The sequence below is a fragment of the Panthera pardus genome, unplaced genomic scaffold, assembly GCF_024362965.1.
Source record: "Panthera pardus isolate Hobbes unplaced genomic scaffold, ASM2436296v1 HiC_scaffold_6, whole genome shotgun sequence".
Classification (NCBI taxonomy): domain Eukaryota; kingdom Metazoa; phylum Chordata; class Mammalia; order Carnivora; family Felidae; genus Panthera; species Panthera pardus.
This window is the reverse complement of record NW_026526991.1, coordinates 132,269,237-132,413,415: the sequence shown is the minus strand read 5'-3', so window position 1 is coordinate 132,413,415 and position 144,179 is coordinate 132,269,237. Positions and strand designations below refer to the sequence as shown.

General features: G+C 36.6%; 1 pseudogene; it reads right to left on the bottom strand.

Moving 5' to 3' along the window:
* Positions 1-52,018: 52,018 nt before the first annotated feature.
* On the bottom strand, positions 52,019-136,313 carry LOC109261698 (DNA polymerase beta-like; annotated as a pseudogene).
* Between the last annotated feature and the right edge of the window lie 7,866 nt (positions 136,314-144,179).

Sequence of the window (144,179 nt, the reverse complement as noted above, 5' to 3'; positions counted from 1 at the left end):
TATCAAAAATGAATGTTGAATTTTGTCAAATGATTTTTTGCACTATTGAGATGATTCCATGATTTTTCTCCATTATTTTGTTAATATGAAGAATTATGTTGATGATTTTTAAATATTAAACCTAATTTTGCATTCCTGACATAATCTCTACTTAGTCATGATGTATTACCCTTTTTTACCTATGACTAAATTTTATTTCCTCACACTTACTCAAGAAAATGTAAATATTTGTTCATGAAGGATGTAAGTCCATAGTTTTCTATCTTTTATTTATTAATTCATTATTATTATTATTATTATTATTATTATTATTATTATTATTGGTAAATGTTTACTTGTTGAGAGAGACAGAGAGAGAGAGAGAGACAGACAGATGACCGGGGAAGGGGCAGAGAGAGGGGCAGAAAGAGAATCCCAACCAGGCTCTGTGCTGTTGGTGCACAGCCCACACGGGGATCCATCCCATGAACTGTGAGATTGTGACCTGAGCTGAAATCAAGAGTTGGATGCTTAACCAATTGAGCCACCCAGGTGCCCATCTTCTCTTTTATAACAGTTGCTATGATGAGGGCATTGCTATTGTCATAAAACGAGTGTTTCCTTTTCTTCTATTTTCTGAAAGAGTTTAAGTAGGGTATTTTTTTTCTTAAATATTTGACAAAGTCTTCCGGTAAAACCATATGGTCCTGGATTCTCCTTGTGGGAAGATTTTCAATTGCAACTGCTATCATACATACAGTATGCAGATTATGTCTTCATTCCTGAATAAATTCATGTCTTCCAAATAATCTGGCTATTTCATTTGTTTAAAAATAACTGGTTTGAAGTTGTTCAAAATATTTTCTTAACGTTATACAGATACTGTATGTACTGTAAGGATATTCCCACTTTCATTCTTTATATTAATTTGTGTCTTTGCCCTTGTTTAAGTAAAAGTCATTAATGTTACTAATATTTTCAGAGAAGCTTGTTATTTCATTGCCTTTCTTCCTTGCTTAGCCATTTCTATAGTTTTTAAATTTCTACTTACTTTCTTTTTTCTATTTACCTTGATTTTATTGCTCTTCCTTTTCTACTTTTTAAAGATGAAAGTCCAGTTCGTTGACTGTAGCCATTTATGATTTTTCTAAGATGAGCTTTTAAAGTTAAATATTTCTCTCCAATCAGTGTTTTGGTTGAATCCCACAAGTTTGATATGTTTTTGTTTTTATTTTCATTCAGTTCAAAATAATTTTAAAGTTCCGTTTTAACTACTTCCTTGCCTATGGGTTATTTTGCAGTATGTTAGAAAATTTCCCCAAATTGTTATTGTTTTTAATTTATTTCCATTGTGATCATAGTAGATGATAATGTGTATGTCCTCAGTAATTTCAAATGTATTGAGATTTCTTCTATGGCTGAACTTGTAGTCTAGCTTTGTAAATATTTAATACACCCTTAAAAAGAATTTACACTGTGTTTTTATTGTGTGGAATCCTCTACAGATGCCAGTTTAGTAGGTCTGTTTTTTAAAATCTGCTGTATCCATATTGATTTTTATCTACTTTTCCTATCACTTAATGAGAGACTAATATTAAAGTTCCCAGTATTAAATAAGGATTTGTTTATTTATCTTTTTAGTTCTATTAGTCTAACTCAGTGTAGGTTGAAATGCTGTTAATAGGGTACACGAAAATACATTTATTTAATGTATATAAAGCATACTATAACACAGTTGTGGGTGTGTGTGTGTGTGTGTGTGTGTATATATGTTTACATATATATATGTTGACTGTAGCCTTTTATGATTAGTATATATATAATCTATATATATCTATATATATCTATATATATATAGCTTTATAATATATATATATGTGCATACTTACAGTGTATGTCGAGAGAGATACTATTATTTTCTTCACCGATAAAGTCCATAAGAGTAGTAGTTATATTATTATGAGGGTTAAAAATAGAATAACTTATACAAAGCAATTCAAGCATTGTCTGCTAATCCCGCAATAAAGGTAATAATGATAAATATTATGAATTATTATATTTATTATTTACAAAGAATATTTCTCAAGCTACATTTTCCCTCTACTGCACTAAAACACTGAAAAAATATATATGTTGGTTTGATGAGACATAAATATGGAATCGAATCTATAAATACATTATTGCACAGAGATTTTTTTAAGAAACTGAGACTAGAATAGTGAAAAATGTATAATCCAATATACTTTGACATAGACCAAATATAAATTAATGCAAAGTCAGTTTTGTGGCTGGGAACAAATAACAAAAGCAAATCAAGATAGATTAGGTAAATATAATGATAGGAATAAATATATTATTTTGTTTCAGCTGAGCCTAAATAAATATATAAAAAATATGTGACAACTGTACAGTACTTCAAGGACAGAGACAAAGCATCTAGAAATTATTAAAGACAGAATTCAAGAGACGAGTAAAGTTTGTGAAGTTACCTCTATTTCGATACAACTGTCTTTCAAAGTTTTCTGCACAAGAAGATTTGTAGATTTTTCTTTCTTAATGTAGTATGTCGCCAATTTTTCTACGGAGACCTTAAAATCACTAAGCACAGCTTTAGAGAACACACTTACAATAAAACATCATTCAAAGTCTGAAAGTCATGTTTTGGAAATCGTCTAATCTTCTCACTGCCTCATACCACTCTAATTACCTAAATATTCCAGACAACAATATTCAACCTTCTGCAATAATTACTTCTCTCCTAACCATAGCATTTCCAAAATTCTGGAAATATTCTCCTGATTTTTTTTCTTTTAACTCAATCAAGACTAATCAAGAATAAACACTGAATGTACTTATACAGTATATTACATAAGCATATATAATGATTCAGGATTATCCTCTGCTTTTTATTTATAATCAATAAATGGCTATTATAAGAAACTAATCATGTTTTTTTCCCTAGCTACTATGTACATGTTTTATTGCTTATCATAGACAAATACTTGATACTAAAAAAGAAATGCAATAATCTTTGGCCATTTAATATTTTACTATTAGTTCATCTAAGTAGCAATGTATTTTAAGTCACATCATCAAGAGCTATTGTTTGATTACTTGATTACAGTCTCTGGTTGCCTGTTTGAACTGTCAATAAGTTGTGCTGTTGGTAAAGTGTAATGCTTTTGAAGAGACGCTTAATTCTTAGCCTCCAAGGATACTTGGTATTCTGTATGGAAAGTACTTCTTAACTAAACATGCATATGAGACACCAACAGAGAACAGAAAATCATTCATGAGTTTCTTTAGCAGACAACCAAAACCTACCTGACCAAGGGGCATTCAGAAAATTCATAAAAATTAGTTTGGATTTCAGTAAATGAATTACATATCTAAATGCTGGTGATATCATCTCTTATCAATAGGGTAAAAAGATTTGTACTTTAAAAAAAACATGTCATTATTCTCAAATTTGTTATTAGCCATTCATGTAATAAAAATAGACAGATTTGCTTTTAACTCAGAGAAATGACAGACTGGCCCCAATACTGAATGTTCTTAAAGTAAAAAGCTAACTAGACATTAAAATGAAAGATTACAGAAAGCAGAGTTACTTCAATAATATAAAACAAAACAAAACAAAATAGCACATACCCAGTGGAGGAAAAGTCGAAGTAAAAAGTGTAACTGTTTCTAAAGCGCCAATAATGTAACTCTACACAGGTGAGGACTCAACCATGAAATGAAGGAAGAAAAAAAAAAAAACAAGATCTAAGTAACTGACAAGTAAAATCTTTTTGGTTGTGATTTTGGAATAAGAAATAATATCAATTATAAATTCTTTGGATTTCAAGGATTATCTAACCCCATGGTGCACAAAAGTAAACAATGAATTCTTTTTGTTGTCTCAGTATTTGTGTGTGCACATTTTAAAAATGCATGTACACTTCAGCAATACACTTTGATGATGTGGATTGCAGGGGAAGAAGTGAGTAATATGGCCTCTTCCCCCCTTTAGGAACTAAGATGTACTTCTTAGAGATCCGTTGGCCCTTCTCTTCTGAGCAGTTTCAGGAAAAATGGAGACATTGTGCACAAACACAGAACACCATATATGCGATTTTTCAAAGGCAGTTATCCAGAGTTAGCAGCACTAAAATAAGAAATTCTGGGGAAGTCTTGTGTGAAATTTTTGAATGAGATTGCACGAACTTGTACCGAAAATATTATATCTTAGATATTGCCTGGGAAAAGTCAGTTTTTAAAGTACAAGAGGCAGACAAAGAGAATGTAAGCCCGGGGACTATGAAGCTTACTCTTTATTAGTGGGGCAGAAGTCAAGTGGCTCTTCTTCTACTCAATCATGGACAAATAGGCAATGCAGGCCTTCAGGCTTTGAAAGGATTAAGAAACTGTGGCAGGTAATAGGAATATGATCTTCAGTGTAAGGACCAAAGATGATTTCAAGCTATAAGAACTAGATCAGAAGTAGGAGATCTGGTGACCAAATGGAAGCCCATATATCAATTTAGAGCATGGTTTCAAGGTCAGGAAAAGTTCCGAGTTGCTGCTCCTGACTGTGCTACATTCCACTTAGTTAACTGTCTTTTCCATCCGGACACAATTAGTTCTGGAAGGAGAGAATGGGAAGGAAAAAGAACAGAGATGGGCAAATCCAGATGAGTAATTCTCTGTGCTATAGGGTGTGGTAGATGAAGGCTGGCAAGAGGTGAGGGTTCAGGTGGCCAAGTGAAGTATCTCAGGGCTCACCTCTTTCCCTTACTCTTGTATTCAGCTAATATGCTCTACCTGAAGTGAGGTTAGGAGGCTTTCTTTTCCAAAATATCTCCTGTATTTTGATGTTCCATCATGAGCCAAGGACGATAACCACATAATGTATGTGCCACTGTTGTATCTCTTATGCCTAGCCAAATCCACTGCTCCTGAGAGTCAGCTTCTGAGGACCATGGCCACTGGGTAGTCTACAGCATACCCTGTTGAAACATCATTTCCATTAGAGTGGCAACCAGTATTCTATTTGTCCTCTTTTAACTGCGATTATAAACCTTAGCTATACATTAGCTTCACCGAGAGTTTTTGAAAATACCAGTGCTTAGGACTGACCCGAGAAATTCTGATTTAAGTGATTTGACAAAATCTATGTGTTGGGCTATTTTTAAAACTCTCCAAGTAATCCTAGTATGTAGTCAGATGCAACTATCCCTGGGAGGGAACGTACACAAGGATCCCAACTGGACACAGTCAGAAGGAGCTTATACAATTCTTTTATCAGTTTCATGAGAGGAGCTGATTACGGAAAGGCATGTTGAAAGAACAGCACAGGATAGAAAAAGAGGATGCAGTGAATTTGAGAGTACTGATTCAAAGTTGCCCAGGACTTACTGTTCCAGATCACAAGGAACATTAGAAGCCAGTCTTTTTCTTTCTTCCTTTTTTTTTTTTTTTTTTTAAGTCAAACTGTTTTCTTTGCAAGCTGTGTGTCTTGCTTTTCATTGTGAGTCACAGATAACACAGAAATCATTTTTGGCAATCACACCTTCTCTTTTACAGTTGGAATTCCTTCTAACATAATGTCTACAGAAACTTTACCAGAGGAAGTCTAAAGTACCAAATCAGTCCTCAAGAGTTACTGTTCTGTTAATATATATATATATATATACAATATAATATATATATATATGCATATATATATGCATATATATGTATACGCACATGTGTGTGTATGCCTATTTCATACATTTAAGTTTGCTAGATAAAGTAAAACAAACCAAAAGCTTCTGAGTTTCAAGTATATAATAGTAGTATGATATTTTGTAAGACATTCATTATATATTTTACAATGATTCTACCTACTCCATAATTAAATATTACTGCATACTGTGAAATATAAAGGTTTAAAACCTTAGAAATATTTAAAATGTAGCAGGTTAAGGATTCCTTCTTTAAGCTTATTGATCATGAAATAGTATTTCCATTTCCTTTGGAACATGCACATTTCTATATCCACACAAAGGGTTCTAGTAAGAGCAAATGTATTATGAGCAGACAGACTGGCAATTTTGTTCTCCTGTTACTCAAAAACTTGACCCCCAAGCAGCCAAACTGGAATAACATGAGAGTCTATTTGTAATGCGAATCTTAAAGCCCACCAGGTGATTTACAGGCAATTAAAATTTGAGAATCACTCAGATCCACATGTGCTCCCTAATCTACTAAATTCTGTCATCAGTGGAAAAGAATGTTCCTTAAGGAGATTTATTGAGCAAACTAGAGTATCAGGAGCCAGGGAATTTACATATCCTCCTTGCTTCAACTTCAATCATTCAACCAATATGTGGGTTCTTTTTTTGTTTTGTTTTGTTTTGTTTTGCAACGCATTTAATTTCTCTCAACATAAGTATTCATTAGTAAGTGAGAGTTGAACTACACCATATAGTTCCACCATTCTACTGATCTTTGATAAATCAGTTTTAAGGAGGAGCAAATACCAATATGTAAAGCTGTGGGAGAACAGTAGAGAGGGTTCCTGCTGAAGTGCTGGTGATTCTGAACTGAAGGGACTTTGGGCTTCCCAGTACGAAATCAGCCTGAATACCAACTAACAAATAGAAGTTTTGTGACAGTGAAAGAGACACATATAGCCACACATTCATAAACCCCTACAATTCAGTCCCAGATGCTCAAACACTTTTTTTTTTTCCCAATGACAACAGCAAATGAAGACCAAGTAATAACCCATTTGTTCTTCCTGCACTAACAGAGAACTAGCATTTTTAAAAAGCATTATCGATTCGACATATGTACATGCATTTATTCATGTGCATTAAATGGCTGGCAGCTCATCCAGTGTTCTTTTCTAAATCTAATGGGTTTATTTAAAAAAAATTAAGTTTGAGAAGAGTTATTGTAAAAATAATCTGGTGGTCCTTACGTTAGGTTCTGGTGGCTTTTTTCCTTAGGAATTCTTGGGAATTTACTTTTTACAAAAAGCTGAACAGGGGTCATGTTAAGGTTCTTCCACTTTATAGCCCTCCTACTTTCTCCCAGGTGGGCAGGCCTATCCAGGAGAAGTATGGAATAAGGTTGCCCCAGCATGTAGGAAAACCCCGATCCAATTTCTTTAGATTATGGGAATTTTCAAAGATGTGAGAGGTGCAAACGACAGCCTCAGTGCTGCCATCAGTAACGGACAGTACTGTTCATGATGATTATACCACAGGAAAATAAAAAATTGCTCTTTAATAGCAATTAAGAAAAAAATCCCATGTATAATTACATCACAAAAAATATCTCAGAATATAGATAACCAATCTACATATACAGTGCCATCCCTAGCAAATACCAATGGCATTTTTCACAGAGCTATAACAAAGAATCCTAAAATTTGTATGAAACCACAAAAGACTGCAAATAGCCAAAGCAATCTTGAGAAAGAAAGCAAAGCAGGAGACATCACACTCCCTGATTTCAAACTATACTACAAAGCTGTAGTAATCAAAACCGTATGGTACGTGTACAGAAACAGACACACAGATCAATGGAACAGGACAGAGAGCCCAGGAGTAAACCCATACTTATACAATATTAATCTATGACAAAGGAGACAATAATTCACACTGGAGAAAAAGACTGTTTAGTAAATGGTGTTGGGAAAACTAGACAGTTACATGCAAAAGGAGAACACTGGACAGCTATCTTCTAGCATATGCAAAAATAAATTTAACATGGATTAAAGACTTGAGTGGAGAACCTGAAGCCCGAAAATCCCTTAAAAAACACATACAGAGTAAGCTCTTTGGCACTGGTCTTAATAACATGCATAGAGATATATAAATATATTTTTTTGGACCAGTTTCTTCAAGCAAGGACAACAAAACCTAAAGCAAAAAATGAAATTGCATCAAATGAAATAGCTTTCACGCAGTAAAGGAAACCAATAAAATAAAAAAGGCAACTAGTTAAATAGATATTTACAAACCATATATCCAATAAGGGGTTAATATTCAAAAAATATAAACAACTGACACAACTTAATATCAAAAAACCAAAACAAAACAATAGCACAATTTAAAAAATGGGCAGGGGACTTGAATACACTTTTTTTTTCTAAAAGAAGACATACAGATGACCAACAGACACAAGAAAAGATATTCAACATCACTACTCGCCGTGGAAATGCACATCAAAACCACACTGATTTTACCTCACACCTGTCAGATTAGCTACTACCAAAAAGAAAAAAAAAAATGTAACAACGTTCAGGTAGGTGTGGATAAATGGGAACCCTTGTGCACTGTTTGTGGGAATGAAAATTGGTGCTGCCGTTGGGGAAAACAATATGGATGTTTCATAAAACCAAACCAAACCAAAAACCACACACAAAAGCAGAACTACTTTGTGATCCAGTAATTCCACTTCTGGGTATTTATCCAAAGAAAATGAAAACACCAATCTGAAGACATATATGTACCCCTATGTTCACTGAAGCATTATTTACAACAGCCAAGATATGGGAACACCCTAAATGTTCTTTGATAGATGAATAAAGATGTGACACACACACACACACACACACACACACACACACAAATACTATTCATAAAAAATAATGAAATCTCCCATTTGTGGTAACATGAATGGAGTTAGAGGGTATTATGCTAAGTAAAATAAATCAGAGAAACACAAATAACATATGGCTTTGCTTGTATGTGAAATCTAGAAAACAAACAAACAAACAAACACAACAGAAATAGACTCATAGTAAAGAAATGGCTGGTTAGGAGTGGTCAGGAGGCAGGTGGAAGAGGTAAAGGGGAATAAGAGGTACCAACTTCCAGTTACAAGATAAATAAGTCTCTATGTTATAATTTACAGTATGGGGAATACAGTGCATAATATTATAACAACTTTGAAGTTCACATATGGTACCCAGACTCATGGGGATCATTTCATGATGTATAAAATATTGAATCGATATGAAGTACATCTGAAACTAATAGAATATTGTATGTCAATATATGCCCATACAAAAAAGTGTGATGAGAACGGAAATGAAGAAAGGAAACAGTCAATGAGGTGACTTAATTTTTAAAAATAGATTGAGCAAAGTAGTTTATTACTGCCTTTTGTTCTAATAAAAAGCTACTCTTTAAGAAACTTACAAGCCAAAATAGTGGTTTAGACTACAGCTTAAATAGTGTGTACAAAGATGCATATACCAAGATAATTTATAAAAGCAAAAATTTAGATATACTCCATATGTCCAAAACCAAATAGTTAAAAAAACAAAACTTTAGTATATGCACAAGATAAAATAATACACACTCAATAGAAGTGGTATAACATAGGCCATTCAGTGAGGCCAAAATGTTTATAATACTTGGGGCACCTAGGTGGCTCAGTCGGTTAAGCGAACTCCACGTCGGGCTCTGTGCCTGCTTCAGATTCTGTGTCTCCCCCTCTCTCTGACCCTCCCCTGCCTGCACTCTCTCTCTCTCAAAAATAATCAAACATTAAAGAAATGTTTACAAGATAACATTACATCAAAAGAAACCAAGAAAAGCACTAGATAATATTTTGAAAAGAAAGAAGGAGACATAGAAGAAAGAAAAAGAGAGAAACACCATACAAAATGTACCACTTCAGAAAGGTAACCCCTTCTTTTAATTATTTATCTCCACCCCAAAAACCACTGTGGCATTCTTTTAAATCGCATTTTGATATTTGACACTGACAGATTAAAAGTAAAGCATAGAGGAAATGCAACTTAGTCAGCTTTTTACTAGAGCTAAACATTACCAGAGGCTATTACAATTGTCAGGCACACCAAATTTCAAAATTGCTGAAGAAGTATCAGCTTATATCGTAGAATCGACAACAGACTTAAATTCATATAGCTGGAGGAATTTAAAAGGTAAACCAAATGAAAGCTCTCAGAGAGTAACAGAATAGTTTCAATACTAAAAAGATGCATTTTTTATGACACTCCAAATAAAAAGAACAAGCATTGATGGACTTTCCATTGGACATTTTCTTATTGAAAAGTTAACAGAGCTAGAAATGATTCATGACTTGATATCCTACCAGTTTCCTTGGCCTTTTGTTTCCCCCTTATGCTAGGACAGTTAGGAAGTTATAGGAGACTATTTAGCTGCAATATTAAACCTCTGACAACTTGTTCCATCAAATTCCCCAAGTAGAAATGTACTTAGCGTGGCATAGCTTAGCTGGCCTTGTTTCATGCTTAGCTCAGATTCCAAAAGAATTTGCCTTTCGTCCTGCATTACTTTAGAGCACATTTTCAGAAACATTTATATTTATATCTGTTTAGATCAAAAGATTATATTAAATTTTACAGCAGGATTTTGAGTTTTTAATGAATTAAGTTATTCTTCTATTTCCTTTTTCCTTCCTGAGATGAGGCAGGCAGTAGCATTGGTTTCTGTATCCTCTGGGTTATACGTTTGGGATGCTGTTCAAATACTGCAGTCTGCCTCATATTAGCATGAATTAAAAATCTGAACATAAGTTATGCCTCTCATTGGAGAGTTTTAAAAATAAAGGCACATTAAATCTAATTAAATAACTACCCAAGACCAACTCAATAGTTCTGGACAAACAGAAAGTTACAGAAGTCAAACTTCCTTCTTTCGTTCACCTGGTATTTGAGACCACCTACTCCATTTGGAGTTGATGCATTTGGATTTGATTTGTGGGCTCTTCTGACGCGGCATGTGTTGAACTTGGTGAAGAAAACACCTATTGGATGCTTAGATTCCCGTGAGCAAGCATTTCTTCCTTTCTGTGTAAACTTTCAAAGTGGGATCCTTAGCAAAGTGAGGAGTAGCCTAAGGCCCCAAACGGGACATCAGTCTTAACATGACAAGATGTCAATGCTGCAGAGAGCTATCTGGCTTCATAAGGCTTATTTTCACATGAGATTTCCACAGAGTGGTGTTTTTTTTCCCCTTCTACTTCCCACCTCAAATGAATGTGTTAATTTGTCAAAGTGAAATCTTAGCATTTTCTCATGTTATCTACTGGGATATATACCAGGCTTTATAGAAAAATATATTGACCTATTGATATATATTGATAATAATATATGTATTATATATTTTATATTATGAAATGCAATATTTATTTTTTCTTTTCCCTATGGTGAAACATCTTTCTCTAAACAAGAGTCATGACCCTTAGGATATCTTTTTGTCTTCTTAGTCCTTCAGGTAGAAACATTCTTACCCAATTAAATTTTTTTTTTTAACATTTATTTATTTTTGAGAGACAGAGAGAGGCAGAGTATGAGCAGGGGAGGGGCAGAGAGAGAGGGAGACACAGAACTCGAAGCAGGCTGCAGGCTCCAAGCTGTCGGCACAGAGCCCGAAGTGGGGCTCGAACTCACAGACCGTGAGATCATGACCTGTGCTGAAGTCGGATGCTCAACTGACTGAGCCACGCAGGCACCCCAATTCTTACCCAAATTAAGTAAAATGATCAAAGACCTCTTGCTTGATTTTTGTTGGTGTTTTCCCAAGTATTATTTCCCACCCTCCTACCTTGCTTCGAAAATGCTGTGTGCGTGTGTGTGCATTGTGACTCCATGTAGTATCATGCGTGCATTAGTGCAATCTCAAAAACAGTTGCTTTTGCATTATTCACAATATTTTATACTTAGACTCCCAGTGACTGAAACCTATATTGTTGTCCATTTTATTATTCCTTCTGTTTATGAGTCCCTCTCACTGGAACATTCTATGCCATAATTTACATGATTACTCTTAATTCTACTCTTTTTCCTGTGCTTTTTTAGCTATTCAGTTGCCCTGAAACCATGGGGATTAATATTCATTCACATTTAAATCTTACTATTCATATTTTTACCATTTTCTTTTTGCACTTTCTCCCATTTTTTTTTTCATTTTCTCTATTAACAATAAATCGTGTGCAAATTGTTGACTATAAAGCACACTTTCTGCTAACATTCTGCAAATTCCAGTACCTTATTTGGTCTGATTATTCTATACTCTAATGACTTACTGCCTCTGTTCCAGGACTTTCGTTGATCATTAGATTTAGTCACAAAAAGGTTATAAAGAAAACCATTAGGTGTGGCAGACACAGAACCCAGCAGTGCTGCATTGGACTAAAAGGGGAGTAAAGCTGGTAAGCGAAAGGAGAAAGGGATATATAGGAAAGAGATCTCAAACAGGAGTGTGGTGTGTATGTGTGTGTGTGACGGAGGGGGGGGGGGAGGGAGAGAAAGGGAGGGAGAGAGAGAGGGAGAGAGGGAGAGGGAAAGAGAAAATGTGTCTGTAATGAAAAAAGCCTTTAAATCTAGTTGGCTAGGATACAATACACAAGAAAGGATTGAAACTAAAAAAGAAAGATCTACTTACACCTCAGATGTAAAAAAAAAAAAAACAACAACAAACAAACAAAAAAAAAAACAAACAGCAAAGAGTACTGTCCCCACTCTAAAAACGAGAGAAAGTGGAATAAACAATAAAATCACAACTTTCAGAGACCTGTACTCATGGGGCAACCATGACCACGGAAATCAGCTCCATTTTTCCCCATGGGAAGGGAGCACACACAGCACATTCTAGCTCCTTCACCCAGCCCAAGTCATCCCTAGAGTAATTTGAAACCAATGGTTCAATGACTATTCTAAGCTCTAGCAAAACATGGGGAGAAGACAGGGGCAGATATTAAAGCCAGTACATACAATATCAATGAATTGCAAAAGGCTGAGCATGGGCTAGCGGGAGAAAATAGAACCCCAGGGAAATTCAGAATGAAAAGGAATCTGCCCCAACTTGAAGGCATATTTCCATAGATCTTAATTCAGAGCTTGCAGGAAAAGATTACCAGGGGCAAAGATTGGAGACAGCCTCCCTTGGTGATACAAGTATGGAGGAGGTGGAAGCCATGGAAACGTACTCTCCGCATGAATCATTCTATCAAAAGAGTTAAGCCTTTGAGAGAAGGGCAGGAAACACTCTAACTCCAAGGTCACAGATATGCACCCGTTCATCATAGAGTTAGGACGTTAGGAATAAAATCTTCATCTCGGGAGGGTTTCAAAAGGACCTGAGAGGTCTCCTTCCTCCAGTTGAGTGTCAGGAAGGAACATGCCACAGAGAGAAGAAACAGAAATGCTGAGAAAATTTCATACCCAAGTCCCAGGCACACAAGTCTCCCCTAAGACTAAAGCCAGGGTAGGGACAGATAGCTCACCTCTGGCCATCCACCACCAACCTAAGAAACACCGAGTAACACAATAGTACTGTTCTGCTCAGAGGGGTAAGAACATGAAGACAGGCCTTCTGTGGGGTAAATAAAACAGGGTAGCTGAAACCCTCTAGTGTTCAGGCTCCTTCACTCAGCCCAAATCATCCTTAGAGTAATTTGAAACCAATGGTTCAATGACTGTAAAGGCCAGTTGTAGATTAGGAAGAGAAATACCCAATTTCACTTGGAAATACTTCTTACTCTTAAGCAGTTCCTCTTGTTCTTCACAACATGTCTGGCTTAAATAAAACATCATCACACTCAACAGGGCAAAATTAAAATTACAAAGAAAAAAAATCATCAAGACATACAGCAATTAAGAGAACCAGACTCAGAGATCATCACATGTTGGAACTATTAAATGGAGAAATTAGAATAACTATAATTAATAAATTGAAGGCTGTATTTTAAAAGATGAAAAATATGCACAAAAAGCCGAGGAATATCAGTGGAGAGATGGAAACTTTAAGAAAGAGTCCAATGGAGATTTTATTTTCAACAACTTAGATGAAATGGACAAACTCCTTGAGAGACACAAACTCTCTCTCAGGAAGAAATAGATAGCCTGAATAGTTCTGTATCTGTTAAAAAAATTCAATTCCTTGTGAAATAACCATCCGACATATTCACGTCCAGATGCCTTCACTGACAAGTTCTACCAAATAGATAAAGTAGAAATAATACCAATTATACACAAAGTCCTTCAGAATATATAGAAAAAAGAAGTCCTTTCGGATTCATTCTATAACACCCTGGTTTCAAAAGAGAGTAGGGTAATCACGTATCAAGTCTTTTAGACAACTACTCACTAACCTGTATTTGGAGAATTAAAAACATCTTAAAAGTGGGAGAACAAGAAAGAAATAGTCGCTTTCCCACGTAGACTTTGTTATGAATCTCAGAGGTTGGTTTTACTTAGCTCCATATAGTAAGAGTTGAGGTCGGGTGCAGAGAGTGAAAAAAGAATCTGTGCCACCAGTGATTTGAAAGAATATGGTCTATTTAGTCCAGAGAAGAGGTAAAATAGCTGATTAAAGAAATACACTAAGGTTCCTGGATAATGTTAAAGACCTGTGAAGTTTGGTGGCTGGGAATCAACAATGTGTTATTTCTATTTCTTCTTGTCCTTGCCTCTCAGGTATTTCGTTTCTGTATTCATCACCACATGGTTACGTGGCAGTGTAGACAAAACTCTCCAGTGCGTAATCTCCCCAGAAATAATGCTCTCATAAATGGTTTAATTCAAAACTCTATATGTAGCATAGAAGAAAGATGAGCTTAGGAAGTTATCCATTTAGGAGCACTTAACCCTGAAAGAATGAAAGAGCAGAACATCTTTCTTCTTTGGAACTTCAGTTTCCTCATCTTTAATGTGTCAACAATAATTCTTTCCATAATATTTGTTAGAAGTAAAACTTCTAACAAATGCACATGTAGCAAATATATACTACTATATTTAGTATGTTAATGGAAGACGTCTGTTGAATTCTTACTAGAATAGTAAGAATTGTGAGAATTCAACAGATGTCATCCATTAATATACTAAATATAATGTAATATACTGAATATAAAATACTAAATATACTATATAACACTTCTGGGGATGCCCCTCTTCACACCTCACTTAGCTTCATAGCTCTGCAACCTGGTCTACACAATAGGCTGAGGTAGTCAGACACAACTGACAGTCATGCATTCACAGAATCAAATCACTCCCTCTTATCCTTGCTTTCTTAAATTAGTAGACCTTACCAAGAGAAGGTTTATGTTTACAGAAAAAAAAAAAAAACTGAACAGAAAGTACAGACTTCCCTTATACTGTCTCACCCGCCACCCCCCCAATAATTACTTCAGTTTTGACATCTTGCATTGGTGTGGTATATTCACTAGAACTGATGAGCCGATGTTGATACATCATTACTAACCAGAGTCCAGAGTTTACAGTAGGGTTCACTTTTTATGCTGTAAACTTCCACAGGTTTTGACAAAAGCATAATGTTATGTATTCACAATTACAATACCATATGAAATCATTTCATGGTTGTAGGTCGCTCTCACTGATCTAGGGATATGATTCTTACTTTGGGTGTGATAGTTCCTGGGTTCAAATCCTAGATGAGCCCACTTTCTTTTCAACGTTTGGATTTAGAGAATTGAAAAAAAAAAAAGGCATTTCCCCCAAATAACTTCATAGCCCTAAAAATCCTGTGTGCTCTTCTTTTTCATGCACCCCCTCTACCTTTCCTAGAAACTATGAGAACCATGGATCATTTTACTGTCTATAGCTGCCTTTTCCAGAATGTCATATAGTTGGCATCATACAATGATTTGCTTCTTCAGACTGACTTCTTTCATTTAGCTATATACATTTAAGATTCTTTGTGTCTTTTCATGACTTGAAAGCTCATTTCCTTTTATCACTGATACATCTTTTAATGGATGTGTCACAGTGGGTTTATTTATTCATATACTGAAGGGCATCTTGGTTGCTTCCAAATTTTGGTAATTATGAAAGAGTTCTATAAACATTCCTATGCAGAATTTTTGTGGATGTAAAATTTGAAGTCATCTGTGTAAATATCAGGGAGAATGATTGCTGGATTCTAGGACAGGATTATATTTAGCTTTGTAAGAAACTGTTACACTGGCTCCCAAAATGGCTGCACCATTTTGTATTTTTTCATTTGTGACAGTGTATCTAATAAACCATCACCAAACCTATGTTAACCTGAATTTTTTTCCTATCCTATCTTCCAGAAGTTTTAGTTTTGGTTTTGCCTTTAGGTTTATGATCCATTTTGAGTTAATTTTGTGAAAGCTTCAAGGTCAGTGTCTAGACTTTTTTTTTTTTTTTTTTTGACCTAAAGATGTCCAATTATTCCAGCACCATTTATTGAAAAGACAATCCTTTCTCCATTGAGTTGCCTTTGCTCTTTTGTTTAGTTGACTATGTTTGTGTGGGTCTATTTCTGGACTCTATTCTGGTCCACTGATCTATTTGTCTGTATCATACTCTCTTAATTACTCAAGCTTTAGAGTAAGTCTTGAAGTCATGTAATGCCAATCTTTCAAATTGGTTCTTCTTCAATATTATATTGATTATTCTGGGTCCTTTTATCTTCCATACAAACTTGAGAGTCATTTTGTCAATGTTCATAAAATAACTTGCTGAGATTTTAATTAGGATTGTGTTGAATCTATGTGTTAAGTTACAAGGCACTGACATCTTGACAATGTTGAGTCTTTCTACAAACATGAACTGTATCTGCATCTGTTTAGATCTTTTCATGTATTTCATTAGAATTTTATATTTTTCCTCGTATCAATATGTGATTTGTTAAATATCTTTTTAAATTAGTTTTTATTTTGAGAGACAGAGTGTGAGCAGGAGAGGGCAGAGAGAGAGGAAGGCAAAGAATCTAAAGTAGACTCCACGCATTGAGCTGTCTGCACAGAGCCTGACGCAGGGCTAACTCACAAACCATGAGATCATGACCTGAGCTGAAGTCGGACACTTAACTGACTGAGCTACCCAGGTGCCCCCCTAAATATTTAATTTCTTAATACTGTAAATGGGGTTGTATTTTTAAATTCAAATCCCAGTTGTTCACTGTTGGTATATACAATTTTATTGACTTTATGTTTTCCCTTTTATTGTGCAGTCTTACAATAATTGCTAAATAATTTGGTCAATTCTTTGAGATTTTCTACATGGACAATCATGTCATTTAAGAATAATAACTACTTTATTCTGTCCTTCCTAATCTGTATACCTTTTACTTCTTTTTCTTGTCATAGTACATTAACTAGGACTCCCAATAAGATGTTGTATAACAGTGGTGAGATGGGACAGCCTTGCCTTGCTTCAGATCTTAAGGGGAAATCCACTGGTTTTTCATCATTAAGTATGATGTTAGCTTGCAGATGGTATCAGGATGACGAAGGTCCTCTCTAGTCTAAGTTTGCTGAACGTTTTAAACAAGAAGCAGTGTTGCATTTTGTCAAATCTGCTGCATCTACTGATATCATCATGTCAGTTTTCTTCTTTAGTTTGTTGATGTGACAGAAACATTGCTTTTAGAAAGTTGAATCACCCTTACATACTTGGGATAAATGCCACTTGCTCATGGTGTAGAATTCATTTAATACATTGTTGGATTCAGTTAATATTTTGTCGAGAAGTTCTGCACCTATGTGCATGAGAAACATAAGTTTTTAGTTTTCCTTCCCTGTAATGACTTTGTCTGATTTTGTTATTAGGGTACTTCTGGACTCATAACAAGTTAGAGATATTTTCTCTGCTTCTATTTTCTGGAAAAGATTGTAGAAAACTGTTTTTTTGTTTGTTTTTTGTTTTTCCTTAAATGTTTGGTAGAATTCACCAGTGAAACCACTTGGCTCTGGTGTTTTCTTCTTTGCAAGACTATTAATTATTGATTGAATTTAAAAATATAAGCTTTTTCAGGCTATTTCTCTTTGTGTGAGTTCTGCTAGATAGTTCATATAAAGAAATTGATCCATTTCTTCTAAGTTATCAAATTTATGAGTATATAGTTCATCATATTCCTTTAGTATCCTTTTAACATAATATGGAATTAATTGTTATGGTCTTTTTCTGTTTTGATATTAGCAATTTGTGTTTCCTCTTTTATTTATTCATTTATCTATGTATCTATCTATCCATCTATCCATCCATCCTTAGTTATCCTAGTTAGAGATCTATCATTCTTACTGACTGTTTCAAATAGGCTTTTGGTTTTGTCGATCTTTCTACTGATTTCTTGGTTTCAACTCCATGTATTTCAGCTCTAAATTGTATTATTTCTTTTTTCTGCTTTGTCTGAAATTAACATAGGTTTTTCTGGCTTTGTGTTGATTAGTGTTAGCCTGATACATCTTTATACATGCTTTTACATTTAATCTATCTGTACCTTTATATTTGAGTTGGTATGTCTATAGACAATTGAGTTCAGTTTGTTTCTTTGCTTGTTTGTTTTAATCCACTCTAATTGTCTTTGTCTTTTGATTGGCGCACTTAATCCATTCACATTTACAGTGATTACTGACATAACGGGATTAATATCTATCACAGGTTACTTTTCCTGTCCATTGAACTTGTTTGTCTAGTTGTAATTAAACATTTTATATCATTCCATTTTATTTCTTCTCTTAGCATGTCAATTATATTTCTTTTAATTTTATCCATCAATCCATCCATCCATGGTTCGTTTGTTCTTTCTTTCTTTCTTTCTTTCTTTCTTTCTTTCTTTCTTTCTAGATATTTTAGTCATTGCCCTAGTGTTTTAAATATAAATTTATAATTAATCTAATTTCACTTTCAAATAATACTATATTGCTTCATGGATAGCGCAGGTTCCTTATAACAGAGCATTCCTAATTCTTCTCTCCCATCCTGTATTACATTGCTTTCATTCTTTTCGCTTATACATAAGCTATAAAGATTCAATATGTCATTGTTATATTTTGAAGATACCTTTACCTGTTAGATTAATTAAGAATAGGAAAAATAGAAGATTTTATTTCACTTTTACTTATTCCTTCTCCAACACTTTTTTCTTTCTTTTTTTTTTTTTATAAAGATTCAAGTTTCTGGCCTGTATCATTTCCTTTCTTCTGACGAGCTTCTTTGGATAGTTCTTAAAAGGCTGATTTACTCAGTTTCTCTTTCAGAAAATATATTTTTTCCCTCATTTGTAAAGATATTTTAACTGTATACAGAAGTTTAGGTGGGTGGTCTATTTCTTTGAATAGTTTAAATATACTACACTTTCCTCTTGCCTACATCATCTCTCAGAAGAAGCCTGTTACAATTCTTATCCTTGTTATTCTATCTCTAAGGTTCTTTTTGGTCTGCCCTTTCTCTTCTTTCAAAATATTCTCTTAGCATGTAATTTTCTGAAGTTTAATTGTAATATATCCAGGTCCAGATGTAGTTTTTTTGACATTTATCCTGCTTGGTGTTCCCTGACTTTCCTGCATCTGTGGTTTGGTGTCTGATATTAATTTTGGAACATTTTCAATATTACTTCAAATTTTTCTCAGGTTACTTTCTCTCTATATTCTTCTCCTGGAAGTTCCATTATATGTAAATCTTTTGTAAATGCCTCACATTTTTCACCCTTTTTGGGGGGGTACTGTGTTGCACATTTTTTTTTTTTCTTTTCTCTCTGCCTCTCATCTTGGGAAATTTCTATTGACCTCTCTTCAGGTTTATTGAGTCTTCCCTTGATCACAGTCTACTGATGAAATCACTGAACACATGTTTATTTCTGTTACAGTGTTCTTTATTTCTCACATTTCCTTTTGACTCTTAAGAGTTTCCATCTCTGCTTACACTACTTCATCTGCTCTTACATGCTGTCCATTTTTTTCCCATTAGAACCCTGATCATATTAATCGTATTTATGTGAAAATATCCTCTGATAATTCTAAGATCTCAGCCATGTCTGAGTCTGATTCTGAGATTATGGGTTTTTTTGTTTGTTTGTTTTCCTTTATGTGTGTCTTTTAATTTCTTGTTAAAAGCCAGACATAATGTATCAGGTTATAGGAACTGAGATAAACAGGCCTTTCACTTGTGGTTTTATGTTTATCTGACCAGGAGTTATATGGCTATTTACTGTTTACCGCAGCTGTGTGTGTCAGAGAATAAAATTTCTTCTAGTGTCCTTGTTTATGTCTCCTTTGCCATCCTTGGGTTTTTCTTGGAGACTCCTTAAATAGTATCTGAGGCTTACAGTCTCTTCAGCTGTAATCCCTTGTTATTATAGGGGGGCCCTACTGAGGTGGTTATAGGGTGAAGATGGTAGGAAAGCCTCTATTATCCTATAATTAGATCTCAGTCTTTCTGTGAGCCTGTCCTTTGACACTTACTTTCACAAGACCTTCCCACGTCCTCCCAGCTTAGGTGAGGCTGGAAGTCCAGTGTGACCTATAGCTGGGTCTTTGCCTTCTTCCTGCTCAATTAGGCTCTGCTAAAATGCAAGTGTGTTAGGTTCGGGTAAAACAGCTTCTTCAGCAGACCATCTTTTGTTAAGGAGAACAGAATGTTCCAGGCATATTTCAAAATGGTTTCTTTTTCCCCTTGCACTTACAGAAGTACGAGGGGATTTTTCTTTGATCGTAGGAATCCTAAGATTCTGGTGGGGATCCTAATGGTAAACCTCAGGAAAGAAGGAAGACTCCCATAAGATTGCCTCCTCCCCTCTCTGGAGGGTTTTTTTTTTTTTTTTATGTTTTATTTATTTTTGAGAGAGAGAGAACAGCTCGGGGAGAGGTAGGGAGGCAGACATAGAATCCCAAGCAAGCTCCAGGCTCCAAGCTGTTAGTACAGAGTCTGACGCCAGGCTAGAACCCATGAACTGCGAGATGATGACCTGAGCCAAAGCAGGATGCTCAACCAACTGAGCCACCCAGGTGCCCGTGCCTCCTCTCTGGAGATTTTAACTCTCAGACTCAGCAACCAGAGCCTCTGGTGGCTCATCGGCTACAGCTGTTCTCCTGTAAGTGCTGACATTGGCTGCCTCTGCTTTTGGGGCTTCTGCTCCATTAAGCTGTGGTCTAGGGATCTACCTGTCTTTCCAGTTTTAGTGAAAATGCTTTCATTTGTGAGCTTAATTCTCTGATGAACCTAAGAAGAGTTGTTGACTTTCAGGTTTTTCTTTCTCTCTCTCTTTTTTTTTTTAAACTTTTGTTTTGTGAAGATGAGACTGATGACTTCCAAGTTCTTCATTAGTTCAGAATTGAAGTTTCTGACCTAAAAAAGGATACCATATGACAACAATCTTACTTTAGGTATGAGAAAACTATGATGCTGATTAGATCAAGAAATCCCCAAAGTCATACGAATAGTGAATTGCGGGACTGAGCCTTACAACATATCTCCTAGCCTCATTCATGCCCTGTTCCTGATTCCACGGTGCAAACGCTTATCCTTATCAAGGACTTGCACTCTTGTTGATTATTTTCCTTCAACTTCTCCCTCTTTACTGAATACTTCTCATTAGAAGTTAATATGATCAGGGGTGCCTGGGTGGCTCACTCGGTTGAGCATCCGACTTCGGTGGTAATCTCATAGCTCCTGAGTTCGAGCCCTGCATTGGGCTCTGTGCTGACAGTTCAGAGCCTGGAACCTGCTTCAGACTCTGTATCTCCCTCTCTCTCTACCTTCCTCTGCTCACATTCTGTCTCTGTCTCTCTCAAAACTAAATAAACATTACAAAAATTAAAAAAAAAAAAGAAGTTAATATGATCGAACTTCTCCCATGCGGAAACAAGTATTTCTCCATAGCTGCTGTCCCAACCCTTTCCTTAAAAAAACAAAAACAAAAAAAAAAAAAAACCTTAAAATGGCATGAAGTTATATCAGTGTAGATATATGTACAATACATGGGTTTGTGGAAAATGCTCCACTGGGGGTAAGAAGAAAATATTAAAAGTATAAATATGATTTATTTTTATCTCATTCACTTTAGATATATCCTGATTATTCTATTATATACTGTTTGTAGATAAATGAATATATATATGGGGAACATACTCAAAAAAACTTACTGATGAGAAATACAAAACAATTTGGAAGCTGACGTAAATGATTACTAAGTTCATGCTAACATCAAATGTTGTTTGAATATGTAATTATCAACATATCTCAAGGGACTTTTGCAAACATTTTCTCATTTAACTGCGTACATCTGCAGACACATTACTGGTTTAGATGTGAATTGAGTGCATGGTGTCCATTATCAAACATATGACCTCAAGGACTTTTTTTGTGGTTCTTATTGCCACATTTATACAACTGATTTGCGAGTTTTCTTGTCTTAACATTTTATAAATGTGTCAATTCCTAGGAGTTCCTCTGATAATAAGATTCTAAGCAAGACAGAGAAGGGATACAACAGTTAGTTCAATCACTGCATGAGTTCATTTGAGTACAAACACATTCTCGTTCTTACTGAACTTTTTTCTTTTATATCACCACTAATATCACAGAGACATTTCTGATCCTATTTGTGATACCATAAATGTGTCTTCAGATCATACAAATTAAAGTTAAAGACCAATAAAAGAACATGGCATCATGAGCGCCTGTGTGGCTCAGTTGGTTAAGCATCTGACTCTTCAGCTCAGATTAGGATCTCACAGTTCGTGAGTTTGAGCCCCACATTGGGCTCTGTGCTGGCAGTGTGGAGCCTGCTTGGGATTCTGTCTCCCTTTCTCTCTGTCCCTCCCCTGCTTGCTCTCTCTCTCAAATAAAAATAAACTTAAAAAAATAAATAAAAGAACATGACATCTGTATTTGTGACATATGATTTGTGGCCAATCATATGCTACTTCTTGTCTTACTCATTTGATTCCATGAGATATAACAGGAATACTGTCAAAGTATCTGTACGTGCATGAGAACATATTATTTTTAGAACCAATAAGGATCTTAAAATTAATCTTTACTGAATCTCTTCATTTTCAAGTAATGAAATAAGCTCTACAAGGTTAAGTTACTGGCAAAATGTAACTTAATTCTAGGTCAAATCAGAACCAGGAAAACCTATGTGTGATGGTTAATAGTATGTATCAACTTGACTGAGCCACAGGGTGCCCAGATATTTGGTCAAGTATTACTCAGGGTGTTTTGTCAGGGTGTTAGATGAGCTTTGACTGAAACAGGGGCTCTTCATGGGTCTTAAGCTTGCTGACTTTCAGACTGTAACTATACTGTTGGCCCACCGAGGTATCCAGCTTGCCAACTTACTCTGAAAGTCTTGGGATCTGTCAGCCTCCTTAATCATACGAACCAATTCCAAATAATAGATCAATCCCCACCTCCATTTATCTATACATAGATGCATAGATAGAGATACAGATACAGAGAGAGAGATCTATTACAGATATAGAAATAGATCGTATCTATCACCCGTGTATCTATTTTTTCCTATGTATCTATGTATTTATCTATGTATCTATCAATCCATTGGCCATCCATCCATTCTATCAGTTCTGTTTCTCTGGAGAAACCTAGAGTACTAATATTATATCACATTACAAAAAGGGTTTTTCATACTCTCCCACTCTATGATGCTCTTTGAAATTTAACATTGCCTGAGAGAGAAGTGCTATATGACATACTGTAGAATCTGTAAGTCCTTCACTGCCCTGAAAATCCAGGAGTTCTAGGGGACTGTTAGCAGGAGTGGTAGGAGGTGGGGTAGCATGATGCAGGGGATAAGATTCATCGTACCTCTCCCACTGGCCTGAAAGAAAATACATTCTTTCTTTACTGAAAGAAGCCCTCAGCTGTGGAACCTTCAGGCTGCTGGTCATTTTGTGTTAGTTTGCATTCTCTGAAAAATTTTAGGTACATAGAAATAGCATGAAGAATTTTTCTCAACAAAGTATATATTGATTTACTCTTAAGATATTAGTTACAATTACCATTTATTTTGAAATTCTGATTCCGTGTTTTTGGATATATTTTATAATGTGCATAATATATGTACATACCTACATCAAAAAGGTTTTGGGAGGTCTTATGTTGCTTATTTTCCATACATTTTTGAACCCATGGGGATACTATTATTTTCAAGACCTTTGTGAGAATATATTAATCATGTTTCATATACTATAACTCAAATACAGTAATGGGATATGTGAGAATATATCAATTCCACACATAGTATAACCCATAGTAACAGTAGTACATAACCTTTATTACTGCTTAGCAAATTAATTTCAGATTTATTTTATGCAGTTTATGTTGTGAAGGACATATGGAAACTCAAATCTAAATCTGTATATTAATGAGCTGTGTTGCATTTAGATTCCACTCTGACTTCCTTTGATAGCAATTTTCAAATAAAATCTATTATATATAACACTGACAAGTCTATGCATCTCAATGAAATAAATCAAAGTTCATTTCTGAAAAGTCATGATCTTAGGAGAAAATATTGCTAAATACTTCATGATTTATTTTACAAGCAGCTATAAAAAGAAGATGAGACAGAAGTAATCAGATTTCTCTATTGCTATTTTATGATGTTGGTCAAAGGGTACTTTACTTTTCTCCACATTGGAGATTTGGTGGTCTCAGCATCATTTTAATAACAGAAATTAAAATGAACCCAAGTCTGCTTTGACCCTTATTTGTATTCAAACGGCCATTACAGAGACTGAAGTATAGACGAGTGGGCAAACATTCAGAATCAGAGTTCTGTGGGAAATGTGCAATTGGAGTTGATACATTAAGTCAAGAGAGTTAATAGGCTTATGAAAAATAAAGTCTTCCCATCTGTTCTACCAACAAAGGTAAACTGGAGAACTTACCCTTTTCCTCATATTTAACTAGTTCAGTTGACTCCTAAACAACACAGGCTGGAACTGTGTGGTTCCACTTATTCATGGAGTTTTTTCTAAAATACAGTACTATAAATGTATTTTCCTTTTTATTTTCTTAATAACATTTTATGTTCTTTAGTATCAGTATATAATACATATAGCAAACAAATAGCAAACAAAAGATGTGTTAAACGACTGTTTATGTTATTAGTAAGGATTCTGGTCAAAAACAGGCTATCGGGAGTTAAGGTTTTGGGGGGAGTTCAACATTGTAGGTGGATTTTCACCTGCACGGTGGTTGGTGCCCCTAAACCCCACATTGTTCACGGGTCAACTGTAATCCCTTATTAATACACTGCCTCTTGAACTGCACAGCTAGCCAAGAAGACTGAGTACTTATAAATTTATAAATTAATTTCAAGTAAGTACCTGGAGGTAGGGGGTGAAAAGAAAGGGTAGTGGGCTTAAGGGCTGAGCTCTCATGAGGTAGCAATTTACTCTTTAGTAGGCTAGGTTGTTGCTCAAGTTTAAGAGCCAGTTCAAATTGTTATTAAAAAAAAAAAAGAACGAGGAATAGTAACCATAGCAACTGACACACCACATGACATTGATATTTTCCCTCCTGAGAAGAAAAAAGCCCATTTTTAAAGCAACTGTCAAACACACTAAAAATGCTTTCTGATAAACTTACTGAAGTTTTAAACTGCTTCCCCAAGGACAAAAAAAAAAAAAAGACTTTTAAAAGGTCCACACATTTGAAATTATGAGTCAAACAAAAATTTCGGGGATTTATTATTTATAAATTAATCTGTGCTCTTCAAAGTGTCAGAGTTGTCATTGTGCATCCCCTCATGAAATGCAGTAATTTCTTAGGTGATATTTATGCTTATGTCAGGGAAGGCAGGATAGATGATAACTATTTCTTAATAAAGTAATCACTCTGGCCCATATTCTTCAATAAATGACTGACTGGTGTACTTGAAAGTCTTCAAATTCTATGACACTAAATTCTGCCCTGAATATTTATTATTAATTAATCTCCCTTCTCTACCCTTCCCTTTCCTTCCTCATTCATGTTACTACCACCAGATATCTCATTATAACACAACTGTCTCATTTATCAAGATTACTCAAAGAAATAGTCAACTTTGAATTATTTGACTTGATAGAAGGAAATCAAGGATTCAAAATTGTAGATAACTACCCCACAATCACTTATGCAATTCTCAAATTGACTTTAATTGCTCTGAAAATAATTTTCAATACTTTATGGCAATCTGAAAAAGGCAATGATACTGGAAGAGTTTGGATGGGGTCCTTTAATATTAATGGGGTCAGAGAGATGTGAAAGAACCAGCCAAGGAGAGGAAAAGGAGCAGCCAGTAAGATGGGAAGAACCCAGAAATAAAAGTGATGTCTCAGAATTCAAGGGAAGAATGATTCAGAAAGGAAAGGTGGCCAACTGTATCCAATGTTTCTGAAAAAAAACTGAGCATTTTTCATTGACTTTAGGGACAGAGAAGTCAACAGCTTCAGTGACTTGTGGAGAGTAAAACCCAGAATGTAGTAGTTTAGTCAAGAATAGGAGGAAACAAGTGAAAAAAAGAGTTTGTATAGATAACATTTGTAAGCTTCTCTGCAGAGGGGATAAAAATAATTGTTGGTGCATTCAAAGGTTTCTAGCTTTGATTTAAGATGGGAGAAGGCAGCATGAGTGTGTATTGCAAGGGATGATAGAACAGATGGGTTCTGCTACATGAAGGGTTGATTACAGAAATATGATAAAAAAGATAATCTAGGACAAAAGGCTAAAAAGCAGTGAAAATACATGCTGAAAGAAAGTGCATGTGGTGGTAGCAATCCATAAAAATTATTTTCTATTTGCTAGAGGAAATTAAGTTACCATCTAAAAGTGAGGATGTTGGGATAAGATGTTCGCAGTTTGGAGTAGACTGGGAAGTGAATGGGTTAGGAAAATGTACAATGATTCCTGGACAGCCTTCAGGATTCATCTGAGGTATGTGTCATAAATTTAAAATGTGTATGATTGTGTGTGTGTGTGTGTGTGTGCGCACGCACGCGCATTTCTCCAGCGTATTTAGTAAAGGATAGCAGGTGTGGAACAGGCAAAGTTGGATTGAATAAAGGCTCTGATTTTGTTAGGTTAGTACAATCAAGTGAGAGAGTAAGGAAGTCAAAGGACATTCAAGGAAGTAATTATAATGGCTCCCATGGAATCTAAGCCAATTAAATTTTATTAATTTTTTTAATGTTTTATTTATTTTTGAGACAGAGAGAGACAGAGCGTGAGCAGTGGAGGGGCAGAAGGAGAGCGAGACAAAGAATCTGAAGCAGGCTCCAGGCTCTGAGCTGTCAGCACAGAACCCAACGAGGAGCTTGAACTCACAAACTGCGAGCTCATGACCTGAGCTCAAGTCGGACACTTAACCGACTGGGCCACCCAGGTGCCCCGAATGTAAGCCAATTTAAAAGAAGATACAAGGTATCTAGGGAATGAAGTATAGCAAAAAATGTTGGTAAAATAAGCTGAATGGAATCTCCAGTGAGTAAATGTTGTGGCAACTGGGGGACTAGAGAAGACAAGCTGGAAAGAGTAAATGTACAGCGTAGGGCACACAAACCTGAGATTATGAAGGGGTTGCAGTACATGGTGTTGCATAAGGACTAGTTTAAAGTCCTACTCCCTTTATTAAATACATTTATAGTATGGAATGTTTTCACACAGATTATATAGTTAAATACTAAAAATGTAGCTACATGACAGCAAAAGTTCTATTTGTTGTCTTCTCTGATATTTATCTAACGTCAAATTATGAAGATGACATAAAATAATCTGAGTATACATTAGTTGAATAAATGGATGGATGAATGGATAGGTGTATGTATGGATGGATGTATCAAAGTGTTGTTATATTCCTAATTAACAGAGAAAACAAGTGCTTAGTAAATTAAAGCTGTATGTTGTTCAGTGAAGCTAAGAACACTTCTGCGGTTCATCTGCCTTTGAAATACCAGTAACACACTCCAAAGGTATAAAGAATCCTCCTGCATTATTCCATCTCAACTTCTCTGCTCATAAGCACTACTTAATGCAAGTATCAATATCTTCTTTCTTAGGAACTCAATTAATGGGCTCTTCTTTTGTTTTTTTTTTTTTTATTTGTTGTATTGTTTTGCTACAAAAGTCCCCCAAGGTCAATCAGTGAGTATATCCTTTTTTTGCCACCCCCCCCCCCCGTTTTTTTTCCTAGTCTGTGAGTAAATCTTTTCTTTTTTGTTGTTGTTGTTGTCAGCAATTACATCTTAAGTCAAAGACGAGCATTACAACCAAGTAATTGTAATATATGTGTGTGTGTTATATAACCAACAAACTGTATGTGTGTACATGTGTGTGTATGTAAAGCAAGCTGTTTGTCCCTTTCTCATAGAATCTAGTTACATAGTCTTCTCTCTCACTTCTGCAATCTAATAGCCAGTATCTCTTTCCATATTTTTTACCAAAAGAAGAAAATTAATTAATAGTCCATATACTAGCACTATGTCTCAAAAGTTAAAAAACAAAAAAAGAATACATGTATTGGACCATTTAATCAAGTCAGTACTGTTGAAACAGGCCGTGACTAGTTCATGTATAGGTCTGATAACCCAGTAATAAATAGGAAGAAAATCTGGCTTAACTGCGGGACTAAAAAAAAAAAAAAAAAAAGTCTTTATGAGGTCTTATGCCAAGTGTGGATGTGTCTTTCCCACCCCGACCCCACACCCAGTCTAAGGGCATAGCAGGCAATGAAATTAAGGTTTTAGATCCTCTGACCTACAAGGTCCTTGCTCCAATGCAGGCTGCACTAACAACCAAATGAGTTCAGATCTTTCAGGACTTAGGGAGGTGTTGTAAAGCTGTGCCCACTCAGTGATATTCTTATTTGTCCTGGATGTTTGTCCTTTTTGCTCAGTGGTTTACTGAGTGAAAGCAACCCGTTATTCCCAAATTTCTTTGAACCTTGACAAACTCTTCATATTGTCAAGTATATCAGGGATACTTTAATAATACAGGACTGATCTACCAAAAAAAAAAAAAAAAAAAAAAAAAGGATTGTCAAGAAAATAAGAAAGCCATGTTGTGAAAAACAAAACTTAGAAGCTCAAAATGAACTCCTTTAGAATTAAACCTCATTGTACATATGCTTTGAATACAGTATTAAAAATATTTTGGGGGCAACTGGGTGGCTCAGTCAGTTGAGCATCTGACTTCAGCTCAGATCATGATTTGTATGTTCGAGCCCCACATTGGGCTCTGTGCTGACACTTCAGAGCCTGGAACCTGCTTTGGATTCTGTGTCTCCCTCTCTCTCTGCCCCTGTCCTACTCAATCTCTCTCTCAAAATAAATAAACGTTAAAAAATAAGAAAAATAGTATTTTTGGATCTCTGCAAAAATTGCTCTACAGTCTTCTACTATAAAAGTTACAGTGAAGAGGTCTGAGGTCTGTGTGGTAGTTTCTGTCTCACAGATGTCTTATATGCCTAAAAACACTTTTCCCATTGTAGGTCATGAGCATTTAAGCAAATTTAGAATTTTATTTCAGGAAAATGATCTTTTTAATATTCCATTTTGAATAGTGTTTATTTTTCATTTATTGAGTACTCTACCTCAAAGGTACCAATGATTCCTTCTTAAATTCTTTTCAGTATCAAATAACTTTTTAAAGAATGTTTTAACATATTTGTCCTTTTCATCCACACTTTCTCAAGATTTTCCTTGTAATTAAAAAAATTAACTATGGTCTCTGATGATTATAATTTAATGTTCTTCAGAGAAATTATTTTGACCCTTTATTTAATTAGACCTATTAATTCTATCATTTTATTTTTATTCTTTTTTGAAATTTTTTTATTAAAAAAAGAAGATGCCATCACATGGAATAAAGAAAAAGTTGAGAGAATCTTTCTGTTTACTATGTTATACTTTCTCCTAGGAAGAGTCTTTGTTACATATTTCTTCCCTCCATACTCTCTTCCCTTTCCCTTCCTTTCCTCCCTTCCTTCCTTCCTTCCATCCATCCATCCATCCATCCATCCATCCATCCATCCTATAATTTATTCACATAGGAGCAATATCATTTCTTTTCATCTCCAATGCTTGGGGATTTCTTTCCAAAATTTCCATTTGCTCTGTTACAATACTGTGATATTTTAAACACAATATTTACAACTACATATGGGACTTGTTATTGTGTCTGAACTACAACTTAAGGGGGGTTAGTTTTGTTTTATCACCTCGCTTGTCTGTGTTCAGAAAAGGTTCGCATAAGAGCTAAAGTGGGTTGACTTTGTTGTTATTGTTAGAACATCCGGCTTCCGTTCTCACTGTCAGACGGTTAAATTCTATAACAAGATTCACTTTACAGAGTTGAATGGTGATGTTGTTCTACTGAGGGATATTTTCAAGTTTTAAATAGCCCCGAAGTCATTATTTATATGACAGAAGACTTTGCTTTGTTTTTCTTGCTTTCACTTATCTTTACCTCATCCCCAATATCCATTTCCTTACTCCCCAGATGAAAGAGGATAAGCGAGGGTGCTCAAAGTTTGTATTTCTACATTTCAGGATTTGTTAATTCATGAGTTTTACTCTCAGGAAATAAGAAAATGGTTAAGTATCATTTATTTCCAGACTATTCCTTTTATTTCCTTATTTTGTTTCTTAATTTGATTGGTTGCTTTGGTTCTTCTTTTTTTTTGTTAATACTACTGGGATTTGCCCCATTTTTCGTTGGCTATAATGGAAGAGAGATTCTATGATATGGTTTCAATCAGGCATCTTAATCTGGATGTCTCCATTAGTCTGCATTTTAAATGAATTTTTAAAACCTAACATTCAATAAACCAAATGAAGCATCTCAGCTTACTTGTCAAGGCTTGCCCATCTTTTCCACAAAATATTGTCACTAGGATCATAGTTCAGACTTCCATTTTTTAATAGAAATACACAATAGAAATAATATTTTCCATTATTTTTTCCTGTGGTAATATTGATACCTAATTTCATTGTATTATAGCTTTCCTAGCAATGGCGCTTTTACTTGTGTTTTATTTAAGGGGAAAAAAAATTACGTAATTCAGTAATCTCTACGTAAGAATATTTCTCAGGATTTTTTTACGCTCTCTTTTCTTATATTATTTTCATTCAAACATAAGAAATGACATGCCGAGATAGGAGAATGTCTAGATTTCTTCTGTACAAACCAATGAGAGAAAATAAAACATAATTTCCATGTTTTTCCAAAGGATCTTAAAAAGTGGCACGAATGCACATTATTCTCCCTTTGTTTTATTGCTTGAATTTATTAAAACATTTTTGAATAGAGTCCTTGAAATTTATTCCAGGACACATTGCTACATAAATGCTAGGGAAGTGGACAAGAGGCTCTCACAGCTCTCTCCCTCCCTCAGACAAATCACAGCTCAGTATGATATCCTGTTACTTTTATTTCTATAGTTGCTAAAGAGAACGGTGGTAATTTTAGAAAAGTTAACAGCATCTGGAGGTGTCAGTGTTCTTGGGAGCAATTTGAATCGAAAGAGAATATATACCGCATATACGGAAATTTGAGCCTACTCCAACTTCAGGGGATACAAGGTTAGAATTAAGCACTGTTCTGTTCAGCGGGAAACTCCACGTAGTGAAAGAACACAATTTACTTTTCCAATTCAATAAGTCTTCAAAAAACTTTAAAGCTGAAGTCAGTCAGGTAAGTGTTTTAACCTCAAAGAGTTAAGCCAAAGTAGCTCTTGAACTCTTCAGTTTAGCTAGGCTGGAAAAACTGGGCCAGGGTGTTAAATATAGAAATAACAGATCATGTGAGATCAAAAATTAAAAAAAAAAAAAAAAAAAGCGTGTTGGTCTCAAGAAATAGACAACTGACTGCAGAGTAACAAAAAAGTTCACTGCTTGGGATGTGAAAGTGTTTCCTCCCTAAGGGGAGGGAGAAAAAAAACAAAAACAAAAACAAAACCCTCAAGGCAACCTTGCTATATGCTTAAGCAACAACATCCCTCACAACCTTGTCATGTGAGACCACTTAATCAGACTGCATGTTTACGTGTTACCATATATGGGAGACAAAAAATAACAAAATTTCTGAAAGAAACTACGCCGTGAGGCATTCAGGGCTCAGTACTTCAGCTACAAACCCAACTGAGCAGTGCTGGCACAAATAAAGTTCCTTCCTAAAAAGAAAAGTCTTGGTGTCCTGACTGTGCAAGAATCCTGCTGCAAAAGGGCTGCCTATATCAGACATCTTAAAGCTTTGCAGAATTAACTGTTATTGTTTTAATATGTGAATTAAAAATTCTTTTTTTAATATATATTTTTTAAAGATTATTTATTTTGAGAGAGAGAGAAAATAAGAGAGCATGAGCAGGGGAGGGGAAGAGAGAGAGGGAGAGAGAAAGAAACCCAAGCAGGCCCCACGCTGTCAGTGCAGCCAGGAGGCCGGACTTGAACTCACCAACTGTGAGATCATGACCTGAGATGAATCCTAGAGGTGGATGCTTAACTGACTGAGCCACCCAGGTGCCCCTCAAGCAGCTCTGCATTTTTAACAGATCAAGTCATTTCTGAGGCAAGATAAGTAAGTGCCTAAAAACGTAAGGTAGTTATTTCATTATTCTCAATCGGCAAACTGATGAGTTCTCTGAAAGGCAAGTCCAGATGAAGTCGTGGCATTGATTCTGAAAAATAGTTCCAGACAATGCAGAGGACATGAATGTGCAGAGGATAATTCCCAGGGCAAATGAGGGAAGGACAGAAGTGGAAATGAGAACAGGGTATGCTGATCCAAAAGCCGCACTGGAAGTCTGGGTGATGTAAATATCACGGCTGCTGTCTTACATGCCCTGCAACACAGAGTCGTAACATCTAATTCACTGTTCAGTGCGTCTTCAGTTCACCCAGCAACATTATCAGTAATTACAAGGAGAAAGCATCTCTCACATTATGAAAACCCAGGCTCTGGCTAAAAAGCCTCCGTCATTATCCAACCTGGTTCGTCCTGATGAAGGAACCATCCCACGGCAGGAAGGCTTTTGTATTTGCAATCAATGCTTTCTTCTCTTGCCTGCTATGTGACAGAGAATGTTTTGCCTAACTGTGCATCTACCAGTGCAGCTCAAGAATTAACAAGAATATCCAATTTCTGGTGGATAACCTCATTCCACATCCATAGGGGCAAATACTTCAATGCTGCTCATACAGATTCTTGTTGCAATCAGTTTATTCTTTTATTGTTCCTTAGACAAGATGAGTCAAAAGTCTCTCAGATGAAGCTGTCACCGAAATGCAGAAAATTTTCTGCTTTTAAATAGGCTTTCTTTTTAGGGCCTGGTTATGCACTAAAAGTAACCGGTAGTGAGGATAAGACAACAGCTCTGCAGACCCCAGTGGGTTTCCTATTACCCTTTGCTTTTCCTGTAGACACAAACACGTATTCTGTTTGGAGGGTGTTTTTAGTGAGTTTCAGGATTGTGGAAATGCTACTTCTAGGAACATTTCCTGAACTCATTTTTCTGTCTTTTCCCTTCCCAGGAAAGTGTGGAGTATAAGTCATAGCTCACAGTTCTCTCCTCTCTGCACAAGTGGCCATACCCAGGTGTTCTAGACTGAGAAATTCCCCAAAGACAAGCTGTTATTCACTCTGTACCACTAGCTTCTAGATCAGTATTTGCGTTGTAGCAGGAATGCCAAGATATATGTAAATAATGAATAATGTGTTGAATGAATTAATGCAAGCATGGATTCGGGGAGGAACGGGACCAACTGAGGAAATCAGGAAAGGCTTTCCTGAGAAAGTGAAGCTTGAACTGATGTTTGAAAGAAAATGGGAACTAACTAGGTGAAGCAAAGGGAAAGTAGAAAATAAAGATTTCCTGTCCGTTGATTTGAGACCAAAATATCCTGCTGACAATCTTACAGATTTTAAGATAGAATCATTCTCCAAAGTACGATAAACTGGGGGATGGTGCATTAGTGCTAAGCTACAGAGATACTGGTCTCCAACCCTCATTTCACTCCCACTGAGCCTCTTTTCTGGTAACAGGGCCTTAGCACTCAAGCTCCAATCTGGACATGCCTCTTTCTTGTCTCTTCATGGACACATCCAGCTGTCGTTCTAGCCTCTATTCTATGAGTATTCTGCATTCCTGTTGTAGTAAAGTGTCTCCGGTCAGCTGAACTTGAGTTCTTTTTTGGCTTTGCCATTCTCCTCATTTCTGAGGTAGATTCCTGTGGGTGGATTCTGTTGTTTGCTTATAGACCTGCAGATAAAATCTGGTACCTGCTTACCCATGTCTTTTAGCTAAATAATCATGGACTCACCACCGCTCTTCTCATTAGTGTCTTGATTAAATCCCTTCCTGTATTTATGGTGACGATGTTTGCTTGAACAAAGCCCACAGGTTGCTTTCTTTGGAGAACTCTTCCTGTCTGATGGAACTTCATAGGCTATAGCTCTTAAATACATATTCCCTATGAGTGAGTCTATAGGAGGCAGGCGCATCCAACCCCACCAACACAAAAGGAACAAACCTTTTAGTTTTTTCTCTAAAAAAAAAAAAATTTCATTGGGGCCCAACTTAGGACAGCTGCCCAGGATACACAATCCTCAGAAAGAAGAGAGTGCTCTGGAGGAAGAATGTTTGATACAGGGTTATGTACATATTTTTTAACATCAAGAGTTATAATTCATCATGACATAAGACATTTCAGAAGATTACAAAATTTCATGTTATGTTTTCAGTACAAGTTTGCATGCTTCAGAGGTATGGGAACTTAGGAAGATTCTTACTCTTATTTCTAGAAATGTTGCTTTTAGGTTATTTACTAACAAAGTACATGTACAACGATGCTTAGGGCAGAAACAGTGTCTGTGCTGTCAAACTTGGTTAAAGCATTTTGACCTTTGTAAAAGCTAAAAATATAGCATCTATGATTGCCCAGGAACAGAGCCTACAACACCAAAATTTCAAATTTTCTTATCACTATGAGTAAGTTGTCATTATTTTGAATAGCCACCATATATGGTGGTCAACACAAGCCTAAAGGACAACAGCCACCCATCTCTACTGTAGAGGTCTGAGTACCCAGGATGCCTGATTTGGGAGTTCTGATAAAGCAGCAAAATCATATGGAAATATGACCGTACAGATTAAAATATGAAGGAGGTAGAAGGAAGAAGAGCTTGTCCTATGGCTCTGACCAAGGAAACTTAAGTTCCTAACTTTAGATACTGGGTTAGTTCTAGATGCTACTCTGGTCTACTTTACAACAGGAATACTTTCTTACTGGGAAAAAACAAAAAAACTAAAAACTGAATATTTTCTATCCAGAAACAGTCCACATTTATAGTTTATTTATTCTGATATACACATAGGTATTTAGTGTCACCTTTGTTTTGAATGCAAGAGATTACAAAGATAAATAAAAACAGATACATTACATGCCTTCAGAGAATTTACAACCCAAGGAGAAATATAGATATAAATCAAGGAATATTGTACACATGCATGGGGTTTTAAAATGTAAATGTGACTACAGATACAGAGAGGTAAATGGTGCTGAGTGGAGGAAGAGAGAGAAGAATCAAGTCAGAAGTGAGGACTTCCTTGGGAAAGAGAAGCTCAAGCTGAGATCTGAAGGAAAGTGGAGGTCAACCAGGGGAGGGAAAGAGGGCAGAACATTCAAGGGAGAGAGAAGAATATACACAAAGGCCATTGGACAGCGCTGAAAATTAGGACCGAAGGCTGTAATTCCTGGGTAACAAAGTTCACATAAAGTAGGGGGCAAAAGAGAGAGCATGCATGGAGATACGCATACAGGGCCTGGCTGACCCCGTTTGGAAATTCTGTCTTAATCCGAGGATCATTAAAAAGGCATTAAAAGGGATTCCAAGCATGTTATTTTCCTTCTGAAAAGATTACTTTGGCTGCTTTCTGTAGAATGATTTAAGAGTAGATGGCAACATGGTATATAGATATTGGAAACATCTTCCAAAGTATAAAGGTGAAACATAGTTGAACTTAGAGAAAGAAATAACAAACAAACAAAACCTTTAGTTTCAAAAAAATGACAAGGAAATTGAAAATCAGGGTGGCAAATTTACATTGGTGATGGAGCTCCGAGGAGAGATATGTTGTTCTCTGTAACTTATAGCATGGATTTTAATTACCTGTTGGAAGACACAGAAAAGATAAAACCTCATGTCCTTGCAAGGTGAAGGTGTGGCAATGATAATTCATATAAAGAAAGGGTGCTGCAGAGAATATCATGTAGAAAGGGTAGTCTAGTTAAGGAAAAATCAGCCTATTATGAGGAAGAGATCTAAAACCTTTTTCTGTCTACAGGAGACCCTGGGAGTATATAGACATTACCATGGTCAGAATTTATAACTGTAGACAACACCCACTGTGAGCCTTATGTTCAATCTCATACCATCGGAACAGACCAGGACATTCTCAACATGAGCGAACCTAAGTGGATCACTTACTGGTCGTGCTTCATACAAATAGAAGCGATTGCAAATTCTTTCAATAGATTCCTTCCTCACCCAATCTTCACAATATTTTCACAGTAAAAGGTACTTTGGTAGGCATTAAGTACAAAATTACAAATTTAAAAAGCATGTAAGGAAATTAACTATCTTGATTATAAGTAAGCAGAAAAAAAAGAAAAGCAGAATCAATATCCAAAGTGTCCTTAATGAAACGCGCACACACACACATACACACAACATGTAAATAATTACATGTTTTGGCCAAGGTGTGTGTGTGTGTGTGTGTGTGTATTTATTTATAAACTGTAGGTTGCTTTGGGCAGTAGACATTTTAACAATATTAACTTTTCCAATCCATGACTATGGAATATCTTTCCATTTGCTTGTGTCAACTTCAATTTCTTTCATCAGTATATTATAATTTACACTGTACAGATCTTTCACCACCTTGATTAAGTTTATTCCTAGGTATTTTTTCTGGGGGGGGGGAGTGCAACTGTAAATGGGATTGTTTTCTTAAACAAGTAAGTCTCTTTTACTTCATTATTAGTAAATAGAGATGTGATTAATTTCTGTAAATTGGTTTTGCATCCTGCAACTTTACTGAATGCATTTATGAGTTCCAGCAGCTTTTTGGTGGCATCATTAGGACTTCCTATGTATAGTATCACATCATCTGCAAACGGTGAAAGCTTTACTTCTTCCTTACCAATCTGGATGCCTGTGGTTTCTTGTTTGATTGCTGTGCCTAGGACTGCCAGTACTATGTTGAATAAAAGGGGCAATCCTTGTCTTGCTCCTTACCTTAGAGAAAAAGCTCTCAGGTCTTCACGGTTAAGTATGATGTTAGATGTGTGTTTCCACATATGGTCTTTATTATGCTGAGGTATGTTTCTTTTAAACCTATTTTGTTAAGGGTTTTTATCATGAATGGATGTTGTACATTGTCAAGTGATTTCTCTACATCTATAGAAATGATCATACAGCTTTTTACCTTTTCTCGTTAATGTGATGATGTACCAATTTGTTTGATTTGTGAATATTGAACCACCCTTACATTTCTGGAATAAATCCCTCTTGGTTGCGATCAGTGACTTTTTAAATGTATTGTTGGACTTAGTTTGCTAATATTTTGTTGAGAATTTGAACAGCAATTTTTAAAAATTATCACACTGAAAAGCCAAGGCCCAGATGACTGGTGAATTCCATTAAACATTTAAAGAATTAACACCAATTCTTTACAAGTTTTCCAAAAACTAGAAGAAGGAATATTTTTGAATTCATTCTATGAGGCCAATGTCTCTTGATAGGAAAATCAGATATGTTTATGAATGCTACTAGCAAATTTATATAAAAGATCAAAAAAGTGAAATAAACTCAGTGTATAGCAGCAGCAGAATTCATAAATTCTGATACACTCAAATAACTTAATAATGTACAGTAATCATTCATAAGAAAAGGTAACTATAGAACAATATTTCATTAGAATTTATATTGAAAAATCCTCACCAAAATACTAGCAAATTAAATCTAAAAGTACATCGAATGGATTATATATCAACTGAGATTTACTCTATAATTGGTTTAACAAGGTTGGTTTAACAACTAAAATCAATTAACGTATTATACCATACCAATAGAATAAAGGGCAAAAATGACAAGATTATCTTAAAAGATGTAGAAAAAGCAATTTATAGAATTTAACAACCCTTACGATTAAAAAAAAAAAACAAATATAGAAGGGAGTTTATTCAAACTGATAAGCTCCATCTACACACACACACACACAAAAACAAAACAAAACAAAACAAAACAAAACAAAACAACAACAACAAAAAAAAACATCATGCCCGGTGAAAAACTAAATGCTTCCTCCCCAACAGTAGGAACAAGAGAAACGATGTTTGCTATTGTTATTTATTTTCAATATTTCACTGAAAATTTTAGCCGGGATCATTAGGCAAGGAAAATTAAAGGAAGGAATCAAAATGGGTAAGTAAGAAGTAAAAGTATCTCTCCTTGCAGAGGACATGATCTTGTATGCACAAAACCGTAGATATCCACTACTATATAGTAATACTATTTACCATACTAATACTAGATGCTACTATAAGTAATAAACAAGTTAAGTGATGTTGCAGGGTATAGATCAATATACACAATATTATATTTCTATACATTAGCAATAAACAATATGAAATGAAGTTGAAAAAAAAAATCATTCAAAATAACACCAGGGCAATGAGGTGGCTCAGCAGGTTAAGCTTCTGACTCTTGCTTTCAGATCAGGTCATGATTTCATGGTTTGGTGAGTTCGACTCCAGCATTGGGCTCCACGTTGCGCCTCTCTCTCTCTCTCTCTCTCTCCCTCTCTCCCTCTCTGCCCCTACCCTACTTGTTTGCTTTCTCTCTCAAAATAAATAAGTAAACTTAAAAAATATATTTCTTTAAAATAACACCAAAGCGGTAAAATATTTAGAAAAAATGTAACAAAATAGGTACAAAATGGTTCTCTGAAAACAATAAAACATTACTAAGTGAGATTAATGACATCTAGATAAATCTGAACACAAATTAAATGGAAAATTACTTGAAATATATAATATACTTAATTGACTCAAGAAAATACATATGTAATTGTTAAAGTATTTAAATCTATAATTGAACAGATTTCAATGAAATATGGCCTAGAAATTTTCAAAAGTGAATCCAGTTAAACGTATAAATATTGAAAGAAAATAAGCCTAATTTCAGGAAAAATAAAAATGAGATCTCTTTGTAATTCATGTTATTATGTTAGTATAGATTTGGTATCACAGGAAGGGAAATTTGGGGTGAATCTTAGTTTTGAGGTTAAGATATAAAGATCAATATTTTTATAGTAACAGAACAAAAATACAGTGGAACAAAGTTAGTCAACCTGAAACAGTCAATACACAGAAAAACACATGGTTAAGTGTGGTCTAGTCAAGAGATTCATGAATTCTTTTATGTTAGAATATGTATAAATTATATCTACCACAATAAAAACATATAAAATGCTGCTAAACCTCCAGAGTAATTAGGCAACTTTAAGCCAAAGGTGATATTATTACATCTCAATAAATAGGTTGGTTCAAATATCAAATTTTTATTTGTTATTATTTTTTAATGTTTTTATTTTATTTTTGAGATAGAGACAGAGTGTGAGTGGGCAAGGGGTAGAGAGAGAGGGAGACACAGAATCCAAAGCAGGCTCCAGGCTCTGAGCTGTCAGGACAGACCCTACGCGGGGCTCGAACTCAGGAACGGCGAGATTATGACCTGAGCCAAAGTCAGATGTTTAACCGACTGAGCTACCCAGGTGCCTCTCAAATTTTTATTTAAAAATTTGTTTATGAGTGCCATTAGCTGCTCTATACAAAATAGCAAAAAAGTGAGACTAAGCATGTAACAACAGAGTAAATTTATAAATTGTGATACATTCAAATAATAACTTAAGTAGTTATAACAGATGAAGTAGAGAGATATATGCTGTTCCAGTTACTACAGTTTCAGAACATATCACTTGAGTAAAGAGCAGTGTAACAACCAACTTTTATGCGCTTGGTTTTCATTGGTCAGAATTCAGATAAAATACAGGGGAAATGGTTTATCCCTTTTTCATCCTGTCTGAGGCCTCAGGTGGCAGACTGGAAGCGGGGGCATCACTGCAACTGAAAAGCATGCTTATTCCCAGATCTGCTGAGGCTGGCTGCCAGCTTGATCATCTCAGATCCTCTCCATGAGTCTCTCCACATGGACTAGTTTTGGTTTCCTCCTATCAGGGGGCTGATTTCCCTTGAGCAAGCATCTTAAAATTGAGACTAGAATGGAAGCTGTATCCTTCTTATAATCTACTTCAGAAGTCACATAGCGTATTTCTGCTACATTTTATTGGTCAGAGACACCAAAAGCTCCTTCCCAGATTCAAGATGAGGGAACCCTCAGACACGTCTCAGGAGGACTGTCAAAGCCACATGGTTAAGAAAAGCATATAGGATGAAAAAGACTGTCACAGCCATTTAGGAAAATAAAATCTGCTGAGCATCTCTAGTGGCATAAATACATTGTTGATAAGAAAGGCAAGTTGCAATACAATAGAATTCTATTTGTGTAGAATGTTGAAATGTTAATATATACACTGTATCTACATATGGATGCATATATTTAAAATTTATTAATGTCTATTTATTTTTGAGAGAGAGAGAGAGAGACAGAGGCAGACAAAGCACAAGCAGGGAAGGGTCAGAGAGAGGGAGACACAAAATCCCAAGCAGGCTCTAGGCTCCAAGGTATCAGCACAGAGCCCCACGTGGGGCTCAAAGTCACAAACCGTGAGATCATAACCTGATCTGAAGTTGGACGCTTAACCAACTGAGCCACCCAGGCATCCCTGTATGCATATATTTTATAATGCATGTGTACAGTTAAAGGAAAAAGAAATTCTGTAACAATGAAGAAAAAAAATTAAAGGTGTTATCTTTAGGAATATTGGAGGGAGAAGTGATTCTGAAGGAATACACAAGAAACACCCAAAAGAAAGTACAAAGTTATAGGTTTCATTTCCCTAAATGGGTGGCATGGGTGTTCACTGTAGTGTACTAATCTAAGTGGAGGATAGATCCCACAGGACTCTGGATTTAGTTATAAATGGGACACTGGGGAAAGGGAGATGCCAACGATGCATTCTCGATACAGAATTCAAAGAGGGGACTGATGACGATACCCTGCCCTAAATGGTGTCTAGTTATTACAATAGAGGAATAGGAAGATATTAACAGTACATATATAATTAGACACAAGGCCCTTGGGTCAGTCTTCTTTACATCATTATGATCCTACAGAGAAATCACAAAATTCCTAGACATCATTCTGGGATTTTAAGAGGCGTGTGGTTCAATAATATCCCATGTATATTAAGGTGACTTAGCAAAATTTCTGCTCTACTCAACATTCCAAGAAATATTAAAGGTTGGGTATCCCTTTAAAACTGCTTTATTTATGGGGTACCTGCATGGCTCAGTTGGTTAAGCGTTAGACTTTGGCTCAGGTCATGATCTCAGTTTGTGAGTTTGAGCCCCACAGCGGGCTTTGTGCTGACAGCTCAGAGGCTGAACCCTGCTTCGGATTCTGTGTCTCCCTTTCTCTCTGTCCCTCCCCCACTCACACTCTGTTTCTCTCTTTCTCACAAACAAACATTAAAAATTAAAAAAAAAACCTATTTTATTTACAAATGGACAATATGTATGCACATGTGTCTGAATTTTAAGGTCCCCAAATAGATAGTTTTCCCTTTCACAAAAACATTTTTCCCAGCACTATGAGCAATGCTGAAAATTGAGCCTCTAGATGTTCTCTTTTGGTAAAGCTCTTGAAATTAAAAAAAAAAAAAGTTTTATTGTTGTTGTTGTTGTTCTTTAAACGCAGATATCTAGAGGTGAAACAAACCTAAATGTGGTGACTATTTATCCACACATAGGTCATAACAAAAGACACCCAAAAGTAAGATTACAGAGGAATGGTCCTCAGTGGGGACAAGACACAGAATGCAGATGCTGGAAGGGAAAAAAAAAAAGCAGTTTTAGAAGAGAGGAACACTTAAGGAATCACTTTTTCTCCCTTACAACTTTTCTGAAGGGAGAACATGGCAATTTTACCACAAGATCAACATATGTGGCTAGAGACACTTTACATCACCAGCTTAAATGTATAAATTGACTGCAGCATTATGGGAGACAATAAAAAAGTATTTAGTAGAGTAATAATATCAGTTAAAGAGCTTTTTAGAAATGTTTCAAATAATACATACAGAGAAAATTACCCATGAAATCGATAAAGACCTATGAGCAAATGTGTTGCTTTAAAAACAAAAAGAAGGAGAAAAACAGAATAAGGAGTTCAGAATCTGTTATGTAGGTCAGATACCTAGTATTAATTGGTTTCAAAGGGGTTTGTGCTTAAAAATAGAACCCGTCCTGTATAGAAAAGACAGATATTTGTTCTGTTTACATGTAAACTGGGACAATTTCCTTTAATGTGGGTATGAAAACTGGAATAAGGAAGGCCACTCAAGAGAAGAGATTCCCAAGCCTTCTATTTTTTCTTTTTATTTATATATTCTTTTTTTCACCTGACAAAAGTAAAAGAGAAGAAAAAATTCCATAGCCACAGGTGAGCAATAAAAGAGACATAAAAGAAGACGTTTGGGTAGAAATAGTCCCTCAATAATAATTTTTGTCTTTTGAAATGGATCTCAGGGTGTAAATGTTCAGTCACTGAAGTTTGACTCCTGAGAAATCAGCTTGGGTAAGCTCGGTTTCTTTCATTCGTGTATGAAGAAAAACTACAAGCTGCCCAGTCTAATCAGCATTAATTCTGTGCATGTGACTGAAACACGTTCATTGCAATACACTGGATATTTCTGTCAAAGGCTGTGGAGTGTTGCTAGGATTTAACCAGACTTTAGTCTTGCAGTATTTCCACTTTCAAAAAAAAAAAAAAAAAACATGTTAAAAAGTGTGTATATGTACATAATACCATAGAATGTACATATTACATGTATCTGTACAACTTCACCCATTTATCCAGGTTGTTCTAAGGAAAATACGGACTGGAAATCCCTTCTACAGTGATTCTGTGGCAAATTCTACTTTCCTTTAAAATCCCAATAATAATATTAACCTACGATCCCTGAGAACAAGTCATTTGGGTGGAGAATGTAACCATCATGAGTATATTTTAGGGGGAGAAAAGCGGACTCAGGTTGAAAATGTTCACTTGAGGACAGGGTGAGAACTCACAAAGCATGCCCTAGCAGGGGAAAAGCCAGGATCTGCATTTTCTAGAATCCTTTTCCTGGGAGACAGTTTGCCAATGAGAAGTTGTGTGGCATCGAGGAGACAGAAAGCAAGTGGACACCCAAGTTCTCAGGAGGCTGCTGCAGCCACATGTGGGCAGAGACATTCCTGACAGCAGGGCCGAGGGCTCTCGGAGGCCACAGTCTTGCAGACTGAGGCAGCTAGTGAGGACTTCTTCCTTCTCCTTCTTCTCTTCTTCCTCCTCTTCCATCCCTTCCCTCTCTTCCTACTTCTCCTTTTTTTTTTTTTTTTCCTGGAGAATTGTAACAACTTGGTGACAACTTTGGGAACTACCTGCTTTAATGTTTTTGGCTGAAATCTTGGGTGCTGGATTCCCTGCCCATCGGCACCAGTTTCCACAGCCTTTAGAGGCACCTTCCTTGGCTTCTGTTCCTCCTACTTTTCCAAAATCACGTAAGCCCTCAATTCTACGATTACATCCTTTATACTCAGAATGTGTCATTTGCCTTGTCTCTCCTTAACAATTAAGCCCTGAGGAGGATATTTAAAATCTGTCAAGGGCCCTACTCAATTCACGTTAAGATACAACCAGTTCTCACAGTCTCTCACCCCGACTATGAGTAAGACCCTATATCAGACAGTGTGAAGGGCTTTTCAGCCCCAAATGTGCCCATCTATATTCCCCTGGACACCACTCAGTTCACATCTTACAAAGTACTTTTCTCAGACATTGAAGGGGTTCTGTAGCATGGTGCTGAGAAGCAGAATTCCCCTGAAGGTAGTTTCCAAAAGGCAGCAGCGATTGGTAAGAGGGTATCTGTGAGAGGCCAGGGCATCAGCACCGCTGCTGGAGTGACCGTGGAACCAGGGGTCAGGGGGAGAACCACCCTCATTTCTAGAAGGTCACCAGTGTGGTTCCAACAGCTGGGTGAGAGCGTGTACAGGAGCCAGACTACAGCTGGTTCACAGGCTCTGGGGACTGAAGTAACTTCATGATTTGGGGGGTCACAAAATATTTAGGAAAATAATGTCATCAAACAGAAAAAGTAACTAGTAAGTGATGGACATTTAGAAAACGATGAGAAACCTGGAGCTAAACACTGTATCCATTTAAATACTACAATGGATAGGCGATCAGCCCATAAACTTCAAATATTGTACTTTGTGTTGTCACGCCCATTTATGTTATATAGGTGAAAACCTTAACCATTTCAGTTCCATAAATAACCCATTGTTCGTGTTCATTATCAGTCAACTTTATGGCTTTTCTTGATTTTTTCATGCATGTTGCCCATAGCAAGGGATTAAATGGTCCTGCAAATAAGTATGATATTGATATTGCTGACTATAAGCTGATAAAGTAATAGTAATGCTATGTTAATTAATGTATTATTAATATTATGTTAATATATTCATTATCATAGCAATTTTGGCTAATACGAACCAGTTCTAAACTACGGGTCTCCTCTCCCCTTCTGTGGACTGTCACAGATGATGCTAAGGTACCAACGGCCACATCCTAGACATAGATAAACGCATATTCTAGGGGGTCAGAATATGCATTCCGGTAAGCCAGCAGTCTCTTGGTGAAACTCTGAACCCACCATACGTACTTCCTTCAAAAACTAATAGGGAGCAACTGAAATAGCAGATTAAATCCCCCTTTAATATGCGTACATTGTAGAAACAAATGTTAGTGGATGGGGAAGTGCAAGTACACGTGCAAGGTCAATTAGTCTTCCGGCCTGCCATTGCTATTGTTCTTCCCATTATGTTTAACAGTTGGTGCCAAGGTAATGAATTATGGAAATGTATTTTAACACGAAACATAGAAAGATATTTTAATGTATTTAAAAAAAATCTCTGAGGCATAATTTATGACATCAAGAGAATACGTCAAGTCTGGATTCACCTAAACCATGGAGTTTGAAGGTGAACTTCCAGGCAATTTTAAAACATTTTCCCTACCTACACGGTTTAAAACTTGGCGATGGTTTAACAAGCATCCTTGGCTCTGTCCCCTGCCTGCCTACACTAGAGAAAAACTACTTTGCACATGGAGGTCAGAGTGACCTGGTAAATGTTACCTGCCAATTGCTGGGTATTTAGGAAAGAAGAACAAGAAAGCCACAGAAAATGACCCAGGCACAGGCCCTTTGCCTGTCAAACAAGGAGAGAGGAGGATTAAAAATAAAAAAATACATCATGTAAGGTTAAGAACTCCTGTTGTGCTAAGAGTTTCTGAAGCCTGAAAATACCAGAGGCTTAAGTGTATCCAGAATGAAGATGAAAGTTCTGACCTAAGGTCATTAGTACGACACTCAACCTGTGACCGGGGCTCCCATAGGTTATTGCATTCAGCTTAACCACAGTTAGATGGACAAAGCAAGGCCACGGAAAATGACACTCACTCAATTTAAACATAATTTAATTCTCTGAGGACTTTTTAAATACGTTCTTGGAATCAGCATCTTAGAGCACTCTGACTGAATGCTGCTATTTTGGGAAAATAAAGTCGCTGCTATTGCTATTTTCTGCATGAATTCACGGATCGAAAAAACAAAGTGAGGTACCTTTTGGCCCTTTCTACAATGTAGGCTAAAATCACAGCATGCATGAAATTGTTGAAACAGATCTAATTTATCGTGTGGTAGGGTGTATTAGGATATACTACCAACGTGCACTTAGTAGGACGAGCATCTAGTACGGTAGGTCTTTTTCTACTTTAGTAAATGGACCTAGTTTTAGGCTGAGCTCTAAAAATCATCTCCATTATCCCTACCTCAGACTCCTCCATCTTGTTCAGAGTGTTTTCGGAAAGTTACATGAAGAACATGAGTACTTAAGAGATCACAGTAAGTCAAGAGGGGATCCTGAACGAGCAACAACGTTCTGGTGCGTCCAGATCTATCCCTAATTCTTCATGAAATGTCACCATCATGTCTGTCTCTGTAAACTCTTCATAAGGTAGAATGATCTGAGATAAACTATTCACAGACACAAAGCAGGAAGTGTTTAGCAGGCTGTCATATTGAACAAAAGAATGTTAACAATCTTGACCTTTGTCAAAGTATATTTCATTTGGAAAGGGGCATGGAAAGTCTAATAATGAAAAGTTTCATAAACTATAGTACAATAAAAAGGAATCCCTATAATTCCACAGGTCCAAGAATAAGTATGAACAAGAACCACCCTGGGGCCCTTGGGTGGCTCAATCACTTGAACATCCGACTTTGGCTCAGGTCACGATCTCACGGTTCCCGAGTTCCAGCCCTGCGTCAGGCTCTGTGCTGGCTGCTCGGAGCCTGAAGCCTGCTTCGGATTCTGTGTTTCCCCTCTCTCTTCCCCACCCCTGCTCACGCTCTGTCTCTGTCTCTCTCAAAAATACATAAACATTAAAAAAAAACAAAAAAACAAAAACAAGAACCATCCCTTGAGAAGGGTACAGTCACGGCAAAATACGGGGTATGCTTTCCACCTCACTTTTAAAATAGACTCCAGACATTTTCATACTCATTCACATTAAAATAAAAGCCATAAATCTTAAATGTACCATTCAGTGATGTAATGTCCCATTACCTAACACTCCAATCAAGAAATAAAATATTTCCATCACGATCAGGACAGAAAGTTCCCTTATGTGGTCAACGCCCACAGCCACCACCATAGTTTTACCAGCTGTACAATTCATACAAATTTAACTCACTGTCTGTAGACTTTTGTGTCTGCCTTATTTTGCAAAATGAGGTTTTTTTGAGCACCATCTCTGTTGCTGAATGTATTATCAATATTGGTTTCTCTTTAATTGCTGAGTATTATTTGATTATATAAATATTCCCGGGCTTATCCATTTTATCAGTGACAGGAAACGGAATAAGAGATTTTAGCCTACTTGTAAGCTAACAAATTAGGCTGTCCCAGTTCCATAAGTGCTGACAAGACTAGAGAATCTTTGGTCGGAGATAAAACACGTTACTACTCATGGAAGAACAGAGGCATGAAATGCATGTTTGTATCAGGTTTTCTTGATCCACCTTCAAATCCCCTGTACATGATCTGGAGGTGGGAACGGATAATAGTGAACCTGCTCAATGTTTTCCTTGGAGAGGTTTTATCTTTATTATGATAAACAGAAAATAAATCCGTCTTCTACCCCAGTGTGAGACACTCTCTATGCATTCTAAGGCTGTTTTCTATACAAACATCCTTGAAAAGATAGTCCAGAACAAAAGGTGGTATAAGACACGCAGAAAAACCATGGAGAACTGTGTCAACACTTGGTGATACACATTTTAGTTGTTTGCAGTCTGGGACTACAATGTAAATTATTGAGGAATTTCCATGGAGTCAATCGTGTCAAGCGTGAATAAAAACAGTTTTTTTTTATTCCTCCAAAATTTTTATTCTGTCCTCCTTATTTTTTTTTTCTTTGCCAAGCACACTGGCAAGAGACAATACTGAATAGACAGATTTAGAACTGACTTTCTGTAATTTTGCCCTCAATCTTAGCATAAATAAATATTTTACCATGTATGATGTTAGCTACACACATTTAATATATGAAGTTTACTAGTGGAGAAAGTCCCCTCTATTCCTAGTTTGCTTAATATTTTTATAATGAATAGATTTCAGATGTTGATTTTTGTCAAATGCATTTTCTGTATCTATTAGAATGATTATGTATTTCCCCCTTATAGAATGACAACACCAAGCTAAACCCTACTGTGAACTGTGGATTCTGGGTAATCATAATTAATGTAGGTTTGTCAACTCTAACAAATATTCCCCTCTGGTGGGGGAAATTCATAATGAAGGAGGCTATGCGTTCATGGGGGCAGAGAGTATATGGGGAATCTTTAGACCTTCCTTTTTATTTGCTAAGAACCTAAAATTGTTATAAAAATATGACTTCTGAGGTACCTGGGTGGCTCAATAGGTTGAGCGACTGACTCTGGCTCAGGTCATGATCTCACGGGCTCATGAGTTCGAGCCCTGCCTGGGTTCTGTGCTGACAACACAGAGCTTGGAGCCTGCTTTGGATTCTGTGTCTCCCTCTCTCTCTGCCCCTCCCCTGCTCACGCTCTCTCTCTCTCTCTCTCAAAATTAAATAAACATTAAAAAATTAATATAAATTCTTTTTTTAATTTTTTGAACATTTATTTTTGAGAGACACAGATAGACCATGAGTTGGGGAGGGGGAGAGAGAGAAGGAGGGAGACACAGAATCTGACGGCAGGCTCCAAGCTCTGAGATGCCAGCGCAGAGCCCCACACAGGGCTTGAACTCATGAACTGGGAGATCATGACCTGAGTGGAAGTTGAATACTTAACTGACTGAGCCACCCAGGTGCCCCCAAAATATAAATTCTTATATAAAAAAAAAAAAGACAAAAATAAATTTTCCGTTTACATAAAGTTCCAAAAGCTGTTACATTAAATTATATTATTTAAGAATACTGGCTGTCAGTCTCTTGATTTCGGCTAAGGTCATGATTTCGCGGTTCATGGGATTGAGCCCCATGTCAGGCTCTGTGCTGACAGGCTCGCTCTCGCTCTCTCTCTCTCTCTCTCTCTCTCTTCCTCTTTGGCTCATGCCCTATTTCTCTCTCTCAAAATAAACAAAATAAACAATACAGAAAAGAACATATACAAAGGCTTGAAACTCTCCAAAAAATCAAGGAAGCGACGCCAAAAATCAAAATAGTATTTAACTCCAGTAAAGAAACAGAAAATGTCAAAGAGGCATCTTGCAGGACAGGCTACTGGGGTGCTTACATTGTTCTATTTCTTGCTTGGACTGCTGGTTACATGACTATTTGCTTTATAAATCTTATTTAAACTGTACATATTTGTCATCATATATAATATACACAATAAATAATAAAAACAAGAATACCTCAGCACAAGGTGGATGATATATCATCGTATTTTATAACTGAAGTGTCTTTACATTATGCTTTACAAAGTGCCATTTTGAAAATGCCCTATCAAATTTAAATGCAGGAGCTATGATGATAAAATTGTACAATAGCTGACCTAGCTCTCACTTTATCACTTTTTCCATAGTGTAGATATGAAGACTGTGATTAAATGTAACAGAATAAAATGGGGTGTGTGACACTTAAAAGGAAGAAACATCTCTACGGATACTATTTCATCTCCTGTTTTTGGCAAAATGCTTATCCCTTATGAAAATTGAACAAATACTTAGGTGTGATAAAGCATAAAGTTTCTGGTATATCAAATTCACATTTGCTTAGTCTCAGATTGCTTTATCAGATATGTGTTCTATTTTCTTACCTGAAAGAATGAGTTGTCAGGACTCTGGGCTGTAACCCCAGAATCCATCAATATCATGTACAGACAAAGGTACCAACCTACCAGTCGGTTGGAAAAATGTTTATAAATACAATACTCCTCACATGAATACTTAAGATTTCATATTACATTTTTTTTTTACAATTTAGAGGTGCATTTTTTAAATTGAAGAATAGTTGAATGCAGTATTATACTCATTTCAGGTGTATAACATAATGATTCAGCATTTATATACACTGCAAAACAACCATCACCGTAAGTCTAGTTAATATTTGTCACCATATAAAGTTATTACAGTATTATTGACTACTTTCTCAAGGCTACACTTCATATCCCCGTGGATTATTATTATTACTTTTTACAGCTGAAGGACTGTACCTCTTGATCCCCTTCACCTACATTGCCTATTGACCCAAATTCCTCCTCCTTGGCAGCCAACAATTTGTCCTCTGTATATATGTCTGTTTCTGTTTTGTTTGTTCATTTGGTTTTTGTTTGTTTTTAGATTCCAAATATAAATGAAATGATATCTGTCGTTCTCCGGCTATTTCAATAAGCATAATACCACGTAGGTCCATCCATGTTGTCACAAATAATGAGATTTCATTTCATTTCCATTTATGGTTGAGTAATATGGCATTGTGTGCGTGTGTATATATATACGCACACACATACGCTTGTGTGTGCGTGTATGTATGTACACATATACCACACCTTCTACGTCTATTCATCTATCAACAGACACTTAAGTTGTTTCCAAAGTTTTGCTATTATAATTAATGCTGCATTAAAAATAGGGGTGGATATGCCTTTTCAAATCAGTGTTTCCTTTTTGTTCAAATACTCAGAAAAAGATTTTCTGGACTATATGATAGTTTTATTTTTAGTTTTCTGAGGAGCCTCTATACTGTTTTCCACAGTGGTTGCACCGATTTACATTCCCACCAACTGTGTATGAGGTTTCCCTCGTGTGAGATGATATCTCATCGTGGTTTCAATTTGTATTTGGTTTCATATTGTTTTTCCTTATGACTGAACATCTTTTCATCTGTCTGTTGGTCATCTGGGTATTTAGAAAAAATGCCTAGTCAGGTCCTCTGCCAATATTTTAATTACATTACATGTTTTTTGTTTTCGTTTTTTGTTCTTTCGTTACCAAGTTGTATGAGATCTTCCTACATTTTGGATGTTAACCCTGTATTGGATATATTATTAGCAAATATTTTCTCCCATTCAGTGGGCTGCTGTTTCATTTGGTTGATGGTTTATTTCACTGCAACATGAGTTTTAGTTTGATGTGGTCTCATTTTTTTATTTTGTCACCCTTGCCTGAGGAAATAGACCCCAAAAATATTTCTGAGACTGATATAATCGATTTATTATCTGTATTTTCTTTTAGGAGTTTTTATGGTTTCAGATCTTAAGTCTTTAATCCACGTTGACTTTATTTTTGTGTATGGTGTAAGAAAGTGGTCTAGTTTTGTACTTTTGCATGTAGCTGTCCAGAATTCCCAACAATCACTTATTAAATAGATGGTCTTCTCCCTGTTCATATCCTCACCTTCTATGTCATAGATTTATTGATCATATAAATATGGGCTTATTTCCAGGGTCTCTATCCTGTTCTATTGATCTGTTTTTGTATCCATAACTTACAGTTTTGATTATTAACGATAGCCAAAACAATCCTGAAAAAGAAAACCAAAGCTGGAGCCATCACAATTCCAGACTTTAATCTACATTACAAAGCTGTAATTACCATTACAGTATGGTACTGGCACAAAAACAGATCAATGGAACACACAGATCAATGGAACAGAATAGAGAACCCAGAAACACACCCACAAATGTATGCCCAACTAATCTTCAACAAAGCAGGAGAGAATATCCAATGGGGAAAAAAAAGTCACTTCAGTAAATGGCGCTGGGAAAACTGGACAGCGACATATAGTTTGAAATCAGGGAGTGGGGTACCTTCAGTTTTGTTTTTTCACAAGATGGCTTTATTTGGAGTCTTGTGGTTTTCTGTCCCTCTTCTCATTCTGTGACCTCTTTAATGTAAATGTCAGTGCTCTTGTTATCCTACAGGTCCCGTAAACCATTCTATTCTTATTTCCAAAAATTATTTTTTCTGTTGAGCTTGGGTGATTTCCACTACCCTGTCGTCCAGATTCTTTCACTCTTCTGTATCATCTAATCTGCTGATTTCCTCTAGTGTATTTTTCATTTTAGTTATTGTATTCCTCAGCTCTCATTGGTACTTTCTTATACTTTTTATCTATTTGTTGAAATTCTCACTTTGCTCATCCATTCTTCTCCCAAGTTCAGGGAACATCTTTATGACATTACTTTGAACTCATTATCAGGTAGATTGTTTACCTCTGTTTTGCCTAGTTATTTTTAAGAGGTTTTGTCTTCTTTTGTTTGAATCATATTCCTCTGTCTTTTCATTTTGCCTGATTCTCTGTGTTTGTTTCCATGTATTAGGTAGGCCAACTACATCTCCTAGTCTTGAAGGAGTGGCTTTATGTAGCAGGTGTCTTGTGGGGCCTAGACACCCAATCCCTTTGGTCATCAGAGCCAAGCACTCAGGGGTGTCCCCTGTGGGCTGCATGGGCCCTCCTGCTCCTGAGAGGCCATCAGTGCTACAGGCATATTGGTGGGCAGGGCTGGCCTTCCTCGAGGAGCCCCTTTGTGGGGTGATGGTCCAGACTGAGGTTGCCTGCCAGGCAAAGCCACTCTGGGGGAACTCTGGCTCTAACCAAAGCTGTATGCCAACTGTGGCAATCCAGGAGCAACACTGAAGGGGTGCCTACGAGGGTGTGCTGGTTGGCTGGAGCGGGTCTGCAGAGGGACACCAGGGTCGGACTGGTGGTGTTACCCAGGTAGATGAGGAGTACCATGACACCATCCAAAGCTGGGACACCATCCAAAGCTGGGACAATGAGGGAGAAAATGAGTAAAAAAAGAAAAATTGGTGCCCACCATCTCTTCCCTTCCCAGAGAAAGTTCTAACAAATCATTGCCTCTCTGGCACAGGCCCAAAAGGGAATCAATAAATAACCTTCACATACAGGCCAGACACTTTTCAAATGTCTGCCGCTGGGCTGAATTTTGGAGCAGTGAGTTTGTGTGTAAGCTCTTTCAGAGTGGAGTCCTGGTTTCCTATATCTCTCTGGCTCTCCTGGAGTTAAGGCCACTGGTCTTCAAAACTACGTATCGTGAGGATTTGTCTTCCCAGTGCAAGTCCTCAGGGCAGTGGTGTCCAGTGTGGGGTCTCAGGGAGGACCTGTGCGGTAGCAACACTCCTCCTGGTTGTGAGTCACCAAGCTGGGGGTGTGGTGTGGGTCCTGACAAGAACATATTCCTGCCCCACGTTCCATATGATCTGGCTTTTTCTTTACACCTTTAGTTGTGGATGACCTTTTCTGCTAGTCTTCAGGTTGTTCTCAAAGACAGCTGCTTCCCATGGACTTGTATTTTTGATATGTTCATGGCAAGAGGTGAGTGAGCTCAGGATCCTCCTAGCTTAGCAAACTTGATCCAAGGTGATGTTTTTAACCTCTAACTGCAAATGTCCTTTCCTATTTCATCCCCAGGCACTGAATTGATGATGAGTTGATCCATAGGCTTTCTACTCATATTTTTTTTAAATTTTTTAAAATGTTTATTTTTCAGAGAGAGAGAGAGAGTGAGAGAGAGAGAGAGAGAGAGCGAGCAGGGGAGCGGCAGAGAGAGAGGGAGACACAGAATCGGAAACAGGCTCCAGGCTCTGAGCTGTCAGCACAGAGCCCGATGCAGGGCTCGAACTCACAAACCGTGAGATCATGACCTGAGCCGAAGTCAGACACTCAACCGACTGAGCCACCCAGGCACCGCTATGCTCCACTATTTTATTTATTTTTTATTAAAAACGTTTTTTTTAATGTTTATTCATTTGAGAGAGAGAGAGAGAGAGCGAGCGAGCGAGCATGAGCGGGGGAGGGGCAGAGAGAGAGGGAGACACAGAATCTGAAGCAGGTTCCAGGCTCGGAACTGTCTGCACAGAGCCTGATGTGGGGCTTGAACTCGCAAGCGGTGAGATTGTGACCTGAGCTGAAGTCATACACTTAACCTATGCAGCCACCAAGGCACCCCTGTATTCATATTCTTAATTCCTAGAACCCATGTAAAATTGTGCAGTATGTTTTATAAGTGGGACTTTTTTTCTTGTGGTCGTATACTGTACGTGTTATGCATTTCAGATTTATGCACAGTATAATGTACACTATGTGATAAATAGTATATTACATACCCATCTATTTATGCAGTGGTTTGGGTAGTGAGGATATATGACAAACTTTTGTCTTTCCTATATAAGGCTTTGTCTTTCCTAGGATGAGACAAAAAAAGACAACTGAATTTAAAACTGTATAACAGGTCTTCATTCAATTAAGAAGATAGAAAACATAGAAATATGATGATGAAGTCTGTGGAGTTTCTTGAATTTTGAGGATTTAATATGTAAACGCATGCTTAAAATTTTAATATTTAAAGACCCAAATTATGCACAAATCTGAGGGGACAACTAATGTTGAGGCTCCAGAGGGAAGAATGGTTTTGGCATGTTCTACATAAAGGAAGACCAGAGTGGCTGGAGTTAGTTAAGAATAATAATAATTGGAGAGAACAGGAAATAGAACATGAGAATAAGCAACTGCAAAAGAATGGGAGCCTTGCTGTTGGAACCACACTGGGGAGTCGTTAATCCTGGCAAAATAGGATGGACCTTCAGTTGACCAACATCTTCAAGAAACCCCGAACTTCTCCCACTGATGATTCTTTTTTGTCCCTAGCCTGTGATGAAGGTCTATGTTGTTTCCCTTATTTCTCCCGACAACGTGCCCTAGTTCGGTATATTTATGGTAGCATTGCACGCTACCTGTGCTAGATTCTACAAGTCAGCAAATCTGACACTCATGTGTATTAATCATTACCCCTTAAAACCTTTTAAGTCTCTCACAGAGTAAGGAATATTTAGTAGTTCTATTCATAAACCTGCACATTAATTCTATGTATCAAAAGTTTGAGAAGCACTCTGAGAGTTTCTCCACAAGGAAAGTCTCTGTGCAGATGCCTGGGCATTGAAATTGCTCGGTGTTTAATGAAAGTACCAAATCCCTAAATGGAAGGGTGGAAAGTTCTCATTCTGCCTGCAGGATTTATAATGTTCGGATGTGTTTGCAAACATAAAGGAGTCATACCACATGCTAGGTCTAGGTCCTACAGTCACAGTGAAAGGCAGATGCAGAGATGAGACTGCTCTGCTTGGAACCCCAGTTCTGATCCCCCTTCTCGAACCATGGTGTGGGAAAATGGACTCCAACTCCGGACGTTCTCGACAGTTTTATTTCCAACGCTACCCTGATTCTGTTGCTTCAACCAGATCTTCTGTTACTTCATTACTGACTTTCTCACTTGTCTCTTTAGTCTTTATCTCTCACGATTACTTTCCTTTGACTTTCAGATATCTTTGGACCCTGTCTGTCTCTCCAAAAGTTATGACAAGTTATCTTGCTTGTTTTTACCATCAAATTCAGTAAAAGAATAATTGGCATTCTCTCCTCTCACTTTTTCAGCTTCATCTAATACAACCTGAATTCTGCCACACTACTGCACTGAAACCTGGATTTCAGTGTTACGGGCGTTTCCTAGATCTCTCCCCCAAAGATCTACTCTCAAGCCCTCTCCTATGTGACCTCTCAGAAAACGTCTCTGCTGTTTCCTGGGCTTCCTTCTTAAAACTTTCTGGCTTCACTTTCAGGAAATGATTTAGCTCCACCTCCCACCTGACTGATCTCTTTTCCATCGTCTGTCTCTCCCACACGCCCTCCCCTTCCATAGGGGCATTCTGCAGGGCTCAGCACTCAGCCAGAGTGGCTCATAATTCTCTGCTCTCCCACTTTATAATGCCATCCGTTTATGTCTCCAACAAATTCTCTATTCAAATGACACCCAGAGTTATATCTTCAATCTATAGAACTTGCAGAAGTAAATACAATACACAGTCTCATTCTTTCTAAATATTAAATATTCCATAATTCTATGATAGTTAATACAAATAGCATATAATACTGTAAATGACTTCAAGGAACAAGTCCAAAATTAAATTTGTTCTTTCTCTCAAACCCCATCACATCCTTCTGTATTCTGTACACAGTGCAATGGCATCACCATCTATGCATTCGCTCAAAAATCGCAGGATCAACTTTTATCATGCCTTCTGTCACCCCTAATTCAAGAGAATAGCAGTCTCTAATGTGTCTATCTCTATAATGGTTTTCAAATCTAGTCTATTTCTCGTTTTCCTACTCCTACTCATGACAATCTATATTTAATTCCTGGATTATTGCAATATATTCCCGAATATTTTTTATTTCCTTTTTTTTAAAACTCAATTTCTATTCTAAATTGTCTTTCTAAAAATAACATATATTTGGAAATTCTACTACTTGCTTAAAAATAATGATACTTCTCCACTATTTGCAGAATAATGGGCCTGATATTTCACTCATTTTGCAGTTATAGCCCAGCTTTTATCCTCTTTTCCTACAATTCCTATGTCAAATTATAGTCTCCAGCCCCTCAGGTGTCTGTATCATTCCCCCAGCATGCTAAGCAGATTCAAGTATGAAAAAGAGGAAGATTATTATCTCTTTCTTTTGGAATTCTGATTATCCATGGTTCATAACTTGGAATATACCCTTCCTTCAACAGTTCTGAAGGCTTATTCCCTTGGATTTAAGACTATATTTCAGTGATTCGCACTTAGATGTTGCTCAAATAGTTGTTCTTGGAAATAATAAAAGGGGTCATCGAAACTTTACCTTCTACACTGTAATAGAAAACCAGGAGAGGGGAAAGGCCAGTATCTTAAAAAGAGCAAGAGGAGCCTTTGCTATGAGGCCAACCTATTTAAAGGGAGCATCCTTTAACAAATGAAAAATCTCCTTAGGAAACGCATGAACACATTTATCTCTAAGACTCTGTGATCCAGCCAGCAGCATCTCTTTAAACTGTCACATTTCTTCTCAGCCATCGTCGCTACAAGACCAGGTTTTCTAACATTTACTCCTGCAATTTTCGAATGTTCTCATACAAGGTTATATGATGTTCCAAAGAAAGCAATAGATCTACACTGTTGAGTTCTCAATTTAAGCCTCAGCGATGATGACGACAGTGCTTTTATAAAACTCTGAGGTACTGAGCTCTGCTTCTGATATTGCAGCTCTTAAATTTTATCGAGCCAGGTACGTCTAGTGTCTACGGAGAGTGCTAGGCACTTTTCGATGCTGTATGAACGCTCTGAGGCTACCTTACGTGATGGCACCATAATGAACTGTAAGCATTTATTGAGCTCGTAGAAACGTGGCCTATTCCCTCAGTATAGTTTCCTTTCCACGAAAGCCTGCTGCAGCTGGTTTTTGTAGCCAACAATGCCACCTTCCCGATCCCAATTCATGTAAGTAAACTGCGAAATAGATTACAATATACACAATACATTTCCCTTATCACCGATAAACGTTAAAAATAACGGACTCACAAGTTTCGCTCATTTAGATACATGTTGCCTACCACTTTTATTCTATCCCAGCTCATTTTAATTATTTCCAGAACTACTCTCCTCAAGACGGGTTGAAAACAATTCCTGTAATTGCTGGAGGAGGTGAAAGAAACTGGTATCGTTACCTTTTATTTTGCCACGCAGGTATTACTTCATAATTAAGTATGTTCTCTGAATCAGAATAATAGTTTTGTTTTTACGTTCAACATCAGATGTGACAATCTAAACGATATCTTACATAGATCCCACAGTGCTACTGAATTCATGAAATTTTATCTGGGAGCTATTTAGTTCTTTCTTTACCACAACCTGAGGCATTCTCCACTTCTCTCCCCCCAACTTTCCTCGGAGAAAAAGGCAGGCAGGGTAATTAGAAACAGTGGACGGAAACTGAAAAAGAATGTTTTTTACATGTGTGCTGACAGAAAATGAGACCAAGGTTCTTGTTGTTGTTGTTGTTTTCATTCTAATATGTTGATAAATCACTCCCCGAATGGGTAGGGCAGGTCAAGAGGAGTAGGTACCAGGGAGATGACACTATAAAATGACTTCTCTCCAGTGTCTTTATGTCACCGTGTATGCAACTATCTTACATTGCTAGGACTCACAATAAAATTGTTTGAGATACTTCCCAGGTCTGTTTTTATCCTAGAAGAATGAGTCCCTAATAACTGCAATTTTAGATCTGTTATAGGACAGCAAAGAGATCATTAGCCACTCCAGACTATGTTTTTCCAAACTTTTACTTAGATATTACAAAAGAGAATAAACACATAATCATTGCTTCTTAGTTTTTATGCTATGATTTTTAAGTTGAATGTAATAATGTTGCCAACTCAATCTTTTCAACTTAAATATATATTGACCTCACCATCCTCTCACAGTTTCCAAATCGATATTTTTCCAGGCAATTTATATAATACAGAAAAACTCCAAGAAGCAGCAAAAACCACTCAAGATACCACAGCACAGCAATGACCCTGGTAATATCACTTGTCTAGATGTTACTTAAACAATCTATCTACCTATTTACCTTTATCACTTAAAAAGTGTTTCAAAAATGCATGCTGTCTAAATGTATTTATACAATGTTATTATTTTAAATTGATATTAACAATGTGAGAAAATAAAATGTATAGAAGGTGGGAAGAGTTGTGATTTTATTTATTTTAAATGTTTATTTATTTATTTACTTATCTTTGAGAGAAAGAGAGAGAGACGCACACACACATACCATCAGAATGCTAGCAGGGGAGGGGCAGAGAGAGAGGGAGACACAGAATCCCAATGAAGTTCCCAAAGAGGCTCTCAGTTGTCAGCACAGAGCCCTACACAGGGCTCACATGAACCGTGAGATCATGACCTGAGCTGAAATCAGATGCTTAACTGACTGAGCCACACAGGTGCCCCTAGAGTTGTGATTTTAATATTGATTCCAAAGCAAGCAAGTCAAATAGGGTGGACATTATGCATTTTTTCTTCCTTTCCTTCCCTTTTCCCTTCCCCATTCCCTTTCCATCACTCCCTTCCTTACCTTCTTTTTTCTTTTTTTTCTTGCAAAAGCATACAGCTCAATGAGTTTTCACCAATATATACCTGTGTAACCACCACCCTATTTAAGATGTCTTTTGTCCAACATGTTTTTGAAATTAATCCATGAAGTGGCCATATCCTTTTCTTTTGTTGAATTGCTTATTTGCTAAATATAACACAATTTGGATATCCATTCTCACAGGGATGGTCAGTTGTTCAGCACCTTTTGATGAAGTTAAACATATGTGTACCCCATGACCACAGAATTCTATTTTTCCACATGTACCTAAGAGGATTAGAGCATATGCTCAGAAACTAATTGTACAGGGATGATTACAGGACTTTTCCTCATAACTGTATAAAAAATTACCAGCTCTCAGGTGGGAACAGCTCTTTAGAAAAGAAAATAAAAGCAGATGTTGAGAGAACTTTAAATCTTTGAATCTTAAGAATTTTCTGAAGTAGTATCAATCAACATTTTCTGTTATAGTGAATCATTTTTTATTTTAACATTGGCACTATTACATTCTGTTTGCCAAATTGATGAACTAAAACTTATTGTCATTTTATATAAGTACAGTATAGTTTCTTGTTTGTAAACACATTTCCATATCTCTGAATGGTATTTAAGATAAATCCTTAAGAAAAAAATTTCAAGAAAAGGTAAAGCATATTTTTTATTGAAAGTGGGTTTATAGTTATTGCCAAATTATTCTTGCAAGTCTTCATCAAATTATCCCTGAACTAATACACTATGAACATTATATCTCTTTCACCCTAATGATATTCTGTATATTGAACAGACATATTAAATACTTCCTAGTTTTATCAATGAAGATACTATGTGGCTGAAATTTAAATTCCTTTATTAATGCTGGAACTTAAATTTTTATATAAATATTAATTATCTATCCATACATGCCTTGCTCATGACCTTTGCATATAGCTTTGAGTGGTTTTAACATTTTCAAATGCAGTAACAGTAACATATAGATATAATATTTCCATGAACCTTTAATTTTACATAGGATCATATTTTAAGATTTATCTATGTTGGGGCATCTACGTAACTCAGTTGGTTAAGAATCGGACTCTTAGGGGCGCCGGGGTGGCTCAGTCGGTTAAGCGTTCCACTTCAGCTCAGGTCACGATCTTGCGGTCCGTGAGTTCTAACCCCGTGTCGGGCTCTGGGCTGATGGCTCAGAGCCTGGAGCCTGCTTCTGATTCTGTGTCTCCCTCTCACTCTGACCCCCGTTCATGCTCTGTCTCTGTCTGTCTCTCTCTGTCTCAAAAATGAATAAACTTAAAAAAAAATTAAAAAAAAAAAAAAAAAAAGAATCGAACTCTTGGGGCACCTGGGTGGCTTAGTTGGTTGAGCGTATCACTTCAGCTCAGGTCATGATCTCGCGGTCTGTGGGTTCGAGCCCTATGTGAGGCTCTGTGCTGACAGCTCGGAGCCTGGAGCCTGCTTCAGATTCTGTGTCTCCCTCTATCTCTGCCCCTCCCTGGCTCGTGCTCTGTCTCTCTGTCAACAGTAAATAAACACACACACACACAAATTTTTTAAAAAGCATCGAACTCTTGATTTCGGCTCAGGTGATGAACTCAAGGTTCGTGAATTCCAGCCCTGCATCAGGCTCCATGCTGACAGTGCAGAGTCTGCTTGGGATTCTCTCTTTCCTTCTCTCTCTGCCTCTCCCCCCTCTTGCTCTGTCTCAAAAATAAATAAGTAAATAAACAAGAAACCTAAAAAGATTTATCTTTGTTGATTTAGTTGGACAAGGTACATTTTTAATGCTGAATTTCATTCCATTGTATCAGTATGCCGACACTGATTTTTTAGTCCCTATAAATAATATCTGGACAGATTATAATTACTGTGTTTTTAAAAAATGACGCTACAGGAGCACCTGGGTGGCTCTGTTAGTTGAGCGTGTGACTTCAGTTCAGGTCATGATCTTGCGGTTTGAGCGTTCGAGCTCCATGTTGGGCTGGATGCTGTCAGCCTGTTGGCATGGGGTTCCCTTTAGATCCTCTGTCCTTCTCTCTCTGCCCCTCCCTCTCCTGCACTGTCCCAAAAATAAAATAAATATTTAAAGAATAAATAAATAATGCCAGTACAAGCTATCAAATCCACATCTCTTGGTGTTCATGTGCAGAAGAACCTCATTAGATGAGTTTATATTCTCACTCACTTTATACAATATCCTTCGATGAAATAAGTCCTTATTAATATAACTGAATTTTAACCAGCCTTTTATTAATAGTTTGCATTTCTGGGCACTGTTCAAAAAATACTCAACTAGGGGCACTCCTGGGTGGCTCAGTCACTTAAGTGTTCAACTTCGGCAGGTCATGATCTCACAGTTCGTGGATTTGAGCCCCGGGTCGGGCTCTGTGCTGACAGCTCAGAGCCAGGAACCTGCTTCAGATTCTGTATCTCCCTCCTTCGTTGCCCCTCCCTCTTGCGCTCTGTCTCTCTCTCTCAAAAATAAATAAACATTAAAATAATTAAAAATACTCAGGTAAATTCCCCTTCTGCTTAAGATATATGCTTCTATCATAACAATAATATACATCAACTAAAAATCCTGTTTATAAGGACACTGGAGAGTTGTGGATATCAACAAATGTAAAGAAACAAACTTATAGAAACAAATAAGAATTTCCAAGGTAAGCTCTATTTAAGTTTGAGATTTACTCTAAAACCTCAGTAATCAATACGGCGATATTGCTGCAATGATAGACAGGCAGAGTAATAGCACAGAAATAAATAACTCATAAATAGAAGCACAGATAGTAATATAGATTTTGTCAAAGCTATCCATACTATTTGATAAATTCTTTTCCATAAATGGTGCTAAAAAACTAGATATCTGTATACAAAATAATTTTGAATCTACTTTTACCACTAAAAAGTTACTATTTTGTCCCTTTTTTTCACTAAAATGTTGGATATGGATTATAGGCCTACGTGTAAAGGCTAAAATTATATTTTAGTATTCATTTCAGTATTTATTTTAGTATTTTTTCATCACCTTGGAGTTAGCAAAGACTTCTCTGGAAAGACCCAGAATACAATATGCATAAAATATAGTTTATATACACATATTTTATATATATTTTATGATATATATATCATCAGAATTAAAATTTTCTGGTAAGTCACATATATATTTGTGTACACAACAAACATAAAAGAATATGTACATATACATATACACATAGGTATATATATATATACGTGTGTGTGTGTGTGTGTGTGTGTGTGTGTGTGTGTGTATTTCATCAGAATTAAAAATTTCAGGAAGCTACAGCCAATATGAAGAAAATTAAAAGGCAAGGAACAGACTGGGAATAATACTTTCAATGCACATATATGCAGCAAAAGATTTCTGTCTAAACTTGTGAAAGCACTTGTACATATCAACAGGAAAAATGTAAAGAAATCATCAAAATTAGACAAAAGACTTAAATAAGCATTTAACAAATTATATATCCAAATGATCAATAAAGCATATGAAAATATTATTTCTGTCATTAAAACCAAAATAGAAGATGACTGTACACTTATAGGAATTTACTCTGAAAAGAAAGAAAATGCCAAGTTTTGTAAATGATGAGATTCGATGGAACTTTCACAAATTCCTGGAAGACAGGTAAATAGGAGAACTGGGGTTGACAATTCTTTAGCAGTTTCCAATAAAGTTAACCATATGTGGCCAAGTATCCATCAGTTTGAATCTTAGCTGTATTTCTAAAGAAAATAGGTACACACACACACACACACACACACACACACACACACACACACCCAGTATCTTCACAACAGTTTAAAATAGCCACAAAATGAAATAATCTGTATTTCCATCAACAAAGTAATGGGCAGGGGTGCCTGGGTGGCTCAGCTGGTTAAGTATCCGACTCCTGATTTTGGCTCAGGTCATGATCTGATGGTTGTGAGACTGAGCTCTGCATCCTGAGTGTGTAGCCTGCTTGGGATTCTCTCTCCCCCTCTCTCTCTGCCCCTCCACTGCTTGCTTTCTCTCTCTCTCTCTCTCTCTCTCTCTCTCAAAATAAATAAACTTTAAAACAAAAAAAAAGTAACGGGGCACCTGGGTGGCTCAGTTGGCTGAGTGTTTGACTCTTGATTTTGACTTAGGTCATGATCCTGGAGGTGTGGGATAGAGCCTCATGTCAGGCATCACGCTTAGTGTGGAGCCTGCTTGAGATTCTCTCTTCCCCTGCTCGCTTACCTGCTTATGCTCTCTCAAAAAAGAATAAAAATAAAATCCAAAGTAACAAAGACAAATTCAGAATATTCAAAAAAATACAGTAATAAAATAATAAGCTACTGATACATATAACAAAAAACAACACATCGATATACCTGTTCAGGAAATATACAGATACCTGAATTGAGTATAAAAGATGCTAAATCCCAGAGAAGCAAAAAAGAAATATAAATGGGTTTTAGGGGCACCAGGGTGGCTCAGTCAGTTGATTGACTGACTCTTGATATTGGATCAGGTCATGATCCCAGGGTCATGGGATCAAGCCCACATTAGGCTCTGCGCTGACTGTGGAGCCTTTTTAAGATTCTCTCTCTATTTCCCTCTGACCCCTCCCTGCTTGCATGCTTTTTCTCATTCTAAAATAAAAAAGGAAAAGACAGGGGCACCTGGGTGGCTCAGTCAGTTAAGCATCTGACTTCGGCCCAGGTCATGATCTCACAGCTCATGAGTTCGAGCCCCGTGTCAGGCTCTGTGCTGACAGCTCGGAGCCTGGAGCCTGCTTCAGATTCTGTCTCCCTCTCTCTCTGCCCCTCCCCCACTCATGCTCTGTCTCTCTCTGCCTTGGAAATAAATAAACATTAAAAAAAAAAAGGAAAAGATAAAAAGATGGAGACTTAAACGGACACAAATAGGAAAATAATATATAGGAATATAATTTTTCAAATAGAAATATCTACCTAAACATTATCAGTAATTTCATTAAATGTCAATTGATTAAATAATCTAATTAAAGGCTAAGATTACTGGGATATTTTCAAGATAGCAGCAGTACCAACGACATTCGAGATCCACGAAATGGTGTTATAAGAGACATACCTTAAATATCGAGACAAGTTTGGAAGCAGAGAAAAGGAAACAAAGATATAACTTGCAAATCCTAGTGACTAACCAACATCTAAGTAGATGTTATAGTTGACTCCAAGACAAGGAGAATTTCTAGAGGGGAAAAAAAGGTATGTATATTAATGATAAAGGGTTAACCTACCAAGACAATATTATGCTATAACCTTGCCTCATCCATGTCCTGGAACTTCACTTCCAAATAACATGGAGTAATCAGGACCAGACTCATCCCCCCATCTAAAACAATCAATCAATGAACAAAATATAAAAAGTGACATTTTTTTTTTCAAGACACTGGAATCAAACAATGAATAACTGAAATCCCTGAGAGGCCAGAAATAAATGAAGTGAGCCCTACAAGTGCCCCAGAGGACTGCCTTGAGAGAATCACCAGCCACAGGAACGGCAGCCTGGTCAGAGTACAGCAGACGCCATGAGGACAAGAAACCAAGTTGGAAGCCAGATCTACTCTGCCAGAGAAATAATATCCTTCTCAAGACATCCCTCTCTAATCCCTGGAACCTGTGGATATTTTACTTTACATGACAAAGCAGACTTTGTAGATTTGAGTAAAACTAAAGATCTTGAGAGGGGAGATTATTCTGAATTATTTGAGTGTGCCCAGTCCTTAACAATAGACAGATTTTTCCAGTTGCAAACAGAGAAAGAGACCCCCAGAGAGGGCAGCAGGAAGTCTCAATTTGCTATCACTGACTTTGCAGATGACAGAAGAGAGGCATGAACAGAGGCATGTGGGCTGGAAAACACAAGGGAAGTGATTCTCCCTAGAGCCTCCATAAAGGAATGCAGCCTTGAATTCCTGACCTTGAATTCCAGTGGAACCTGGGCCATACATCTGACCTAAATAAATATAATGCAATAAACAAATGTGTGTGTTTTAAGTTATATACAATAATAAGTTTGCATTGTAGTACTTTAGTATAGCAGCAATAGAAAACTAATACACATATCAAGATATGTGGAGTTTGCAGATCAGTCTACCTCTACAAGAAAGCTCACAGAGAGAGAACTTTTAACAATATTCAGCTAAGTATGGACCAGTGTGCATTTCTAAGAAAACTCCCCAAGTTCAAGGGTAGAATCACCTAAAAGAAATAAAGGCAATGATGTCCCAGACTCACGAAGAACTAGAAACAGGGTCTGTTCCCACAAACCATACCAGAGACTCTCAGGATTCACAGGGCACTGGAATGAATGCAGAAAAAAAGCCCTTGCTTCAGTAGGTGGAGAATAATGTGACCTACCATGAATATTGCTCTGATTCCATTTATAAAATAATAAAAGCAAAGGCTGAAAGGATCAAACATTTCTAAACATCATAACTGCACATCCGAACAAAGAGGTAGGACTATTAGAAAAATACAGTGTTATTCAGCACCCAACAAGGTGATATTCATAATGGCTGGTAAACCAAAACCTTAAAATTACATGGCCCTTACAGAAGCTAGAAAACATGAACAATAATGAGGACAAAAATCAATTTACAACAAACCCAGAATTGATATAGACGTCAGATGTAGGAGATATCAAGGCAATGAATGGTTAATACAAGTATATCTCATATATTCAAAAAGTTAAGTAGGAACAAAAAACATATTTAAAAGACCCAACTCAAATACCTATGATGAAACTACAATATTAGAAATGAAATATATACACTGAATGGAATTAATGGCAGGTTAGATATTATGGAAAAATAAATTTAAAAAGGATTAGTGAACTTGAATACATTGCAATAAAAACTAATACATACAGAAAGAAAGGATTTTTTTTTTAAATGAGCAGTGCCAGTGAGTATGATAAAATTTCAAGAGACTTAACATATGTATAATTGGAGTCCCTGAAGGAGAGGGGAAGGGAGGCAGAAAACCTTATTTGAACAATGATGTCCTAAGGTGGACTGTTACAGACAAAACTAAAAACTTGAAGAAGTCATTAAAAAAAAAAAAGTCACTAAAATAAGAGTTACCTAACCAGTCAAAACGAGATAAAATGGAATCACTTTTTAAAAATTCAAATACTCCCAAAACATGCATAGGAAGAGGAAAAGGGAAATAAGAACAGATGGAGAAAATAGAAAACAAAAAACAAAGCATGAAACCTAAATATATCAGTAACTCCATTAGCTATAAATGGCTTAAGTGTCCCAGTTAAAAGGCAGAATAGATTGAAACACAAGTAAGACCTTGCTACAAGCTACCTAGTAAAAGCACATTTTAAATAAAGACAGACTGGCTGAAAGGTTACAAGATGGGAAAAACAAAAACCCTCTGCTAATAGTAATGGAAATAATTCTGGGTGATATTAGTATTAAGTACAATAGACTGCACAGTATTGAATAGAATTAGGAGTAAAGGAGGTAATTTCATAAAGATAAAGATGTAATTTGCTGACGGGTTACAAACAGTTGTAAGCAATTATTTACATAATAACAGAGCATCCAAATACATCAGGCAAGAACTTATTGAACTGCAAAGACAAACATATGCATCCATAGACACGCTCAGAGATTTCTATACCTTGTCTCAATAACTGATACAAAGTGTAAACAGACATTCAGTAAAGTTACAGAAGATGCATATACCATTATAAAAAAGCTTGGACTCACTGATATTTATAGAACATGCCACAAACAAAAAATCAGACACAAGTACACATTCTTTTAAAAGGTATATAGCTGGGTGGCTCAGTCAGTTAAGCAGCCGACTTCGGCTCAGGTCATGATCTCGCAGTCTGTGAGTTCGAGCCCCGTGTCGGGCTCTGTGCTGACAGCTCAGCCTGGAGCCTGTTTCGGATTCTGTGTCTCCCTCTCTCTGACCCTCCCCCATTCATGCTCTGTCTCTCTCTGTCTCAAAAATAAATAAACATTAAATAAATAAATAAATAAATAAAATGCATATAGTACATTAGCAAGATGGACCAAATTTGTGATTTAAAAAAATTTAATAAACTTAAAACAACTCAAGTATGCTTTCTATCCACTACAGGATTAAATTAAAAATAAATGTAGTTTTCTGGAAAACAGGGGCGCCTGGGTAGCTCAGTAGGTTGGGCACCTGACTTCGGCTCAGGTCATGATCTCGCAGTTCATGGGTTCAAGCCCAAGTTGGGCTCTGTGCTGACAGCTCAGAGCCTGGAGCCTGTTTCAGATCCTGTGTCTCCTTCTCTCTCTGCCCCTTCACTGGTCATGCTCCCTCTCTCTCTCTTTCTCTGTCTTTTTTCTCTCAAAAATTAAATAAACATTAAAAAAAAAAAAGAAAATGTCCCAATAAGGGTTATAAACAATATACTTCTAAAGAATACATGAGTCAATGAAGAAATAAGAAGAGAAAGTGTAAAATGTTTTGAGATGAGTGAAGCTTAAAACACAACATACAGAATTTATCATATACTGATAAAGGAGTATTTATAGATAAATTTATACATAAAAAGTCTCTATAAGTAAATGTTCTGAATTATACTTTCAGCTTCTACCTTAAGAAAAACTACAAAAAGAAGAGTATATTAAACTGAAAGTAATTAGAAGGAAAGAAATAACAAAGTCCAGGGTGTAAATCAAAGAAAGCAAACACAGAAAAACAATAGAGAAATCAATACAACAAAAAGCTGTTTCTTTGAGAGATAAATACATTTGATAAGCCTGTAGCCCATGACTATGAGCAAATGAAGAAAAGACACAAAAAAATACCATTATCAGAAACGACAGGTGTGAAATTACTACAAAATCAAGAGATATTTAAAGGATAATAAGGGGATATTGTGAACAAAGTTTTGCCAATAAAGTACAGATCTTAAAGTTCCGAATTCCTTTCAAACTGCAAACTACCAAACAGAAACAGATAACTAGGACTCCAGAACCAGCTTTACTGGAGAATTCTACCAATCGTTTAGGGATGAAATATAATTCTTCACAAACTTTTCCAGAAAATTGAGCCAAGAATACTTCCTTAGTCATTCTCTGCAATCAGCACAACTCCAATATCTAAAGTAGACAAAGAACATAGAACAAAACAAAAAACAAAAACTAGAGACAAATTTTTCTCATAAAAGTAGATGCAATTATTCTAACTACAATTTCATCAAACCTAATGTAATTAGAAAAAAAAATAGAGGTGGTGAAGGGGAAGAGGGAGAGGGAGAGGGGGAGAGGGGGAGGGGGGGGGGAGAGAGGGAGGAGAGGGAGGGAGAGGAGAGAGAGGGAGAGAGAGTGGAGGGAGAGGAGGGAGAGAGGAGGAGGGAGAGAGGGGGAGGGAGAGAGGGGGAGGGAGAGAGGGGGAGGGAGAGAGGGGGAGGGAGAGAGGGGGAGGGAGAGAGGGGGAGGGAGAGAGGGGGAGGGAGAGGGAGAGGAGGGAGAGGGAGAGGGAGAGGGAGAGGGAGAGGGAGAGGGAGAGGGAGAGGGAGAGGGAGAGGGAGAGGGAGAGGGAGAGGAGGGAGAGGAGGGAGAGGAGGGAGAGGGGGAGGGGGAGAGGGAGAGGAGGGAAAGGGAGAGAGGGAGAGGGAGTGGAGGGAGAGGAGGGAGAGAGGGAGAGAGGGAGAGAGGGAGAGGAGGGAGAAGGAGAGGGAGAGAGGGAGAGGGAGAGGAGGGAGAAGGAGAGGGAGAGAGGGAGAGGGAGAGGGAGAGGAGGGAGAGGGGGAGGGAGAGGGAGAGGAGGGGGAGGGAGAGGGAGAGAGGGAGAGGGAGAGGGAGAGGGAGAGGGAGAGGGAGAGGAGGGAGAGGGAGAGAGGGAATCTTAAGCAGGCTCCATGCCCTGCTTACAGCTCAAACTCATGAACTGTGAGATCATGACCTGAGCTGAAATCAAGAGTCAGAGGCATAACCAACGGAGCCACCTGGTGCTGCAATATAAAAAATATTTTTTAAAGACAATTCATGGTGACCGAGTTGGATTTTTCCCACCAAAAAGCAAGGTTGGTTTAACATGTGAAAATCAAGTATTCACAATATCAAGGACTTAAAAAAAAAGAAGAAACATAAGGCAGCAGCATTTGACAAATTCCAAAACTTATTTACAAAAATGTTCTCAACGAATTAGTGCACATCTACAAAACCTCTACAGTTAATATCGTACTTAATGGTGAATCTTGCATCACATTTATGAAAGTTTTCCCATGTTGCCAAGCACATCCCCTACACTTGATTTCAGAATTTTTACGGTTTCTCTCTCTATATTTTAGTTCATTTTTCTCTGTGATACATTTGGAGTTGACACTAGAATATAAAATAAAATATGATCCTAATTTTATCTTTTATTCCCAACATTTATAAGACTTACCACCATTTATTAGTTAACATTTTCCCCACCGATCTGACATGCCACAATTGTTACATATGAAATTTCCATATTCACTTGGATTTAGCGCTGCACTGTTCATTGTTTGAACTGGACTATTTAACTGTGTGTCCATCAATCCCATATCCTTTTAAATCTTTCTTTGTAACACGCTTTTGTAAATGGTGGTATCATGAACACGCTAGTTCTCTTTTTCAAAATTTTCCTCAATATTCTTGATTTTTGTTATTTATCTATAAGGACTTTAAAATTAATAAGTCAGGGTCACCTGGGTGGCTCAGCTGGTTAAGTGTCCAACTTCAGCTCAGGTCATGATCCCGTGGTTTGTGAGTTCGAGCCCCACACCGGGCTCTGTGCAGACAGCTCAGAGAGTGGAGCCTGCCTCTGATTCTGGGTCTCCCTCTCTCTCTGCCCCTCCTCTTTTCATGCTCTCTTTCTCCCTCTCTCTCAAAAATAAATAAACATTAAAAAAATTAAATTGATAAGTCAACGATTTTGAAAAATATTTTAACTGCAGCATATATTTGGTGCCAAGCATTTCTTCACATTTATGTCTATGTGCGTGTTAACTGAACTTCTCATTCTTTGGTTGGTTAAAATATTTTAGGAACATCATGTTATCCTAGGAATATATGTCATAAATGAGAGGAAAAAGTTTTTTGTGACTCATAACATTATCCCTATGTGTATGGGTAAGTTTGAATCAAATTACTTAAATGAAAATTCAGGTACATGTCTCTGAAATTCAGGAACTGGTTTTTGTTTTGTTTTGTTTCCAGATCTGCTCAGCTTATCAGTCTTCAGTAACTCAAATCATTTTGTCGTTGAAGTGAACCAGGGTGTAAACAATTGAACCTACAGAGCTGTGCCAACTCTGGTTATACATTTCCCGTATATGTTTTGGGGGTAATGATTACCCCCACATTATTCCTTCCTGAGATATGTCTGAAACATTGCTTCCTTGGGATTATTTCACAGAAAATTCATGGATAAGTTTTTATTTTTACGGTTCTATTTTAATCTCATATTATTCAGGAGAATATCAAGGGAGTGACTTAATTCACTGACAAAGTAGCTTGATTGGACAGGCTTTTGGGGTCATTCTCTACATGATGAGTTTCTGCAATCTCACTAAGTATGCTCTCCATGAGTCTGAACTTGAGAGTTGCTCTTTGTCATCAAAGAAATAAATTACTTTGGTCTAAATGGTAACATTGTTTAACTTTAATTGATAGCTTTAGAATACTAAAAGTGATAAAGTGATTGTGTTTTACTCTTTTATGCTACTTCTTAAACCCTACAATGAGCATTATCACAACTTAGATGGACAATTTCAGGAGCACACATTGGGCTTTTATTTCTTTGACTGATCACAACAAGGTTAAAACAGATACTCTGATTACAATGACCAGATTTTTTAAAAAATTTTTTAAATCTTTATTTATTTTTGAGATAGAGTAAGAGCAGGGGAGGAACAGAGAGAGAGAGAGGGAGACACAGAAGCAGAAGCAGGCTCCCTGCTCCGAGCTGTCAGCACAGAGCCCAATGTGGGGCTCGAACTCACATACCGTGAGATCATGACCTGAGCTGAAGTTGGACACTTAATCGACTTAGCCACCCAAGCGCCCCACAATGACCAGATTTCAATGAGTAATTATCTATTAAGGATTTCCGTCCATTGTTTTAATATAGGTGAAACTTTGCATATCATATGCACTGGTCTTTTAAAAAGTACAGTGGAAACATAAACCAAATTCTGTCATAGTAAATTTATATTAACCATATCTTGTCACTAGAGCATCAACAATTCCCTTATAGCTGGAAGGAACTGTAAGACTTTAAAAGAGGAATACTTACACCTTTATTTCTTTTAATTAATAATTTTTGTTTTTAAAGCAGTTTTACATTCATAGCAAAACGGAGCAAATGGTACAGAATACTACTCCCATAAATCCCCCCGCCTCCATACGCGCAAAGACTCCTCCATTTTCAACATCCCCCACAGCGCGGTTAATTTGTTACAGTTGAACCTATGTTGTCACATGTTTATCACCAAAGTCTGTAGTTCACATTCTGGTTCACTCCTGGTATTTTATATTCTCTTGTTTTGGACAAATGGATAATGACATGTATCCATCGTTACAGTATCATACAGAGAAGTTCCATTACTCTAAAAATCCTTGGTGCACATATTCATGCCTCCCAGCTTCTCCTAAACCCTGGAAATCACTAATCATTTTACTGTATGGTTTTTGCCTTCTCCACAATGTCATATAGTAAAATCATGCAGTATGTAGCCTTGTCGCACCCTGTCACATTGCCCACCACCCCGCTTAGGAATATGCATTTAAGTTTCTTCCACATCTTTTCATAACTCGACAGCTCTTCTGTTTTAGCACGGGATAACATCACATTACCTGAAGGTGTCCCAGTTTGTTTATTCATCCACTTACTGAAGGACTCCTCGATTGCTTCCAAATTGGGCAATTACGAATGAAACTGCTATAAACATTCACGAGCAGATTTTTGTGTGGACAGAACACAAAGATGAAAAACTCTTGTGGGTAAATACCAAAAGAGCACAATTACCGGACTGTACGGTAAGAGTATGCTTAGTTTTCTAAGAAACTCATCATCTGTTTTCCAGAGTGGCTGTACCATTTTTGCATTCCTACCAGCAATAAATGAAAGTTCTCATGGCCCACAGTCCTCAGCCACACGTGTTGCCAGGGTTTCGGACGTGGGCCATTCTACTCAGCGTGTAGTACTATCCCATTACTGCTTTGTTTTGTATTTCTCTGATGGCAAACAATGTAGAACATCTTTCCATATGCATATTTTCTGTATATGAATTTTCTCTGGCATCTATTCAGATCATTTACCCATTTTTTTTTAATTGGATGTTCATTTTCTTACTGTTGGGCTCTAAGAGTTCTTTGTGTATGTGGATAATAGTCTTTTGGTGTGTCATTGGCAAATGTTTTTCTCCCAGTCTCTAGCTTAACTTCTCATTCTCCTGACATTGTCCTTCACGGTGTAGAAATTTTTTAAGTTTAATGAAGTTCAGCTTATCAATTAATTAATTATCTCAAGGATTACTCATTTGGTCTTATATCTAAAAGTCCTTGACATGCCCCAGGTCATCTAGGTTTTCTTTTGTGTTATCTCTTAGGAGTTTTATAGTTTTTGAATTTTACATTTGGGTCTATGACCAATTTTGAATTAATTTTGCAAAGGGTAGAAGATTATTATTACTATTTTGCATATGGATATCCTGTAGCCTCAGCACCATTTATTGAAAACACTGTATTTGCTCCATTGTAGCTTCATTCTTTCTAAACTCTTGGAGAAAAATGAATTTTGTAAAGGTCTCAAATATTACCACTTCCTTCTCAGTGCTTCTTAATCTTTTGCTTCCAAGTTAATTTTATGGAAGCTCTTATTAGCCTTAAGAAGTTTCCAAACACCCACTATATGCTCAACCACTGTGTCAAACAGATTTTGGGTAGATTACAAAAGATAGTCTTCTCTGTAATGGCCCTCATTTTCAACTTGTAAAATAAATATTGTAAACAACGAGGAAATAAGAACATACTTCTCATACGATTCAATCTAAATATAATAGGCATTCAATCTAAATATAATAGGCATTCAAATAGGCATATGGTTCAGTTAAGAAAATAAATTCTCAAGGCACTAAGGCTGCAGGTGCTGAAATGAACATGTAGGAGTGAGTACAGTGAATCAATGCCCAATGAGAACAGAATTCTAAAACGAACGCCTTGTGGACTAAAAGCAGAGTGGGTGGTAAACAGGAAAAGAAGCATCTTAAAATGTAGGTTGGAGGTGTGGATTGAGGTAGCAGACAAAAGATACAGTAGTCTTATTTTCTGCACTAAAAGTTGGAATACATCTTTTGACAATTTTTTTTTTTTTGGTACATCTTTTTGCTCTCAATTATAGATTCAAAGGAAGCTGTTCAAAATATTACATATAGGCCTCTTTACCTTTCACCACGTGTGACCTAATGCTAATATTTTGCATAACCATAGTACAAAGCTGAAGCCAGAAGGCTGATGTTTGTGAAATCCAGACTTCTTTCAGACTTTGCCAAGATGAAATATTGAGATTGTGTGTGTGTGTGTTTATAGCCCTACATAATTTTGTCACTTCGCCTATTCCCAAGTCAGGAATATTATTATAGTTATTATAAATGCAAAAATTACTATCTATCAATCTTTGTGACTCTCTATTTATGGTAAATACTAAGGTGTGGAAATCTTGGGGCGTCTGGGTGGCTCAGTCAGTTGAGCGTCCGGCTTCATTCAGCTCAGGTCATGATCTCACAGCTCGTGAGTTCGAGCCCCGCGTCAGGCTCTGTGCTGACAGCTCAGAGCCCGGAGTCTGCTTCAGAATCTGTGCCTCCCTCTCTCTGTGCCCCAACCCACTCGCATTCTGTTTCTGTCTCTCTCAAAAATAAAATGAAAACATTAAAAAAAAATTAAGGTGTGGAAATCTTGAATCCAAAATGATGAAAACTGATAGGGCCGTTCAAGCATATTACTAATTTGCTTTTCAAAAATTTTGAACCCACTGACACATTCATGGACACATTTGTGAGCTACCGCTTTCCAGGCCATCTCAAGTATATACCTCAGGAGTAAAACAGTATCCTCTCATTTAATTTGCTTTTCTTACTAGTAAGTTTGTTACAAATGCATTTTTTGGATTTCCCATTTTAAACAAAAAGAGATATGTGGATTCCTCATGATTCCTACCACTAAATACTGGACGTAGAAACCCCAGACATAATACATAAAGCAAGCACAAGGAAACCCTGAAAACTGGATAAAAGAAAGCAGACTGGTTACGCCTTGCAACTTGAAGAACAAGATGGCCGTGACTTTCCTGGGTTCTCCTTTTCATTCTATTTATGTCCCCAGACATTGGAGAGGTTATTAACATGGAGTCACCAATAGGTAAGGGAAAAAAATCCCCTCAGAATGCTTGTTTTCCTCAGCTAAAAGACTGGGAAAGGATAGCTAAGCAAACAGAAACCTTCCTGACGATCTACACCTTATGCTAGTCAGACACCAGATAGGAAAAAACAAACAAAAAACCGTACAGCCACCATCACTTTCCTACTCTTCACTGGTGTAGTGTTGGATTCAATGCAGTCTGACCTCCACCTGTGCCCAACATCAATGAGCCAGTACTCCTCACTCTCCCAATTCAACAGTAGGGGGAGGAGGTAACTGGAAAAGCATTTCCAAACATGAATATCAAGTCTTGGGCAGATCTCCAATTAATTCACATGTGAAACCAACATGGAAGAAAGCCCTAGCACCAAAACACAATGTAGAGGACTGCCCATGATTTCAAATGGGCCACCAAAACAAAGCAGGCAGAACAGGACTACAAGGACTCTAGAAATCAATTTGCCATTTAAATCATAATACATAAAAATAAACCAGAAATACCAAAATGAATGAAAGTACCTCCCTCCCCCCAAAAAGCACCACTCTCAAATATCTGGAGGGGCTGGCCAAAATAATTATACAAAACTTCAATAACAACACAATTTATATGTTAAGTAATGAAAATTTCTAAGAGAAAAAAAAAAAAAGCAGTGAAAAGTCTATGAAAATGAAGCATATGAGAAGTTTGGGAGAAGATAATAGAACCTGACACAGAGTTACAGAATCAAATCATCATAAGGGTCACTTCAGAAAGTCAAAACTGAAATAAAACAAGCTCCTAATGGAATATTGAATTTTGAATAATAAAAAAAAAAGACAAAGTCAAATTATTTCAGGTGATTCAAAGGCAAAATAATCTCAGCATACACTACTGATGAAAAATACTTAAAGGAAAAAGAGAAATGCAGAGAAATCTTTCCATCTTTAGGAAACTGATCTTTAAATAATATATTCAGATCTGGGGCATGAAATGTGCCAGAAAGTATAAACACCTCTGAAAAGATGCATTACACCTCCCAGCTCAATCACCCCAATGAAACCCTCAGTCTTGTCTCCGAATTTAAATCCCAAGTGGTGTCAGGACAGAATGAGGATGTTCCTGTTTGGGGCATGCCTGAAGACTTCCCATCTTTCACCATAAAGCTTTCCCACTCCTCAGCTTGCCTTTGCGTCTGGACCAAAAACGAGTGGTGGGGGCTGACTCCCTTGCTATACAAAGCTCTGAATAAATAAGCTTTGCTTGTTCTATTTGGGTGATCTTCATTTCTTCATGTATCACCATGGATATAAATTTTATGAGAGTCCTCATAAAATATTTAAAGTTGTGAAAATCAATGAACTCACTTATTGTGGAACTGTGTATGAATAGAGTTATGCTGAAATAAATGAAAAATATACTATGAAATATTACTCAGCCAATAAAAAGAAATGGTATATGCATGGTAAATAATAGAAACTTTGGATTTAAGGGAACTCATGAAAATACAATGATTTTAATTAGTACTACTCACAACATTAGATAAAAAGTAGATTCAAGTAATCATTTACTTAAAAGTAGAGTTTTCCAAAGGAAATGTAAGTAGCTTAAAAGCATCTGCAATACATTAAATGTAATTATAAATTACAGAAATGACATTTTTAAAATGTAAAAGGCAATATAAACATTTTATGAGTGATGAAAACAGTAGCAAAGTAACACAATGCAAACTGATCACATTCATTTTCATTGATTTGTAGTGTTTATTTAAGTGTTGATCTATTTATGAGGATTTACCTTCACTAATCTATTTAAGGATTCTTCAGAGTGTAACATCTTTGCACTTAATCCTTCAAGAGCACTGTGGGGTATACATTATGATCACAAGCACTTACTGATGAGGAAACTGCCCTTAGAATAGTTAGCTAACTTGCTAAATTCACACATCAAGTACATGAGCTGGAATTTAAAGCCATGTCTGTTTGACTCCATGATAAATGCTGGAAAAGCATCGTGTTACATGTGTTCACAAATACATTAAACACTCTGTCCTATTTCCTACTGATGAGATAGCTCTCCCACTTCCTGATTATTATTACAATCCTCTAGTGGGTTTGTTATGAATAAATGGCTTAAAAACAGGCAGATGGTTACTCTCTGCCACTGTTCTCCATTTAAAGGGGGGGAAAAGGCCATAACCTATTATATATCACTCATCATGTATATTCAACATCCTCTCTCCTCTCCCCCACATATATGTCTGCTGGTTCCCTGATTGTACTCAGTCCACATCAAGAAACAAAATGTTATATCTTAAAAGATGTTACAGAATTAGAACTAAATCAGCAGCTCTTAACCTTCCCTGACCTGTCAGGTAAGAATTCTCTTTAAGGATTCACTCTTATTAATGGCAGAAATGTTGGGATTTCAAGAAGCAGTCAGCAAAACTTTATGCTACCCACAGTTCTATTCTGTATAACTATCTGGTCCATTTTCTATTGAGGAAGAGCAGAAGGGGGATGATAGACTATTTCACATTGTCCCATCCATCTTTCCCAGTCACTGCACAATCTGATGTAACTTCTCAAACTGGGAAAGTTAGGCGGGCCACCATTATTTTTCTGGGCTCATCTTTTGGCAGAGAAAGACTGTCAAGTGAGGCATTTTATGCATGCATTTCCTGGGTCCTGTCTGCTCCACTTTTGAATTTCTCAGATTCACCTAAATGTTAAATTCCAACACTGCTACAAAGGGGATGCTCTTGGCTTTGCTGACTCTGTTTGCTGTCCAGTGACCCAAGCCTACGTGGTCTACAGAGGTCAGAAACTGCACTAGATAGGGGCTCCGGGATGACTCGGTCGGTTAAGCGTCTGACTTCAGCTGAGGTCATGATCTCACGGTCTGTGAGTTCGAGCCCCGCGTCAGGCTCTGTGCTGACAGCTCAGAGCCTGGAGCCTGTTTCAGATTCTGTGTCTCCCTCTCTCTCTGCCCCTCCCCTGTTCACGCTCTGTCTCTCTCTGTCTCAAAAATAAATAAACATTAAAACTTAAAAAAAAAAAAATGCACTAGATAAAAGAGGTAACTTTTATAGCGAAACCCAAATCTCTAACAGAGAGAGAGCCCCAACTGCAGCAATACCCTTTCCCTCTGCTCAGATGACCTCTGTGGTCTCATAGGATACGACAGTGGAGTGAAGGCTCTACGTCCAGAGGCATAAAACAATGGAAACACACCTTTCGTGTCTCGTCTCCTATGAGGAAAGCTTCTGTTCCTTTCTCTTTCCAAGTACCAGTAATGAGGTAAAATGCTAGTAATTCCCAACACCCTGTTTGCACACTAAGCTATAAAATACCCAAAACAGAAATAGTGCTGGGTAGGAGCATCTCTTTTGGTTGTTTTCCTCTTAGTGATACACTCAATGTGAAATCTTAGCTCTTTTTAGGATGCACCCAGGGACAGTTTCTTCCAGCCATGCTGGCATCCTGATCTACTTGGGGTTTAAACTTTGGTCAGCCAGTGGTACGTGTCCATTGACACAGAAGGTAACAAAATGCTCAAGCCGTGCATTCTTGCTGAGGCATCTTTTCAGTTAAATTTGTTCTCAACATTTGAAGTTACCTGATTTTATGAAGAACGTTGCTCTACGTTTCTTTGTCTCAACTTAACATTTCATCCTATTTATTATCATTATTGTGCTCTAGGCTAGGACACACACTAGCATTCTTGTTGTACAGGAGGAAATGGAAAAACAAATGAGCGAGAATCAAAAAGAAACCAACGAAGAAAGCAAAAAGAAAACTGAGATTTGTTTTGATGTTCACCAATACATCAAATAATGTATATTTAATAAAATGAATGCTCTAAGTCTAATAATACCTTAGTTCCTCTATACATTCCAAATAAGTCAAATAACTAGACAAGAAGACAGAATATAAGAAAATACTAGGTATTTAACGAGATAATAATAAGCAATATGAAGAGTGTACTCCCCATATAAGAACTGTCTTTTCACAATCGTAAACAAATTTCTCTCTACACTTCTTACAAACCACAAGCTACGACCGCACAAGGTTTTTCAGCGTTCCAAGCTGTGAGTATTGTAGGTTTAAAAAAAAAAGGTGTTAGTAACCTCAGCATTATCCGTTCTGTTCATTCAGACAAAGTGGTGATTATTATTAGCAAGAGTCTGGCTTAAAAAAAAAAAAAAAACAGCAGCAAAAACAAACAAACAAAAAAAAAAACAGGTATGTTCGTTACACTGGCTAAAAACATATCTTGCTTTCATACCGTTTCTTTCCTATCAAATGGATCGTTTTAATTTTTATTTTCCACTTTCTTTTTTCCCTACACTTCTAAATATGATTAATTCCCATACTAGGCCATATTTGACCTTTGAAAGAATAAAAGTCTGGAGAGCTTCACAAATTCCAAATTTATACAACCTTTCCTGAGTGATAATTTCTATTATAAAATCTAACAGTGTATTTCTTTCAAGCAACAGCTTCATATTCATTGATAATTAAGCAACAAGCTAAGTAATTCTGAAATGTCAATGTAAGATCATTTGCCCCATGACTTGCTCCCCAACTCCGTATAGAAAGCTTTTCCTACTCACGTTTGTGTTTCCCCCAAATTACAAATTATTATATAATGGGCTTTCCATGGATCACTGACAAATACCTGAAACCTGTAATTTAAATTTATTAACATTAAAGGACTATACAATGAATTACCATTTTCAAAGAGAAACTTATTTAATGTTATTTCAGTAACAAATGAAGTTATAGTTGTAATAGGGTATGTACCAGAAAAAATTATGACATTCAATTAATATAAAGTCTTATGTGGTCAAATAATAGAGAAACTAGTATAATATATGATTATTTATTAGTTTGAGGTGAAATAGGTTTTTTATTAATATAGTAGTTTGCCATACCTAGAAATAATAGCTCCATTGGGGAAGACCCATAATTTCCCATTTTGTATACCAATATATACATTTTCAATAAGAATTTTATTTGCACTCTGATCATATACAAGCTTAGAAATTAATGCCAGTTTATGAAAGAAGGCACAGTCTTCTTTCAAGCAACTTACAGTTCTTAATATTGCAACTGAGTCTCTTGGCCTCACTTAAAACCACATTCTTCCCTTAGAGAGCAAAGATAATAAACATACTAACTATCCTCATTTAAAGTCAGTTGATTCTAACTGTACATTTCCCCTATAGATTAAACCAAGGCATTTGAAGGATGCTATCTCTAACATCTGCGAAGTGTTATGCTAGATAATTATGAAAAATAAGGTTACAAACAAAATGAAAAAAAATATTAGGGAATTTTTAGTCCTTTAAAGGCTAATACTTTGGAAAAAAAATAAAATGAAATGTGATACAATTGTGCTAGACAGCTCTGCTGAAGCTCTTAAGCTGATATTCTGTAGTTCTTAATGACAGACATTTTTCAGTAATATTGGTAATAATTTATTACACTGTATACAAACACCTGCTTACTTATCATTTTTGCTTAGTATACTGAGGACACGAACAGATAATATAACAATAACTAATATAAACATTACCAGAACCCAAAGGAGTGCTTTCAGTGTTTCAGATGCTAATTTTTTTTTTTTTTTTTTTTTTTTTTTTTTTTTGTAGGAAGAATTAAAAAAATAAATCCTTACGTCTTCTGGTCTCTCTCCATGCTCTCCAAGTTAAACAGGTGACCCCCCTTTATTTCTTAAAAACTTCTATTTCTTCGGCCCTATGCCACCACTGCTTCCTTCACCTTCTTTCTTCTCAATTCTATCTCGGTACTTCTTTCTTACCTACCTTTTTAAATACGATTTCTTTAAGTCTTCTTCTAGGCATCCTTCTCTTATTTCATATTCTCTCCCTGCGAAATTTTATCTTTTCTTACAGCTTCAATGTTTGACTATTTTATTTAATAATCTCAAATTCAGACCTCTCTCTGTACCTAAATATTTAATAGACGGCTTCACTAGACATACTCTAAGCACTTAAAAACAATACACCTTCTCCACCAAAACAACTGTGTCTCTAGTACCACTAATTACCTGTGTAAGTCCCAGTCCAATGCCATCCTAACACAAGCTTATATTACCTGTGTTTCCCATCTACTTGATATTTAGTCTGTCATCAAGTTTTATTGACTGTCCTTCCTAATTAGTGCTGAAACCTGCTCACTGCTCATGCATTTACAACAAACATCCTCACCTAAACTCCATAATCTTTCCTGTGGCCCACTGCAATAGACTTCTAGTCAAGCTACTGAAATGCTGTTAACATTCACCTTGCGGCACTGACATGGGTACTATTTGAAAATTTTAACAACCAGTAGGGCATTGGTATGAACCAATCAGAAACGAGGCCAGACATAAACTGCTGGTACAACTGTGCGGGAATATACCAACAATGACCGTGAAGATAGCACTCAACTCTATTCATCATCTTTTAGTTATAAAACAAATCCACAGTTACACAAATTCTGTAGTGGAAAGATTTCCCCTTAGGCAAAGCAAATGGGACCAGAAGGAAAGTTGCAGTTGAAATGTATCCTACTCCTTTGTTTACACGTATGGAGTCTGTCTTTCTTCACTAAATTCTCATTTCTCTCATGGCAGAAACTCTCAATCTTATTGACCATTGTCACCTCATTTCCTAAAGTGTGACCTGACACTAAGGCCATAGTAAATACTGAATTACTAAATCAATAACTGACTGACTGAATAAATAAATGATTATATGGATGAGGGTTAAAGTTCAAAATAATTAAAATCGGCAGTAGCAACAAATCAATGATCTGCCTCTTACTTATCTCTTTATTCTCATCTCCCACCACTTTTCCCACAGGTGGGGATGTCTTAAATTTTTTCAGTTTCTACCAGACTCAACAGCTTTAAACATTATTTCTTCTGTATAAATCAAAACCTTCCCTCTGTTTGAATGGTTAACATCTATCAGGCTTCACGTCTCAGCTTAAACAGTACTTTATTTCCTTGATACGCTTCGGTTCTTTTCTCTCCCTATACCTTACCTTTGCTAGATTTATCACAATTATATTCAAATACTCTTTAGACAGTAAGCCTTATTAAATACAGTGTTTTTCTTATCTCTACTATATGATCTCCAGACAATGCCTTGCAATAAGAAGTTCTTAGCATGTATTGGCTGGAAAAATACAGGAATTTGAGTGTTATTTTTTAAATAAATCAGCATTTCACCTAATTAGTATTAAGTCAATGTCTCTAAAATTATAAAAATTAAACCAGATTCCATAAATCTTTATTTTTGAGGACTTCCATGTTTGGCAAACTTAGTGGAGGGGAATTATTTCAGAAGTGTTTCTTGTACAGAACACAAATGTGTGTGTGTGTGTGTGTGTGTGTGTGTGTGTGTGTACACACTCATATAGTATGTATATGTTTCTCTTTTTTTTCACTTTTTTATTTATTTTGAGACAGAGAGAACATGAACACATGTGCATCAGCAGGGGAGGGGCTGAGAGAGAGAGAGAGAGAGAGAGAGAGAGAGAGAGAGACAGAGAATCCCAAGCAGACTCCACACTGTCAGTGCAGAGCCCTATGTGAGGCTCAAATTCATGAATCCTGAGATCATGAGCTGAGTCAAAATCAAGAGTCAGATGCTTAGCCAACTGAGCCAGCCAGGCACCACAGTATGTATATATTTCTAACTAATTACACATATTATTAGTCGGGTAAGAAATTGAGGGAGATGTTGGAGATCATAAGTTATAAAAATGCTTGTATTCATGGAGGAACAAAGCAGTGACTGACTTTATTTAATAATAAATAATAATCTATGAATAATAATAATAGTCATCATCATCAATGTATGCACACAAGATAGGAGAAAAAGCCTGGAATATCATGAAAAGTAAGAGGCAAATCATAATCACAGCATCAAAATAACTGAAAAACAATAATTTTAATGATTGAATTAGAGAAGAAAGAAAAACTTGTCCTTGAGTACAAAAATGTCAGGAATACGTAACTGATTTTGATTTTTTTTTGGATGGAGGGAAAAACATGTGTATTCATCCCAGGGATGTGACTGAAATTTACACTACTGTTTTTTTCCAAAATATACATGAAAAAAATCATTTTACTTTGTCTGGATTGGTGGTGATCCATGGATTGGGCAAATATATGGACCATGGACTTGACAAATAAATAATTTCTGGAGGAAACATAATTTGAACCTAGATCACAAGCATGTAATTTCAACAATCTAAGCTCTCTCTCTCATGTGCATGCTCTTTACATATATATATATATATAATTTCATTATATATATGTAATTTCAAGAACATAATCTCAGAATTATATATAATCTGATATGTTACAATGAATTATTAGAATATACTCAAGAGATAAATTAGGCATAAGTAATATGCTGAAAGAAATAAAAACTAAATGTATGAAAGTATTACAAAGATAAAATAAAGAATTATAGTTGAAAAATATAATTAAAAGTTTTAGAAATAAAAACATAATAAAGTAAAAACTTCAATGGCTTAATTAACCAGATGAACCTGCAGGGGAGGAGGTAACAGGTAGACTAGAAGACAGAGTCGAGGAAATTAGAGAGAAAGTAACAGGGAAAGAGGCTGAGTGGGGGGTGTTGCAGAGATTCAAAAATAAATGGAAAAAAGGAAGCTATAAAAGTGGAAGAATGGGATTATGGTTTCAGAAATGAGAGAGACCTTGTATCAAAATAAACCTATGGATAGCAACTGTATCAAAATATACATCCTATGGATAGCAACTATAAAATATTACAGAAAAAAAGTTGTAATAAAATGACCAAAAGCATGCAGAACATAAGAAATGGCCCTCTAAAAAGAGAATGACAATGTTCTACAGCTTATCCCAAAGCTATTATCTGATTTGTACTTTTCAAAGTGGTTACCTCTAACAAAGAACTGAATTATTTTCATGAATTGAGGTACCAAAGAAGAGAGGTTAGAACTACTCTATGATAGCATTTGGAATCTAAAGGAGAAAATATTCAAAAGGAATAAGCCCCATAGATAAATTTGTAAAATTGGCAAAAAAACCTCCCTCAAGTCCTTGGTTAATTTGTGAACTTTCCATGTGTTGAGGTAATCCAAGTACTTTCACAGTATGCAATAGCCAGAAGACTGATAAAACTGGGTTGGTATTAAAATTGCTGTCTACCTCAACAGAGAACAATTTAAATTGTTTAGAGAGTCTCAGTAAGCATTTGGGCTTTCAATTAAAGTCCAAAAAAGGACTATGTGTTAGCAGTGAAAACTATGCCCTTGGAAGAAAGCAAAACTGATTTTGACAAAGAATAAATGCAAACTTTACTTTGATCCTTAAGTGATCAACCAGTAACTTAAGTGTCTCTTAAAAGAAAAGTGATATTCTTCAGAGGATAAAAATGGAATTCATAATTTTTACCACATATCTTCTATGAGATCTAGTTTATCAACCAGAAACGGTTAAAGATGCAAAAAAGAAAATGTTATTCAAGATTAAGGGAAAAAGCAATTGACAGAAACAGTTAAAAGTCAAAGCAGCTATTATAAAAATAAAGACAATCAAAATAAGTGAACATATTTCCCAACACAGAAATGTAAATATTAAAATAATTAAGAAGGGAAAATTATAGATGTGAAAAATTCAATCTGGTCTGATATATATATATATATATATATATATATATATATATATATATGATATTTATATATATACACACATATATGTGTACATATGAGGCGTGCTCTCTGTGTGTGTGTATATATATATATGTATATATAATATGTGTATAATATATAATGATATTAATAGCAGATTGGAGAATAAAAAGGGATCAGTAAACTTTAAGGTAATCAATCTAAACAACAGAGAAGTAAAATGTAGGCTTAATGACCTATAATAAAATAATACAAAATTAAGTGGTCTAACTTAATTAATTTGAATCCCAAAAGAAGAGAGACAAGGAGACATATAATACTATTAAAAAAAAAAATAAAGGCTGAATATATCCTTGAAATATCAACCTGCAGATCTCAGACTCTGCAAACCAACGAAAGGTAGGTACCATCAAAATCACATCTCAGAACATTATAATAACTGCAAACAAACATAAAGACCTTAGAAGCAGTCAGGGAGTTAGGGTGGAAGACATAGTATAAGTAGGGAGAGAACCATATGAATTAAGACTGCCTTCTTCTCCAAAACATTGGACATCAGAAAACAACAGACTACATATTAAAATGCTGGGGGAAAAACGCTCTAACCCAAACAACATATTTAGGAAAAGATAATTCAAATGAAATTGTATGTTTTTAAAAGAATATTTCATTTTTTAAAATAGTTTTAGATTTACAGGAAAAATAAGATAGTATAGGGAGTTGCCATATAGTTCTTCACCTGGTTGCCTCTATTATCTTAGAATAGTATAGTACATTTAATACAATATTGGCATGCTATTATTAACTAAAGTCCATACAACATTCATATTTCCTTAGTTTCTTTGTTAGTTTGCTTTATATACTACCTTGTTTTGTTCCAGGGACCCACCCAAGACAACAGATTCCATTTATTTAGCATGCCCTCTTCAGCATAATTTTCTTGATTAATTGTGAGTTTCTCAGGATTTCCTTATTTTTTGACAACCTTGATAATTTTAAGGGGTATTGATCAGGTACTTTGTAGGCTATTTCTATTGATAGAAATTTCCCTATTTTTTGACAACCTTGATAATTTTGAGGGGTACTGATCAGGTATTTTGTAGGCTATTTCTATTTTTATTTTGTAGACTAATTTCTATTGAAATTTTCCTGATCCTGTATCTCATGATTAGACTTTGTTTCTGAATTTTGTGGAGGAAGAACACAAAGGTGAAGGGCCATTTTTATCATATCAGAGATGCATTCTCTAAACATGAATTATTAGTGTTTAAATTGACCTTGATTATCTGACTAAAGTAGTGTTTGTCAGATTTCTTTTTCCTTCTCCCCATAGCATCCTCTTTGGAAGGAAGTCACTATGCACAACTCAAACTGAAGAAGTGGGGAAGCAGGCTCCCTCTCTCCTGGAGGACAGAGTGTCTATGTAAATTATATGGAACTCTCATGCACAGGAGATTTCTCTTTTTCCCCATATACCTGTTCATTTATGTATAACAATATGGACTCATGAATATTTATTTTATACTTTGGTTTATAATCTAACACCAATTTACAATAATATTTTTATTTCAGGTTTTTATGTAAATTCTAGTTAGTTAAAATATATGGTAAAATTAGTTTCAGGTGCACAATTTACTGATTAATCACAACAAGTGCCCTTCTTAACACCCATCACCCATTTAGCACATCCCCTGCCCACCTCCCTCCATCAATCCTGTTTGTTCTCTACAGTTAAGAGAGCTTCCCTCTCTCTCCCTTTTGTTCCCTTCCCCTACGTTCATCTATTTTGTTTCTTAAACTCAACATATGAGTGAAATCATATGGTATTTCTTTCTCTTATTTCACTTAGCAGAATACACTGTAGTTCTATCCATGTCATTGCAAATGTCAAGATTTCATTCTTTTTGATGACTAATATTCCATATATATATATATATATATATATATACTATATATATTCCATTATATATATTCCTATATATTATATATATATTCCTATATTATATGTATGTTCCTATATATATTCCTATATATGATATATATTCCTATATTATATATATATATATTCCTATATATATTCCTATATATATGTATGTATGTGTATATGTATATGTCCTATATATATATTCCTATATATATATACACACATTCCTATATATTTATGTGTGTGTCTGTGTATGTATATATGTACGTATGTATACACACACACACACACACACACATATATACCACATATTCTTAATCCACTTATCAGTTGATGGACACTTGAGCTCTTTCTAAAAATTGGCTATCATTGATAGTGCTGCTATAAACATTGGGGTGCCTGTGCCCCTTCAAATCAGAATTTTTTTACCCTTTGGGTAAATACCTAGTAGTGCAATTGTTGGGTCATAGGGTAGTTCTATTTTTAACTTTTTGAGGAGCCTCCATACTGTTTGTTCTCCAAAGTGGCTGCAACAATTTGCATTCCCACCAACAGTGTAAGAGGGTTCCACCTCTTTGCATCCTCAAAAACATCTGTTGTTTTATGTGTTGTTAATTTTAGCCATTCTGGCAGGTGTGAGGTGGTATTTAATTGTGGTTTTGATTTGTATTTCCCTGATGATGAGTGATGATGAGCATCTTTTCATGACTCTGTTAGCATTCTAATGTCTTCTTTGGAAAAATGTCTGTTCATGTCTTCTGTCCATTTCTTCACTAGATTATTATTTTGGGGGTGTTGAGTTTGATAACTTCTTTATAGATTTTGCTACTAACCTTTTATCAGATATGTCATTTGTAAATATCTCCTTCCATTCCGTAGGTTGTCTTTTAGTTTTATTGAGGTTAAGATTGACTTTTTGTGCTGAAATATTCTATGAGTTGTGACAATTGCAGCACCATTTATCTGCCATTATCATATCACAAAAAATAGTTTCACTTCTTTAAAAAAAACTTTTTATTTACCTATGGAACTTTTTACTCCACTACATGAACTGCATGAAGCTGCTAAACTTGTTAGTGACTACAGTTTCGCCTGCTCTAGAACGTCATGTAAATGAAATCATATAGCATAAAGATTTTGACACTACTTCTGCCCTGAGAAATATGCATTTAAAGTTGACCCATACTTTTCCTTGACTTGGTAGCTCATTTCTTTTAATCACTGAATAATATTCCATTTTTTGCATGTACCACAGTTTACTTATTCAACTTTTTTTTAAGAAACCTCAGGTGCTTCTAGGTTTGGTTATTATGAATAAAGATGCTATAAAAATCATGTGCAGACATAAATTATCAACTCATTTGAGTCAATACCTAGGAGTGCAATTCCTGGATCATATGGTAAGACCAGGTTTAGCTTTGTAAAAAAAGAAACTGCCAAACTTTTTCTAAGTGTGTCATTTTGTATCCCCACTAGCAATAAATAAGATTCCCTATTTTTCTTCATGCCCCAATACTCGATGTTGTCAGTGTTTTGGATTTTAGCCATTTTAATAGATGTATAATGATATATCTTTGTTGTTTCAATTTGCAATTCACTAATGACATATGATTTTAAGCATAATTTCATATGCTATTGCCACCTGTGTATCTTCTCTATTAAGGGATCTCTTCAGATTTTTCACACACTTTTTAATTCAATGGTGTGCTAATTCTCAGTGCTAAGTGTTCTTTGTATATTCTGGATACAAGTATTTTACCACATACATTTTTTGCAAGTATTTTCTCCTAGTCTGTACTTGCCTTCTCATTCTCTTAATAGAGTCCTTCATGGAGCAGAAGTTCTTAATTTCAAAAAAGTACTACTTATCATGTTTTTCTTTTTAAATGACACATCATTATATTATGTCTTTAATTCTGTGAACTTTATTGAAGGCCTATCAAGTATAGAGTGGAACTTTTTAATGATACCTCTTCGTGTGATAAAATGTTTTTATTTATTCTCTAGAAATTTATGTTTAACTTCTGTTTAATCAAAATTATGCCCTATAACTCTTCTCTAAAAATCTCATAATACCAAAACATTTCAAAGTAAATAAAAGTGATAGTTTATATGCCCATCTCTATATAATAATAACTAAGCTTTTGACTTTTGCACATACATGTTAGAATTTTATAAATAAGTAGTCCACAATCTTATAGATTTAAAGTAGGATATTACTGGAAAATTTCAAATCTTATTTCGAAATGACCATTATAGCAGAGCTAGAATATCTCAGTTCAAAAAATACAAATCTAAAAACTCTGAGTTCCACATGCAGAAAAGTAAAAATGTCATGTAGAAACATAGTTGTAAATATATATTTATAAATATGTATCTGTTTTATTTATATTTATCTTGCATGTAAATATATACTAAAATAACTAATTCAACTTCCCAAGAAATGTCACAAGAGATGATAAAATTTCCACAGATATAAAGACAGTTGAGACCATCTGTACAGCTCCTTTCACAAGAAAACTAAGTAATTTCTTATATCAGGGAAATAAAATTTAGGATGTGAATATTGACTTATTAACTTAGTGAACCTCTGAAGGTTATTGTGCATTGCTAATGATAGCTAAATGTATGACAAACTTTCATCTGTACATAGAGCATGGAGAGCAAAACTTGAATCAATATTAACAAGAATGATGTGCACCTAAAGACCCAAGTATATCACAGTTCATATTTAAGGATGTGTTGTAACACACCTGGAAGGGGTACTAATGTTATGGAGGTGTGTTTTTATAGATTGGTAGTATAATGATTCCTAAACATATAACTCAGAATTAAATTTAAATTGCTTTATACTGAAAACAGATTTTCACATCTTATTTTTCACAGCTTCACTGTACATGAGATACACTTCTTTGTTTCATACTTGTGTTTACCCTTGCAATTTAAAATTTTAAACATGACCATCATGCTATAGGAGATACAACTGTATCTCCAATCAATACAGCAGATCGCTGAACCAAATGGCTAACTATAATCAATTCTTCTTCTATTGAGTCTATGCCACTGTAATGCAGAAGATGTGTATGTGAATGGCAGGTGAGGGCTGGTCTTGTAACAACACACGAGCTTGCTAGTACTTTTCCCCAGAGAATCTTTTTTGCAACTTATTTCAATGTGGAGTTGTTTTGGGGACTTAAAGAGACTAGATTTGTGAGACCGCTACATGCTCTACTTTAACCAAGTTCCCTACAACATATTTTTGATGTTGTGTCATTAAATGGGAGAATTTTCAGCTGCGTTAATCATTTTGTGACAGATGACTGCGCTGCCTAAACACTGACATATATCAACTGTTGAGATACTCCCAAGTACCAAATGATAGCACTGTAGGATCGCTTAATTTAATTTTCATTTCTACATGCATAACCAGAGGGAAAAAGTGTTTTTTCCTCAGTTTATATTCTTTTTTATGCTCATTAAAAGAGAAAAAGACATTATATTTTGGACAATGCCAGATGAATTGGAGTTTTTAAAGTATTTTCATTTATAAAACAGAATTAGTGGTATCAAATTTTCCAAGGCTCATTTCCAGGCTTCACATACACGTTTTACTCCTAAGGATATGCTGAATAGTAGACCAGATGGCCTTTTATTTCCCATAAATAAAACATCATAATGATAGAAACAAATTATTGGACTGATTGTATACAGTAATCTCTTTATATTTTTAAAAGGAAAAAAATTAAAAGAATATATCAATAGTTATAAGAGAAAACTTTTTTGAAGATATTACCTTTTCTTCCTTCTCCAGGCAGAGAAACTTCATTAACAAGAAAACTGAGATGGCAAATATGGAATGAGAATATTTCTACAGGTGGAGCTTGCCATTATTTTGATCTTTTTTTTTTCTTTTTTTCCTCCCATCCTAAATCACTGAATTCATGGCTTCAATAACTCTGAGGAGAATCAGGTTATAACTGCTGCTGAAACTACAGACTACACAGTCTATGAGAGATCCTATCAGATCAAAATACAGATTCCTATCGGAAGTTCCCAGGGAATAATCCCACATTTCACTAAGAAACTACAGACACAGTGGCCATTAGATAACATTTTTTAAAACTGAAATTTAACTGGTAACTAAAAATATTAAGATAAAAATTTTCATAATGTGTGATATTATTTATTTTATGTATACAAAAAAATTCCTTAAATGACATACACTCAAATAGTGCAAGTTTTATTTACTTAAATCCATTTAGGTCAGAGATACCATAAAAATACTGGCTAAAAAGGTAACAAAATCAACAGTAGTAAGGCATGAGACAAGCATGTTCAAAAATGAAAGATCTCAAAAAAGACTTTGTCCTTATATATTTGTATCTTTATGTGTATGGGCACACATGCACACACGTGCATGTGCTCACATACACACACACACAAACACCCTTTATTTTATAGTGATTAGTTGAAAGCAATTTTGTACCAAAGTCTCAGGGTTCCTGTTTGACTTTTAGATGTTAAGAGTTCTGTTCTTTGCTCCTCTACTATAAAACACGAACTCTTAATAGGCACTCAATCATCTTTTTGATCAATATAGTTTCAGGTTTTGTTTATTTTTCTGGTTTAATTATTAACATTGTTATATTTTACTCACAAAGCAATTTCAGTTTAATGGGTAGGAAAAATAGACAGCTTGGCTAGAACACGACTGTGGTCCTGGTTCAGGATGAGCAGCTGACCAGGGAGAAATTTAATGGGGAAATCGTATAAAAGCTGGATTATGTAGGTGCCAGGGAGATGCAAGAAATAGTAGCAAAGGACACTTCAGAAATGGCTTCACATTAGAGTTTCTTACTCAGCTTACATATAGTTTGCTTGGCAGAGATTGGAAGTTTTGCAGGGTTGAGGTATTTGAGCACAATCTCTGCCCCAATTATTTTGTGTCCACTAAAATTCAGGTGAGACACTAAATATACAGACTAAAAATAATAAAAATACAAACAAACTCAGCATAGACACCTGAAATTGCATATCATGAAGGAGACAGAATTGAAGGGTTAGGCCCATGTCACTAAAACAAAATAGAAAAACAACAAAGAAAAACCCTAACAACTTTAGAAGAACAAAAATAAAAATTCTGATTTCTTATAAGATATGATCTAAAATGCTCAATTTTCAACGAAAAATTACTAAACATACAAACATATGAAAATATGACTCCTACTCTACTAAAAATTGGTCAACAGAAATTGACCTCAAATGAATCCAGATACTGAATTTATCAAAAGACAATTTAACAGTGGCTAATATAACAATTTTAAAGAAGGAAAAGTAAACATTTTCAAAGAATTAAATAAAAATAGTCTGACAGTAAATTGCGAATCATAGCATTACAATGACATCTATAAAACATTTGAAATTTTAGAGGTGAATCATGAAGTCACTAAAATACTGCTGTACATTAGTTTCAGAAGATATTTTTTTTTCATTTTTTTCAAATGTTTATGTATGAAAGAGAAACAGAGGACAAGTGGGTAAGGGGCGGAGAGAGAGAGAGGCACACACACACAATCTGAAGCAGCTCCAAACTATGAACTCACAAACCATGAGACCATGACCTGAGCCAAAGGTGGACTCTTAACCGACTAAACCACCCAGGTTCCCCAAGAAGAGATTTTTAAATAGCAGAAGAAAAAAAAATGGCAAACTTTAAGTTAAATCAATGGCAATGATCTAATCCAAAGAAGAAAGGAAATGATATTCAAGACAAGTGAGCAGATTCTCAAAAATTAATGTGACAATGTTAATTTTTTTAAATATGTGTAATGGGAATTCCATAATGAAAGGGACATTTAAAAGGAAAATACTTCAGAAAGAACGTCTAACTACTCAAATTTTCTGGAAAAAGTGATTAGTAGATCCAATATGCTCACATACTCCAAGAAGGATACACCCAAAGAGAACCATACATACACCAATTGTAGTCAACCTGATAAAACACAAAGAGAAAACCTTGAGAGAAACAAGATTTTTTCATCAGAAATAATGGAGGACAGGGTACAGATCCTTTACCTCTTTGTTTAGGTTTACTTCTGGGTATTAAATGGATCTTGGTGCCATTGTAAATAGGATTGATTGCGTGATATCTCTTTCTGTTGCTTCAATTTTGGTGCATAAAAATGTAACCTATTTCTGTATGTTGATTTTATATCCTGCAACTTTGCTGAATTCATGTATCAGTTCTAGCAGGTTTTTGGTGGAATCTTTTGAGTTTTCCATGTAAAGTATCATGTCATCTGTAAAAAGTGAAAGTTCAACTTCTTCTTTGCCAGCTTGGATGCATTTTATTTCATTTTGTTGTCTGATTGCCAAGGCTAGGACTTCCAACACTATGTTAAACAAAAGTGGTGAGAGTAAACATCTCTGTCGTGTTCCTGATCTCAGGGAGAAAGCTCTCAGTTTTTCCCCATTGAGGACGATATTAGCTGTGGGCCTTTTGATGAAAACCACATAGAGATATTACCTCACACTGGTTAGAGTGGCTAAAATTAACAACTCAGGAAAGAACAGATGTTGGTGAGGATGTGGAGAAATGGAAACCCTCTTGTGCTGTTGGTGAGAAGCAAACTGGTGCAGCCACTCTGGAAAACAGTGTGGAGGTTTCTCAAAAAATTAAAAATAGAATTACCCTACGACTCAGCAATAGCACTACTAGGAATTTATCCAAAGGATACAGGAGTACAGATTCATAGGGGAACATGTACCCCAATATTTATAGCAGTGCTATGAACAATAGCCAAATTAAGGAAAGAGCCCAAATGTCCATCAACTGATGAACGAACACACACACACACACACACACACACACACACACACACACACACACACGGAATACTACTCAGCGATGAAAAAGAATGAAATCTTGCCATTTGCAACAATGTGGATGGAACTGGAGGGTGATATGCTAAGGAAAATAAGTCAGAGAAAGACAGATATATGTTTTCACTCATATGTGGAATTTTAGAAAATTAACAGAAGACCCAGGGGGAAGTAAAGGAAAAATTTAGTAACACAGAAGGAGGCGAACCATAAGAAACACTTAAATACAAAGAACAAAATGATGGTTGATGGGGGTGGGGGGGGGCGAGGAAAATGGATGGTAGGCATTGAGGAGGGCACTTGGTGGGATGAGAACTGGGTGTTTTCAGTGTGTAAGTGATAAATCACGGGAATCGACTCCCAAAGCCAAGAACACACTGTATACACTGTATGTTAGGTAAGTTGACAATAAATTTTAAAATAAAATTTTAAGATAAATTTATTTAAAATTTAAAGTAAATTAAAGACATGTCTACATATACAAAAACAGATAATTTACTGCTAGCAGACTTGCATAACAACAAATGCTAAAGGAAATCCTTCAATCCTATAGGAAAGAATGAAGGATACAAGAAATGGCAAATACATGGCTAAATAAAAATGTCAATGAGTGTGAGTATATGCATCTTAATCTTTTTTAAGTGTTTTTTTTTTTTTTTTTTTTTTTTTTTTTTTTTTTTTATTTTAGAGAGAGAGCAAGAGGAGCAGAGAGAGGGGGAAAGAGAGAATCCTTGGCAGGCTCCACACTGTCAGTGCAGAACCCAATGTGGGGCTCAAACTCACAAACTATGAGATCATGACCTAAGCTGAAGTCAGATGTTTAACCAACTGAGCCACCCAGGCATCCCATTAATCTTTGTAAAACCATATGGTAGTTTAAAGAAAAATTATAATGCTGCATTGTTGAGTTTGTAAAGTATATAGAAGTAATATATTCATTATTAGCACAAAGCTAAGGGATAGTAAAAGTAGAGACAAACTGATTCAGTGATGTTATATTTTAAGAGAATTAGGTTATGGGTGACTGGGTGGCTCAGTTGGTTACGTACCTGATTCTTGATTTTGCTCAGGTCATGATCTCACGGTTTGTGAAATTAAGCCCCAAGTTGGGCACTGCGATGTCAGCAGAAATTCTCTCTTGGGATTCTCTCTCTCCCTCTCTCTCTCTGTCCCTTCCTCACATGCTCTCTCTCTCTCTTTCAAAATAAATACTTAAAAAAGAGAGAATCAAATCATTACTAACTTGAAGCAGATTGTGATGAGTTAGAGGTGCATCTCAGAATCTCAACATACAAAAATGAAGCTGAAAATTATAAAATTAAAATATAGGAGATATAATGAAATACTAAAATATTTCAATACAATAGAAGCCATTAAAAAGACATAAAGAGAAAAATATATAAGATACATAGAAAGCAGATAGCAAAATGGCCTCTGCAAATTCAAATACATCAATAATTATTTAATACGAATGGACCAAAAACTCAAAACAAGACATCCAAAGAGAAGGCAGGAGGTTAAAAAATAGTATCTAACTATATATGACTATAAAACATGTAGATTACATTCAAAGATACAAATCAGGTTGAAGTAAATGGACAGAAAAAGACAGTGTGAAAATAATAATCATCAAGACCTGGAGTGGCTATAATATCAGACAAAATAAATTTTAAGAAAATGAGTATTACTAGAGACAGAGTTATTTCTTAGTGAGAGAGGGGTAATACAATCAGTAATACAAAAAAATATATAAATGTATATGTACCTCACCAGATAGTGTCAATATACATGAACTGAAAAAACTTATAGGGGAAATAATAAATTCAATCATTATAGCTTGATATTTCAACATACCTCTACAGTAGTAAATATAACAAGTATACTCACTTCTCAGTTGTTATAATGAAATAATAATAAAAATGAAAATAAAAACAGCACCACTTATTGATCCTACCTTTGAAATCCCTTTTCATCTGGGATCTTTTCCTCTTATGTCCTGTCTATCTTGTTAGCCCTGAACTCAAATTTTCATCTCCACAGCCAAAGAAGACTGCTCAAACTTCTCAGCCTCTTGGCCACTGCATTCACTTGAGTATTTCAGCCTCTCAAATCTATGCCTCTTCTGTATCTGCAAATATCTCAAAGATAAGAGCAATACAGGTCCAGTTTACATCAAAATGCTTTGTTGCTCTGGTATCTTGGCTTTTGTAACTTTGTAGCTCTCTTATGATTCCCGTCAATTTTTTTTAACGTTTATTTATTTTTGAGAGCAAGAGAGACAGAACATGAGCGGGGTAGAGGCAGAGAGAGACAGAGATGTAAAATCCAAAGCAGGCTCCAGGATCTGAGCTGTTAGCACAGAGCCTGACATGGGGCTCAAACTCATAAACTGTGAGATCATGACCTGAGACAAAGCAGGATGCTAAACCAACTGAGCCACCCAGGAGACCCCAGAATTTAATTATGTGACTTTTCTAGGCACTATTTGTAGGAATAATGGTCTGAAGTAAGAATTTAGCACTATGATGTAAATACATGTGCACATATAGTTCTTTACAGCTAAAACAAAACGCTGTTAAGAAGCTTGTAATCTATGGCTCATTTTAATTCAGTGTTTCTAGCCCACATAATTTGAAAAGCTCTAGCAAAAGCTAATTGTTAATGAGGCTGTCTTTTCCCATACGAATGAGATATTTTATGTTGATGTCTATGTTGACAATATTTACTTACAACCTACTACTGACAACATGCATTTGTTAAGGCCAGTGTGACTTTTCCAGAAGTCAAATGTCTAAGCAACATATTCATGAAGATATCTGGATTATATCTGCCTCTACAGAAAATTAGAGTAACTTCAAAGCAAAGTTGTCTTAAGCTTTAGTCACATGTCAAGATTAAATTATCATTGGAGGAGAAGAAGAAGGGAGACTACTTTCACACTAGGACTGAAAAACTTAAAACTTACTCAATGTTTACAAAAAAAATATTTGAGTCTATTCAAGTTAATTTCATGCTGAAAGAAATAAATCAATACTCCTTAGAGGAATGTAATAGAATCTTGAGACTTTATAACCTGATACCATAATGTCTAGCACACTACCCAAAAATGTCTTGACACACAAAGAATAAAATAATGAAACTCATTTGCAAAAGAAAGTAAAATCAACAGAGAATGACAATGACATGAAACAGATGTTGGGGTCAGAAGTACTTAAAAACATATAACTACCAAAATTAAAATAGAAACTATAAAAATAATAAAGTATAAATTTTAGACATAAAAATACAATAATGGAAATAAAAACGTTTAGATGGGCTTAGCAGCAGAATAAATATGACAGAAAGCTTGAATATAAAGCAACATAAATTATTCGATATGAAAAAGAGAGTTAAAAGGTTGAGAAAAATGAGTATCAAGGAATTGTGGGGCAATATTAAAAGGATGAACATATATGTAATTGAAGTTCCAAAAGGAAGACAAAATGAGGCAGAAAGCACATTAGAAGTAATGACCCAAAATGTTCCCAATTAGGAAGATAAGTTTTCAAATTCAAGAAGTTCAGCAACTCTGGGGTAGAAGAAATGAAGAGCCTCAGAAACCATGCCTCAGTATATCCTAACCATAAACAGAATTTGTGAAAAATTAAACTACTTAATTCATATAAAGCACTTTAAAAACTGTGGGACACATTAAGTATGATGTAAATACTAGCTGTTGTATTAGCTAAATGTTAGCTATTATTTCTTGCCTAATATAAACATTATGTTTCTATCATAACTATATTTTACCTCCTTCAATGGTGTCATGTAATAACCTGTGACAGTCTAGTGTCTGGAACCTGAAACATAAATGAATTGAGGGTGGCATTCAGGCAAAAACTCAGTTGAGGTTTTTGTGTGGAGACCAAATTCAAATCTGACCATGGCTAAAGATCCACTGGTGTTGCCAATTCTTGTACAACTAGAGAGATTTTTTTAATCTCATGCTGAAAGATAATCTTTACCTTATTTTTTTTCTTACTTTTTAAATGGGTAATGAAAATAAAGAAATAGGAAATTTGTTCAACAAATTTTTTAAAGCACATGAAACTAGAAAAAATGTTTTGAATTATTACGGAAAATACTGAATTCATTAGGAATAACAGATATTAGCAGGCATGACTTTAAGTTTTACATATTTTGGAAGTCTGTGGATGTCACTGTTGTATGAGAAATTACCTATGAATAGATTATTCTGTTATAGGTTAAAAGCGATTGTCGACTATCAACATGTAAAAGAGATTGTGCATCACCAACATACAAGCTCATAATTATTAATTATGTATCCAAACATTAAGCAAGCCTTTTTCAAAAAATAGTTCTCACTATGATCTATTTATAATATTATTTTACTACTGATAGAATAATGGGAACAATCTGTCTTCTCTATTCCAGAAAACTTTTATAAGATAAACTAGAATTCAATCATTCTCAAAGTAGTAGCCAACAAGAGCTATTTCAAGGAAATAAAAGGCCAAAACTCAGAAACCCATTAAAAAATGGCTATGTGGAAAGTAAGTTTCTCATACATCATCACGTTCCATGAAATTTATTAATTCCCAGAAGATTGAGTTCAGATATGAATTTATAGGTTCTCTATGATATTTATGAGCATGATATATATTAGCACTTTAAAAAAAAATTTTTAGTGTTTATTTTTGAGAGAGAAAGAGAGAGAGAGCGAGCACATGAGCAGGGGAGGGGCTGAGAGAGAAGGAGACACAGAATCTGAAGCTGGCTCCAGCCTCTGAGCTGTCAGCACAGAGCCTGATGTGGGGCTCGAACTCACAAACTGTGAGATCGTGACCTGAGCCAAAGTCAAACACCTAACCGACTGAGTCACCCAGGTGCCCCTATTAGCAAACACTTTTTAAAATTGGCACTCTCTTATAAAGTTGAACATTCACATATTCTATGCCCCAATAATTCCACTTCTAGCTTTATACTCAATAGAAACTTTCATGAAAGTAGGCCAGAAAAACAGTGCAAGAAATGCTCACAGCAGGATTTTTCACAACAACAACATACTGGAAAAACCCAAATGCCTTTTAATAAGGAGTAGATGAATGAACCATAGAATGTTCACCCAATGGAATATTATACACCAGTAAACATAAATAACAGGCACAACTATGAATATTTGATGATATCATACGATAAAGATTCAGAAGACTGCATATAATAACCTTTTTGTAAACTAATAAAATAAACCATGCACTTTATAGAGAGCTCAAAATATATGCAAAGAAACAATAAAAGAAGATTCAAAATAGAAGAAAGGAGCTTACTAAAAGCAAACAAAATGTGTCGATAATGGTGAAAACAAGGAAAAGGGATATTATGCCTTTAATAAAACAAGTATTGATGTGGAATCATTCCTCAAACCTTTTCATTTGTAGGATGGTGTGAAATGTAAAGAAATACTCTAGTCTTTCCTATCTCTGCCAATTGCCTCAGGTGTATGAGCCAGGGGCTCACCAGAGCTTCCATTCACACTACCTTTTCGTGTGAGTTATTACAAATGAAAGTATCTTCATGTCACTAATATAGCATTCCCACTACATTAAAATATCTGTTGGGAAGGTTCTTTTTCATAGGACATTTCCCATCTCCTGTCTGTGACAGCGAGAAGAACCTTGGCTTTCCCAGCATAATAACATCTTCCTTCTGATATAAGACTAGGAAAAACAGTTTTGTGTTTTACTTTTTTTTTTTTTTTACCTGTGTCACATTGAAATATATTTTAGTAAAGATGATACAGTAGAGAAAATATAGTAATTGGGGTCAAACAATAATGCATTCACATTTAAGTTAAAGGCAAGTCCACTAGTGAAGTATGAAACCAGGGCCAAGAAGGTTTCTTAAAGATTCGATCTCCTTCTTTCTGTGTGTGTATCTAAGATATAGACTGAAGAGTACAAACTTCCAGCTTAAGATTAATAACGTATCAGGAATTAATGGAAGACATGGTGACAAGAGTAGATTTTAAAATATTCAAATATTATTTCAAAAAGAATGAAATCTTGGGGTACCTGGGTGGCTCAGTTGGTCTCATTTTTGGCTCATGTCATGATCTTAACTGTGAGATTGAGCCCTGTGTCAGGCTCTATTCTGAGAGCCTGATGCCTGTTTGGGGTTCTCTCTCTCCCTCTGTCACTGCCCTCCTCCGCCTGCTCTATCTCTCAAAGTACGTAAACTTAAAAAAAAAAAAAAAAAAAAGAAATCTTGCCATTTGCAACAACGTGGATGGAACTACAGTGTATTATGACAGCAAAATAAGTCAGTCAGAGAAAGACAAATATCATATGATTGCACTCAGATGACCATACGGGAAGGGAAGGAAAAATAAGATAAAAAGAGAGAGGGAGGCAAAACATAAGAGTCTTAAATATAGAGAACAAACTGAGGGTTGCTGGCAGTGTGTTGGGTGGGGGGGATGGACTAAATGGGTGATGGGCATTAAGGAGGGCACTTGTTGGGAAGAATACTGGGGGTTACATGTAAGTGATTAATCACTAAATTCTCTCGTGAAATCATTAATACACTATATGTTAACTAACTTGGATTTAAATAAAATTTAAAAATTAAAAAATAAGATAAAATAAAATAAAATAGACTATAAGTAAAAATGCTGTCCTCACAGAGACAAATAAATATGATAACAAGTAAAAGGACCCAGTATAATACCTGGCATACAGAAAGTATTCAATGAATTTTATTGACTCTCCTTCCATATTTATTATTCAGACTACAGGCAATAATATTTTTGTATCATATACGATTTATATTTTATTATTTATACTACTATTAAGGATATGGACAAAGAAATAAGCATTTATAATCAATCCTCTTAACATGAGAGCATACGATTCCGTATTCAAGGAATACTTCCATAATGCTTTATATTTTCATCAACATAAAAATATCAGCACCCATCCCCCACAGAGAGCGCTATCATCAAATTTCAGAACAGCTCTGAGGAAATACAAATGTGAAAATGAAATATATAGAAACTCTATTAATAGCCTCATCATTGCATTACTGATGTATTTATCAGACTAAGGCAGATCTCCAGAGATTACACAACTGTGTTTAAGAACAGTACGAATCCCTTGTGTGCTTAAATGAATCGTTGCCTTTGTAGAACCCCAGATTTAAATTAAGTAACACTGCCCTTTTTGCCTGGTAATGTGAGTGATGTCAGTTAGGTACAAAGTGCCCAGTGCAGAAGTAAATGTTAGGGAGGCGTCTGAACCTTCTCAACCCTGATGAGTTTCATTTTCCTCAAAAGTTTAATGAGGGATGCCCACCGTTATGATCAATGATAATGCATCTATATCTACCTCTTTTTTAATGTTTTAGTTTTTCATTTTTGAGAGCGAGACAGAGAGAGAGCGAGCAAGTGCACGTGCTGGGAAGGTACAGAGAGACAGAGGGACAAAGGATCCAAAGTGGGCTCCATGCAGACAGCAGAGAACCTGATGAGGGCCTCAAGACCACAAACCATGAGATCACGACCTGAGCAGATGTTGGACACTCAACTGACTAAGTCCCAGGTGCCCCTCCATGTCTCTCTCTTAAGATGTGTTCCTAAGACCCAGAGATGAAAATTACTTTTCTGTTTTTCTTTTCTATATGTACAGGGCCACACCTCTTTGTTTCACAAGATTTTAACGCAACTGTGATGATGAGTTCCATGCATGTCGCCAACCTCCCTCTGTTTTTCTTTCTCTTCAAATGAGGAATGCTATTCAAAGAAGGTATATAAAATGAGCAGTGAAACCCCTATTCAGGAGACTCTTCAAGCACCTCCTTCAGTATTAATTGGGTCTTCTGGACCGAAACAGTCTTATGTGGTAGTCCATAACAGTGGATCAGTCATTACTTACATCCCTGGATAGCAGAACTCCCTGAGGCTTTGCTGGCAAGAAAGGCAAACCTCTACCCAGAGGACACAGATATCGATCACTGTGAGCATAAGGCACTGGCTGCTCCAGGTTGCTAGGGGCCCAGTGGAATAGGCTTGCCTCCAAGTGACTGGTTTGTTTCCTCATGGAATAATGCTATATTGAGGGCTCAGCTTTTATATCAGTTCCTAACAGGTCAGAAGTTCAAGGGCAGCGGTAGTTAGACTGGTCTTGGTAAGTGAGAATCTCTGTTGATCAGCCAATGAACAGCCTCCAACTCTATTGCCACGGCCACTCTCTTCATGTGGCCAGTGTTCCAGTTCCAGGGTGATAAATGATGATGACTGACTAATGTGAGCCAGCCAAGCATTTTCTCTCCTTGTTTCTTCAGTGCCACTTTCGCAGTGTATGCTTTTGGGTGGGCACTAACATGTGATACATTTCCAAGCTATTCCTATATGTCTGTCTACATGCTTTTAACTTGGTCCTTCTTGACTCGGATCTTCTAGTCCTGTTCTAGTCCCTGGTCAGTGGTCAAGAATATATACATTCTAACCTCAGGCCACTTCTTCACACAAGATTGATGACCTATACGCTGCTGAAAACTTCATCCATTGGTAAGTTTTTCCCTTTATTATTTTTCTAGGTCACCTTAAATATGACTTTAATGCAGCCACTGTCCGTTCTTATGCTGTCATTTGCATATACTGAGCACCCCCATCCATAGACCAAGCTCATACTTTGGTTTACTCAGAGAAGCCTGCCCAGGGGAGAAAGCATAGTCTCTACATGAATGATGGAGGACCCACGAGGATGTTGGTCAATTATGCATCCCCAGCTGATTGTCTTGAATATCAGAGCCATATACTTTCATAGCTACCACAATATTATGTACATACAAATTCATGTGATACAAGGAAATAAAGATGATTTTTCTCAACTCTGAGAAAAATACGATGAAGCTAGAGACAAGATTTGGCAAAATATCCCATAAAAGTTGTGGGTCACAAACTTTGCAAAAAAAAAAAAAAAGGAAGGAAGTATCGTTGGTTATACAATTTAGTTGGGCCAACAAATAGATATATGTAGCTGTTCAGAGGAATTAAAAATATTTCTAAAAGTGAGATGTGAGGCATAATCCAAAAATGAATGTTTTGAACTATAACATCTTCAGAAGACACGTGGAGAAAGAAGTATAACTTGCCTGATATTGTAAAGCTGAGCTTCTGTTGAGTAATGTATACACATGCCATGTTTATAATAATCTGATCTGATGAAATAAGATTTACAAGACCTAAAGAAATAAATCATTCAATAAGTGGTCTTCCATGGACATTAGTGAAAAATACCTAACAGTAGTTGGAACAAACTCTGTGCTGATAATGAAGAGAATATACACCCAACGTTATAAACAGAAAGAAAAAAAAAAAAAAAAAAGGTAAATAACATGCCCAAACAACTCATCTGAGCTTGGAGGAGTTGCTGAGGCAGTGTGGGCGAACAGGGCCAAGATTTCCTTAGATCAAAATGCTAAGTTCACACCAACAAATTGACAAATGGACAATTAAGGCCTCCGTGTTTCTTTTCCCCCCTTAGGGCACAGTTGCAGTAACATTAACTTGAAAAATGTTAAATTGCTACTAAACTCATACTTCCAATAGTGCACCTAGAGAATATGTAACTTCCAATAATGTACTGTACAGGTTTAATCCTTTAAAATAAACACCTTACAAAAAGTACTCCCAGGCAATTGAATGGACTGATTTATTCGGTGGAGTTGTTAATTCTAAGCTGAAGGGCACTTACCAAAAATTATTTTGACCTTGGGATACTTCATTTTAAGCAATTATTTCTAACAGTAATTATGTAGAAGTGCCAGTTATCTCTTAAAGCTACCCCTAATTTGTGATAATATAACCATGTCATCTAACTACAAGTGAACATTTATACTGCTTCTGTTTTCTAAGGGGACAGAGAAGGACACTTAGCTCATCCCAAAGTGATATCAAATCATTAAGGTTCATAAAAACAAGGGAGGGCAAGATCATACCTCTTTTAATTATTATTAAAATTATTATCCAGCGCATTAGGAAATCATCCCTACTGACACTGATTCTCAGGGTATTATTAAGGTAATATTTAATTTTAGTATCAAAAGCCAGAAAGTTAATGTGAATTCACAATGGATTTTTCAACTCATGGATTTTTTTAATAACATTATAGTAAAATTAGTCATGAAAATCTATCATTTCTTGTGTACCTACAATATAGTTGGCACAGTGTTAACCACATTAAGGACTGTATCTCAATAATGACATAAGTAATCTTGCACCCATTTTATAAGAGAAAAACCAGATGCATAAAGGGCATCTTTATCAAGATATATTCTGAACGTGGGGCGCCTGGGTGGCGCAGTCGGTTAAGCGTCCGACTTCAGCCAGGTCACGATCTCGCGGTCCGTGAGTTCGAGCCCCGCATCAGGCTCTGGGCTGATGGCTCGGAGCCTGGAGCCTGTTTCCGATTCTGTGTCTCCCTCTCTCTGCCCCTCCCCCGTTCATGCTCTGTCTGTCTCTCTCTGTCCCAAAAATAAATAAAAAACGTTGAAAAAAAAAAAAATTTAAAAAGATATATTCTGAACGTAACATGGCTAGAAAGTAGCAGGTCCATGAGCAAATTCTCTCCAGGTCAGAATACTGTGCTCTTTCTCTACTCCTATGTTTGCCATTCTTAGACTTCATAAATATTAGGACATTTGTGGGAACTTACATTATTGTGGGTTTTTTAAATTATTTTTATTTTAGAGAGATAGAGCATGAGTGGGGGAGAAGGGTAGAGACAGAGACAGAGACAGAGACAGAGAGAGACAGAGAGAGAGAATCCCAAGCAGGCTCTATGCTCAGCTCCTACAACCCAGGGATCATGACGTCTAAGCCGAAATCAAGAGTCAGATATTCAACCGACTGAGCCACCCAGGTGCCCTACACTACTGTGTTTAATAAAATCCCTGCATGTTTATAACTATATAGTTGGGTTTGAGTCGCCTTCAGAATATTTTATGGAATTATTTAATTTCCCAATGATACCCCATATTTTGTGATAATTTTGGGATTGTGGCCACATTAACTTATACCATCCTTTCTAATATTACTACCATTTTATGATAGCAGGCCTGAGGAATGACACAATCATGGAAAAAATATTTTTGTCTTGAGAAATTATATAGGTCCTCTTGATAAGGATGGCCATCTTAATCAACATTAGTTGTGTTCTGTTGCATATCTGTGTCCAAGATATGCCAACCTCTGTGAAATCTATCTTTACTGGTCACTCTCTGTTGAACTGCCAGTGGCTGATGTTTCATTGCTCTAAGTGAAACAGCATTTTTTTTTCTTTCTGAAAATAAATGTAAATGAGTCTGATATTCAAACAATGCCGCAGCACTGTCCATCAGTCATACGCACATTATTTAACTTGAGGCTCCAGACCCACCTGTGCTGTGTCTGACACGCTGTCTTTCCTACAACAGGCATGAGTACGGACGTTAAAATGAGCATGGTCAGACACACAACGCCTCTCACGAGTTGGTGTTGTTTCTGTGATCTCTACAACTATTTTCTCATTCTCTTTGGTGCTGAGAATAATCTGGAAGGATCACTAAGTCTGCTTTATCTTGACACCAACCTAAAGTGGCTATTTGTTATATAAGGGAGCTTATTAAGTAAGCATTTGTACTGATAATGTATTTCATGTTGACATTTCTTTCATGACTGGTATTTCGTGATTCAAAACATTTATATCTACTCAGGTTATCTGCGTCTGTCAAATACGTATATGCACTTGTTCATCTGTTTCAATATGCTCTAGTTTTTATGATGTTTAAGACTGTGGGATTTGCTCTTTCCTAAACTAAATACATACATACGTACATACATAAAAGTGTGCGTCTCCAGGCTTTTAGGCTTTATTTGGGCTTATGCCCTTCCTGGTTCTAGTCGAGGGCAAGGAGACATTACTTTAAAAGTTAGTGGGCTTCCAATATGCACAGTGAAAAATGTTTCAAACTATTCCCACAGGTCCCTGGAAATTCTATGAATGCCTCACTTGTTGCCATTTTATGTCATCTCATATATAAACAATCATTCATTTTTTAGAGCAGTGATAAGTTATATAAATGTATACAAAAATTTTTAAGATATAAATACCATCCTGCTTTTATAGATGAGAAAAATAAGACTCAGAGGAATTAAGCAACTTGCCTAAAGTCACAAAGTTAATTCAGTTGTGGATTCAGATATACAGACTATGACTGTTTTACTCAAAGCTTCATGGTAAATACTGTAAATGATCATTGTCTTCAAAATAATGTCTACACACAGGATTGTAGCAAGGATTAAAATAAAAAAGGCATAAAATAATAATGCTATTAATTTTATATAAAAGTTTACAAGTGTCAGTGTGACCTACTTAATGATTTTACAGTTGGAAAGGAAAAGTATCTAGAAAAGTAAATATTTCATGACATAAAATATATTAGCTTCACAAAACACAAAGTGTCACCTGAGTTGAAAGGAGGAAGGGAATATGTTGGGAGGAGGAAAATTCATGCAGAAAGTCCCTTTGGAGCTGGGCCTTGGAGAGCAGGTAAGATTCCAAGGGGAGGGAATGGAGAGAGTATAGAGATATTCCAGAATGCAAAGGAACTTAATGAATTTTGTTTTCCATAGGCTAATTTCAATAATTTATAGGATATTTCAATTCCCTTTGCCCACTAGCATGGTTCATCTAAATTAAGTGCTCTTTAAGATTATTACTTATTAAAAGTCATAATAAAGAAAAGGATCCTAATTATATATGTGAAAAAGATAAAAATGACAACATTCTCCAAGGCAACATTTTTAACCCTACAGACAAATACAAAGAACATACACTTTGTCTTTAGGACGCCTGTGATCTAACAAGTAAAATAACTTTAACAGGTTTGTGAGTCATACGTAGATACACATTCCCCTTATTCTGCCATCCAAGCACTTGCAGAGGAAGGGTAGGAAAATGAGGTTAGGTCTCAGGTACTCATGGTGGGGAGATGGATTTAGCACTTAAACCACAAAACCCCAGTTTAGGGTCAAGCAAATAACTTTTTATTATGCTCCCTATGCCCACCTGCCTTGTCCATCGGAACAGAACCAGTCTCTTCCATTGTCCCAGTCCTTCAAGAGATTAGTAGTGTCAACAGCCCCATTGGATTATTTCTTTTAAACATCAATCAACCACCTTAACCTGACTTGCAGTGACACATTTAATAGAGTTGATCGTACTCTAATCTGGAATATTCTACTGAACAATATGATCCATATGAGAGTCGTAAGTTGCAAATAAGGAAAATGGAGGACACTGAAAAGGCAAAGGGAAGACATTAAACGTGTTTGAGCAGGGGGATTCCTAATTAGAATGTCGCAATCGGAAGATTAACCTCGTGCCACAGTTTGTTGTTGTAACACGTATGCTCAGGAGGTGGGGGACTGCAAGCCAGTGTGAACACCCCCAGGAAGGCTAGCCAGCAGGATTTAGGCTAGACATGGGGACTAACAGGGGTTGATGGAACATATGTGACTTTCCCTTGCCCTTTGCTGAGGAAGGCCTTCTACACCCAGCACCTCAATTACTCCCTGAGTAGCAATGTCATCCCTCTGCTACTCTTGGGGCTGCAATCCACTCTCCTGAAGACTCTGAACCATAGACCATCTGGCCATCCGTATTCTTTCCATTCCTAAACCAGGTCACAACCATGCAGATTACTGTCATGAAAAATTTATAAACTCCACCTTCAAACGGACCCCTTGGCCAGGACCATTTGAAACCATTTGTTTTAGCCTTATCAGCTCCATCACACTGACCATTTAAAATGTTCACGACTCTATTCTACACCATTTACCCAAGAGAAAACAGCAGCCATCTGCCATAGTTCCATTTGTCCTCCTGTACCCCAAATACAAATGAATTCTTATTTTAGTGGTTTCTTTCTTCTTTTAACTAAAAACTAAACAATTCTCTTTCCTCATTCCAAATATTTGGAATAATACTAGCCTTTGGCTAAGCATAGGAGTAAATCTTTTCTTGTGACCCCTATAAGCAGCCAATAGTTTCCATTAAAAAATATGGCTCAGCACAGGGGATCATTTTTCTCCTGGGCACCTGAGAGGCCCAATTATAAAAGCTGCAGGGACAGAAGAGGGGAGAGGAAAGAACTAACACTGCAGAGAGAGAAAGACTCACAGGTGTCACTAAATAATCAGAAGAAAAAAAAGAGGATTTTCTATAACATGCTCTTTGAGAAGGGGCCATGAGAGGCTCACAGCTGCACACAACTGCTCTTGAGATTTTACAGTGTCCACATCTCATAGGACTCTCTTCTTACAACATCTCCTTTCCCATACTTCTTCAGAACTTGGAGTTATAAAGGCAACATCCCTATGCCTGTCCCATGACAGCATTACTTTAGACTGCATATCACAGACTAATTGACATACTTTTCCTGAGGATGATATTAATCTCTAGGCTTAAGGGGAGGGGTGTGTGAAAGGTGACTGCATGGGTGGGGAACCATGCAGTCAAGATGGGAAAAGGAATCCCGAGAGAAAAGCCACAGATGGGGAAGTGCTAGGAACTAGGGTCTGCCCACCAGAGGCCTGTCTGTAATGACACTGATTTTCCAACGTATTGTTTTAAACAAAAAAAGTCATATTTATACAGCTCAGAGCCTGGAGCCTGCTTCAGTTTCTGTGTCTCCTTCTCCATCTGCCCCTCCCCCACTCATGCTCTGTTTCTCTCTCAAAAATAAATATAAACATTAAAAAATAAAAAAAAATAAAAAAAGAAAAGTCATACATATAACAGTTTTAAGTTTTTCTTCCTGTCCTTACCCTGCAATTCTTTCTAGTTAATCACACACTCCAATAAATGTCATATATCTGTATAGACTTATGTGGTGGTGGGATAAACAGTGAGATCATGGCTTGCACCACTTTTCCCTGTCTCTTAGCCTGCCCATTACATTCAGCCAGGGTTGAAGAATGACAGCTGGTTGGGAGTAAAGGGGCCACGTGTCCTGACAGTGATGAGAGTACTAGGCCAGGGTGGCTACTGTGGAGACAGTTCTGAAGAAATATTAAATTCATTATTTTCATGATTTTCTTCTAGAAGTTAAACCAGGAGAAGGGGGAGATCCCTCTTCTCTCCACACAAGGGTCCATTCCTCATGTAAATGACAGTTTCACTTCTAGTCCTGGTCCATCACTTGCCAGTAACCTCAGTGTATTACCTGCCCCATAAAACTCACTGCATATTCTTTCTTTTTTTAATTTAACGTGGAAATAATCACAACATACATTCCACTTTTAAAAGCAAGAATGAAACAAATACATCTGTCACAGTAGTTCAACTTCTATTCTTTTCAAACATAAGTCCTATAAGACCACCTGTACCAGTAGTTTTCAAACACAGTAAAGGAAAGCATGAAGAGGAGAAGAGCCAACTAAGAAGTTCCTCTTTCCAAACACATGAGTAACATGTGTTGCCTTACAGGAGAAAGTATGTCTACGCCATGGAGTGTGGATCAAGCCAGGGTTTTCATCCTGGTTGTGCTTTGTGATCATCACTACTGCTATTTCACATCAATGGACTCTTCCATCCATGATAGCCACGATTCCACATGTGCACTTAAATCACTCTTGCTCAGAGAAACCACAGCCCTCTACTCGCCACAATATGTGGTCTTGTCATAATTTGTATCTTGGTTGCGGTCTCTGCATGGGTCATTCTCCCTCCTTGGCGTCTTGTGGGTTTGTTCATGACAAAGCAGTGTAGTGTAGTTATTAGGTTGAAGTGAGCCAGGCCTGATTTGAGACCCTGGTCCTTCCTTTATGTAATCTTGAGTGGGTAACATACCCTTTAGGCCTCTGTCAACACATCTAGTAATAAAACCGACTATGTCTAGGTTGTCATGAAGGTTAAATGAGAAGACATAAATAAAATATTTGTGGTGGGCCCCTAGCCTGTTAATATTTCTTCCCCATCGTGCCTTTTCTCCTCCTGTCAGTCTGGTGGACTTATATCCCAATATCCATCTTAAAACAACCCCTAATCTGTGAAGCTCTTCCTGGCCTCCTGGGAAAATGAACCTGCCTTTCTTTATGCAGTCATTTAATAATGTATAGATCTTTATCATGACATCTAGAGCTTTAGTTACATGTATACGGCTGGCAAACAATACGAATATGGCAACTTAAACGGTCTTATTTTTCTAGTTTCCTATACTGTAAGAGTTTGAAGATAACATCTCCCTCCCCACCTCTCCTTTGCATTTCAGAAAATGGGAATTAATTTAGGGTTGGCTCTCGCTTCAAATCCAACGGACCACAAAAATCTTCAGTAATAAAAAGTAAAAATGGAGAAGGAATTAATCAAAAGAGGTAGAAGGATTCTGTTTTGTTTGTTTTGTTGGAAATATAGAATCCATTTCCTGGTGCTGGAGTTGAGGGCGTTCAAAAACAACTAGGGCAAATTTTGGGCCAGAGAATTTTTCTGAGTTATTTGCCTGAGAAGGAAAATGTATTGCTTCCTGGGAAGACTTAAGGACACAACGTTCAATCACTTGGAAGGTGCCTAATACCTTCATCTCCATTCAGAAACTATTTAACCTTCATTCAGGTGAGCACTGCTCATCATCAGTACTCAGCAAATACTTGTGTACTTCTCATTAGCTTCCATCATCTGGTCAAATTACTACCTAACAGAAATTACGTCTATCTGAATTTTAAGATTTTATTTAATTACTGTCAGATCCATCCCACATCAATATCTACCTCTTACAATTCACCAGCACATGTAGAAGTCAAGAAAACCTTTAGCTGAAGGAAAGAGGAGAAAATTAGAGACTTTAATATGTTCCCCTAATACAAGAGTGGGCAGTTTCTCATACTTGTTCAAGTGAACAACTGAACCAGGTTGATACCCTTGACTTGGGATATAACAGGGAGAAATTCTGCATGTCTGACTCCATGTTGCTTCTATTACTTTGCACCTGTGACTTAGAGCCTAGAAACTTCTGCTTAACCTGGCATGCAGGTGTGTTACAGGTAAGAACTACAGAAACTGCTCTTTACCTGAAACCTACCTCACCCAAGGAGATAAGGAAGTAGATACAGAAATGACTATGTGGTGTAGACTTAAGATTTGCAGGAACAAGGTGACCAGATTCCTGTATGCAAAGATCTACTGGCCAAGGACAAAGAAGTTACACTATCTTCCTTGATGGCTACAGACATTACTCACCTTTTGACTCCATTTCCTCCCCACCCATCTCTCCCCTCTTGGTAACATAAAAGAAGCTTGAATTTTATGCCCAGGGAAGATGGTTCTTTAGGACTGTAGTCCGTTATCCCGTTTTTTGCTGGCTTTCCAAATTAATTCACTTTCCATTTCCCAACATCTTGCCTCCTAACTTATCGGCCTGCTGTGAAGCAAGGATAATGAGCTTGGACTTGGTTACAAGGATAGTTACTAATGATACACCAATTGCAAATATTAATAGAACTATTATTGCTCAGCTAAGTTATGTTTTGCTGTCATTAAAAAAAAAAAATCCCACAATCGCAAAGGCATAACACAAGTATATTTCTTACCCGTGCTATATGTCCAATGCCAGTCAGAAAATAAACTTGGCTCTAAAGAATTATTCATAGTGGCAGAGGGCCTTCCTTCTGTTGTTGCACCATCTTGAACACATGACTTTCTCAAAAGCAAGGGTCTGAGAAAGAGACTAGAATAGAAAATGGATTTTTGTACAACCTCAGCCCTAGAGTGACATGTATTGATCTACATATAGAGAAGTATTAGTTACACTGCCTCACTTAAGTAGAAGGGGACTGAGAAATTCATTGAAGGAGATGAATGTTCGGTGAACATCGCTGTCTCTGCCTTAGAATGCCCTTGTGGTCAGGAACTTCAGCTTTGCTTCCTTTTACGTAAAACATACACAAGGTAGTCAACTCCTCCCAGGGGACACAACCCAAAGTCATTCATTCAAGTGAGATGAGAGTCCAGGATCAGAGCAATTTATAGCAGGCTCTATAGCAAGACAATGTAGGATTTATTTTGTCAAAGACCAACACATTTTATAGAAAGGAAAAATAAAAGAGTTGTTTGTCCTTCACATCATCTACACATACAACTGAAGAATAGAAGCAAAATAATCTTGACAACTATTACAACTCAAAAAGAAGAGGAAAAGGAAGTTCATAGTAGTTACCAAATTACAGCAAATTCTAAAATCATGCTGGCAGATGTTTTAAAGTCCTAATCACTGATATGGGCAATATTCCATGATTATGTTCTAATTCTGGCTTCTGAAGGAGGTTTATTATCTGTTATTCTCCACAGTTCCTGCTGATTCTTAAGGTGAATTTTAATTTGCATTTAGCTTCCTTGGTAACATCTGAGGTAATCATGGCGAATTTTCCTCCCTTAGGGACTACATCTTTTTGTTTTGTTTTTTAATAGGATTAATACAGCTTTTTAAAAAAAATGTTTTATTTTTGAGAAAGAGAGAGAGAGCACAAGTGGAGAAAGGGCAGAGACAGAGGGACAGAGGATTCGAAGGAGGCTCTGCACTGACAGCAGCATGCGCAATGCGGGGCTTGAAATCGCAAACTGCAAGATCATGACCTGAAATGAAGTCAAGACACTCAACCAACCGAGCCACACAGGCATCCTGGGACTTCACCATTTTCTTTTCTTTTTTTTTTTTTTTTTTAAGTTTTTTTTTAAATGTTTATTTTTGAGAGAGAGAGAGAGAGACAGAGAGAGAGAAGCAGACAGACAGAGTGCAAGCAGGGGAGGAGCAGAGAGGGAGACACAGAATCCGAAGCAGGCTCCAGGCTCTGAGCTGTGAGCATGGAGCCTGATGCAGGGCCCGAACTCACAAACCGTGATATCGCGACCTGATCCAAAGTCGGACGCTTAACCGACTGGGCCACCCAGGCTCCCCAGACTTCATCATTTTGTAAGCCCACTTCCTACCTGAGAAAGGTTTTAAGTTCAAAGGTACTTCTAAATTTAAAACAATCATGGGTTATTTTATTCCTGGCTTATGGTTTTTCAGCAGTACAACTCTCTCAAAAAACATAATAAGAACTTCTATATCTGACCAAGATGGGAGTTCACAGGAAATGAGCTTACCCTTTGACCTGAAACAATTAAAAATCCAGACAGTTTTCAATACAGTTTTAGCCAGCAGGTGATGAGCACAGTAATTCTGGAGAGAAGGAAAATAAACTAGTTGTGCCCTGTGACTGCCCGAGATTACTACATGGAGAGAAATTCCCAGCTTAAGTCTGTGAAGAGGAACTCATTTAGAGCCCAAGGGTCACTCAGAGGTGAGAAGAAGAGCTGGGAGTCCAGGAGGGCCAAGGACACAACAGTCCAAAGGGGAGCATAATGGAGGAGAGGAGAGAGTTGCAAACGAGACAACGCCGAATATCTACAGAGGCATCCCTCAAGTGTTCAGCTGGTTTTGATCAGCACTTGTACACATGTGAGGATACCTTGAGGGTATAATCCACAGAGAACACAGAGGCCAGGAATTATTTCTGTTCCCACCAGCTGAGGCAGAATGTCTCATAATTCATAAATACCATCTACAGCTCTCAAAAAGGTTTTGCCTCAGCAATGGGGGAATTGGCCCTATAAGAAATGTCGCTCTAGTCCAGGTTAACAAGTATTAATAGCAAGACCTGAAAAGAACAAACATGTTTCAAGTATCTTAACCACATCACAGAACATAGCATAAGAATATTTTAAGACTACAAATATATCCACTACCTAACAAGGAAAATCTATTCCATCATGGAATCAAAAATTGTCATAGCAAAAAGCTAAAAAATGCAATCCACAATGAGGAAAAAAAAATTCAGTGAGTCAAAACCCAGAGATGACCACAATAAAGTGTTACTAAAAGTATTGTTATACATATATTTCTGATATTTAAGAAGCTAGAGGAAAGACTGCACATTTAAGTTGAGCTATGTAAAGAAGACTCAAAACTTCTAGAGATGTGAGAAATATAATGCTTGAGATAAAAAAATAATAAACTGGATGAGATTAAAGGCAGATTAGACATCACAGAACAAAGATCACTGAACTTAAAAACAGACAATAAAAACTATTCAAAATAAAACATACAGAAGAAAATGAAACAGCATTACAGAGCTGTGGGAAATTTTCAACCAGCACAATACATGTGTAATTTGAGTGCCCAAACCAAAAGATAGAAAGAGAAAAAAAATTTTTTTGACAAAAAAACGGACAGAAATTCTCTACATTTAAGAATACTCATAAAGAAGATCCATGAAACTTTGATAAATTTCCAAAATAGGAAACATGAGGAAAACTACCAATCACTTAATAATCAAATTCTTAAAACTGGCAACAAAGAAATAGATAGCAAAGTTATCTAGAGAAGAAAACACACTTTATAGAGATATGATGGAAGATTAAAAGCATGTTTCTCATTGGAAACAATGCAAGCCAGAAGAGAGCAAAGCAAAACCCCTGAATCATTAAGAAAAATTATGATTTCCTAGAATTACAGTATATATCTAATTAAGTATCTTTCAAAACTGATAAAATATAGATACTTTCAGATATGCAAGTGCTGAAAGATACCTCACTGCCATGCTTGCAAATGAGACATGCTTAACAGAAACATTCCAGGCAGAAACAATGGGATACCAGATAGAAATTCAGATCTCCAGAAAGAAATGAAGAGCATGGAAAATGGTAACTACATGGGTAAATACAATAATGGTAGTTCTGGGGGTATATAAAAATTTTTAATGTCTTTAAATAACTTATAAGCTTTTTAAATAAAGACTCCATAAAGCAAAAATAATAATAAAGTATTGCAGGATATACATAAAAATAAAGATGCTTTAACAAGAATAGTACAAAGGCTGGTGGGTGGAGGAGTATTGCTATAACATCCTTTTTATATTGTTTTTTATACTGTTACAGTATGGTTATAAAATTCTTATATGTAAAGTGGTATAAAATCACTTAATAGTAGACTGTAATAAACTTAATTTGTATAATAAAAGCTCAAAAGCAACCACTAACATATTTTTTTTTTTAAAATGTAGTAACAGGTACCATATGTTTTCACTCTTATGTGGATCCTGAGAAATTTAACAGAAGACCATGGGAGAGGGGAAGGAAAAAAAAAAGGTTAGAGAGGGAGGGAGCCAAAACATGAGACTCTTAAAAACTGAGAACAAACTGAGGGTTGATGGGGGGTGGGAGGGAGGGGAGGGTGGGTGATGGGTATTGAGGAGGGCACCTTTTGGGATGAGCACTGGGTGTTGTATGGAAACCAATGTGACAATAAATTTCATATTAAATAAAAAACAATACTCTTCCCTAATTAGGAAAAAAAAGTGTAATAACTAGTTAGCCCAGAGAAGAGGAAAACATGAAGCAAAGAACAGATGATACAAATGGAAAGCCAAGATACAATACTGGATTAAAGCCAACCATACTGGCAATTATATTAAATGAAAATAGTCCAAACACTTTAGTTAAATGTCAATCATTGTCAGACTGGATCACAAAGTAAGACCCAATAAAACACTGCCTATAGAAAAGCAATTTGAATACAAAGACACATATATCATCAGTGAAATATATAACATCACTACACATTCTACAGACTTAAAAGTATGATAAGGGAATATGTCCATTAACTTCATGCCATTAAGATTCCCTAACTCAAATGATATGGACAATGTCCCTGAAAGACAGAAACGGTCAATGCTTATCCAAGAAAAACAAGCAAAGAAACAAAAAACTGAATAGATTTACATTTATTAAATAAATTGGATTTGTACTTAAAAACTGTATGACAAAAGTACTCTAGAACCAGAGGTCTTCAACATGAATTTAACCACACTTGAAGGAATAATATCAGTTAAACTCAAAGTACTAAATAAAATCAGAGGAAGGCATGTTACCCAATACATTCAATGACATCAGAATTATTATAATATTTAAATCAGTCAATATTTAAAAAGAGAATAATACAAACCAATAACCTTTATGGACCACACCACACCCTTAATAAAATTTTAGGGAATTGAATTGAAAAATACGTAAACATGATAATATCTAATAAGTAGACTTTACCCAATGAAAGTAAGATAGGATTAACATTATGAAATCAACCAATGTAATTTATCCTGTAAGTATACTAAAAAAGATAAAGGTATTTGACAAGCTCAAAAATCTACCTCTGATGTTTTAAAAAAAATCAACAAACTGATAGGGTTCCTGGGTGGCTCAGTCGGTTAAGCACGACTTCTGCTCAGGTCAGGATCTCATGGTTTGTGAGTTCAAACCCCACGTCAGGCTCTGGGCTGACAACTCAAAGCCTGGAGCCTGTTTCAAGAGTCTGTGTCTCCCTCTCTCTTTCTGCCCCTACCCTGCTCATGCTCTCTTTCTCTCTCAAAAATAAATAAACATTAAAAAAAATCAGCAAACTGAGATTAGACAAAATTTTCTCAACCAGACCCCAAGGAAAAATCTTCAGTTAAAATCCTATTTAATTTTAAAAGGCCCCTAAGATGAGTAATGAAGTAGGGATATCTGTTTTCACCATTGCTCTTAAACAATGTCCTGGAAGTTTTAGTTAGGGCAATAAGGAAATATAAATAAATATCTACAAAAGAAATCTCTTTATTCACAGACAAAATAATGTTTCTATAGAAAATCCCAGTGAAATCCACAAAAAATGTCCTAGAGCTGAAGAGTGAATTTCACAAATTCGCAGAATATGAGATCAATATACAAAAATCAGCTGGTTTTCTATATAATGACAATAAACAGAAATTAAAAATGACAAAGTGTAATTTTCAATAGCATCAAAATATAATATGGAAAAATATGAAAAAATATTGCTTAAAAATATAGAACATATAAATAAATGGATATGGCATTTCTATGTATTGAATGGCTCAATTATGTAAAGCTGTCACTTTTCCACAAATGCATCTATCTACCAAATCCCAATATAAATCTCCTAAGAGTGCTTTGTAGAAATTGAAGATGATCTTAAAATTTATATGGAAATGCACAGGAACTAAAAGAATCAAAAGAACTTTGAAAAAAAAAAAAAGAACAGTTAGAGGACTCACATAAACTGAACTTGAGATTTATAAAGCTACAGTACAGTGATGGCATAAAGGTAGAAAAACATACACAGAACATTATAGGAAATGAAGAGACATGTACTCCCAAAATCACTTGATTTTTTTTTGCCAAATTACAAAGGTCACCCATACTACTTTTAGGTATTTATCTAATGAGAAGTAAAAGCATATAGTTTTCCAAAGACTGGAACATGAATGTTTACAGTAGCTTCATTTGTAATAGTGACCTACCAGAAACAACCCAATGACAAGCCAATGGTTTTCCATGAGAGTAGTTGGTGTTATGCCACCGCCCTCTCCCCTTTACTATCAGGACACTTATTATTCTGCTACCTAAGAGTATTACCTTCTGAAGACTCTTAGCTGAATCCAAATTCTGTAAAAACGCTGGACTTAGGCCCAAGACAGCTGGTTGCCATCCCCCAGAAACAGCCTCCACTTAATAACTGGTTGATAGAGGACTACAAAGGCTCAGCACCTTTGCCTCAAATTTACACAAACCTGCAAGCCCTCTGAACTCCAGGGAATCTGGAGATCCACTGAAGTCTTTTTTATTTTTTTTTTAATTTGTTTTATTTTTTAAAATTTACATCCATATTAGTTAGCGTATAGTGCAACAATGATTTCAGGAAAAGATTCCTTAGTGCCCCTTACCCATTTAGCCCATCCCCCCTCCCAGAACCCCTCCAGTAACCCTCAATTTGTTCTCCATATTTATGAATCTCTTCTGTTTTGTCCCCCTCCCTGTTTTTATATCATTTTTGTTTCCCTTCCCTTATGGTCATCTGTTTTGTCTCCTAAAGTCCTCATATGAGTGAAGTCATTTGATTTTTGTCTTTCTCTGACTAATTTCACTTAGCATAATACCCTCCAGCTCCATCCACGTACTGGCAAATGGCAAGATTTTATTCTTTTTGATTGCCGAATAATACTCCATTGTATATATGTACCACATCTTCTTTATCCAGTCATCCATCAATGGCCATTTGGACTCTTTCCATACTTTGGCTATTGTCAATAGTGCTGCCATAAACATGGGGGTGCATGTGTCCCTTCGAAACAGCACACCTGTATCCCTTGGATAAATGCCTAGTAGTGCAACTGCTGGGTCGTAGGGTAGTTCTATTTTTAGTTTTTTGAGGAACCTCCACACGGTTTCCCAGAGAGGCTGCACCAGCTTGCATTCCCACCAACAATGCAAAAGAGATCCTCTTTCTCTGCATCCTCCCCAACATCTGTTGTTGCCTGAGTTGTTAATGTCAGCCATTCTGACAGGTATAAGGTGGTATCTCATTGTGGTTTTGATTCGTGTTTCCCTGATGATGTGTCGATACTTCCCAAAGCAATCTACATATTCAATGCAATCCCTATCAAAATAACACCAGCATTCTTCACAGAGCTAGAACAAATGATCCTAAAATTTGTATAGAACTAGAAAAGACCCTGAATAGCCAAAGCAATCTTGAAAAAGAAAACCAAAGCAGGAGGCATCACAGTCCCAGACTTCAAGCCATATTACAAAGCTGTAATCACCAAGACAGTATGGTACTGGCACAAGAACACTCAGATCAATGGAACAGAATAGAGAACCCAGAAATGGACCCATAAACGTATAGCCAACTAATCTTTGACAAAGCAGGAAAGAATATCCAGTGGAATAAAGATAGTCTCTTCAGCAAGTGGTGCTGGGAAAACTGGACAGCGACATGCAGAAGAATGAACCTGGACCACTTTCTTACACCAGACACAAAAATAAACTCAAAATGGATAAAAGACCTAAATGTAAGATAGGAAGCCATCAAAATCCTCAAAGAGAAAGCAGGCAAAAACCTCTTTGATCTTGGTCGCAGCAACTTCTTACTCAACATGTCTCCGGAGGCAAAGGAAACAAAAGCAAAAATGAACTATTGGGACCTCATCAAAATAAAAAGCTTCTGCACAGCGAAGGAAACAATCAGCAAAACTAAAAGGCAACCAACAGAATGGGAGAAGATATCTGCAAATGACATATTAGATAAAGGATTAGTATCCAAAATCTATAAAGACCTTATCAACCTCAATACCCAAAAAACAAATAATCCAGTGAAGAAATGGGCAAAAGACATGAATAGACACTTCTCCAAAGAAGACATCCAGACGGCCAACTGACACATGAAAAAATGCTCAACATCACTGAAGTTTTTTGTTGTAAACACACCATATTCTCAACCTACCCTTCATCCTTCATTCTTTCACATTCTGTCCCTTAGAGGATTCTTCCACATAAACCTCCTACATGCAAATATACCTCAAAGTCTGTTGAAATCATGGCATTTTTAGTAGCCATGACATATCAAGAGTTATTAAAAAATTGCACCTGGGATTTTCACGGTCTCAGCTCAAGATGGCACACGTGTCATTGCTGCCCACAGCCTGCTGGTCAGGACTGGTCCGATAGTCCTGCCTAACAGCAAGTAGATGCGGCATGTAAGAAACAGATGAAATGCTCAGGAAGCCTCTGTCTAAATGATACCTCCTTGTATCCAGTGACAAGGTCTTGTTCCCTAGTGAATCTGTGTCATTTAGCCAAATGCCTGGCATTGGTCAATGTTCTATATATGTATTTTTTTATCAACTAATAAATGCATAACTAATAAGAACTGTTCACCAATTCAGTTAAATGGAAAAGGTTTCCAAAATTATTGTAATATTATACATCTCTAATTGGGAAAAAAATAATGTGGAGAGGTTGGATTTTAAGAAAATATGAAAACTCTTGATTTTAAATCAGCAGAACTGAGTTACGGGCTGGCTATCTTTTTTTTTAAAAAAATTTTTTTAACGTTTATTTATTTTTTTTTTTTGAGACAGAGAGAGACAGAGCATGAACAAGGGAGGGGCAGAGAGAGGGGGAGACACAGAATCTGAAAGAGGCTCCAGGCTCTGAGCTGTCAGCACAGAGGCCAACGCGGGGCTCGAACTCACGGACCGTGAGATCATGACCTGAGCCGAAGTCGGACGCTTAACCGACCAAGCCACCCAGGCGCCCCGGGGCTGGCTATCTTTGTAGAAATACTGCATAATACGCTAGGAGAGAAATCAGAAATTGAGGTTAAGTCACCAAAAGAAGTGATGATTACAAGCAGGTAGGTATATACCAAAGTTACAGAACGTGAAAACAATGCTGGTTGGGATATATTGTCGAGTAAAGCAGTTGCCTGGACTTACTATTAGTAGTGAAATGTACTAACTATACACAGAGGAAATGTAATTTGCCTTTATTAAAAATGATGAAGTACCCTTGAGGACAGGTTCATCAGATACACAATATTTATGGGGAAAAATGATTTATCTTTAGCATTCCCTGATTAACACCACTTGACTGAGATCACTGCCTCACTCAGCATTTTGAGTACTTATTCTTTATATCAAAGCTAATTTGTGCTTGTTTGTATATTGCTTGGTAAAGTGTTTTAAAGCCATGCCTGTATGTGTGCTGCCTACCCAAAACTAGTTTTCAGTTTCTAAGATGTTTTTGCTTCCTTTTTGCTTCTTTCTTCTTCTTTTTTTTTTTTTTTTTTAATGTTTATTCATTTTTGAGAGAGAGAGACAGAGCATCAGCAGGAGAGGGGCAGAGAGGGAGACACAGAATCTGAAGTAGACTCCAGGCTCTGAGCTGTCAGCACAGAGCCTGACACGGGGCTCAAACTCTTGAACCGTGAGATCATGACCTGAGTCGAAGTCAAGCGCTTTACCAACTGAACCACCCAGGTGCCCCATCTTTCCTTCCTTTCTCCCTCTCCCTCTCTTTCTCTTTCTTCTCATCCTTCCTCCCCTTCTTTTTTGTTTCCATTCCATTTCAAATCTTATAGTGGACTTCCCATGTGCAAGACACTATTCTAAGTACTTGGCAAACATCTCAATTATTGAGTCTGCATATTTATTTTTAACAACAGTATTTATATTTAACAAGAGTATTTTAACAAGAGTAACAAGAGTATTACACAGGTGGTGTGCTTTTCTCAGTGCAACATATTAGGATGTACACAATGCTAATATGTCTTATTAGTGGTGAAGTTTACCTTGATCATCTCATTAAGGTGGCTTTGGCTGGGTTTCTCCACTAAAAACATGCTATTTTTCCCATTGTAATGAATAAATAATTCAAGACTGTGCAAGTATCCTGTCTCTCCTCTAACTTTCGCTCACTCGTTTTGCTTACATTGATGAATCTGACTTGAAAGAATTACTATTCTAGATCCTAATCATGATTTCTATTTTTCTATTCTTTCTGTATTTATTTGTTAGAAACCTTTATAAGGAAGAGGTGTGTTTTATCCCCCAATTATTTATTCATTCAATTATTTATTCACATGAATATGGAACTGTAGAGATTTTATTTATGGGGTATAATCTATTACTATTTTTTGTGGCCCAAAATTTCCACTTTTTTTGAGCATGTCTTTACTTTCTGGCACCACAAGATACTCCAGGTTCATCTGCCAGTTTTTCCTGCCCCAGATCTGAAAAATACCACTTCTTCAAGTTTTTTTTTTTTTTATTGGCAAATAAGTCTTAGAAACCAAGATCTAATGGCATGATATGCCCATTGCTATTGAGCTATCATTGCTTCTAGGCTTTATTGATAGAACTTGGGAGATATTTCTGTGCACACGAACTCATGTTTACCTATGATCCATATCTATTTTATATGCATGCATGTATGTGCATGTGTCTGTCTGCTTGCTTCTCTGTTTATTGTGTATCTACATATTTTTCTAAAGAGTGAGTTAAGTTTGATGCTTCCAATTCAAATTTAACATAAAGAGCTCATTGTATCCTTTTTTCCCCTTCTACCTAACTTCTTTCTCCAACAACAGGAATTGTGACTCTAATTTCTACATTTACTTAGTTGTTTAACTCTAATATCCTCCTGAAAGGTTTTAGAATTGTTAACTCCCTGTGAGAAACCATTTTCTGACTTACTTCCTACTTGATTTTTTTTAAAAAAAATTAATGTTTATTTATTTTGACGGGGGGGGGGGAGAGAGAGAGAGAGAAAGAGAGAGCGAGAGAGAGCGAGAGGGCGCATGAGCAGGGGAAGGGCAGAGAGAGGTAAACACAGAATCTGAAGAAGGCTCCAGGCTCAGTGCTGTCAACTCAGAGCCTGACATGGGGCTCAGATTCACGAACCGTGAGATCATGACCTAAGCTGAAGTCAGACGCTTAACCTACTGAGCCACCCAAGCACCCTAATCCTACTTCGTTTTTTAAAATTTACATACAGTAAAATTCACCCTTTATGGTATATCGTTCTAATAAATGCACAGCATTGTGTATCTACTATCATAGTCATGATATAGAATAGTTTGACCAACCCAGTAAATTCATCCCAGTAAATTCAACTCTCCTTTTCTTTCCAACACTGGGAAGCTACCAATCCCCCTGTTGTCCATCTCATGGTTTTGCCCTTTCCAAAATACCATATAAATGGAATCATTCAATATATAAAATTTTATGGCTAGCTTCTTAGAATTGTGCATTTAAGATTATGTCTTTACACGAATTAATAGTTATTGTTCAGTAGAATCATTCTGTGTATGTACCATTGTTTATCCACTCACTAGTTGAATAGTTATCTTGGCTATTTCCAGTTTTTTGTGATTATGAAGAAAGCTGCTATAAACATTCAGATCTAAACATTTTGTATGACCACAAGTTTTCATTTCTCATAGGCACTGCATACGAGAGGGAGGGCTTAGACTTATAGTAATGTTGTGTGCGTGTGCATGTGTGTGTGTGTGTGTGTGTGTGTGTGTGTGTGTGTGTGTGTAGGAAAGTGTCAAAATATTTTTCACAGTGGCTGTACCATTTTCACTTCCCCCAGCTGATCTGCACCAGTTTACTTTGTATAGTTTAGTGTTATTTAGAAAGCTTAATAGTTTTAATTTTAATTTAATTTCTGAATCTTTAATTATTGAAATGAGGAAGGATGCTTCAAATTTGGTATCCAGCAAATCTTCAAAACAATAAATCATATGTTGAGTTTGCTTAGAGAATAATAAAAATGCCCTCAGTAGTTTCCTAAAGATAATTAAAGATCAAGCACAAATTGACTCCATAGGATAGACTATCTCTAATTTTCTACTTTTGCATGGTAAAAAAAACTTTAAAGACCATGGAGGAAATATAATCAAGTGAGGTATGACTAGTGTTGGTTTATTACAAGTGCTTTTTTTTTTCTTAATAGGAAAAAAGAGTATTTTCATAATGAAAAAGAATCTTTAATAGACTTCTTAAAGACTAAGTCTGTTGATTTTTCTGTTATACCTTACAGTTGTCTGCTCCTTTCTTATGGCCTCACCAAACATACAGAGCCAACAGATGCTAGCTTCACCTTAACATATGGTATCTATTTATAAAATTTCCTAAAAATAGATGAGACATACTTGCTAATAGTCTCTAACACCTTTATGTGGTAGGTTTATTTCTTTTTTGGAGTGGCAGGACAGAGGGAGAGGGAGAGGGAGAGGGAGAGAGAGAAACTTAAGCAGGCTTCACACCCAGCATGGATCCAAACAAGAGGCTCTATCTCATGACCATGAGATCATGACTGGAGCTGAAATCAAAAGTCAGATGTTTAACCGAATAAGACATACAGGCACTCCATTTTATTTCTAAATATTCTGTTCTTTCTGACCTTTCTGAGCCCTGGGCATACTGGTTCTAAGGACATGGTGTTAAATATACTTCTTCCAGTCAACTTTGCTTATTGAATGATCTCAATTCCTTCTCCACCATAATTATACACCCTTAATATTTCTGTTTTTGTCAAAACAGTATTTTGTTTTGCTGACTGCAAAGTGTCTACTGAATATCCAATTCACTGTTTGTTCCTTTACTTTTGTCTTGTCTTGGTTGGGAGGGGAGCAGTTTAGTCAGAATCTGTAACGCACAGCTAGAGTGAGAGAAACAAACCCAAGGTCTCTGGGTGTAAGGGCTCCCTAGGCATATATGGGCATGAAAGTCATAGCATAAGCCCTCTTCTAGGCCAGAGTCTACAACTGGAAAGAATATTCCACATTCATGCTAATTAGTAAGTTCTTCCTAATTGATCTATTTGAGGATTTTTAATAAGGACAATCTTCATTACTGTTTTTATGGCCAACAAAGAAATGAAATGTGAAAACTTTAACCCACATGCCTTGTGCAATCTGTAAGAAACAGTCTGCCAAGGAGGCACTCTGATCATGCTCAATACCCAATCTGGGCGTTGGCCTCTATATACAGAGAGGGATTGCTGGGAAGTCAAGTGCATAAGAACTACTCTCCAAATGCACAGCTAAGACAGTCCCTGGTAAAGGAATAATTTTGTTGAGACAACGTGCTGACCCAAATATTCAATATTTGCGTAGCAGGAAACAGAGTATCAGAGAGGTTAATTGATACCCAAAGCTACACAGTTAAAAAGAGATAGAACTGGAATTGGAATTAACAGCTCCTTTTAGAATGAGCATGCCTGGCTACCCAGGCCAACCTGCGCTCAAACTATGCACTAATATGAACTCCTGCCTGTGATGACAAATTTCCCACTCTCTTGTTTTATTCACTTCTGGCAGCATCCCAGCTGTATTCCAGCTGCTGAGTGAGTCACTCAGTGAGTATCTGAGGTTTAATGCTTTAATGTGGAACACAATGTTTGTTTTGAAAGTCACTCTTGGAATAATGACCCATGTGTACCAGCACAATCAAGTTCTAAAGCTTGAGCATCTGAAAATCTGAACTCTGCTTAATTAACATGTGTTTCCCTGATGTACAAGAATTGAGAAAATTCTATTGTATCTGAGTCAATCAGCACTTTGAACAGTAGCGATTATTCGAATAAGAACATTAAGAATGAACAATTATTGGAATAAGAACATTAAGAATGAGGTATTCCTGGATTCAAAGATAAATGAGCCCATCATAGCTCTGACTCTTCACAAGTAAGAGAAACTGAAAAAGCTCATGCTGTTTATGTATCTCAAGTAATATGCAAATAAGTGATTTTAAAAATCTTATCTTACTATAGTTTTCCTTAAAGCTCTGTGTCATACACTTGTGCGGTTTTCTTAGAAAAGGACCTAAGATACGATTCAAGAGTTTCAGGAAAAGTAGAGCTTCTGTCACTTTGCTTGAGATGAAAATAAGAGAAACATGAAGTTATGTCATTCAGAAATGCCTGTATTCTGGCATGAGTAACTATCATGCTTAGATTTGTTTTTTTTTTTTTTTTTTTATTGATAAAACTGATTAGAGACTGTAACAGTGAAGGAATGATTTCCAGACATTGCACTTAAGTAAAGAAGCGGGTTCTGAAATAATTCTATCAGAAATGAAGAGTCCTGTAATAATTCTCCCCTTGAATCTTTACTAAAGAGATAAACAATTGTCTGAATTTTTGTTTCTCCTCACCTGCCTCTCAAAACATAGCAAGTTGTCTCATCACAATTGTGTTTCACAGGAAGGGTGTGAAGATACATGAGTTACCAATTGTAAAACACTTTAAAGTCAGAGGTGTTATACTCGATGATAGTGAGAAAGTAGAAGGAAAATTGGTGACAGCTTGCTAAAAAACCTGTCATTGTCCATTTCTGGATAACTTCACGGTAGCTCATGATAAGGTCTTCACCCAGAGGTATCGTGGATCTATTTGCACAAAGTCGCATGCTGAGTATCACGTGAAGCACACTAAACACCTTTTATATCACCCTTTCCAATGGTGATAGTTACACAGAGGAACATAAAGCAGGCTACACTGCTATGCTGGACATACCTGAAACAGGAGAAAAAATTATACGGGGCAAAAGAAACTTCCTAACATTAAAAAACAAAACAAAACAAAAAATCACAAAAACCACTAACATGCCAATTATATGTCCCTTTACAAAGACAACAAATTCAAAGAGTCCTAAGATGGCTTTTGTTCCTTCTGTGAGTGTCTTATCTTGAAGAATGGCTGTACTATCCACTCAGCTTTCCAAGTTGGAAATGAATGACTAAACCATGAACTCTAACTTTCTCTCACTGCTACATTACCAGGCTTCACAAAAGACAACGTCCAGAGTATTTTGTAGTTTCTTACCTGAAAATTTACAACAACTTCCTAACTGGCATCTTTGCTTTCCACCTTAGCTAATTCCCCAACTTTATAACTCACCCTAGTAACTGTCACCAAATTCTATTTTCCTATGTGTGTGTGTGTACATACATGTGCGTGCACAGACACACACACACCAGGCCTGGTATTGTCACTCATACATGAAACAACTCTGTTGATCCTTTTTGCCAATGAGATGAAACCCAGGAACCCAAGCATTACAGCTCCACCTCTTCAATCTAGCTCATTGGCCTCTGAAGCTTGAACTTAGACCCTCTCCAAATGGGGGCTGAATCTAGTGATAAAGAGAAATTTGTATTTCCCAAATATGTCATACTTTACTGGCATTATCATCTCTGCACTTTTGTGTTTGTTTGTTTTTTTATTCCTGTAATGTAATGTTCCTATTTTCTCACATGGAAAAACAAACACAGAAGAAAAAAATAATTCTCATCTTAGTTAGGTTAGGGCATTATCTTTTGGGCAATGTTTTCTAAGACTAGGATGTTTCCCTCCCCTTTTTTAAATGCATCTTGTAAGATGTTAAGATGGCGGAGAAGCATGGAGACCCTGAGCTGCTCTCGTCGGTGAAATGTAGGTAGATCAGCACCAAGCCATTTTGAACACCTAGGAAATCGATCTAAGGATGAACCCAATTTTCTGCATAACTGGAGCCACAGAACTCAGCAGGTATGTGGTGCAAAGAGGTGCACTGGGGGAGAGAAAAGCCACAGAGGGTAGAAAGCCTCTTTTGCAGAGAGAGGACAGAAAAAGGGGTGTGGGGAGCACGGCACATTGAGTGAGCACAGGAAAAACACTTCCACTGAAAGTAGCTGGAGAGAAACAGAAAGTGAAAACACTCACAGGGGACTGAACAAGAAATCTGTTCCTCAAAAGCAATGATGGGGAGAAAGGAGAGTTTTTCAACACCATTAGAACTCTATAAACAGGGAAGCACAGAGTCAGAAATTCTGGAGCTCAGTGCCTGACAGTGTTGTGGCAATGAAGTAGGGCAAATCCCCAGGAGCAGGCAGCAGAGTCTGAGAGATCCGTGTGCCACACAGGGAGAAGTGGTTCCCCTGTTTGGAGTGCACTTGGGAGAGGCCATATGGCCTCTCCACAGGCAAAGGTCCCAGTGGACCCCAGAGAGCAGCCACATTTGCTAGTATTGGAACAAAGGCACCAGAGTGCAGTGAAACCTGGCGCTGGCTGTGTGTAGTGGTTTGACATAATCTCTGAACCTACGCTGCTGTGTGAATGCATGAATGTTTTCTGGGACAAGCTAGCACCCACTCAGAGACCCTCTCTCAGAGAAACAGAGTGGGTCCAAGCCACAGAGGTCTCTGAAGTGCGGGGCTCTGAAACACAAATCCACCTGAGATAAAACTCTGAAAGGAGGTGCCGCCTGACAGGCTGATGGCTTGGACACAGGGTAGAGGTGGGGAGTGGACAGAGGCCTGAGACAAAGGACGGGTTCTTGACTGCGGGTCTGTGAGACTCTGAAGTTCCTGTGCCAGACACTAAGGAGCTGGGTGAGGCCATTTCCACCTCTCTTGTGCATGTGCATGCATGCGCACAAGCTCATCCCCTAGATTATCAGCACAAGTCACTCCATCTGCTTAGTGTACAGACTATAGAAGGCTTCATAGTTTCAGTTCTAGGGAAAACTGGACATAACTTCATCTGGGTTTCATTCTGTTTGCTGGTTCATATATTGGCTCATTTTCTTTGCTTCTGTTTTTGCTTAAATTGTTTTTTTTTTTTTTAATTTTCTTTCTTAATTTTCTTCCTCATTCATGGATACTGAAGGAGAAAAAATATTTTTATTTTCATATATCTTACTTTCTTATTTTTTAATTTTTAATTTTATTTCATTTTATTCTATTTTATTATATGAATTTTTTTTTAATTTTTAAATATTTTTCTTACTTTATCTTTTCCTTTTCTGTGTTCTGTCTAGCTTCCTTCAACAAGCAGACCAAAAATGCACCAAGGATCTAGCTTCCTTTATTTGATTTTTTTGTTTTCTTTTTAATTTTTTAATTTTAATTTTTTTATTTTATTATTATTTTTTTCTTCCTACAAAATGACAAAATGAAGGAATTTAACCCCCAAAAAAGGAACAGAAAGAAATCACAGCCAGAGGCTTAATCAACACAGATACAATCAAGATGTCTGAACTAGAATTTAGAACCACAATAATAAGAATGCTAGTCGGGGTAGAAAAAAAGCATAGAATCCCTTTCTGTGGACATAAAAGAAAATCTAGTCAGGACAAAATTAAAAATGCTATAACCAAGATGAAATCTCGAATGTATGCCACGACCCCAAGGATGAATGAAGCAGACCAGTGAATCAGCGATTTAGAAAATAAACTTACGGAGAATAATGGAGCTGTAAAAAAGAGGGAGACATTAAAGAGGTTAGAGTGGTAGAGAACCAAAGCATAAGAGACTCTTAAAAACTGAGAACAAACTGAGGGTTGATGGGGGGTGGGAGGGAGGGGAGGGTGGGTGATGGGTATTGAGGAGGGCACCTTTTGGGATGAGCACTGGGTGTTGTATGGAAACCAATTTGACAATAAACTTCATATATTGAAAAAAAAGAGGGAAACAAAACCAAAAGATCATGATGTGAGATTTAGAGTACTCAGTGACATATTAAAAAGAACATCTGAATCATAGAAGTCCCAGAAGATGAAGAGAGAGAGAAAAAAGGGCAAAAGGTTAGTGTGAGCAAATTATAGTGGAAAACTTTCCTATCCAGTGGAAGGACACAGACATGAAAATCCAAGAGCACAGAGAACTCCATTTAGATTCAACCAACACCGACCATGAACAAGGCATATCATAGTCAAATTCAGAAAATACACAGATAAGGCAAGAATACTGAAAGCAGCAAGGGAAATAAAAAAGTCCTTAACCTTGAAAAGACAGATCAGGTTCACAGCAGACCTATTCACAGAAGCTTGGCAGGCCAGAAAGGAATGCCAGGATACAAATAAATGTACTGAATCAGAAAAATATGCAGCCAAGAATTCATTATCCAGCAAGGCAGTTATTCAAAATAGAAAAAGAGATGAAGAGTTTTCCAGACACACAAAAACTATAGGAGTTTGGGAACACTAAGCAAGCCCTGCAAGAAATTTTGAATGGGGACATTTGAGCAGAAAAAAGACCAAGCAAAACAAAAAAGAACAAAAACAACAAAGACTAGAAAGGACCAGAGAACATCACCGGAAACACCAATTCAACAGACAACACAATGGCACTAAAATCATATATTTCAGTATTCACTCTAAATGTCAATGAACTAGATCCTAATAAAAAGATATATGGTATCAGAATGAATAAGAAAACAAGACTCATCTATATGCTGCTTACAAGAGACTCATACAAGAGATTGCAGACTCAAAACACCTGCAAATTGTAAGTAAGTGGATGGAGAAACATCTATCATGCTAATGGTCATCAAAAGAAAGTGGGAGTAGCCATATTTATGTCAGACAAACTAGATTTTAAAATAAAGACTGTAACAAGAGATGAAGAAGGGTGTTATATCATAATTAAGGGGTCTATCTGCCAAGATCTAACAATTGCAAATATTAATGCCCCAATATGAAAGAACCCAAATATAGAAATCAATTAATCATAAACGTAAAGAAACTCATTTCTAATAATATCATGATAGTAGGAGACTTCAACACCCCACTTACAGCAACAGACAGATCATCTAAGCAGAAAATCAATAAGGTAGCAATGGCTTTGAATGACACACTGGACCAGATGGACTTAACAGATATATTCAGAATGTTTCATCCCAAAGCAACAGAATACACATTCTTCTCAAGTGCACACGGGACATTCTCCAGAATAGATCACATACTGGGACACAAATCAGCCCTCAACAAGGACAAAAAGATCGAGATCGTGCCTTGCATATTTTAAGACCACAACACTATGAAACTCAGAATCAACCACAAGAAAAAGTTTGGAAAGATCATGAATGCTTGGATATTAAAGAACATCTTATTAAAGAATGAATGAGTCAACCAAGAAATTAAAGAGAAAATTAAAAAGTACATGGAAAACAGTGAAAATGAAAACACAACATTCCCAAACCTCTGGGATGAAGCAAGGGCTGTAATAAGAGGGAAATTATAGCAATCCAAGCCTTCCTAAAGGAAGAAAGGTCTCAAATACATAATCTAAGAGTACACCTAAAAGAGCTGGAAAAAGAACAACAAACAAAGCCCAAAAACAGAAGAGGGGAAATAATAAAGATTGGAGCAGAAATCAATGATATCTAAAAACAAACAGAAAACAAAATAAACAAACAAAAAAAAATAGGAGCTGGATTTTTAAAGAATTAACAAACCTGATAAACCCCTAATCAGATTCATCAAAAAGAAAAAGGAAAGGACCCAAATAAAAAAAATCACGAATGGAAAAGGAGATTATGAATTCCAACACCGCAGGAATACAAACAATTATAAGAGAATATTATGAGCACCTATATGCCAACAAATTGGGCAGTGTGAAAGAAAGTGACACATTCCCAGAGATATATACACGACCAAAATGAAACAGGAAGAAATAGAAAATTTGAGAAGACCCATTTCCAGTAAAGAAATTGAATAAGTAATCAAAAATCTCCCAAAAAACAAGAGACCAGGGCCAGACTGCTTTCCAGGGGAATTCTACAAATATTTAAAGAAGACTTAACATCTATTCTTTTGAAGATGTTCCAAAAAAAAAAAAAAAAAAAAAAAAGAAAGAAAGAAAGAAAAGGAAGAAGAGAAAGAAATGGAAAGAAAATTTCCAGACTCATTCTACAAGGCCAACACTACATTGATTCCAAAACCAGACAAAACCCCACAAAAAGGAGAGTTACAGACCAATTTCCCTAAAGAAGATGTATGCAAAAATTGTCAACAAGATACTAACAAACCAAATACAACATTTAAATAATTATTCACCACAATCAAGTGGGACTTATTCCTGGGATATAGGGCTGGTTCAAAATCCACAAATCAATGAATGTGATACATCACATAATGAAAGAAAGGATAAGAGCCACATGACCCTCTCAATAGGTGCTGAAAAAGCATTTGGCAAAATACAGCATCCTTTCTTTATAAAAAACTAAAGAAAGTTGGGATAAAAAGATCATACCTCAAGATCATAAAGGCCATATATGAAAGGCCACTGCTAATAGCATTCTCAATGGGGAAAAACAGAGTTTTCCCCCTAAGGTCAGGAACATGACAAGGATGTCCACTCTCACCACTGTTATTCAACATAGTGTTGGAAGTCCTAGCCTCAGAAATAAGACAACACAAAGAAACAAAAGGCATGCAAAGTGGCAAGGAGGACGTCAAACGTACACTCTTCACAGATGACATGATGTGGAAAACCCAAAAGACTCCACCAAAAAGCTGCTGCAACTGATCTGTGAATTCAGGAAAGTTGCAGAATATAAAATCAATATACAGAAATCAGTTGCATTTCTATACAACAATAATGAAGCAGCAGAAAGAGAAATCAAGGAATTGATCCCATTTATAACTGCACCGAAAAACATAAAATACCTGGAATAAACCTAACGAAGAGGTAAAAAATCTATACACTGAAAACTATACAAAGTTTATGAAAGTAATTGAAGACAGCACACACACATACAAATGGAAACACATTCCATGTTCATGGATTGGAAGAACAAATGTTGTTAAAATGTTGATACTACCCAAAGCAATCTACATATTCAATGCATCCCCAATCAAAACTGCACCAGCATTCTTCTCAAAGCCAGAACAAACAATCCTAACATTTGTATGGAACCAGAAAAGACCCTGGATAGCCAAAGCAATTCTGAAAAAGAAAACCAAAGCTGTAAGCATTATAATTCTGGACATTCAAGCTGTATTACGAATCTGTAATCATCAAGACAGTATGATAGTAGCACAAGAACAGACACATCGATCAATGGAACACAACAGACAACCCAGAGATGGACCCACAAAAATGTATGGCCAACTAATCTTTGACAATGCAGTAAAGGATATCCAATGGAAAAAACACCATCTCTTCAGCAAATGGTGGTAGGAAAACTGGACAACATGCAGAAAAATGAATGGGGACCACCTTCTTACATCATACACAAAATAAACTCAAAATGGATGAAAGACCTAAATGTAAGGCAGAAAGCCATCAAAATCCTAGAGGATAAAACAGGCAACAACCTCTCCGACCTCAGCCACAGCAACTTCTTTCTTGACATGTTTCTGGAGGCAAGGTAAACAAAAGCAAAATTTAACTATTAGGACCTCATCAAGATTAAAAGCTTCTGCACAGTGAAGGAAACAATTAGTAAAACTAAAAGGCAACTGGTGGAATGGGAAAAAAAATTTGCAAATGACATATCAGATAAAGGGTTAGTATCCAAAATCTATACAGAACTTCTCAAACTCAACACCCAAAAAACAAATAATCCAGTGAAGAAATGGGAAAAAGACATGAATAGACACTTCTTCAAAGACATCTAGATGGCCAACCGACACATGAAAAAATGCTCAGCATCACTCACCATCAGGGAAATCCAAATCAAAACCACAATGAGATACCACCTCACACCTGTCAGAATGGCTCACATTAACAAGCCAGGCAACAACAGATGTTGGTGAGGATGTGGAGAAAGAGGAGCCCTTTTGCACTGCTGGTGGGAATGCAAACTGGTGCAGCCACTCTGGAAAAAATATGGACGTTCTTCAAAAAATTAAGTATAGAACTGCAGTATGACCCAGCAACTGCACTAATAGATATCTATCCAAAGGATATAGGAGTGCTGATTTGAAGGGGCATATGCACCCCAATGTTTACAATGTCCATTGACAAGAGACAAAGTATGGATATACCTCAAATGTCCATTGACTGATGAATGGATAAAAAAGATGTAGTGTATATATACCATGGAATATTACTCAGCAATCAAAAAGAATGAGATCTTTCCATTTGCAACAACAATGGATGGGACTAGAGTGTATTATGCTAACTGAAATACGTCAGTCAGGTAAAGACAAATATATGATTTCTCTCACGTAGAATTTAAGATACAAAACAGATGAACATAAGGGAAGTGAAGCAAAAATAATATAAAAACAGAGAGGGAAACAAACATAACAGTCTCTTAAATACAGAGAACTAACTTAATACAGAAGGTTGCTGGAGGGCTGTTGTGTGGGGGGATGGGCTAAATGGGGGATGGGCAATAAGGAGGGTACTTATTGGGATGAGCAGTGGGTGTTATATGAAGTGATGAATCACTAAATTCTATTCCTGAAATTATTATTACACTATATGTTAACTAACTTGGATTTATTTTTTTAAGAGCAATAGATACATAAACATTTTTAAAAAGTCCATATTCTAATTCAGTTCTGTTCGGTAGAAACAAAATGTGGACTACATATGTAATTTTAAATGTTCTATTAGTCATATTTAACAAAAAGAAAAAAATATATAAATGCATCTTCTTGCCATTATGCTTAGCACACTGTATTGCAGGGGTTCAATCACACACTTGCTACTTACATATGTTTTTGCCTAGCTTACCACTGCAAGCTCTTTAAGGGAAGGGTAGCTCCTCTCATTTGTGTACCTCCAGAGCCTGGCACAGGACCAAACACATAATTCAATCTCAATAATTATTTAAAGAAGGAAGAAAGAGAAGGATTTCAAGGAAGAGAGTGGGAAAATGAAAGAAGTGAGGGAAGGAAGGCATGAAAAAAGGATGGGTATTACTTGTTTGTTTTTCGTGACAAGGTTTGTTTGAAATTCAAAATGCATTTTTCCTAAGAAACACAGTATTATAATAGCTCAGCACTGGAATTAGACCACAAAATTTGTTCACATAATTTAAAACTTGGTTCACAAAATGTTTTTTAATAGTATTATTTATATATGATGTTGCGGTTATGTTTACATCATTAGCCATGTGAGAAAATAGGTCTTGAAAAATTGATTTATAAAAGCATTAAATACAACTTTGACCCTTAGGCAAATATGTTCTGAGCATGAAATGTCTGATTAACAGAAGGGTATTTTGGAATGCACTTTGTTTATAATTTGCATTCAGTAAGGTAAACATAAAAGTGGCTCCTCATAGAAAAAAGAAGCTATTTGGGGCACTTGGGTGGCTCAGTCGGATTAGGCATCCGACTTCGGCTCAGATCATGATCTCACGGATCGTGAGTACAAGTCCCACACTAGGCTCTCTACTGTCAGCACAGAGCCCACTTTGGATCCTCTGTCTCCCTCCCTCTCCCTCTCTCTGCCCCTCATTTGCTCTATCTCTCTGTCAAAAATAAATATTAAAAAGAGAGAAACTATTCAACTACATGTGAGGAACAGGACTGAGATTCATCACTGGTTTTAAACTTAAGATTGATAAAATGCTGTAAGGAACCTTGAGAGAAATGATTAGGGTAGTATATACAAAGATGTTTCATTTTCACTAGGGAACATATTTCCTATTTATTGCAACATGTAATCATGTGCTTTCTTGTTAACGTTTGGAAATAAACTTTGCCAACATGACAGAGTGATAAACCAATCACTTAGAGTTATCCTCTAAGGCTTTGTGGGTTTACAAGGTAGAATATACTTCTCAAATCCAGAGAAGGTAAAAACATAAAGAACAAAATATTTGAGTTGTTTGGATCACATTTCCTTTCCCTTCATGCTAGTGATATTGGGGCCTTGATAGATAGTTCTCTTTAAAATATATATAATATGGAATTAAATATAATATATAATATGGAATTAATGTTCATGTTTATTACCAGTATCTGAGCCTGAGTAGCTATGTCGCTTTGGAGTCCTAGGATAGCTTAAGATAGATAATTTAGCATGTAAAACAGGGGATTTTAAAAAATTAATATTACGTATCTCACAATGTGAGACAGTGCTTGAATCTTTCCCAGCTAGTTCCAACATTAATTCTGGATAAAGATGATATAAAAATGAGAAAAAACCACTTCTCTCATGTGACAGGTGACAGTGCCCCAGTTTTTGCTGTCTGCCATCACAGTTGCTTCCAAGAAATTGAGAACCTAGCTATTTACAACAACAATCTTCACATTCACATAAGAGAAACATATCATGGGAGGAATCCTCAAATGTTTCTCCCGTGAAAGTTCCACATATAGTAACTATGGTCTTTTCCCCACCTTCATTATGTAAAGAGCAGGGAGTATAAATATCCTACATATGCATACCAATGTTAGGAAAAAATAAAAGTAAAACAATCTTAAGACAATGGGTAGCAAGTACTGTGGTGTATCACTCAGGATTCCAGGTGATTCCCAGAGGACAGTTCTTGGCATTTCTTTGTCCAACGATGATGGTAAAGGGAGCAGTGCAGTGGCCATGGCCTGAAAATGCCTGGGTGGTCAGAGCTTATGTCCCCAGGCAATTCACAAAGCCCAGCAGAGGCAGGAACAACAGGTGAAGAAATTTTGGATGATAAGAGGGAAGAGATCACAAATATCAGGGTGTAAGCTCCAAGAGGTGAGGGGTATAGTTCATCCAACTCATCTTCTACTTCTTTATACAGCCTAGGAGGGCAGAACCACCACAGTCCTGGGGCAGCTGTTCTCAGACTGAGCCAATATACAAAGCAAGTAGAGTCAACTGGTACAAGAGGTAAATAGTATCAGATGCTGGGATGAGCCTCCAAGAGACCACTCATCTTTGGGACTGAGAAACTCCTTTCACCAGCTACGGAGACCAATGACTACTGACCTCCCTCAGTCTGGTTCCTAGCTAAAAATTTTCTTCAACTGAAGGAAGCTGCCTCACCCAGGCCCTGCTCCTTCTCTGAAAGCAACCCACATGCAAGGGATGGCTGCTACATATGGAGGTCCACAGTCTGTGTCCACTCAACTCCATTGAGAAGGCATCTCGAAAGGCATACCTTAGCTCAAGGGTCAATGGTGGGATTGTCTGAGAGCACGGTGGTGACTCCATGATAGTTCTACCTCTCTGCCTAATTTCTTCATTCTCCAACAAGCCACGTGTACTTCAACTCAGAGTCTGTTTCATGGGAAACCTGACCTATGAAGGGAAATGGTGGTTACTAACTGGCACCTGCATGATGGCAGATGAAACACCGTAGTCTTTTTTTTTTTTTTTTTTAATAGTACAAGAGGCTTTATTGAGTACAGTGCAAGCTATAGCATGAAGAAGAAACAATCATTTAAAAACACCAGAGACCCTTACATACCAAAGGTTAAGAAAGAAATCAAGATTCCTGTTGAGCTGAGCTGTGCCTGGGATGAAGAATAGGACCATTCACTTCGATCCTTGGGTGCTTGGTATTTCCACTGGATGTAGTCAAAGATGCCTCACTATCTACTGATAGAGGGTCTCCAGCAGCTCCAGTGACTCCCCAGGGATAGACTGTGTATTCACTGATTGAAGAGCCCTTTCTAGGGCATGAGCTCTCCTATTCTTATTGAAAATATTACTCCCAGTGAAACAGAGAACATCACAGTAATATTGATCCTTGGGTATCAACCTTGTGTCAATTCTCCTGTATCCATACTCCTTTTCATCATTTTTACTGGGAAGCTAGAAAACACTCATGAACTTTGTTTTACCTTTTGACAGAGTACTTGTAATAAAACGGACCTTCTATAACTGCTCCATAACACAATGTAACAGCTTTGGCTGTTTGGTTGATTCAGAGGTAAAGCTCGGATGGGTCAGAAGGACATCCATATCATCAATGAACGCTTCACCTCTTGTGAAACTGCCACAGACTGTTATAACGTATTCAGGATCCACTTTTTTTTTCTTGAGAGTGCAAGCCGGCAAAGGATAGACACACACACACACACACACACACACACACACACACACAGAGAGAGAGAGAGAGAGAGAGAGAGAGAGAATATCCCAAGCAGGTTCTGCACTGTCAGCGCACTCACAAGCCATGAGATCATGACCTGAGCCAAAATCAAGAGTCAGATGCTTAACCGACTGAGCCACCCAGGCGCCCCTCAGAATCCACTTCTTAAACTTCAAATAGTACAATGTCTTGCTTTTGTAACATCTCTTCAGGATAAATTCTTTTCTCAAACTCCTCAAAATATTTCAGGCCAATTCACCGATCAAGGTTCAACTAATTTTCATTTTTTTTCCGAGACCTTCTAATGTTTAAATTCTTTCATCTGTAAACTTCCTTGCAGCAGATGGACCAACGCCACCAACCCGAGTCAGTAAGTTGATAGATGAACTCGTATCATCCTACTGAATCTTCTCCAGCTTTTACAATTTTTCAGTCACTAAAACGTATCAATCTTGTCAGCAATTTTTGTTACTACTTCAGGCAATTTCTTACCTTCTGCTTCACTCTTTACTTTGTACGGTATTTGCTATCACAGATGCTACTTTTCGGTAAGCATTGTACTTATGGATGGCCTGGTTCACCTTCTTCTCAAAGTCTGCAAGTTCTGTGAGCATGTTGGTGACTCCCCCACTAAGCATCTCCTGTGGTGCCTTTCATTTGCTCATGGTGGCTTGCCCCAAGGACCACTGAGTGCTCAGAGCCAGCGACTGGTCCCCTCCACCAGGCTTGAAGGACTTGCGGAGTTGGGGGAGGACCAACCCAGCTCTGGAAAAGCCAGAGCAACCTACTGAACAATGGCTGCCCCTAAACACTGTGCATATTCTTGTTATTGATCAAAATAGACAAGTATTAATGATAACACCACTGACTACCAATTTCTGCTTTTTATAAGGTCCAACTTTCTCTTTAAAAAAAGGTTTTATTTATTTTTGAGAGAGAGAGCACAAGTGGGCGAGGTGCAGAGAGAGAGGGGGACAGAGGATCTGAAGTGGGCTTTGCACTGACAGCAGCAAGCCCATGTGGGGTGTGAACTCATGAATTGCAAGATCATGACCTGAGTCAAAGTCAGCCACTCAACCAACTGAGCCACCCAAGTGCCCCCAACTTTCTCCTTTTGCAGAAGAGACAATTAAGGCCTAGAAACAAAAATTATAATTTTTTAACCTCACCAAGTAAATTAGAGAACTAGAACTTTTTTTTTTTTTCACTTGAAAACTTCTCTCAATACTGTTTTCTTGAATAGAGGTTCTCAAATCTAACTTTGCATCAGAATCACAGACCAGGGTTTTTGTTTGTTTGTTTGTTTGTTTTATTTGTGAGAGAGTGCATGTAAGCACAAAAGAGGGGAAGACAAAGAGAGAGAGAAAGAATCTTAAGCAGGTTCCCCACTCAGCTCAGAGCCTGATTCTGGGCTCCATTCCATGACCCTGGGATCACGACCTGAACCAAAATCAAGTTGGGCACACAACCAACTGAGCCACCCAGGTGCTCCCAGACCAGAGCTTTGTAGTTTGATTGTTATTTTGTTGTAATAAAGATTTCTAGGCCCACCCCAAACATACTGAATTGGAATCTGTTGTGAAGGTTCCCACCAGAGTTTATACTTTTTATAAGTTACAAATAATTCTGATGATCAGATAAGTTTGGGAAATGTGATACAGAGAGACTATGTCTAGAGAGTTACAGTAGTTTTCAAGGGCTTTCTTGACAAAGCACCACATAGTAAGCAGCTTCAACATCGAAAATGTATTGTCTTGCAGTTCTGAGACCTAGAAGTTTGAGATGAAGAATTCTGCAAGGGCTCCTCATGAGGGCTATGAGGGAGAATCTCTTCCATACCTTTCCTCTAAGCTTCTAGAGGTTTGAAGGTACCGTCCCCTGCACATCTGTCTGTGTCCAAATATCCCTTTATTATAAGGACACAGTCACAGTGGACCAGAAGTCAATCTCAGCCCAGTATAACTTCTTTTTAAATAACTACATCTGCAACAACCCCTTTTCCAAATAAGGTCAAATCCTGAGGTTTATATGAATTTCAGATAAGCAAAATTCACCCCATTACAGGAGTCTATAATTTACAACTACTCCTGCATAATTTGACTTAAAAAATACAAATAAAAAAGCTAAGTAAGCAAGCTAAGGTAGAGGGAACTGGTGGGGAAAAGGATTCCCTCTGTTGTATTTGGTCTCTGATTTCAAGCTTCAGGTATATTCAACATGAGGTTGTGCACTAGAGGGCCAGGATCCCTCTTAGACTTTGGTGAATTTAATTCCTCTCCTCCACATGTTAGTAAGAACACCTCACCTCCTTTCATTATTGCATCCATTGTTATTGCCAGCACCATCAAAGAGGACCTCACCACAAATTCTGGTAAATCAGATTCCCAAAGGAAAATATGCAGTCACTTTGATCATTTGTCTCATGCTTGAAACTTTAACATTCTTTGATTTTCAATTTCATTATTTTAATTATTTTTTTTCTTCAGCTTCCCACAATAAACATAAACTAACATTTACTGATATCGCTGAGTAGTTAAGAAAGAACTGTACCAGGGGCACCTGGGTGGCCCAGTCAGTTAAGTGCCCGAATTCAGCTCAGGTCATGATCTCACTGTTCGGTTCCTGGGTTTGGGTCTCACGCTGGGCTCTGTGCTGACGGCTCAGAGCCTGGAGCCTGCTTCAGATTCCGGCTCTCCCTCTCTCTGCCCCTCCCCCATTCGTACTCTCTTTCTCTCTCAAAAATAAACATAAAAAAAAGAACTGTACCAATTAGTACAGGAATATGATATAATACCTAATTTTAATCTAATTTCAGTGATTTTATTAAATAAAGCAAAAGTTTAGGACCAAGAAATATTTGTGCAGTTGCAGAACTGATATAAGTGATTATTGAGGTTACAACATTGCTTTAAATAACTTCTGGATTCTTTTTTCTCCTACTTTTCTAGACTGTTTTTCTGAATGTCACATAAGATAAGATCAATTTTCATTGCCTCCTAGACATGGTCTAATAAAAGGGGATGGCATCATTCTGAGGAAGATAATCAATACACTGACATTTTCCAAGAGTGATGTTTTGTAGAAATTTAAGACCTAAATAAACAAATCCTAACATGTAGTAGCACCTCTATAATTTAAGAATATCTTTTTCTAAAGAATCCCCAAAGAGTTAATTTCAATGAGTGGCATACTAGAAAACTAAACATTGCTGAAGACCTTTCAAGACTTCTGTGGAAGGAAATCACTAGCTTATTTTCTCCATTTTGAAGGCAAGTATCTAAACTTGTGTTAAAAAAAAAAAAGGTTAAACTAAAGGAGAATTTAAAAAACAAGTCGTTTGTTCTATTAATAGTTCTATACAGAAATTTTGCATTCTTGTGTGCACAGAAGTCAGATTGACAAAGATCACTGTAGACTTCTTAAGAAATAGATTTTCAACAATTTATTTCAACACTGCGATAAATCTTTCCTATCCTGTCGATAAAAGGAAAAACAATCCCTTTTGGGATTTGTCTGTTTGGTCCTCAACTGGACAGTTCAGCTTGTCTATAGACTGTCAGGGCAGCACCTGTTTTTTTTTAATCTAATTTTGCAGAATTCGTGCACAGTGGCGAGAAGAAAGAAGCTAACCCTGACTAGCTTTTCTAAGAATCAGAGGTCCCTCATCTCCTGTGACCTCTAAGTGGAAGAGAGAGGCTGGAAGGAACAACAACATTCAGAAGCCAATACTATGACTGTTAACGCTTCTGATTTTTATCACCATCTCTATCCATTCTTAACACATTCCTACTCTTTTCCCATAAAAACTCAAGTGTATAGAGTCATGAGGTTAAAAAAAAGTAATCAAACTAAAGAATATTTTTCTCTGTCCTTCTCTACTTGAAAAGAACACTTGGGGGGCACCTGGGTGGCTCAGTTGGTTGAGCGTCCGACTTTGGCTCAGGTCATGATCTCTCAGTCTGTGAGTTCGAGCCCCATGTCTGGCTCTGTGCTGAGGGCCAGAGCCTGGAGCCTGCTTCGGATTCTGTGTCTCCCTCTCTCTGACCCTCCCCCGTTCATGCTCTCTCTCTCTCTCTCTCTGTGAAAAATAAATAAACTTAAAAAAAAAAAAAAAAGAAAAGAACACTTGGTTTGTGTGTGTGTGTAGCAGAGCAGGTAAAGTGGACTTCCTTTATCTATTCGGCTTTTTGGGGGACAGTGAAAGTTTTTGTCATTGCATTGTATGCTCTTTGGACTTTTGTTTCACATTTACAAATTTCTTCAAGGGTCTGAATACCCTGGGGTGTCAAAGGAACTGACATTCCTGCTTACTGAGTCTGTTGGCCTTTAAATGTTTTCACCTGATGCCTCTGAAATCCTTCCAGAAGCCTTCTTTATCCATTTAGCAAATCTGGTTATGGTTATTTGGTGCAGATTCAGGAAGGCTCTGCAGACATCTGAAGGAGTCCATGATGAACTGTTTATTCCCACAAAATGCAGATGTGGGAAATAAGCGAAGTTGTATTTAGGGAAAACTTCCAAAACTGAAGGACTGTATAAGCCTTTAAGCCCTAATCTGGTAGCCAGGAGTAGTATAAGGGTAGAAGCTGACAGAAGAGCTCTTCCTTCTTGCAGGAAATATCACAACTTCTTTCACATGGATTCCAGTAATTATTTGACTGTACTGTGCAAGCCAGGCAGAAGCCCTCAGATCACCAGAAACCTTACTCCTTCATTGTGCTCACCTTCTCGGAGCTCTCAGAGCAAAGAATAGCAATGGATCCGCTTATGAGACCGTGATTCAGGCCAGACTGCATTTGCATTGGCAGATCAATTAGCAGTGGCAAAGGCTTCCTAGGTCTGGCCTGAGGACCCCCTGTGACCTAGAGAATCATACATTTCTATAGACAATAAGGAGGAGAATGGGAAATGAGTATCCTTAAATAAGGTCGTCACAGCATTGGTGAAATGGTAGTGGGTCATCCTAAAAGGCATTGAGTGTAGAAACTGGATAATAGGAGCAGTGGGAGAGAAATTAGTAAGTAAAACAGTGAATAGATAGGAGCAGCTACTCTCTCTTTCCAGAACCTTCCCAGACTACATAGATAAAAGTATTCTATTTCTTTATGGGCGCCTGGGTGGCTCAGTCGGTTAAGCGTCTGACTTCAGCTCAGGTCATGATCTTGTGGTTCCTGAGTTCGAATCCCCAATCGGGCTCTGTGCTGACAGCTCAGATCCTGGAGCCTGCTTGAGATTCTTTGCCTCCCACTCTCTCTGCCCCTCCCCTGTTGGCGCTCTCTCTCTCTCTCAAAAATAAACATAAAAAAATGTAAAAAATAAGTATTCTATTTCTTTGGTAAACGTCAGATTGATAAACTAATTAAAATCAATCAACCATGACTGAGATATGGCAAGGCAAATACTATAATTTAAAAATACCAAATAATATTCTATATGACTATAACAAAATATTATTCCATACTTTTATAGATGTAAAATTCTGTGCTTTCATAGACATAAATTGATCTTTATTTTTTTTCATTGACTTTTTTCATTTTTAGTTCATTCTATGGGTCCAGCATACTCTCATGTCCATTAAGTTTGACTGTCTAATTGTCATTCCTTATTGACACGTTGAGCTGAAGAAGACAGTCTGGAAACAAAGACCCAGCTTATATTTTGAACAAAATCTCAGCTCCAGTTACTATATAGATTTTCTTTTTTTTTTTTTTTTTTGCATTTATTTATTTTTGAGAGATAGACAGAGACGAAGCCATTGGGCAGGGGTGGGGGTCAGAGAGAGAGTGAGACAGACAGAATCAGAAGCAGGCTCCAGGCTCTGAGCTGTCAGCATAGAGCCCGATGCAGGGCTCGAAACCATGAACCATGAGATCACGATCTGAGTCAAAGTCCATTGGCCAACCGACTGAGCCACCCAGGCACCCCGAGATTTTCTTTCAAATTGGAAATCCAGAAGAAGTTGGGTTTAAAGCTCTCTGAATCTTTTTTTTTGAAGGAAACTTTTTTTTCCTTTTTCCACCTTTATCGGGATATATCTGACATATACCATTGTATAAATTTAAGGTGTACAAAGTGTTGATTTGATACACTTATATATTACAAAATGATTACCATGGTAGCATTAGCTAACAACTCAATCACATCACATGTGATTACCTTTGTGTGTGTGTGTGTGTGTGTGTGTGTGGTAAGAATATTTATCTACTCTCTTAGAACCTTTCGAGTGTGTAGCAAATTTTATTAACTACGATCACTATACATTAGGTCACCAGAATTATTCATTTACAACTACAAATGTGTACGCTTTGACCAACATATTCCCATTCCCAGGTCTCCAGGCTCTTTTAGCATTCTATGAGTTTGGCCTTTTTTTTTTTTTTTTTTAAAGTATGTTTATTTTGAGACAGAGCGAGAAGAGGAGGGGCAGAGAGAGTGAGAAAGAGAGAGAATCCCAAGCAGACCCCAAACTGTTAGCACAGAGCCTGATGTGGGGCTCAAACCCACAAACTATGAGATCATGACTTGAGCCCAAACCAAGAGTCAGATGCTTAACTGACTGAGCCACCCAGGCACCCCTAGGAGTTAAGCCTTTTAAAATTCCAACTATAAGGAGAACATTTGTTGTTTGTCTGATTTAACATACAATATTGTCCTCAAGGTTCATCCATGCTGTTGTAAATGACAAAATTTCCTTGTTACTTATGGATAAATAATACTCCATTGCATGTATTCATCACATTTTCTTTATCCCTTCATCCATTAAGAAACATTTATGTTGTTTCCATCTCTTGGCTATTGTGAATAATGCTATAAAAGGATATGGGACTGCAAATGTCCCTTTGAGATTCTGTTTTTGTGGCCTGCTGGATCATATGGCAGTTCTATTTTTATTTTTATTTTTTTGAGGAATGTCCATACTGTTTCACACAGTGGCTACACCAATTTACATCCCCACCAATACTACCTAAGGGTCTGCTTCATATCCTTACCAACTCTTACTATCTCTTGTCTTTTAATGAGAGCCAATCTAGCAAGAGGGAGATGATATCTCATTGTGGCTTTGTTTTGCATTTCCCTGATGATTAGTGCTGTTGAGCACCTTTTCATGTACCTGTTGGCCATCTGTATGTCTTCTTTGGAAAAATGTCTCTTCAGAGGCTCTGTCCCTTTAATCAGAGTTTTGTTTTGTAATGAGTTGTATAAATTGATATATTTTAGATATTAAACACTTGATCAGATAGATTGGTTTGTAAATATTTTCTCCCATTCTATAGGCTGCCTTTTCATTTTGTTGATTGTTTCTTCTGCTGCACAAAATCTTTTTAATTGGATATAGTCTCACTTATTAAGTTTTGCTTTTGTTGCTTGTGCTTTTGGCGTCATACCCAACCAATTGTGGCCAAGACCAATCTCAGGAAGTATTTTCCTCTGTTTTCTTCTAAGAATTTTACAGATTCAGGTCTTATTTAAGTCTTTAATCCCTTTCATATTAACTTTTGTGAGTGGTGTGAGATTAAATTGAAAGCAAAACCATTAGAAGGGTCAATCAATGTTGGAAAACATGTGCATGATGATCATATCCTGCTAGTTATGAAAATGAGATATTAAAATGCAAAAACTGAAATAACAGGTATTCAAGAAGACATAAACAAGTCAGCACAAAAAATGGAGTGTTCATACAAAGGCCTATGACATATGCTAATTTTGGTACTAAAGATAATATTAAAAGTCACTGAGCAATTATAAGTAATTCAATAAATGGTTTATGATATTGTCACATTTGGAGAAAAAAATAAAATGCTGATTTCATATATGTATGTGTGTGTATATATATATATGCACACACACATTTTTACGTATATATGTAAATGTATGCATATACACATGTACAAGTAAAAGTAATGTCCTGATGGATTAAAGAACTAGAAAAGTAGAACTGGGGCATGTGGGCGGTTCAGTCAGCTAAGTGTCTGACTTCGATTCAGATCATGATCTCACCATTTGTGAGTTTGAGCTCCGCCTCGGGTTCTCTGCTGACAGCTCAGAGCCTGGAACCTGCTTTGGATTCTGTGTTTCCCTCTCTTTCTGCCCCTCCCCTGCTCATGCTCTGTCTCTCAAAAATAAACAAACATTAAAACATTTAAAAAATAGAAAAGTAGTAGAATAAACTGTAAACTAATATTTTATGACCTTCTGAAGCCAGGCACATAGTCCAAGAATCATGAAGGGAAAGATTACCAGACATGATTATATAACATTAAAAAAACAAACAAAAAACAAAAAACAAAAAAAACTCAGTACAACATTTAAATCTTCAAAAGTCAACATCATAATGTAAGAAATATTTGCAATACCTAAAAGATAAAAGATTAAGGTCCTTTAAGTTAAAATCTCCACAATCAATCTCAGTATGATTGGCAAACCATGCTATGATTACAAAATAGAAAACAATATAATAAAGTGAGCAAATATATGAAAGGATGATTCATCTCACTAATAATCATTGGAAAAACATATTTTTCACCATCACC